Source organism: Mercenaria mercenaria, chromosome 2 (genome assembly GCF_021730395.1).
Source record: "Mercenaria mercenaria strain notata chromosome 2, MADL_Memer_1, whole genome shotgun sequence".
In the NCBI taxonomy this organism is placed as follows: Eukaryota; Metazoa; Mollusca; class Bivalvia; order Venerida; family Veneridae; genus Mercenaria; species Mercenaria mercenaria.
Genome location: NC_069362.1, coordinates 8,091,860 through 8,233,146, shown reverse-complemented (window position 1 = coordinate 8,233,146; position 141,287 = coordinate 8,091,860). Strand labels below are relative to the sequence as shown.

At 34.8% G+C, this 141,287-nt stretch overlaps 3 protein-coding genes and 2 long non-coding RNA genes across 12 annotated transcripts; 1 reads left to right on the top strand and 4 right to left on the bottom strand.

Moving 5' to 3' along the window:
• Window positions 1–32,041: 32,041 nt before the first annotated feature.
• On the bottom strand, window positions 32,042–39,217 carry LOC128550341 (uncharacterized). The gene is made up of 2 exons (XR_008368227.1): window positions 38,988–39,217; window positions 32,042–34,229 (listed from the first exon to the last, which is right to left on the bottom strand). It is a non-coding gene; the product is annotated as an uncharacterized LOC128550341 (long non-coding RNA).
• Window positions 39,218–51,028: 11,811 nt separating this feature from the next.
• LOC128548373 (uncharacterized) lies at window positions 51,029–51,987 on the bottom strand. Its single transcript, XR_008366980.1, has 2 exons — window positions 51,422–51,987; window positions 51,029–51,161 (listed from the first exon to the last, which is right to left on the bottom strand). It is a non-coding gene; the product is annotated as an uncharacterized LOC128548373 (long non-coding RNA).
• A 3,282-nt stretch (window positions 51,988–55,269) lies between these two features.
• Window positions 55,270–129,471, top strand: LOC123563127 (ras-related protein Rap-2c-like). Of its 6 annotated transcripts, none has more exons than XM_045355727.2 (2): window positions 55,270–55,419; window positions 126,882–129,471. In XM_045355727.2, exon 2 carries the CDS (start codon window positions 126,884–126,886, stop codon window positions 127,538–127,540), a length of 657 nt encoding a protein of 218 aa, XP_045211662.2. In that variant the 5' UTR covers window positions 55,270–55,419; window positions 126,882–126,883; the 3' UTR covers window positions 127,541–129,471. The 6 variants fall into 6 exon arrangements, with proteins under 6 accessions (XP_045211662.2, XP_053385189.1, XP_045211665.2 ...); XM_053529214.1 differs by lacking the exon at window positions 55,270–55,419 and adding an exon at window positions 55,831–55,851; XM_045355730.2 differs by lacking the exon at window positions 55,270–55,419 and adding an exon at window positions 68,823–68,947.
• On the bottom strand, window positions 69,558–76,355 carry LOC123545236 (uncharacterized). Of its 3 annotated transcripts, none has more exons than XM_045331585.2 (3): window positions 75,440–76,355; window positions 72,647–72,703; window positions 69,558–70,679 (listed from the first exon to the last, which is right to left on the bottom strand). In XM_045331585.2, exons 1-3 carry the CDS (start codon window positions 75,933–75,935, stop codon window positions 70,633–70,635), a joined length of 600 nt encoding a protein of 199 aa, XP_045187520.2. In that variant the 5' UTR covers window positions 75,936–76,355; the 3' UTR covers window positions 69,558–70,632. The 3 variants fall into 3 exon arrangements, with proteins under 3 accessions (XP_045187520.2, XP_053385171.1, XP_053385160.1); XM_053529185.1 differs by lacking the exon at window positions 69,558–70,679 and adding an exon at window positions 70,735–71,705; XM_053529196.1 differs by lacking the exon at window positions 72,647–72,703 and having other exon boundaries at window positions 75,440–76,351.
• LOC128548841 (uncharacterized) lies at window positions 91,877–93,825 on the bottom strand. The gene has a single exon (XM_053524356.1). The coding sequence runs from the start codon at window positions 93,539–93,541 to the stop codon at window positions 91,877–91,879; it is 1,665 nt and encodes a 554-aa protein (XP_053380331.1). The 5' UTR covers window positions 93,542–93,825.
• Window positions 129,472–141,287: the final 11,816 nt, after the last annotated feature.

Sequence of the window (141,287 nt, the reverse complement as noted above, 5' to 3'; positions counted from 1 at the left end):
GGAGAGAAGAGTAATGTCCTGTTTCAGGATGAAGGTATGTTTTAGATTTATCATTTAGTAAGCAGAGAGAATTTCTCTCAACAAAGGTTTCGATAGTTTTACCTTTAGTATTGCCTTCATTTATGATGACCATTGAAATCTCCCAACAGAAAAAAGACTGCAGTAGTTCATTGATAAGGTGGTCAAGATCTTCAAGACATAGTTTATATTTTGGAGGTATATAATATTGAACAAAATGTAATAGGTCGATGCATAGTATATATATATTTCTTCTCAGGAGAAGAGATCTTAGCTACATCTATTGCTAGATATTCAAACCGATTGTAGCGGTTAATGGAATCATTATATGTTTTGCATTGAAGCTGGAGCTTTAACTTGGAAGATTTTTCTGTACATTCTTTGGTTGTTTATTGGGTACTGAAGTTAGAGTTGAATTTTATGGAACTGTCACTGAATCTGTTTGAATATAAGCTTCAATGCACTGTGTTGCTTGTAAGAAACATATCTAGTTATTGATGAATAAGTTTGTGCGAGTATTGGAGATGTAAATTTGGCATTGGCAAATGTTATTGTTCTGGAAATCCAATGCCTTGCGTGAATCTGACATGAAGAACCTCTTTTTACATTTTCTTTGTCTCGCAATCACGGGACTTGGCTGACTGTGGCTCTCTGCAATTCACACAACGCAATGGACGACTGCAGGTGCCATGTTCATGAGAATGACCATTTTTGCCGCACTTTATGAAAATGTAATCACCTTTGCAGTTTTTCTCGTTGTGCCCAAACTTAAAGCAATTGAATTGCAGAAGATTGAAGCATTGAAGAGGATTAGGAATATATGTTGTCACTTTTGTGATGAGATATCCAACTTTTATGACTGGAGGAAGAAACGGAATGCCGAAAGTAAGAATAATCGTGTTTGTGAAGATTTCTTTACCTAATCGTTTGATGTAAAATAATCAAGGTTAGACAGTACACCAGCTACACACCTGTCAAGCTGATATTGTTGATGCATTTATCTAATTGTTTATTATATCACATCCTCACGTTTTGTACATCAAATTGTCAGACAATACATATAACCGATGTTATGATATACTAGTAGCTATATAATAGAGCTACATATTTTTAGATGGGCAGAAGTGGTCAGAAGGGCTTAGAAGTCCGGCTGGACTTAGACCTAGGAATGGGTCTCGCGGATATTAAGTTAGGTTTAGATATGACATTTGTTAAGACTTAAGAAGTTACGAAATAAATTATGAAAGTATGTACGAAATATTCTACTGTGTAAATAAACATCAAAAATGTACAGACTCGTGTTGTGTCGTGTTTGTGTACGCTACACAACTCATTAAATTTTTGGTGCCGCAGACAGGATGTCGAATTTCAAGATGGGTTGTTGCGACATTACGAAGCGAAGTACTCCTGCGACGACGACACGCTGCCAAGACGAAAGAAGAGAAACTGTGAGTTGCCATTTTACCTATCTTCTAGTGCAATTTTGCAAGCTAGTCTTTTCTTTTATTAAATTTTTGTTTCTATTTTTGAACAAAATTTCAAGATAAATTCATTTTTAGATTAATTGTTGGACACGAAAAGAAATGTAAATTTATAAAATGATAAAACCTAACTCATTATATACAAAATTCTAAAAAAAAAAAAGTAAAATAATAGAAAAAAAATGTAAAAAAGTAAGGAACAATGCATTGAGGAAAATACTCAAAGTACTGAGTTAAAACACGCAAATGTGAGAATATTTGTTTTTCGAAAATTTTATTTGTCATATTATGTTTATTTTACTTGTTCCATATGATATTTGTTTCCCTTATGGCCACATTTAAACAGTTTTGAGCATTCCCGCATTGACAAATTGTTTAGATGAAGGAAGATGGATTGTCCTATGAAACTTGTGTTATAGTCATAGATATGCGCCAAATGAGTTGTAAATAGTTTCTGTTGAGGTTATGGGTAATATTTCATCACGAATATATGTGAAAATACAAGGAACGGCTGAAAACTAGTTAAATACGTGGAATTCGTGTTTAAGATGTTTTATGCATGATAATGCATTGTTGGGTTAAATTGTCATTGCTGAATAAATTTGTACATGGTTATCTTTCTAACCATATGGTTACTTCAGGTCTCAGTAAATTAAAAGGTTGGTCTGGTCTGTTGTGCTGGAAATATTTTGAAGCCTGATATGGCACAAGAATATGTTTATTACGTAAAAATGACTTGATATTGTCGCTGGAACATGTGGATTCCAGTAAGGTCGAATTTATATATATTGTGAGATACTAGGTGTTACTTGATATTGTGTTTGTGAGACTGGAAGTTGAGATCCCAGTTGTTTTGTAAGATGTATACTATTATACAGACACAGATACTGTCTTCCGAAATCTTAAATCGGAGTCTTACTACCATAGCGTGAAATCGATGCATATATTGCATTATGAGGTACATGTGTGTACTGGATATTTTAAGCGCAATAGCTTTTGTTTTATGAGACCTGATGTAGTATTTTTGTCAAAGAGTTGCAAAAACAGTCGAATGTTCTGTTACTTTTAGGTTACCTTTCATGGTTTTTAAGCAGGGTATTTTGTCGGAAAATTTATATTTTTCTCGCGGACGACATAATATTTCTGTTGAATCATCTAGAAAGGTTACATTGTGTAAAATTAATATAAGCATGGAAGAAATCATTATCAGTTATTCTGTTTATATATTGGTGTTGGTTTTGTATGTATGTCTGTTTGTATTTGGAAATGACTAAATGCTTTATTTTGTAGAATTTTATAGCTATCTTATACATTTTTAAAAAAGGTATATTTTTATGTTGAGAACATGTTTTGCTTTTTGTTAGGAACATATTTTGGCTAATATCTTTATTTTTCGAATATTGTAAAACGTAGGACATAGCTTGTAAAAAAGTACAAAGAAGTAAGGTTTTCGGTAACATAACGGTTTATTCGAAGTACAGATACCACTTATGAAAAGAAAGTACGAACGAACTGCCTTGAATAAAATACGAACTGTCCGAAATAAAATACCAACAAACTGTCAAATTAACATGGGAAAAAGTGTATTCCAAGTCAACATTATAAGTCTTGTCGTATTGTGGACTGTCATTATGTAATAGCCAAAGGGAAACTAATTATACCTAACGGTTACATATCGAGAAGTACCTGTCAAAGCAAAATGATGACATTTGCATTTTGTATTATGACAATTTGTAAACATGCAGACTTGATTTTATCTGTCATAAACTGTCATTTATGACAAATGGGAACAATGAATAACAAAGTATTTTCGGAGGTCATCGGAATATTGGACATGACTTTAATAAAACAGTAATATTATAACTTGGAGAACTCTAGATAATTTCAGAAGTTAGCAAATTAAATTAGATGGATGAACATCATAAACTTGGATAGTGCGGTACAACGTTACGGCCTATGACGGGAGATTTTTAGCTACTGAGACTGATGGTGATGCGTTACGCTGTATAAGAATGTCAGAACCAAAGGACAAATGTGTAGAAAGATGGCGAAACCAAGCGACAATGGCGAAAGTGGACTGCAAGCTGTGAGCCTGTGAAGTTTGGCGAAGAAAATGGTCCAGTTGGGAAATTACAGAACACTAAAAAAAACTAATTATCTTCTCTCTCTTTCTTCTTATCAATACATAATTCATACACTTTGGTCATTACATATCGATTTTACTATTTATTTAAGATCTGTAGTCAAATATCAAAATATTCCGAAAGTAAGATAAATATGCTGAATAAAATCTTTGTATAAATAAGTGAAATTTAAATATCATGATAAATTTCTATACACGCGACAATAATTACAGGCAATTTATCAATGTTATTAAACGAAATTGTTATCTTTTTCCTAACTCTTATATAGCATATATTCTAAAAGATGCTCACCTGTGTTTTGCTTTATTTTACAGATATTGGTTTTGTGAAATATGGATGTAACACGAGTTAAAGAAAAAGTCTTGGAGGAAGAAAGGAGAAGTGCCACTACAAAGGCCGATATAAAATGAAAAAAAGACTTTCTATGAAATGTGAAAATTGTTTAGTTCTAAATACTATTCTCCTTTGTTCTTGTTTACATTAATTGCATAAATGACTTAAGATTTTTTCTTTAACACTGTTTTTTTAATATCATTCCTTCAGATTGTATTCTAATGTTCTTGATCACAAACAGATCAAAATGGCCAACATGGGAAGTACAGTGTTCTAGTACGTCGGAGAGACATACTGCCCCAGAGAAACCTACTGCCTAAGAGAGACATACTGCCCCAGAGACAAATATATAAGCTGGATGGCTTCCTCACATGAAGAATTCAACGCCCCGAGTGGGGCTCGAACCCACATCGATGAGGGGCAAGTGATTTGAAGACAGTGACCTTAAACACTCGGCCACGGAGGCCCCTAGAGACATACTGCCCCAGAGAGACATACTGCCCCAGAGAGACATACTGCCCCAGAGAGACATACTGCCCCAGAGAGACATACTGCCTCAGAGAGACATACTGCCCCAGAGAGACATACTGCCTCAGAGAGACATACTGTCCAAGAGAGACACACTGTCTCAGAGAGACCTACTGCCTCAGAGAGACATACTGCCTCAGAGACATACTGTCCAAGAGAGACATACTGTCTCAGAGAAACCTACTGCCTCAGAGAAACCTACTGCCCCAGAGAGACATACTGCCCCAGAGACATACTGCCCAAGAGAGACACACTGTCTCAGAGAAACCTACTGCCTCAGAGAGACATGCTGCCCTAGAGAAATATACTACTTCAAAGAGACATACTGTCCCAGAGAGACATACTTCCCCAGGAAGACATACTAAGCCAGAGAAGAGACATACACTTGCTTTGCCTGCTAGGAGACATATAACGCCAGAGAGGAGACCTACTACATCAGGCAACAGTTATATCTTACAAGAAACTTGACCCACAGTACCCGAGAACAGACTTACTACCACAGTACTAGACGTGCATCTCGAAATAGAATACGGCATACACAGGCTCATAGATGTTACCAGATATAACAAATACAGTCAACTGCTTCGTGCGTCGTTCGAGTTATAATTTGTGTTTTCTAGGAGTCTGAAAATTACGGATAATTCTTTATATGATCGAAACATTAAAAATTAATAAATAGATGAATAAATCAACGAATAGATACCAACGAAGATTCATTGAGCAATGCCAGTTGAAATAATGCAACGCAAAAATATATACATTTTACTTATTATGTACTTTTTCGCTCGTCGCTATGCGACAAATAATGCCATCTGTGGGATCAAACAATTTTACGGCTAAATGAGTATATTTCTGATTATTATCGTTCTTACGTTTTATTACAATAATCATTAAACAGTGTGCCAGAATTTCATTAAAATCTGTCAAAATTTAGCAGAGATAAAAAATCCCAGTTATGGAGCTAGAAAAGGCGTTGAGTATATTTTTTATAAGTACGGATCTAAACATTTGAGTGCGGAAAAAATTGAATTGTAAAAAAAATGGGTATTGTTATATATAATACACTTCAATAAAAGACGTACATAATTACCGCACAAAAATAACGTGTACGCATCATACCGAAATGCAAAAAAGAAATCTCAAAGAATTATTTTACATTTTCATACCGTGTGAACATTGTCACATCTTTACGTTGACGATGCACACAATGACCCAGTTGTTCAAAACTTTCGTTAAATATTTAACGATGATATTTTCGTTAAATAGCTGAAGGCTCGTTAATTATTTTGTTAAATTTTGCTGTTAAACTCTTCGGTTGTTCAGAAGTTTTAACAATAAAAATTTTGTTAAATCAGCGCAGCTTCGTTAAATATTTCGTTCAATTTTTTCGTTAAAAAATCGGTTGTTGGTGAAATGTTAGAACAATAGTTCTGTTAAACTATGCAGTATTTAATTCACCTCAGGAGGTACTTTAAAATGTTCGTTAAGACTTAACGAAGAAATTCAAGATGGCTACCATGTCAAGATATTTCCCAGTTATTTTCAAAACTTGTGTATTTCACAACATTTCTTTGAAACACAGGCCTGAAACTTGTTTTGAGAGATTTTATCAACAGTTCTGATGATTTCATGTCATTTTATTTAGTTCTGAAGGACTGACAACACCAAACTCTTCAAGCATGATATGTATAGCTAGTACAGTATAGTAGGCCTGTGTAAAATAAAACTGATATATAAGTTAAGAGAAATTTTACTACGGGTATAGCATTTATAAAATAATATTCAATAAACAAATATTTCATCGTTATACTTCCTGACCTCGCTGAATACGGTTGAAATGCCAAATAGTTAATTGGAAAAGCCAGCAATGCAGAAAAGAGAAAAGCAGGAGATACCCCTTCTCATTAGTACAGAAATACATGTTGATCTCCACTTCCTTTGCATTTATTTGCAATCGTAAACACAACCTCAAAAAATAACAACAAATTTTGAAGTTGCTTACAACAATGAGAATATGACAAATGAAAATCGATAGATAAATACACAGTGCCTAATAATCAACTGTCCTATTCTTTTTTATAGAAATCTCTACTAAAATTCAAGTGCATACTTTTTTTATTTACTAAATTATTTCGATTTTTTTCTGCTTACAACATATCAAAATGAAAAAAGTGAATGAGGCCCTGACAAGAGTAACGAAAAAAAACTTGATAATGTGCAATTTCCCACCATCTAAAATGTTTTTTGTCCTGTATAAACTAACCCAGGTGTGTACTATGTACCTTTATTTCTCTTGCATAAACTGTTAATACTAATGAAAAACATATATCTAAGTAAGAAACATGCTTGATTCATGTGCTGTATTTAGAAAAGGGAGGTAATGAAAATTGTTACTTATTGCAATCAAATACCAACATTTAGAAGTATTAAAATATTTAAAGTGCCAATAAGTTTGGTAAAGTATATATTTTGAACATGTACCTATAGTATTCATTTAAATTTGTATTAAAAACTTTTTGAATTGCCAAAATAGATACAGTATATTAAAAAATTTGGACAGGTACAAGATATGACTGACATTTATGATACTATGCAAAATAAGTAAATTTATAATTATTAGAAGTAGCATGATTATGATAAACAATAACATGTGACCAAAAGCTTATAAAATCATCTGAAACAACCCCTCAAGTTAAATGTTGAGTGTCAAGCAAGGGAGTTAACCAGTACTTTTCCAACATCTTTGGTATAACACAACAGAGACACACAAAACCATGGTGTTCCATTAGGGCCAGCGCCTACTCCCAATAAGCATGAAGCGAGAAGGTACTACGGAAAGATAGTGAAGTGTGACAGTACAATGGCAAAGCGCAACTGTACAATTGTGATAACACGAAAATTTTTAAATGTTTTTTCCTACGTAAGTCTATGTAACACTTGAGACCCCCAGAGCGGGGCCTCTTTTCACTCCAGGGGCTTAATTTGAATAATGTTTAAGTTTTTTTCCTATATAAGTCTATGTAAAACGTGGGACCCCCGGGACGGGGCCTCTTTTCATCCCAGGAGCATATTTTGAACAATCTGTATAGAGGACCATTAGATGATACCGCAGGCCAAATATTAAGGCTCTATGCCTTGTGGTTTTGGACAAGAAGATTTTCAAAGTTTTCCCTATATAAGTCCATGTAAACCATATGTGACCATATGTGACCCCAGGGCGGGGCCATATTTGACCCTAGGGGAATAATTTGAACAACCTTGGTACAGAACCACTTTAATTTGAACAACCTTGGTAGAGGACCACTAGATGATGCTACATACTAAATACTTCATGTGAGGAAGCCATCAAGCTGGTAAGCTTAAGGAAGGTCGGTGGTTCTACCCAGGTGCCCGCTCGTGATGAAATAATGCACGTAGGGGCACCTATGGTGTTCCTCCGCCATCAAAGCTGGAATGTCGCCTTATGACCAATAATTGTGTCGGTGCGACGTTAAACCCAACAAATAAATAACATATTAAATATCAAAGCCCTATGACCTGTGGTTTTTGACAAGAAGATTTTTAAAGTTTTTCCTTTCGGTTGCTATGGCAACAAGAAATCTAAATGGAATTCAATTCCTTGAATATTTTTTAAAGAAAACGATCGAAGAAACATCCCTGTGAAGGTTCATTAAAATTGGCCTGATGGTTTAGGAGGAGATGTTGTTTAAAGGAAAGTGTAGACGGATGGACGACGGTGAGCGATCAAAATAGCTAACCTTGCGCGTTTGGCACAGGTGAGCAAACAAGAACACTTCAACAACAATTCAGTTCTATTCTTAATAATATCAATTCATAGATTGTATTAATGCATTTATATTCACTCACTATATACAGTCGAATTTCGATGGCTCGAACTCGAGGGTCCTGTGGACTTTTTGGGGTTGTGAGAAATACAATTTATAACAGGCAGTTCATTCTGCAAAAGTATGGGAGAAAAAACATTGAACCTATCCGAAACCACAAGGGTAATACCATATAGATATTTCTGATGGCCTGATTTATTATACCTGTACCGTAGTTCATGAGAAGATTTCTTTACAGAAACATGTAATACATGTACTAAATTTACAGTTCTAAACATTTATATTTCTATGTGTATCCAAAGTGATAAATCTCTGTCAGAAAAAAACTCTGCTTTGCAACGTACAGTTCTGGAAGGGATTCTTTTTTGTAGGATTTCTGTTTTATTCTGCTAACACCCCTGAAACTAGTACAAAGATGTTCTTTTTAATTATCTTTTATAATAAAGGAACACTTAAATAATTTTACATACTGAATAAAGTTTAAGAGAGGATATTAACAAGAAACTTCTAGTTCTCACATGGTCTGATGGCCAAACAAACAAAAAAATGTTTGCCTACCTTCCTACACTATTTTTTTCAGAGCCGTTAGCGGAAACAAGTAACATTTTTAGGCCTTACAGGTTTCATATTTTCGGTGATTCGAGTCGATTATTATTAAATCCTTAACACATAACTGAAACACGTACCCGCAGAAACGTCGGAGGAACCGAATTAGATCTGTATAATAACTGTGGAAGCATATCTATGTAGTTTATTCAACTTAATTTCTTGGATTAAATCAAAAACGTTTCCTTTGACACGAAATACTGTTGCTGTACGTACACAATGGGTGGTTTATACTACAGAAATATGCATTCATTTGTACAAAGTTTTAATGGGAAAAAAATTGTCGAAAGTGTTGCAAACTTCTGTGAACAGTTTTACAAAATAAAAGCAGGTCATTATACTGAAGTTACAGTTGAATGTGGTATCTTTTAAGTTGGTTCCGTTCCGTTCCGCAAAATACCAATACCCATATAGGTAATGGTATTTAACGAAACGGAACGGAACAGGATAGATTTATTTTAATGACACTATTAAAATAATTTAATTCAGTTAATATATGATATTATGGAAATCCGTATATCAGTTTTTATTCATAACTGATGTTTTCGTAATTTTCAAGCCATATTTTACAACATTGCAGCTAGGGTCATGGTCAATTCATAGGTGATTTGCAGCACAAGAATATGCATGCGCCGACCTGTGGGACGTTTTCTCGGGGGGAAATATTTGTCACTTAAATGGAGTAAACCATGAACGAAATAACTTTCTTTGTTGGTTCCGTTTCGTTCCGCAAAATACCAATACCCATATAGGTAATGGTATTTAACGAAACAGACCGGAACAGGATAGATTTATTTTAATGACACTATTAAAATAATTTAATTGAGTTAATATATGATATTATGGAAATCCATATATTAGTTTTTATTCATAACTGATGTTTTCGTAATTTTCAAGCCATGTTTTACAACATTGCAGCTGGGGTCATGGTCAATTCATAGGTGATTTGCAGCATAAGAATATGCATGCGCCGACCTGTGGGACGTTTTTTCGGGGGAAATATTTGTCACTTAAATGGAGTAAACCATGAACGAAATAACTTTCTTTGTTGGTTCCGTTTCGTTCCGCAAAATACCAATACCCATATAGGTAATGGTATTTAACGAAACGGAAGGGAACTGGATAGATTTATTTTAATGACACTATTAAAATAATTTAATTCAGTTAATATATGATATTATGGAAATCCGTATATTAGTTTTTATTCATAACTGATGTTTTCGTAATTTTCAAGCCATATTTTACTACATTGCAGCTAGGGTCATGGTCAATTCATAGGTGATTTGCAGCACAAGAATATGCATGCGCCGACCTGTGGGACGTTTTTTCGGGGGGAAATATTTGTCACTTAAATGGAGTAAACTATGAACGAAATAACTTTCTTTGTTGGTTCCGTTTCGTTCCGCAAAATACCAATACCCATATAGGTAATGGTATTTAACGAAACAGAACGGAACAGGACAGATTTATTTTAATGACACTATTAAAATAATTTAATTGAGTTAATATATGATATTAGGGAAATCCGTATATTAGTTTTTATTCATAACTGATGTTTTCGTAATTTTCAAGCCATATTTTACAACATTGCAGCTAAGGTCATGGTCAATTCATAGGTGATTTGCAGCACAAGATTATGCATGCGCCGACCTGTGGGACGTTTTTTCGGGGGAAATATTTGTCACTTAAAAGGAGTAAACCATGAACGAAATAACTTTCTCTGTTGGTTCCGTTTCGTTCCGCAAAATACCAATACCCATATAGGTAATGGTATCTAACGAAACGGAACGGAACAGCATAGATTTATTTTAATGACACTATTAAAATCATTTAATTCAGTTAATATATGATATTATGGAAATCCATATATTAGTTTTTATTCATAACTGATGTTTTCGTAATTTTCAAGCCATATTTTACAACATTGCAGCTAGGGTCATGGTCAATTCATAGGTGATTTGCAGCACAAGAATATGCATGCGCCGACCTGTGGGACGTTTTTTCGGGGGAAATATTTGTCACTTAAATGGAGTAAACCATGAACGAAATAACTTTCTTTGTTGGTTCCGTTTCGTTCCGCAAAATACCAATACCCATATAGGTAATGGTATTTAACGAAACAGAACGGAACAGCATAGATTTATTTTAATGACACTATTAAAATAATTTAATTGAGTTAATATATGATATAATGGAAATCCGTATATTAGTTTTTATGCATAATTGATGTTTTCGTAATTTTCAAGCCATATTTTACAACATTACAGCTAGGGTCATGGTCAATTCATAGGTGGTTTGCAGCACAAGAATATGCATGCACCGACCTGTGGGACGTTTTTTCGGGGGAAATATTTGTCACTTAAATGGGGTAAACCATGAACGAAATAACTTTCTTTGTTGGTTCCGTTTCGTTCCGCAAAATACCAATACCCATATAGGTAATGGTATTTAACGGAACGGAACGGAACATGATAAATTTATTTCTAATAGGACTATCAAATACTTCAATTAAGTGAATTGATAATATAATTACGGAACTCCGTATAGTAGTTTTTATTTATAACGGGTGGTTTCGTAATTTTCAAGCCTTATTTTTAACATATTTTATTATTGTAACAATTTGCGTTGGTGGTCAGATCATGGATGATTTGCAGCAAAAGAATATGTGTATTTGAATTTGTACTAAGTATATTTACTTAGTATGCTTTCAGTTGTGTACTTTTGTTTCTTACTATATTCTGGAGTGTGATGTTTGGTGCAGGTCTTAAGAAGACGTACATAATGCTCTGGTTTTAGTTGTTTTAAACCTTGATGTGCTTCCCTAGTCCCATTTGCTTTGCTATACTGGGCAAATTTAGTCCATTTATACGGCCCTATGTGTAAGTAATGACCCTTTTTGTTTTTTACAATGAAATATGAATGTTTATGTTTAAAGGATAATTAAAACGAGCAAATTTCTGCATTATTAGATGCTATATTTTGGGTGTTTAATTTAAATTTCTTTGCTTAAAGCTTACTAAAATGCTGTGAAGAAGTATAAAATACTCTTTGAATGCTGACTGAAGTACACAAAAACATACCAATCACAAATATAAGATTCACAAAAATAAGTCATTACAATTTACAAATATACTTGTAATAATTCAAAACCTTTAGTCGGTTAAGCATTTAGTATAGTAATTTAACACCGAATCTTTTAAAACAGCACCATTCAGGTGTCGGCCCGGTACAATTTCTCCTTTGCTGTATAGTAAAACAAGCACTTTTGGACATGGATTGTGAATTTCACAACAAAATTGAAGCATTGACAGCTCTGTATTTCTGAAGAGTAATACTGTCCCAGTCAATATACCACAGAAAACCACCACCATCAACGATGAACTTTTTTGCTACACATCAAAGTATCTAGTCCATGTTTAAATTTCCCACTGACATCTGTCATGGCCACCAGTCTGGTGTAGTTTTTTAATCCTTCCGCACAGAAATGTAATCCTGAAAAACACACATAAAACAACTGTTAAAGACATCAGAAATGACAAAAAATGTACACAGTATCAATAAATACATTTGGAATATAACATGTCAAAGTAGGGATAGCGTTAAATTGGGAACTTCAAATTTTCAAAGAACTACTTTCTAGGATACAACGACCCGGAAGTACTTCTATACCGGGGTGACACCTTCAATCTCTAGTAACATTTAGTGCATTATGACCTAGTGACCCGGACCGATTTATATACCGTACGGTACAGAGTTTAGCTAGGAATAATAATATAATGCGATATAGCGTCCAATAATGCAGAACTTTGCTCATCTTAATTTACCTTTAAACATAAACATGCACATTTTATAGTAGAAAAACAAAAAGAAATATAACTTACACCAAGGGGCCACATGAATGGACTAAATTACTAAAAATAAACTCGCCGAGGTTTTCTTTGCCGGCTGACATTGCTCAGGCACCTACCCTGGACCAGTTTAGGCAAGGGGTAACCAATCTGGGCCGGGACTTCTGAGTGACCAGGCTGTTTTTAATCCTTTTACTGTATATTTCGCCTTTTTACTAGCACTGTCAGCTTTGTCTCAAATTCTCACAAATACTTTATGTATTACTTTATTTCTCCTGTACATTTCTGCTTTTAAACTCCTATGCACTGACGCGCACCTGCATAAAATACTCGCAAGGGTGTCATGCAGTATTTATAGATAGATAAAATAAACTCGCCGAGGTCAGCATTGCAAATGACGTGAAACTATTTAAGGGAGCTAACTCTTAAATAACGACTAGTCAAGGCTATATACCAATAAAAGAAATTGTTCTTTGTTTCATATAAAAATCAGCTACTTCAGAATAATTTTTTACAGTTTCTAGATTTTCACTCCGTCGTAGACCTATTTTCCACAAGATATCCATACAATTGCTTCAAGAAAACGAAAAGAAAAAGGGGTGTTGAATAGTATGCAGTGAAATGCAAGTCAACTGAAGTCAGGTACCCTCATATTGCCGCATTTCAGAAAGCGGTCCGCAGAATAAATACCCTACTTTCGTTTTCAAGTAAACAACTCGAAAACATGCGAATATTAGCATGAAAAGTGTCCTATTTTATGTAAAATTCATTCCACAAGTGAAATAATGCCCATTTGGCCCTCGATTTACGCGCAAATGCGCGAAAAATGGAAAAATTAGGATCTATTTATTAGGAAATTCTTTCGACTACACCACGGAAGCACATTTTTGACCGAATTACTGCATTATAACCTATAAGATATATTTTTTTATCAAATTTCATAACATTTTCATCTCTATTGTCAAGAAAGATGTAATACCGAACATGTTATCAAGTTTCATTGTGAAAACTCCAGATTTTAGAGAAATATAGACATTTAAGTGAGGCCACCCCCTACCCATTTTCTGGGCTAAATTTAGGCTCTATGGTCGCTTCATTGTAAATTTTGGTAAAAGTTTCACCTGTATGCATTAGTTTTCACTTTGATTCTGAAATATCATTCATTCCGTCATGAATATGACTCAAATTGATGCTTTTTGTGCATTTTCACACATTCTGGAGACAAAATATTGGCCTTTCTATTGCAGAAATTGCTGCAGAAATAGGCGCATCTACTCAAAATATGGTCAAAATTCAAAATTTTTCAAATTTAATGATTATTTTGCATTGGCCACATCATTTTATAACATATACAATCGATTTATGACTATTAAGACTAATTGTGATGTGTTTCGAGAAAAGTCTCGTTTCAGCTCTCAAGCCCATCAAGGTTCAAAACAACTAAAACAGTTTTCCATACATAGCACTATATGTAGGTCCTCTTAAGACCTGCACCAAACATTACAATATGTCCTTTTCAGGGGTAAGACTTTGTAGACAGTACTGGAAAATTAGAGCCAATCATTGTAATGACGTGGGGGATGAATGTGGGATCTTTTCTTTGATGGTTCCGTTCCGTTCCGCAATGTACCATTAGCTATATAGGTAATGGTATTTTGCTGGAACGGAACGGAACAAGAAATATTTTTAGCGGCTTGTACCACAGACAACCAACTGACTAGTTTCATGCACTGCTTCTGCAGCAAATACGTTTTGCAAGCATTGGCACACATTCTCAGTTTCTAAATTTGTAGATAGTACATAGAATCAGAGTAACAAGTATACACCTACAAACTGTAAGTAAAAAGAAGAACGGTCTTGCTATAATCTTCAAGAAATGATTACATCTGACACATTATGATTTAACTTAATTCTGCTGATGTTTATACCATATTCAGATTAGTCAGTTCTACATTAGATGCAGCCCGCCCGCTTAGCTCAGTAGGGAGAGCGTTGGTTTATGGATCGCGGGGTCGCGAGTTCGATCCCCTAACGGGGCATACGTTCTCCGTGACGATTTGATAAAAGACATTCTGTCTGAAATCATTCGTCCTCAACCTCTGATAATTCATGTCGGGAAGTTTGCAGTTACTTGCAGAGAACAGGGTTGTACTGGTACAGAATCCATGAACACTGGTTATGTTAACTGCCCGCCGTTACATGACTGAAATACTGTTGAAATACGGCATTCAACCCAAAACAAATAAATAAATAAATAAATAAACATTAGATGCAGCTGAGCTTTATTCCTGACTTGGTTCCGTTCCGTTCCGCAAAGTACCATTAGCTATATAGGTAATGGTATTTTGCGGAACGGAACGGAACAAGAAATATTTTACTTGATGTGATTTCAGCTTACACCACATACAACCAACTGACTAGTTTCATGCACTGCTTCTGCAGCAAATACGTTTTGCATGCATTGGCACACATTCTCAGTTTCTAAAGGGGGGGGGGGTCCCAGTTAGGTGTCTGCGCAAAATGTTTTTTGATTTTATTAATATTTTGTGGTAATATACCTTCATGTATTAAGTTTCATTAACAAGTGTTATTGTTACCAGTTTTTACTTACTTCTATAGATATCCACATTTAAAGTGGGTGGGGAAATCTGACATGTGACCAGCCAGGAACACAATTTCTGTTATTCTTTTAAAAATAGTTCTAACTTTTTACCTGAAACTTTCATGATAACGGACGGACGTACGCACGGACAAATGCAAATCTATATGCCCCCACCACTCATGGTGGCACAATTAAGATAGTAATAGACAATCTGAGGCCATTTCGTAACAACTGCACAATTTTTGTAGTGTTGCTTCGAATATTTATTTACCCCACCCACTTTTTCCCAGTTTGAGAGTGTACCACTCTTCCAATATTAATCAGAGTATACTGATATACTGTCATTTTAATGTTTATTTAGTTTACAATATCTGCTGAAAATAACATCTTAATATCTCAACTAATGAAAAATGTTTTAGCTTTTTGGTAAAGTTCGTCCATTGAAAATCAGTAAATTTGATTAGACCACTTTGTGGCTCTGTAATGAAAAAAGTATTCAGTACAATTTAAAATGCAGCATGTTGTGTGAATGTCCATTGCATAGTTATTTTATCATGAAAGTTTCAGATAAAAAGTTAGAACCATTTTTTTTTAAAATAACAAAAATTGTGTTCCTGGCTGGTCACATGTCAGATTACCCCACCCACTTTAAATGTGAATATCTATAAAAGTAAGTCAAAACTAGTAACAACAATACTTGTTAATGAAACTTATTACATGTAGGTATATTACCACAAAGTATAAATAAAATCAAAAAACATTTTGCGCAGACACCTAACTGGAACGCCCCCCCCCCCCCCCCCTTTGTAGATAGTACATAGAATCTGAGTAACAAGTATGCACCTACAAACTGTAAGTGAAAAGAAGAACTGTCCGGCTGTAATCTTCAAGTAATGATTACATCTGACACATTTCGATTTAACATCTGGTGGTGTTTAGAACATGTTCAGATTAGTCATTTCTACATCAAAATTTAATGCAGCTGAGCTTTATTCCTGACTTGGTTCCGTTCCGTTCCGCAAGTACCATTAGCTATATAGTTATATAGTTAATGGTATTTTGCGGAATGGAACGGAACAAGAAATATTTTACTTGATGTGATTTCAGCTTGTACCACAGACAACCAACTGACTAGTTTCAAGCACTACTTTCGCAGCAAACACGTTTTGCAAGCATTTGCACCCATTTTCAGTTTCTAATTTTGTAGACAGTACATAGAATCCGAGTAACAAGTATATACCTACAATCTGTAAGTGAAAAGAAGAATGATCTTGCTGTAATCTTCAAGTAATGATTACATCTGACACATTTTGATTTAACTTCTGTTGAGATTATAACATATTCAGACTAGTCAGTTCTACATTAGATGCAGCTGAGCTTTATTCCTGAATTGGTTCCGTTCCGTTCCGCAAAGTACCATTAGCTATATAGGTAATGGGATTTTGCGGAACGGAACGGAACAAGAAATATTTTACTTGATGTGATTTCAGCTTGTACCACATACCACCAACTGACTAGTTTCAAGCACTGCATCTGCAACAAATACGTTTTGCAACCATTTGCACCCATTCTAAGTTTCTAATTTTTTTAGATAGTACATAGAATCCGAGTAACAAGTATACACCTACAATCTGTAAGTGAAAAGAAGAACTGTCAGGCTGTAATCTTCAAGTAATGATTATATCTGACACATTATGATTTAACTACTGGTGATGTTTATAACCATACAGATAGGTCATTTCTGCATAAGATGCTGCTGAGCTTTTTTCCTGACTTGGTTCCGTTCCGTTCCGCAAAGTACCATTAGCTATATAGGTAACGGTATTTTGCGGAACGGAACGAACAAGAAATATTTAACTTGATGTGATTTCAGCTTACACCACAGACAACCAACTGTCTAGTTTCATGCACTGCTTCCGCAGCAAATACGTTTTGCACGCATTGGCACACATTCTCAGTTTCTAAATTTGTAGATAGTATATAGAATCTGAGTAACAAGTATACACCTACAAACTGTAAGTGAAAAGAAGAACTGTCTGGCTGTAATCTTCAAGTAATGATTACATCTGACACATTTCGATTTAACATCTGGTGATGTTTAGAACATATTCAGATTAGTCATTTCTACATTAAATGCAGCTGAGCTTTATTCCTGACTTGGTTCCGTTCCTTTCCGCAAAGTACCATTAGCTATATAGGTAATGGTATTTTGCGGAACGGAACAAGAAATATTTTACTTGATGTGATTTCAGCTTACACCACAGACAACCAACTGACTAGTTTCATGCACTGCTTCTGCAGCAAATACGTTTTGCATGCATTGGCACACATTCTCAGTTTCTAAATTTGTAGATACAGTGCATTCGCGGTGCTACGAATCGCAATTTAACGAAATACCGGAATACTACGAAAAGGTGTTGTGGTCCCGGCTGCTTTCCTTCTTATTTCTATGTTACAAAGTCGCGGTTTTACGAAAATGCAATTTTACGAAAAATGCGCTGCTACGAATGTATTGTTATGCCCTTAAAGCCTGTTTTCAACTTGTTTTAGTTGCGATTTTACGAATGTATCGTCTAAGTTTTCACACCTTCCATAACGGCGTGAAAATGCTTTAGAGTGGAAAGTGTCACTATCATTTAGCTGGACGTAAACAGTGATTAAAGTGTGAAAACTTAGTAATTAAATTCGAAACACATATGCTATATACTATGCACAAGTTAGTGGTTATTTTTTTCTCCTATAACTATCCGATCGGATGACATACAAGTCACACTTGCTTCGATATCTATACGTCTCAATCACTGCATAAAGAAAATAAAACAATATTTAAGTCCTGATCGTCTGTATATTGTCGTTTTATTATACCAAACAATTGGTAAAGGGAAACTGAGTGTATCGGAATATGCAATTGCGATTTTTTCTCGTGCAACAATGTACCCTGTATGTGTTTTATGTACAGTGAATAAAAAAGTGAAGAAAAAAAGAACAACCCGTTCTACATTCTACATACGATTTAAGTTCAGATTCGAATAAGATTTGTAGTAAACCCAGATGTACACATAAAATTGGTATAGAATCTACATTTACTCCGATACGAAAATCACACGTTTAAATATCACGGGTCACGTATATAGATATTAATGTGCTATATAGCGAAATTTCCTATGCTACGCTCGAACGAAAATGCGATATTACGAAAAAAACGGCCGGTCCCTTGGCTTTTCGTAGGATCGCGATTGCACTGTAGTACATAGAATCTGAGTAACAAGTATACACCTACAAACTGTAAGTGAAAAGAAGAACTGTCTGGCTGTAATCTTCAAGTAATGATTACATCTGACACATTTCGATTTAACATCTGGTGATGTTTAGAACATATTCAGACTAGTCAGTTCTACATTAGATGCAGCTGAGCTTTATTCCTGAATTGGTTCCGTTCCGTTCCGCAAAGTACCATTAGCTATATAGGTAATGGTATTTTGCGGAACGGAACGGAACAAGAAATATTTTACTTGATATGATTTCAGCTTGTATCACAGACAACCAGCTGACTAGTTTCAAGCACTGCATCTGCAACAAATACGTTTTGCAAGCATTTGCACCCATTCTCAGTTTCTGTTTTTTTTAGACAGTACATAGAATCCGAGTAACAAGTATACACCTACAATCTGTAAGTGAAAAGAAGAACTGTCATGTTGTAATCTTCAAGTAATGATTACATCTGACACATTACGATTTAACTTCTGGTGGTGTTTATAACATATTAAGATTAGTCATTTCTACATAAGATGCAGCTGAGCATTATTCCTGACTTGGTTCTGTTCCGTTCCGCAAAGTACCAATAGCTTTATAGGTAATGGTATTTTGCGGAATGGAACGGAACAAGAAATATTTTACTTGATGTGATTTCAGCTTGTACCACAGACAACTAACTGACTAGTTTCGTGCACTGCTTCCGCAACACGTTTTGCAAGCATTGGCACGCAATCTCAGTTTCAAATTCTGTAGATAGTACATAGAGTTACAATTATAATGATACAGCTACAATTAAACTGTAAGTGAAAAGAAGAACAGTCTTCATTTGTCACTAACATGCGCCTAACCAGGTCAATGAATCGAATGCAATAGGTTATTTTTTACCAGAGGTGGTGGTCATATTAATTTGAAAGCATTGTTTTTTACATTTTGATTATACCCCGTGGGGTGCCTCTTAACTTGTTCCGTTCCGTTTCGTTCCGTTCCGCAAAGTACCATTAGCCGATAAAGCCTTGAATGAAATTTGGACGGCATGTACAATTTTGCACATCGATCTTAAAACTGACTTTCAGTGACCATGAATGTGACATACTAACCTACTTTCTTAATATGTTAGCATTAGTTTGACATTTGAAACATGCAGCTCATATTTCTCAGGTGAGCTATCCAGGGTCATCATGACCCTCTTGTTTATATTCGGACGCATTCATAACTCTCATTACTGTAACAGTAAGTTGAATTTATTATAGTTTAGTCAATCTCTGAATTGGCCTTCAAGACATTTAGGCCTGCCCAGTTAGCTCAGTAGGGAGAGCGAAAATCTACAGATCGCAGTCGTGAGTTTGATCTCTTAGAGAGGCGTGTGTTCTCCCTGACGATTTGATAGAAGCAATTGTGTCTGAGATCATTCGTCTTCCAACTCTAAATTCGTTTTGAACAGTTTGCAGTTACTTGCGGAGAACAGGTTTGCACTGGTACAGAATCCGGGAACACTGGTTTGGTTACTCTCTACCATTACATAACTGAAATACTGTTAAAAAACGGCGTTAAACCCAAAACAAAACAAGACCTTTAGATCGCATGACAGTATTTTATACTTTTCTAGCGGAATGGATTTACTTAACAGTCTTGTACAAAAGTTCGAAAATGTATTACAACTGCTGTACATCAGCAAAACAAACCCAAAACCTAACGATCCTTTTTGAATGATAAAAGTATTTTTGTCGTTACATAAGGAAATATAATAATTTACTTTCAAAATGTTACATGATACATGCAAAATGCAAAATATCAATATTTTGTTTGTTAGTATAACTTCCGAATGAAAAATAAATATTGTCAAATTCTCACCAAAGAACAGTGTTTTAAATTTAAATATTTTGATCGCTCACCGTCCGTCCGTCCGTCCACAGTTTCCTTCAAACAACATCTCTTCTGAAACCGTGTGCTAGAGGGATTTTGATGTAACTTAGCTCAATTGTACACCATCATGAGACAGAATGTCATGCGCAAGAACCAGGTCCCTAGTTTAGAATTACTTCCCTTTGTTGTTACTATAAATATCTTATATTGTAACTTTTTATAACTGGTCGTAGGGAAAAAACAAAACCACTTTTCAGTAGTACAACATGCATGTTACATTCAATTTTGAGATGTATTTTGACCTATCACTACCTGGTAAGGATTTTTGTGTGGACTTAGAATATATTTTTTTTTCTTTTTTAAGATTAACTTCCCTTAGTTGTTACTGTAAATAACATATATTGTAACATTTTTTTATAACTGACCGTAGGGAAATATCAAGACCACATTCCTGTGGTACAACATAGATGTTACCTTCAAATTTAAGGTGGATTTTAAGGTATCTTTACCTGGTAAGGAGTTTTCTTGTGGACTTAGAATTTTAACAAAAGAATTACAATAATTACTACACAACCACAGAACTAAAATTCCATTTGCAAATACAGGTGCTAGTGTATATTTGCTATGACGGGCGTATATAATATTGTGACATTCTGGCACTCTTGTCGTAAATAAATAGGGCCAAGGGTCTTTCTTTTAGTTTGTGAGCGGTACCATGCCTGTGACCTTTCTCATGTTGCGGGGGGCATCCGTGTCTGTGACACATTTCTATTTTTTTATCATTTGAAAGAGGTGTGCCTGCTGAACAAGAATTAGCAAATAAAAGGACCATAAATAAGCTGCAAGAATCATTTCAGTCATGATTTTTGACTGCGAAATGATAAATCAATAAAGTAAAAAAACAAAATTCTATAACATATTTTGTCATGTAATTGATATTTTAGACAGTAGACAATACACTTTCAAATGATACTAAAATTTTATGAGCTTACCAGGCATCAATATTTGATATGTTTTATAGCATTGGTATATAGAACTTGCTTATTTGCGGATCGGATACCTTTACGTCGACGTTATTACAGCCTAGTTTGTAAAGACCGCTCTTGTGAAATTTAAAAAGTGTTCTATATTGACAGGTGGTCTCTTAAAAACAGGTAAAACTACTCAATTATAGATAGACATTGTAAACGGGAAATGAAAATACAGTTTTATGATAATAGTCTTTTATTAGGGGTTGTCACAAGTAATACTATAATTTAATACAAATAACATTTGAAGAAATAAGAACAACATCCGTAACATTTATCATTATTTGTGTAACTGTTTGATTCATTGAATCTTTGCAGAGCAAGAAAACTAGCAATGAGACATGAATGAATAAGTATAAACTAAGGAGCATTTACCAACAGATATAATAAAAGGAACATCTTCCGTTTAATGTATGAACGCGTTTGGCATTTGAATTCGTTATTTAAAAAACAATAATAAAACATTAGGCAATTTAACCTGGCATTTTAAGAATTACAATACACCATTCTTATATTCATTCCTATTAAGTTAAAGATTGTTAACATGAATACACAATAACTTACTTTTTTCCTTGAATCTTAATTGACCCCTTCAATAGCGCCGATATCAACAAAGCTTGACGATACTTAACTAGAAGAATTATTTATAATAGATCTTCGCAATATTCCTACATGAAAGAGAAATTGTTACATATCACCGGAAGAAACGGTGTCGCGTGAATATTACCACGCGTGTGATAATTACACGACGGCGTGAGAATCGCACGGTTTCGGGTATAGCCGTGATAATCGCACGGGCGGTCTTAGCTTTAGATATATATACCAATATGATACATAAAATTATTCAGGAATGATTTCTGCATCAATGGGTATAAAATAATTGGGTGTTCAGGCGCGTATCAATTTGGGGTTGTGCATCAAAGCCACATACTTTGAAAAAAAATGGGATTTTTTTTCATAAATATAATCAAGTCTTTCTTTTTAGAATAGTTTCAATATTTTATCTGAATTGGACTGATATGAATATTAGTAATCCGGGGGCGGACAATGATGGGGAAAACACGTGCGTGCATACTAAAATATAATAATATTTTGGTAAAATTTTTATTTAATAACAATTATATTCTGTATAAGCGGACTATTTATGTGCGTGGAAACATAAGTATAGCATTGCATGCTCTCCTTTTTTTTTTGAAAGAAATAAAGAAATCTACCTATCTTCGAAATCAATTATAAATATATTTGTGTACTGCAATAAAACGAAATGTTTAATGATGAGCTTTATAGAAACCAGGGGCGGATTATTACTGACGCCTTTTTGATAGAGAAATATGACGTACAGCGTATGTTAAAATATACGGGTGTTGTTAGTTTTAGACATATATACAAAAACCACGTACAAGATTATCAAGAATGATATTTAATATTCAGGTGCGTAGCAACTCGGTTTGTGCATAAAAGCAACATAGTTTTAAAAAAAGGAAAGTTTTTTTTTTTATAAACACAATGATTCAGACCTTTTTAGAGAAGTGTTAAATTGTTAATACTTGTCCGTACATTTATTTTTAAACCGAATGTTATGAACTGATACAATCTTTAATAATCCAGGGGCGGCTAGTAACTGATACGAACTTTAAAAAATCCAGGGGCGGATAGTGAGGAGTATACTACGATAAATGTCTATGCGGGCGGCGTATATATGATATACCTATATAATGCAAAAATGATTCAGAATGGCTTCTATTTTTAAAACTTTATTTTCCGGTGCGTGGCTTGAGGCCATCGCAAAGGTGCACACTAAAATGTAATAACATTTTGATGAAAATATATTTATTTCTATTTAAAGAAAATAATTATTCTGTATTGAGCAATCATCTGCGTGGTAACAGAGCATCCTGTGGAATTAACTTCGAAGTGATTTTTCCGTGTAGTGCATTAAAATCAAATGTTTAACGATGAGTTGATTCATTAAAAGAAACAAGACAGAGGCGGTTACTTAGCATTTTTGCGGTTCGGCGTGTGACCGTTAATATTAAATGGACGTTGTTAGTCTAAGTTGGAACAACTGATACGTATTAGACCTTCCTGGTTAAGACATGTATAAATTACGAGTACGATGTATCAATTTTTTTCAAGAATGATTCCAGCATTTAATGGCGTAATTTTTTTAATATTCAGGTGTGAAGAAACTCGGGTGTGAGCACCAAAGCAACATATGTTACACTGGCAGTCATGGTGAATAGTTGTGTGAGACCTTACAGGTTGAATTGCGTAGCGTGGTTGTGAATAATTTCAAAGTTTACTGTGTTAGAGCGAGTATTGAAAACTCATACTGTGCTGATTTGTACATGATTAAGTACTTTTTATTTTGGGACTAGTTGTGAAGTGAGTGATTTCCAGCTTATAGGAGAAATTCAGTGGAAATTTTATTTGCGGACTAAACGCACGGGACAGAATATTCAGGTGTCATTGACACCGGCTGACTTACAAAGAAATAAGTTTTCGCGTGTCGATAAGTTGTGATGGCAGAAGGAACAGCATTAGATTTGAAGGATGCAAATGAATATGTGAGTTCAGTGATCACTTCTTTGAATAACAATGGCATATATAAGTGTAATACTCCAAGGTCCGCTAGGAAAAGACACTTAAGTGAGGATTTGATCTTGATTTCACAGAAAAAGAGCAAACCTGATACATTTGATAGTGAGTTACATGAACCCGATTGCTCATCTCAGAGAGTTATTGCTCAAGCTCGACGCTCACTTTATGGAGATACACCTGGAAGGAAAGAAAATGGTATGAATTGTAGTCAAACTTTGCATACAAAATCCCATACACCTCAAACAAATGACACTGAACAGTTGTCAAAGTTAATTTGTAGATTATCAGAGGATGTCAGTTCATTGAAAGGTAGTCTGCATGATCGCATTGATAAACTTGAATCCACGCTTGAATCTCGTATTACTCAGAAGTTTGCAAACATTATAGATAAAAGGATGAATAGTGAGGTTTCTCGCATTAAGAAGGATATTGATTCGCAGATGCAATCTTTCAGAGACGATATCCGCACAGATTTAATTGAGCTTGATGAAAAAGTGGCACACTTAACAGTTGAAACAGTGAGTAAAGAAGACAATTATAGACTTCTAAACGTGATTATACGGGGACTACCTTACCACGAAGGGGAAAATCTAAATAGGAAAGTGAATGACCTGATTCACGACGGTTTGGGTTTGAGAAATATTCAATTTGTGAAATCTGAAAGGAAGAGTTCAGGTTCTGATGCTAAACCTGGAACTGTAATTGTAACTCTGCAATCAATTGATAACAGAAAAGATATTTTAGCTAGAAAGTCAGATTTGAAGGCATCTACAAAATATAAAGATGTATTCATCATGAAAGACCAATCATATGAGGAGAGAACTTTAAATAAAATCTTAAAGTCATTGTTGGTGCTCTTTCGGGAGGGTGGCTGTGAAATTCAGCTACAGGGAAACCATATCAAACATAACGGCAAGCGAGATCATCCAAGGAACAATAGTGATCGTGCAAATTCTCGTGATCGCAGGGATTCAAATAGCCAAAATAGAAGTAAAAGTAGAGACAGACATTTTTCTTTTTCAGGGCGTGATAACAGAAATGGCAGTTCTCATACAAATGTAGATAGACATGATTATTCTTCAAGGGGTGCAAATAATAACAATAAAAACAATCAAGGTCATTACAGAAATGACAGACACTCTGATAGACTTGATTACATTTCAGGCTCTCGGTCCAAGTCCAACATGAAAGGTCGTGGTGATGGCAATAAACGCGGGAGAGGTCATGGCTCCAGCAACAGGAGGGGGCATTTTTAGGTCAGCGCAGGTTTTTGGAATGTCCGTGGATGGAATATAGACAGTAGTTCGGATAATTTTAAACTTAGGAAGCAATGTATAGATTTTTTAAACTTTGACATTTTAGGAATTGCTGAAAGTCACCTGTTAGGCTTAGATACTATTGATCTAGATAATTATATCTGGTATGGTAATAATAGGAAAGCGCACAAAAATGCAAAACGCGGTTCAGGTGGAGTTGGTTTTTTTAGTAAAGAGTTGTCTTTTAAATGATTTCAACGTAAGCATTTTAAATAATTCACATGAAGGAATAATGTGGTTAGAATTAGCTCACAAGCATGAAAATTATTCATTTTTTCCATGTGTTTGTTATCTTCCTCCTGAAAATTCATCACGTTTTTCAGATGCAAACTCATTTTATGAAAACTTACTTAGTGATATTTATCAGTACCAAAATAAAGGATTAATCTTTTTATGTGGTGATTTTAATAGCCGCTGTGGCAATAATGATGATATTATTGCAGGTGTAGATAACATTGTAAGTCGTGATATTGTTGACTTTACTTGCAATTCATATGGTGACATGTTGATACAATTTTTGATTGACTGTAGTATGTGTATATTAAATGGGCGAAACTACATATGTAATGATTATACATCAATTTCATCAAAAGGCTGCGCGGTTGTTGATTATTGCCTTGTCACACATGAAAATTTACATTATTTTCAGATTTTAATGTGACACATATCTCTGATTTATTGAATACTATTGGTATACATAATTGTTTTTTTAAAAATATACCTGATCATTCTATAATTTCATGGAAAATCAATATACCAGACACTGAACAATCAGATAATTTGAATAGTTTTTCAGATGTTGAGGAATGTGTAGCTCCTTATGACAGATTTGATTTAAAAAATATTCCCTCTGACTTTTACTTGATACTTGTACTCTAACAAAAGTTAATCAGCTTATTGATAGGCTTGAACAGGGATTGCGTACACAGGGTGATATTGATACAGCCTATAGTGGCTGGTGTGAAATTGTGAAGCATGAAATGTATGAAAAGCTGCCTCATAAGACAATATACTCTGGTACTACTATTACAAGGAAAAACAGAAACTCGAAACCGTGGTGGAATCCGAATTTAACAAGTATTTTAAGAAACTACATACGGCTGAAAAGGAATGGCTAAAATGTAAAGAAAGAGCCAGAAAAAACAATCTTAAGCACATATATGTATCTATTAGAAAAGAATTTGATAGAGAGGTCCAAAATGTAAACGTTTCTATGGTATAAGAAGCAGAATGATATTTTGTCTGACCTAAATGATAAAAATACAGAAAATTTTTGGAAAAGTATTGGGAAGTTGGGTATTATATCTGACCGTAATATCTCTATTCCTATGCAAGTTGTTCTTGAGAATGGAACTGTTTCTTACGAAGTCAAAGCTGTTTGCAAAAGTGGAAAAATGATTTTTGTAATTTATTAAATGTAAAAACTGATGATAATAGTTCTACAGCTCATGTTAATTCTTTTACACATAAAGTATCTTGTGACACGCTTGATAATGGAATAAGTATATTAGAAGTTGTAAAAGCAATAGAAACAGCCAAACTAGGTAAAGCAGCAGGGGTTGACAATATTCCTTCAGAGGTTCTAAAAAATGATTCTTCTTTGTTTATTCTGCATAGCTTGTTCAATGTATGTTTTGAAACAGGTCAGGTCCCTTCACTCTGGACGAAGAGTATCATAACCCCTATTCCCAAAGCAAGTTGTAATGACAAAAGAGATCCGCTCTCTTACCGTGGTATATCACTAGCTGCTACAATGTATAAAATGTATTCTGGTATTTGAATAACCGTATTGTATCCTGGACTGATGAAAGAGATGTTATTGTTGAAGAGCAAAATGGCTTTCGAAGTAAGCGTAGCACTGTAGATCACATCTCTAGTTTGACAAATATCATTGATACACGCAAGAAAAACCGTCTCTCAACTTTTTGTGCTTTCATTGATTTCAAAAAGGCCTTCGATTCCATTAACAGAAACCGCCTTTGGCAAAAATTAATTGAAATTGGTATATCAACCAAAATGCTATCGGCAGTAAGATCTCTTTACAGTAATATCTCTTCATGTGTACGACTTAATGGATATTTTACTGACTGGTTTTCTGTCAATACAGGCTTACGTCAAGGCTGTTCATTGTCTACTGTTCTTTTTAATATCTACATTAATGATCTAGCATTAATGTTGAAAAGTACAGAGAAAGGTGTCTATATTGATAATCAAAAGGTGTGTATTTTGCTTTATGCAGATGACATTGTCTTGATTGCTGAAAATGAAGCTGATTTGCAATTCATGTTAAATATGTTAAATGATTGGTGTAAAATTAATTGTATGTCTGTTAATACCAGCAAGAGCAATATTGTACATTTTAGACCTACCTCTGTTCAAAGATCTGATTATTTATTTGTATGTGGTGAATCAAAATTAGATTATGTCAGTCAGTATTTGTACCTTGGTATTATGTTGACAGAACACCTTGATTATAATGTAACAGCAAAAGTTGTTGCCCAGAGTGCTGGACGTGCCCTGGGTCTTCTCATTGCTCGCTTTAAAAACAATGGAGGCTTACCATATGATGTATACAAAAACTGTATTATTCAATTGTTGTCCCAATTATAACATATGGCTCCTCAATTTGGGGAACTAAGGTATTTTCATGTATAAATGCAGTCCACCACCGGGCCATGAGATTCTACTTGGAACAGGAAAATATACACCAAATGTGGCTGTTTATGGTGAAATGGGTTGGAAGCCAATCCTTATAGATCAGTGGACTTCAGTATGTAATCATTGGTATCGCTGTCTGAGTTATGAAAATACACGTATAAATAAAAAGATCTTTAGCTGGTCCTTTAAGAAAGGTAACTCAAGATGTAAGAACTGGCCATTTATTGTTAAAGAAAAATTTAAGTGTTTAGAGTTAAATGACTTCTTGCAATTACCTTTCTCAAGAAAACGCTTAATTGAAACTATGTCTACTGTTTTGTTAAATACTCATTTAGAAAAATGGTCTACTGACATTTCAAGATTAACTGGTGTCAATGGTGCTGGTCAAAATAAGTTACGAACCTACAGAATGTTTAAGAATGAGTGTAATGTAGAACCTTATTGTAAGTTGCTTATGCCTTTCTCTCATAGATCTGCATTGTCTAGATTCAGGTGCGGTGTTGCACCCATAAGACTCGAAACGGGTCGTTACGAAGGTTTAACAGAAAATCAACGATTGTGCCCATTTGGTTGTAATGCTGTAGAATCAGAGATACATGTTATTCTATGCTGTCCGCTTTATACTGTTGAACGAAGACTTCTATTAGAAAAGGTCACTTCTATATTTGTAAACTTTGGGAGTCTAAATGACAATGATAAACTGGTTCTGTTATTCACACATCCAAATTTGATAAGAATAGTTGCAAAAACCTGTAATGATATACTTAAAAAAAGAAGTAATACTTTATATAATATAAACACAGTTTAATGTACCTGTATAGATAGGCTTTTATTTATTTATAATTTTTTTTACTAAATTGTATGTAGATTCTTTTAAATAATTACAGTATTTTAGTGTTAAGTAAGAGATATCAGCTAATCTGTTCACTACCAATCTGATTGGTGGGGATACTTGATTCTTTAAGCCATTTTTACTAGCGCACATTTAGTGCACCTGTCTAATCTGGTTCAGTGTCTTATAACCCTTTTTTTTTAATTAAATTTTAGGACACATCTTTGTGTTATGATTAGCAGACATGTCTTGCTTTTTACTGTAATATATGAGAATTGATTTATGTGAAATATGTGATATGTAGAAATTTTATATATATAGTCTCTTGTAATTCAAATTTGAGTGGCCATTTACTTGTGTTTTATTATGTATATGTCATGTTTTTATACTGTAAACATGTAAATGGATGAGACTGAAATAAACAAATAAACTGTAAACTAAACTATGTTAAAAAATGGAAAATCAATAAAGCATTTCATATTAAAATTTGTCTTAAAAGGTTTCCGTATATTGTGATAATTACTCGGCGGCGTGAGAATCACGCGGTTTCGGGTATAGCCGTGATAATCGCACGAGCGGTTTTAGTTTTACACATATTTACCAAAATGATACATAAAATTATTCAGGAATGATTTCTGCATCAACGGATATAAAATAATTGGGTATTCAGGCGCGTATCAATTCGGAGGTGAGCATCAAAGCCACATACCTTGAAAAAAAAAAGGGATTTTTTATGAAAATATTTGCCTTTCTTTTTAAAATAGTTTTAGTTTTATTCAATATATTTTATTTAAATTGGACTGAAATGCTTAACCACGAGCAGATAAATTATAAAATAATCCAGTGCCTGGGCGGGTACTAGGCATTTTTTGCGGCGTATTTATTTATTTATTTATTTATTTAATATTCATGTGTGTAGCAACTCTATAGTGAGCATGAAAGCAACATATTTTGAAAAAAAATGGGAAAAGCAATAAAGTAATTCATATTAAAATTTGTCTTAAGGTTTCCGTATCTTGCGATAACTATGTGGCGGCGTGAGAATCGCACGGTTTCGGGTATAGCCGTGATAATCGCACGGATGGTCTTAGTTTTAGACATATGTACCAATATGGTAAATAAAATTATTCAGGAATGATTTCTGCATAAACGGGTATAAATAATTGGGTATTCAGGCTTGTATCAAATCGGTCGTGTGCATCAAAGCCACATCCTTTGAAAAAACGGCGTGAGAATCACGCGGTTTCGGGTATAGCCGTGATAATCGCACGGGCGGTCTTAGTATTAGACATATATACTTTGAAAACGAGATGCCCAAGGGCAACATGTCGTGCCCGCCGGCTGACAAAAGGACTCGGAGTTGCACACGAAACTCTGTCTCACTGAGACAAACATTTGTGCCAAATAAAACAATTGTGTCAGGTTATTTTATAATCCCACATTCAATGACAAAGTTATTGTCCGGACAAGGTCAGTTATAGCCACATTTGACCTTTAAACTCCAAGTGTGATCTTAACCTTTGAGATATTGACACAGGTGTTTGCGCGCGATACGCCGTCTCATGGTGATGAAGAATTGTGCCAAATCATTTTAAAATCCCACATTCAATGACAAAGTTCTTGTCCGGACAAGGTCAATTATAGCAATATTTGACCATTAAACTCCAAGTGTGACCTTGACCATTAAGATATTGACGCCGGTGTTGCATGTGAAACACCATCTCACGATGGTGACAATTGTGCCAGGTCATTTTATAATCCCACATTCAATGACGAAGTTATTGTCCAGACAAAGTCAATAATAGCCGTATTTGACCTTTAAACTCAGTGTGACCTTGACCGTAAGATGTTGACACGGGTGTTGCACGCGACACGCCGTCTAATGATTGGTGAACAATTGTGATAAGTTATTTTAAAATCCCACATCAATCAATGACAAACTTATGGTCAGGACAAAGAAATACGGACGGACACCGAACAGCCATTTGGACAACGGGCTCTAAAAAAAACGGCGTGGAGAATCACACGGTTTCGGGTATAGCTGTGATAATCGCACGGGCGGTCTTAGCTTTTAGACATATATAACAATATGATATATAAAATTATTCAGGAATGATTTCTGCATCAACGGTATAAATACTTGGGTATTCAGGCGCGCATCAAATCGGGGGTGTGCATCAAAGCCACATACTTGAAAAAATGGGATTTTTTTCCATAAAAATAGTCTTTCTTTTTAGAATAGTTTCATTATTTTCTATATATTTTATTTAAATTGGACTTATATGACCAATCTCTCTATCAACTTAATGATCCTAGCTCAAGAGTTTTTGAGTTATCATCCGGAAACCGATTGCATACCGACCGACTGACAAACATCTGCAAAACGATATACTCATCCTACTCCGAAGGGGGGCATAAAAATGTCAATGTGCATGTCAGAATGAAAACAATCGAGGCCTTCTTTTGATTAATTTTCTAATTTACCAAGGTTCATCGTTCTGATGCTGCAGTATTTAACCACCCGGACTAACGCCTTGATTACTAATAAACAAGGAAATAAAGCTCTATATATTCTGCGATAAACAACGGTTGACGCATGGACTGGTAAGAGACCATTATGACATCAATTATGACGTCAGATTACAGCATGACGTCCGATATATTACCCCTCGGGTAAATGAAGTCTAACATAATATTTATCTAAGTAGGTCAATCAAAAAATATGAGCCGTGCCATGAGAAAACCAACATTGTGGGTTTGCGACCAGCATGGATCCGGAACAGCCTGCACATCCGCACATTCTGGTCAGGATCTCTGCTGTTCGCTTTTAAAGCCTATTGGAATTGGAGAAACTGTTAGCAAACAGCATGGATCCTGACAAAATTGCGCGGATGCGCAGTCTGGTCCGGACCCATGCTGGTCGCAAACCCACTATGCTGATTTTCTCATGGCGCGGCTCATTAATTTATAGTTATCAGGTATGAAACTCTAAGACTCCTTAAAAATATTTTTCAAGAAGTGTTTAACAAACTGGATGGGTTTAAACTGGATGGGAGTTAAATGGAAAATCATAAGAAACGATCTTTTATGAAACTTTCAACATTTATTTTATGTTTTATTATTAATAAATCAACAAATTATAGGATCTAAACACCAACTGTTACAATGTATAATAACGTGTCTTTCCTAATAATGCCATAGGAGCACAGATGCAAATTTATTTCAATATTAAAGACTTATCCATCATTTAAGGGAAGAAATTCTCAGCAGATTAAGGTTATAGACCTATGTACAGAATTTATACAAATCAAAGCCACTAACCCACAGATCCTGTGGTGAGAATTTATAAATTTACCTATATTCACCTTTATGTTGCATATTTGAAGTTCTAACAATGTACTTTTCATCCAATTCTGTCCAACACTGCTGTTTTCCATATAAATCAAAAATACTTTAGACGAGAGTGCTACACATTAAATATCATCAGGATAAAAAATTCATTTAACAGTCCCTTTTGACCTGTGGGTCACATACTAGTCAGGGTCAATCTTCATATCATGTTTGAGGGTCCTAGGCTCAAATGCTGCATTTTTGTACTGGCATGACTATTTCTTACCCTGGAAGACTTACATAACATTTTAAAGCAATCTCATTAGATGCTGCTGAGATATATATTCATTTACATAAAATAAAGAGAGGTTATTTGTCATAAATCCAGTCAAAAGTTATCTACCCTGATTGTCCGAGTCCATTTCATTGCATAAATGACACTTCAAATCAGTATCTTCATTGGTTACTGAGATACACCTATTTTAACAAGAAACGAAGGAATGTAACTTGGCATAAAATCAGTCAATATAATCTACAATAATTGTCTCTGTCCAACAAAATGACAATAATGAAATTTCAAATGAGTCCTATATATATGCTTACTGAGATAAATCCATTTTTATAAAAATCAGGGAAGGTAATCATGTATTGGTACATGCATGTAGAAGATACACAGTACAAGTTTCACAATAATATATAAGAGAAGTATTCATATCTATAAACATTCAAGCAAGAGTTATCTAACATGACTATATCTTACCATGGTAGACATAAAAAACCTTTCAAACCAATTTCATTAGAAGCTGCTAAATATATTCATTTACATAAAAAATAAAGGGAGGTACTTTTGTCATAAATTCAGTCAATATGTATCTTCACTGAGTGTCCAAGTCAATCTGGTGGCATAACAGTATCTTCATTAGTTACACTGATGTACCCATTTCAATTTGAAATAAAGGGAGGTGATTTGACATAAAATCTGTCCATAGTTATCTACCTGATTGTCTCAGTTAGCATGCTCGACTATTTCGGTGCTGGATAGTGAGCCTGGGCACATCTGAGAACACTGGAGCTGTCACTATTGTGTTTAATGACTCCAACGGCGGATGAAGATATTGCATAATAACTAAGTCTGTTTTAAAAATATTAAGTAATATGAGAGATAAAGATAAAGTGTATCAAAACACTATACAAAGTACATTTTAAGCAAAACGGGCACAATTCATTAAATTTTAGTGCAAGAGTTATGCATCTTGTGTAATATGATGTGGGTGATGATTGATGATGTTGAACAACTATTTTAAGTTATATTATTGTAATGGTAAGACTTAGTGTTGAAAGATTCAAAGCTATATGCCAAAATGTTTTGTCAAAATGTGGACTTGTACAAAAACTGAACCAATTTCAAAGTCCAAAAGGGACATAATTCATCCAAAATACTCTACAGTGTTATGAACTCTTGCCTATATAGAGAGACTATTATTATAAACAAGTGACAAAAGTTTAAAAGGGCCATAGTTCAGTCAAATCCTTGATGGAGTTATGTACTCTTGCCTAAAACTTGGTATAATGATGATACATTACTGTTGTAAGTTTCAATACTGTCAAAAGGTCCTTTTAAAATATGGACTGGTAAGAAAAACTTAAACCTGGTGTAATGCCAATGTCGATACCATGGTGAGTATGATAGCTCCCCTTATTTTTCAATTAATCTAACTTTAAACTGAAAACCTCCTAGAAACTGTGATTCTAGAAAGTGCACACTTGAAGATAATCTGCTGAATATAATCATCATATATGAAAGTCCTCGCTAAATCAAATTTCACAAATTGAATAACAAATTCATCTTCTTTGACTATGTATAAAGGCCTGGCATATGGTATGAACTCCACTGGACAGCATGATGTGCCAAGAAAGCAACTTCTAAAGCTGATGTCTGACCTAAAATAGATAGAAATATATTTTATAATGATGTCACTTAATTGCAGTATCAAATGACAAATATATTGCATATAGAAATAACTAAATTTGGTTTTATCAAAAACATTTTCCTTTTAAATCATTCTTTTTAACAAGTCTGCTTTTTGCTTCATAATATGCTACTTTATACGAAGGTCACACTGACATTCAACATTTTAATGTAGCAAAAAAAACCCAAGAAAAACAAAAAGAGGGCCACGATGGCCCTATATCGCTCACCTGTTATCATTGCACTTAAGGACAAGTCTTCAAGGTCAAAAGATCATAATAAAAAGCAATCAAAAGAATTATGAGAAAATATAGTTGAAATTTTCTTAAAGTAACTTTAAACAAGAGGACCATGATGGTCCTGAATCGCTCACCTCTTCCCACATGACCCAGTTTTGAGTATGACGTTGTTTTTTCTATTACTTGACATAGTGACCTAGTTTTTGAGCTCATGTGACCCAGTTTTAAACCTGACCTAGATATTATCAAGATAAAAATTCTGACCAATTTTCATGAAGATCCATTGAAAAATATGGTCTCTAGAGAGGTCACAAGGTTTTTCTATTATTTGACCTATTGACCTAGTTTTCGAAGGTACGTGACCCTGTTTTGAACTTTACCTGGATATCATCAAGGTAAACATTCTCACTAATTTTCAAGAAGATCTCATGAAAAATATGGCCTCTAGAGAGGTCACAAGGTTTATCTATTTTTATACCTACTGGCCTATATTTTGACCGCACGTGACCCAGTTTCGAAACTGACCTAGATATCATCAAGGTGAACATTCAGATCAATTTTCATGAAGATCCATTGAAAAATATGGCCTCTAGAGAGGTCAAAAGATTTTGATAATTTTTGACCTACTGACCTAGTTTTTGATAGCAGTTGACCCAGTTTAAAACTTGACCTAGATATCATCAAGATGAACATTCAGACCAACTTTCATATAGATCACATGAAAAGTATGGCCTCTAGAGAGGTCACAAGGTTTTTTATTATTTGACCTACTGACCTAGTTTTTAAAGGCACGTGACCCAGCTTCAAACTTGTCCTAGATATCATCAAGGTTAACATTCTGACCAATTTTCATGAAGATCCATTCAAGGGTATGGCCTCTAGAGAGGTCACAAGGTTTTTCTATTTCAAGACCTACTGACCTAGTTTTTGATCGCAGTTGACCCAGTTCAAACTTGACCTATATATCATCAAGATAAACATTCAGACCAACTTTCATACAGATCCCATGAAAAATATGGCCTCTAGAGAGGTCACAATGTTTTTTCATTATTTGACCTACTGACCTACTTTTTGAAGGCACGTAACCCACTTTCGAACTTGACCTAGATATCATCAAGATAAACATTCTGACCAATTTTTATGAAGATCCATTAAAAAGTATGGCCTCTAGAGAAGTCACAAGGTTTTTCTATTTTTAGATCTACTGACCTAGTTTTTGACCGCACATGACCCTGTTTCGAACTTGACCTAGATATCATCAAGATGAACATTCAGACCAACTTTCATACAGATCCCATGAAAAATATGGCCTTTAGAGAGGTCACAAGGTTTTTCTATTATTTGACCTATTGACCTAGTTTTTGATGGCACGTGACCCACTTTTGAAGTCGATCTAGATATCATCAAGATGAACATTCTGACCAACTTTCATACAGATCCCATAAAAAATATGGCCTCTAGAGAGGTCACAAGGTTTTTCTATTATTTGACCTACTGACCTAGATTTTGAAGGCACGTGACCCATTTGCGAACTTGACCTGGATATCATCAAGGTGAACATTCTGACTTATTTTCATGAAGATCTCATGAAATATATGGCCTCTAGAGAGGTCACAAAGTTTTTCTATTTTTAGACCTACTGACCTAGTTTTTGATTGCACGTGACCTAGTTTCGAACCTGACCTAGATATCATCAAGATGAACATTCAGACCGACTTTCATACAGATCCCATGAAAAATATGGCCTCTAGAGAGGTCAGAAGGTTTTTCTATTATTTGACCTACTGACCTAGTTTTTGACAGCACATGATCCAGATTCAAACTTGACCTAGATATCATCAAGGTGAATGTTCTGACCAATTTTCATGAAGATCTTATGTAATATATGGCCTATAGAGAGGTCACAAAGTTTTTCTATTATTTGACCTATTGACCTAGTTTTTGATGGCACGTGACCCACTTTTGAACTCGAACTAGATATCATCAAGATGAACATTCTGACCAACTTTCATAAAGTACCCATGAAAAATATGGCCTCTAGAGAGGTCACAAGGTTTTTCTATTATTTGACCTACTGACCTAGATTTTGAAGGCACGTGACCCTCTTGCAAACTTGACCTAGATATCATCAAGATGAACATTCTGACTAATTTTCATGAAGATCTCATGAAATATATGGCCTCTAAAGAGGTCACAAAGTTTTTCTATTTTTAGACCTACTGACCTAGTTTTTGATCGCACGTGACCAAGTTTCGAACTTGACCTAGATATCATCAAGATGAACATTCAGACCGACTTTCATACAGATCCCATGAAAAATATGGCCTCTAGAGAGGTCACAAAGTTTTTCTATTATTTGACCTACTGACCTAGTTTTTGACGGCACGTAACCCAGATTCAAACTTGACCTAGATATCGTCAATGTGAATGTTCTGACCAATTTTCATGAAGATCTTATGTAATATATGGCCTCTAGAGAGGTCACAAGGTTTTTCTATTTTTAGACCTACTGACCTAGTTTTTGACGGCACGTGACCCAGTTTCGAACCTGACCTAGATATCATCAAGATAAACATTCTGACCGATTTTCATGAAGCTCTTGTGAAATATATGGCCTCTAGAGAGGTCACAAGGTTTTTCTATTTTTAGACCTACTGACCTAGATTTTGACGGCACGTGACCCAGTTTCAAACTTGACCTAGATATCATCAAGGTAAACATTCTGACCGATTTTCTTGAAGCTCTTGTGAAATATATGGCCTCTAGAGAGGTCACAAGGTTTTTCTATTTTTAGACCTACTGACCTAGATTTTGATGGCACGTGACCCAGTTTCGAACTTGACTTAGATATCATCAAGATGAACATTCTGACCAACTTTTATAAAGATCCCATAAAAAATGTGACCTCTAGAGTGGTCACAAGCAAAAGTTTACGGACGGACGGACGAACGCACGCACAGACGACGGACGCTGCGTGATCACAAAAGCTCACCTTGTCAATATGTGACAGGTGAGCTAAAAACAAGATTTTAAAACTTTTTGTAGAGGTCCACTAGGCAATGCTACATGTCAAATATCTAAGCTCTAGGCCTTCTGGTTTATTTTTAGAAGATTTTTCTATGTACAATCAAGTAACCCCATGGGGCGGGGTCATGATTTGAATAAATTTTGTAAAAGTCTACTAGGCAATGCTACATGGTTTATTTTATATAAATTTTTTGAAGATTTTCCTATGTAAAATCAAATCACCCCTGGGGCGGAGTCAATTTTGACCCCAGGGGACATGATTTGAACAAATTTTGTAGAGGTCCACGAGGCAATGCTACAAGTGAAATATATAGGCTCTAGGCCTTCTGGTTTATTTTTAGATTTTTTTTGAAGATTTTCCTATGTAAAATCAAGTGACCCCTAGGGTCAGGGTCAATTTTGACCTCCGGGTCATAATCTAAACAACTTTAGTAGAGGTCCACTAGGCAATACTACATGTCAAATATCTAAGCTCTAGGGCTTCTGGTTTTTGAGAAGAAGATTTTTTTAATATTTTCCTATGTCCCATTTGGTTATAAACCTCAAAATGACAAAGGTTGAATTTTTTGGACAAATTCTTAATTATCAGTCTAGTGGCTAGTCTATGAAATCGCTAAATTAGACTGGCATCTGACACTATTACATCAAAGTAAGAAAAATGACAAAGGTTGAATTTTTTGGACAAATTCTTAGTTATCAATCTAGTGGCTAGTCTATGAAATCACTAAATTAGACTGGCATCTGACACTATAACATCAAAGTAAGAAAAATGACAAAGGTTGAATTTTTTGGACAAATTCTTAATTATCAGTCTAGTGGCTAGTCTATGAAATCACTAAATTAGACTGGCATCTGACACTATAACATCAAAGTAAGAAAAATGACAAAGGTTGAATTTTTTGGACAAATTCTTAATTATCAGTCTATGGCTAGTCTATGAAATCACTAAATTAGATTGGCATCTGACACTATTACATCAAAGTAAGAAAAATGACAAAGGTTGATTTTTTTGGGACAAATTCTTAATTATCAGTCTAGTGGCTAGTCTATGAAATCACTCCTGACACTATTACATCAAAGTAAGAAAAATGACAAAAGTTGAATTGTTTGGACAAATTCTTAATTATCAGTCTAGTGGCTAGTCTATGAAATCACTAAATTAGACTGGCATCAGATACTATTACATCAAAGTAAGAAAAATGACAAAGGTTGAATTTTTTGGACAAGTTCTTAATTATCAGTCTTGTGGCTAGTCTATGAAATCACTAAATTAGACTGGCATCTGACACTTTTACATCAAAGTAAGAAAAATGACAAAGGTTGAATTTTTTGGACAAATTCTTAATTATCAGTGTAGTGGCTAGTCTATGAGATTTGTAACTTATAAAGTATAAATTACAAATACTTTTATAAAGAACCATTCACCGTGTTCATATATAGATCTGTAAGAATGTCCATCCTTACCTAAATCATTGAACTGTGGTGACAACCTGTCCAGCTGCAAATATTGGTTTCTTTCTCCATTAAACAAGCAAATTCGATGAATTGGAATCCTCCGCGGAAAGGGTCAGAGTTGAGGAACGGCAAAAAAATATAACCAGCAAAAAGTTAAGGATGTTACCAAGAAGCAAATAATTTCATTAGTCAAAATCAAATTAAAAGAAAATGAATGGTTTGTTTGGGTGGGAGGTGGGGTGAGGATACAACAGTTTACATGTTGATTATAAATATTGATAGAAAACAAAAAATGAAAAATTGGGGGAGGGGGGGGGGGGGGGGGGGGGGTGACCAAGGTAAGGTGGTGACCAGGTGTAGGTACATAACATCACATGTTTATAATAAATGTTCATGGAAAAGAATGAAAGAAGTTTAATGAAATTCTTCCAATTGGTTGGTTTGTTATGTACAGATCTGTGGATTTTTAAACAATTAAAGGGCAATAACTATATGGAAAATTGACCAATCGAAAAAAAACTTGAAGGGCATCGTCGCAGTATCTTGGTTCATGTCTATTTCAAGTTTGATGAAATTCTACCTGCTAGTTACTGAGAAATGGCTGCAGACGGACATTTTTCATTAAATCAAGGGCAATAACTCCGAGGGAAATTGACCTATCAAAAAAAAACTTGACAGGCATCAGCGCAGTATCTTGGTTCATGTCTATTTCAAATTTGATGAAATTCTACCTGTTAGTTACTGAGAAATGGCTGCAGACGGACATTTTTTATTAAATCAAGGGCAATAACTCTGAGGGAAATTGACCGATCAAAAAAAAAACTTGACGGGCATCATCGCAGTATGTTGGTTCATGTTTATTTCAAGTTTCATGAAATTCTACCAAGTAGTTACTGAGAAATGGCTGCGGACGGACGGACGGACGGACTGACGGGCGGACAACGCCATTTCAATACCCCCCTCCCGATTTCATCGGCGGGGGATAATAAAAGATGGTCATCATGATCAACCATTGACTTTCAAGTACCAATCTGAAATATGCATTTATGTGTTGATAATATAGGTTTGTTACAGTGGAGGGATCAACTATGAGAAAATATCTGAAATGCAGACAACAATTTTATTTTATGAAAAAAAAAGTCACCACTTGGAATATACTATTTTCTAGTTAACCTTTAGCCTGCTGGCAGCAAGTGATTCTGCCTTTGTGGCCAGTGCAGACCAAGATTAGCATGCACATCCATGCAGTCTGATCATGGTCTGCACTGTTCGCTATTCAGTCAGTAAATTTTCAGTGAAAACCCCATCAAGTAATAAATAGTATTGCCCGTATTGAATGACGGACCAGACCATTTTAGAAATTTAGCAGGCTAAGGGTTAATATTAATTTAACTCAATATCAATAAATGGGAAAGTATCAATGGTCATTTTCTTAATTATATAAAGTTTCACCGTAGATAACATTATGTATAATGATGAAAGATTTTTTTTAGTTAGCATTAATTTTGTAGTAACTATATATACATTAAAACTCCAAGGTAAAATGATCTGGAACACATGCTTCATTTAATAAAAATGTATCAGTAATAACATGAGAGCCCTTCTGAAAAAATGTTAATGTAGAAAATGTAATACTTAGGACTGGTGAGTATTAGGTCATGACACCCCCCCCCCCCCCCCCCCCCCCCCCCCGCCATGATTTCTGAATGAAAAGGAATAAGCTGAACAATAATGGTAGATAGTTAATGTAAATTTGTCTTAAAATTGGCCCTGCTGTTTCTGACCAGAACATTTTTAAAGTTTCCAATATTACAAATATGGAAAAAGTGACAATTACCCTGACACCCATGTTTATAACAAAAAAATAATTTGTAGTCTTTATAGAAGGTCACAAAAGGCCCATTTGTGTTAAATTATTTCAAAACTGGAACAGCAGTTTTATATATATATACATATCAGGAAAAGTGACCATGCCCTCTGGCACCCATGTGTTCATGCTCAGATGAGCTTAAAATGCATTTAATGTAAGAACATTTTTAATAATATTTGAAAAAAAAATACCAGTGAAATTTGACATGTATACAGAATAAGAAAGAAGACAGGGAATTTGAATAAGTAAGAAGAGAGGGAATTTGCCTATTAACACAGACCATTCTGCTTTTTAATTTCAAAATACCACCAAATAGTTTTGCAAGGAGTTTTGCATATCTTTCTAAAATGTGTTTATTTTATAAATCTTTTTTTAATTTAGTATAGTTACTTAGACATGCACATGTGCAGAATAATAAAATGAGGGTTCCAAGAGACAAAATAGAAAGAAATTCATCATGTTCATCATATTTTCCAATTTGCAATCACAATTCAATAACATTTCAGTTACAGAATTAAGTATAATTACACTTGCTATCAGAAGTCTAAAAGTGAAGAGACTTAAACTGCATAAAAAAAGTTTTATTAGTGTTTAAGAGATTTGAACCTGTTTGAAGATAACCATAGACTTAAAGTTACTTTTACATATTTTGTTATCTTAAAAGAATAATGATGCACAAATTGTTATTAAGATATATAGTAGCATGGTATAGTTCAATCTTTCACCTTCATTTTGGTGTGAGGGGGCACTGTGAGTGTGGCCAAGTAGTTAAGGTCTCTGGCTTCAAATCACTTGCCCCTCATCAATGTGGGTTTGAGTCGCACTAGAGGCGTAATTTACAGATTTTTCAATATATATGTTTACATTATATTATGTACAAAACTTGCTGTAATGAGATTTTTCCTCTGGGTTTAATGAATTGTTATTAAAAGACAAAGAAAATCTCCTATATAAGTGACCCCTCCCCCCACCCCTCAAATACCAGACTTTTTAATCCCCAATATACAAGATCCTGTCTGGTCCAGTCTGATTAGGGTCCATAAAACCCCTGTAGACTTGACATGTAGCCTAATTATTGTCAGAGAATCATAAATTTTATTGCCTACAGAAAAATTGGTTATTTCCTGTGTTTTGCATTGCTGTTTTTTTTTTCTTTTTTCTTTTCAGAATGTACACAAAATTATTTTAACTGATAATATACTAATATTGATTGCTCAGTCATGTTGAGTAATGTCCTGGCCAGTTAAATTATAACTCTTATAGGAAAGCAATTCTCTGACACTCCTTAACAATAAAATAATTATTTAAGAGAAATTACAAGTTTGTTTATTCAATGATTATGATCTTTTTATCAAAAGTAAGCAAATAAAACCAGAAAAAAATGATAATTGCTGAATTTTATTAGAAATTAAAGAAGCGTTCAGTTGCATTTTTAATAGATAAAAAGGGATATGGACAGAAGGATTTTATATATTAACAAGAGCTGTCCGTAAGACAGCCAAGCTCGACTATTCGAAATATTGTCCCAGAAGCAGGAAAATATTACCCAAAAAGGTTAAATATCAAAAGAGTTTTAAGTTCAAAAGGGGGAATAATTTGACCAAAATGCATATCAGTTATGGGACTTGCTGCTATCAACTAGTTTTATAACCCCGAAGGCACATGTGAAGTTTCAATTCAATATCTGCATTAATTTTGGAGATAAAAACTTGCATGTAAAACTTTAACCAGAATTTTCAAAGTCCAAAAGGGGGCATAATTTGCCCAAAATACATGCCAGAGTTATGGGACTTGATCCAGTGAGGTTAGTAATTGATCTAGAAAAAGAAAAAGTAAGTTTCAAATCTATATGCCTTTTAGTAATAGCTGTATGTACTTGCACGCAAAACTTTAACCAGAATTTGCTAAGTCCAAAAGGGGACATAATTTGGCCAAAATGAAGGTCAGAGTTATGGGACTTGCTGCTATCAACTAGTTTTATAACCCCGAAGACACATGTGAAGTTTTCAAATCAATATCTGCATTAGTTTTGGAGATAAATAACTTGCATGTAAAACTTTAACCAAAATTTTCTAAGTCTAAAAGGGGGCATAATTTGCTCAAAAAACATGTCAGAGTTATGGGACTTGACCCAGTGAGGTTGGTAATTGATCTAGAAAAAGAAAAAATAAGTTTCAAATCTATATGCCTTTTAGAAATAGCTGTATGTACTTGCACGCAAAACTTTAACCAGAATTTTCTAAGTCCAAAAGGGGGCATAATTTGGCCAAAATGAAGGTCAGAGTTATGGCACTTGCTGCTATCAATAGTTTATAACCCCGAAGACACATGTTAAGTTTCAAATCAATATCTGCATTAGTTTTGGAGATAGTAACTTGCATGTAAAAACTTTAACCAAAATTTTCTAAGTCTAAAAGGGGGCAAATTTGCTCAAAATACATGTCAGAGTTATGGGTCTTGACCCAGTGAGGTTGGTAATTGATCTAGAAAAAGAAAAAATAAGTTTCAAATCTATATGCCTTTTAGAAATAGCTGTATGTACTTGCACGCAAAACTTTAACCAGAATTTTCTAAGTCCAAAAGGGGGCATAATTTGGCCAAAATGAAAGTCAGAGTTATGGGACTTGCTGCTATCAACTAGTTTTATAACCCTGTAGACAAATGTGAAGTTTCAAATCAATATCTGCATTAGTTTTGGAGATAGTAACTTGCATGTAAAACTTTAACCAAAATTTTCTAAGTCTAAAAGGGGGCATAATTTGCTCAAAATACAAGTCAGAGTTATGGGACTTGACCCAGAGAGGTTGGTAATTGACCTAGAAAAAGAAAAAATAAGTTTCAAAGCTATATGCCTTTAATTGATGGCTGTATGTACTTGCATGCAAAAACTTAACCAAGGTGTGACGCCGACGCCGACGCCGACGCCGACGCCGACGCCAGGGTGAGTAGAATAGCTAGACTATTCTTCGAATAGTCGAGCTAAAAATGCATAATTCCCCTAGTGTTGTCTAAATAACGTTTCTTTTATGTATAATAAAATCCAGCAATAAAGATATATCATTGTTCAAAATACACATAATTTATTATTTCTAAAAGCTAAGTGCCTGAATGCATTTTTTACATTTTTGATTAAAAAAAAAACAGCAATGATGAGATGTCAATCAAAAATATGATAAAAACACTGTTTTATCCTATCACTTTGTGTATTTAGCCCTAATTCAATCAAGCTTTCTAACCTCCTTATAAAGGTGAGAACTGATTTGTTATAAAGGTGAGAAATATCACCTGCAATTTATTTACTGCACAGTAGCTATACAGTAGCTTATTATGATAAACAGAAGCAAGTCTATCAATGGTCCAGACTAGTGTATTGGCCCTTACCTCCAATACCAGACCTTATCATCCCCATAGGCCACATACCAGGCACACCAGAATCAGTGTCTTTAATTATTATTTACTGTAACAGTAAAACAAAATTAAGTTAGCTCTGTGTATTTAACTGTTCTTGAAAAGGGGTTGCTAAAAAGCTCTACCGAGCTTATGTTAACTGTTTCACAAAGCAAAGGTAAATAAAAATTACCTTTACCTATTCCAACTTAGTCAAAATAACTGGATGTTCAGATTGTTCTATATTTGGGTGGTTTTCAAAATAATGAAGAAAAAGTGGGACATAGAGTTGAAAACCTATTTCTTATGGTGGTCACCTATTTTATATGATAGCAAATACTTCAAATTTCAAGGAAATAACTTTGGGAAAGTGTTGAGAAAAACCAAAGTGCTATAAAAATAAATGTATACTTCTTTGGAAAAAACTATCAGAAAATAGTTCAGCCTTTAATTTGAAAGTTCAGTGAATTTCAATTGCAGTATGATGGGTGATAAATGTTGCAGTGTTTTATGATAAGGAAATATATTAACAGTTATATTTTCAACATATATGATAAGTAATAGGTGTAATGTGTATGGTTTGAAACTTATTCAATCAAATGTTTGTGGAGACTGGTTTTTAAAATCAGCCTTTCTGCACAAATCTGACATGAAAATAAAACTTTGCCTAGAAAATTTGTTGCTTAATGAAAATAGATTAACATATTATTATAAAACATATTTTTTCCTCAAATTTTGAATGTTCAAAACATGCCAAATTTCAAGAATGTCCAGTAATCTTAATTTCTAAAATTTTCAACTCAAAATTGAGTTATATTGCAGATGCACAGGGGACACATACTGAAAATCAGTATAATATTCATTCATTTTTAGTTTACTGTCATAATTTTTTTTTCACAAGAAAACACAATGCTTATTCAACAGCATGTGTTCCTTTAACTGAAAAATAAGTGACTTTAAACATAACCAACACATTGAAATCATTTATTCTATATGCATTGCCTACTGAGAGTAGTAAATGACAAAATGCCATGCATGGTAAAATGTGACAGTAAAATTCATACATACTTTATTATGTTACTAAGAAGATGCACAGGAGACAAACTGCAGCAAAATATATATTCATAGAATATGCTCATAGTAAGTAATTTTTTTTTCAACTACACAGTATTCACTTGTGAACATTTACATAATGTGGGTAAAAAAATTGATGTTTCCACTTCCTAACTTGAAAACTGGTTACTTCTGAAAAAATGCAAACAATGAATTCTAAATTGTCCAGAGTTTCTTATATAATGGTAAATTAAATGAATGTCAAAAAAGGTGCACAGGGGACATCACTTTTGGCTTTGTGAATGTTGAACAGTCCTTAATATGTCAAGTTAAAAAGCTGCTTTTTTATCAACTGTAACTCCCTTTCAAGGAAAATGAGCCGTGCATGAGGAAACCAACATAGTGGGTTTGTGACCAGCATGGATCCAGACCAGCCTGCGCTTCCACGCAGTTGATCAAGAACCATGCTGTTCGCTTTTAAAGCTATTGGAATTAGAGAAACTGTTAGCGAACAGCATGGATCCTGACCAGACTGTGCAGATGCACAAGCTGGTCTGGATCCATGCTGGTCGCAAACCAACTATGTTGGTTTTCTCATGGCACGGTACAAATAAAGTATAATCTAATTTTATTTTTACAGAAATAAAAGAAATCTGACACTTAACAACTAAAAAGTTGCAAAGGGGACATTTTTGGGTGTATAAACATTCATCAAATGTCTGAGAAAGTTGATCTGTTAAACAAAAAAAAACATATTCTGTCTTCACAGCTGAAAGGATAAAGATCTTAGAAAAACCTTAGGACTTTAGAAAACTAATGGGGTTTTGAAATTGTAGTGTTCTACATTAAAATTTTGTACTTTTTCACTATATTTTTGTGAAGAGGGTTCCATCACAAGATGTGAAATATTGGTGAGAGTAAGATGTTGGTAATGAAAAAAGAGTATTTTGCTTTAAATGTACAGAGTTTAAGCTTACTGGAACCACTCTCGAGTCTGCTTCTTGGAATAACCAGTACTAGTGTCATATGAGAAGTCCTGACCCCACTGGGGCTCAAACCCATGACCCCTGGACTGAGCTGAGCCAACAACTTACATACTACATAATTTAACATAAACTAATGAGGAACTCGTGCGGACGCATTGGTTGATAGGGCTATTATGCTGTCCTACAGAGGTGAAGGCCCCAGGTTCGATTCCTGGCAACTCCCATTGCGAAGTGACCTTGGGTAAGGCACTTTATCACGATTGCCTCAGTAGGCCCAGTTGTAAATGTTATATACTCGCAAATTGCTGGGGGTAAGGTATAATTGGTTTTAACTGTTCTTAAAAAAGGGTTGTTCAAAAGCTCTACAGAGCTTATGTTCATTGTTTCACAAAGCGACGTTAGATAAAATTTACCTTTGACCGAATCCCCTTTTGATAAATATATGCTTTTTTTAAATTAATTTCAAAATTGTGACACAATCGGCATTTTAAACCTATAGAATTTAAGGGTCCAGCAGCGATGAAAATTTGATCTGAAACTGCTTCCAATATATTGGTCTTTCGAGTGTTTAACACAAGTGGGGACATTGCCCATACAGTATATCATATAAAATATCTCAGTATCTCCTCTGTTCCATATGATATGGATCCCGTTTTAAATTTTTGGATTACATTCCAACTGAACATCTAATTACGGATCACTTTTTTCGAATTTTAGTAGTAGAAAACAGCTAATAAATCACAATTACAACTGCTTTGTAGACCTAGATTTAAAGTTATTTATGTCACTCTGGCCAGGCTTTGGCTGAAGAACTTCAAGAAGTCTTAAGAGCATCCGCACACTAGGTGATTATTTTAAACTGGTTGTATGTAATCTACTAGATCCATATTATATGTGGAAACAGATAAATAAGATAAACAAGTGTCTGTCAATCAGAAAGATCTAGAATCTACAACATTTTATTTCAAAAGTGCAGATCTACTTACTTGCGATTTCGCAAGCTCCGCCATCTTGTCTCTTCAGGCGGCGAATGATGAAATTAAAACGTGCGAATCACGCTTTTCTTGCATACCAGACGGGGATTTCCGGTATTTTTACCGGTGCTGGAAAAATCCATCTTACACCCCGGGGTGTAAGATGACTCTCGTGCTGTAAATGACGTACTACGAACTACATATATGTAGAAGATTTATGTAGTAATTTATATTTTATTTAAAAAACGGAATAAAAATTCAATATACCTTGACAGTTCCTATTGGTTCCTGATAGCATATTTCTCGATTCAAATCACGTTATTTCATCACAAATTCATAACGTTACGCTGCAACTGATAAAACAAAACCGGAACTTAACATTGTTATTTGTTTTGAAACGTCATGACGTCTTTCCTGTTTACGGACGTTGGTTTCCCGCGCTTTGTTTAAATACACTGCTATAAGAAATAGTTCTAAAAAGAAAGCCGTTCGACTGATTTTATTTTCATTATTTTATCTTGATATCGGTATGCAAGAAAAAGATTCTGTCACTGGTTATAGGTGCAGATGGGAATATCCGGCTCTCGGGTAACTGTTTAGGCGGTAACTCGGTAGGAACCTCGTTACCGCCTAAACAGTTACCCTCGAGGCCGGATATTCCCATCTGCACCTACAACCAGTGAAAGAATCTTATATTCTCCAAAGGTGTAATTACACCGATAACAGATATTTGCCTATGGGTATGTCAAGCAAGTTATTAGAGTCTTAAATTAACAAGAAGTTTTACTGAAGAATAATAGGACAGTTTTGAAATAAGCAACTCATTATTTGCACACCGCGGCCATGTTTTTCGTAGAGTTTTAGACAAAAAGGTCATTTTCAGAGCGTGTAAATCTTATTATTTTGAGTAGCTATTCACAAACAACAGTCCCATGCACAATATTTAACACCTCTAGCAAGTTTTAAGACAATCTGATTCGTGAAAAAGATAAGTTACTGTGTTCTGCAAGTTTTTTCTGAAGCACCATAAAAGCCGGTAAAATACGTCAAATTGGGCATATTCAAATCAATATATTTAAATTTCAGGAATATAAAATCAAAATTAAATTATGTAAGTTACAAAAGCTATCTTTGAGAATTTAATATGCAAAAGTTTGCAAATATTGGACAAAGAATAAGCATTTGGGCAGGTTTTGAAAAACATATATAAACCGTGGACCTGGTCACGACCGTGTGATAATCACGCTACAACGGTCACAAAAAAGAAGTTCTTATCAAAGATAACATCTCAAAGGCAGCAGCGAAGTATGTCAATGTCATTTAAATGATAAAAAGAAAGAACACTGTTCTTATTTTGCAAGATTGCTGTGCATATACCGGATATATTTCAACTTAATTGCGACAATTCACGGAAAACTATGTAATAAAACTAACAGTTTTGTGTTTATTTTTTATTTAAACCCTTACAGCTGTCAGGGGGCAGGACGTAAATGCAATCTGACTAAAGTACATCTCCTATTACGCTACGCTCAGGATCTGAACACGAGCTATTGAAAGCCTCGTTCTGGCGACCCTTCCACTAGCCAATCAAAAGCTAACTTACAACATTATGCAAGCTTAAAAAGCCTTGGTTTTTGATATCTACAATTCTTGTGTCGTAGGATGTCAGATAGCCGGATAGCTCAGTTGGTAGGGCACTTGTTCTGTAGGCGAGGGGTCCCAGGTTCGAACCCTGGACTGACTGCAAATATTTCTTACTCTTTGACATTCGAACAAGTCGTCTGATTGGTTCAAATAAAAATATATTTGTAAAAATAAAAATAGCAATATTGGAAATCCAAAACATACAGAAAACGAATGTGAATGGGTCATTCTCAGATCTTCGTTTAGAAGATCAAGTACTTTAGTCGGATTGGAGACGTAAATGTTGTCTTTCGGTGGTTTAAGTGAAAAAAGTGCGTCTATGGGGTAAATATGGCGGTCTCTGTTGACAAATCATCACCATAGGGTGGAAATTTTGCCATGTGTGTGAGTTTTTCTTTTACTTGGGAAACATTGCATGCGTGCATTCTGTGGCTTCTGTGGCCACGCTGTTAATCTCCTCCCGACAATTTACCATGAGCCTGTATATGTTACGCGCATATAGCCAATCTGCGCATTTGGTAAATCGCGCAGCGCAAATAACCAATTTGTTATCTGAGCAACGATTTGTAAATCGGGCAACCTTATATATTTCTTATATGCGCAGGGCAACTGTCTTGCGTGTTTGGTAAATGAGTCTGCGCTTTTAACATATGGATGATATCTCCCGATAAAATTGAATATCATTAGAGTGTTAGACTTGTAGGCTTACATAAAATTGTAAAACTGACGGTGATCAGGCACGCGTAAAGGTGTGAATTTGTAAAGAAAAAGAAAAACATTTTTTAAAGTAAATGAGCGTATTTATGCGGTAATTTCCATGAGATTCTCACGTCCCTGGTAGTTTATGGCCTATAAATTCATGTTGACGACGGTATTAAGAGTCATTTGTCATAGGTGTTAAAAAACGTTTAAATGATACAAAATACCCAAGTATATTTAATAACACAAGTATTTTTTTATTTATTTTTATACTTTTTTTAACTTTTAAACGCCGTAGCCTGTGCGGGATGTCAATCCTGCCCTAATAGAAAAATCGGAAATTACTTGATAATATGCATATCTGCCATAAAACCATGCTACATTTTATATTGTTTAACAATTACAGACTGATATTGCAAATCTGGTTTTAAAAAAATGTGTTCATAAATTTATTTCAACATCATTAAATTCATGGGAGGTCGGTCACCTGGTTTCAATACCTGCAATATGATACAATATGCAATAAAACTCAAACATGCGTGAAGGTGTGATTTCCTTCGGATAGCACATCGTCCTCTCTATTCTTTTTATAACTAAAGTATTTTACTTCATTCGATCACACGCAGTCATTTTTATACCGAATATAGAACATAAAGGAGACTTACATAACAGACTGAATTGCCACACACTTACCACATTTCACCATATCGCTTTTCTTTTCATCATATTGAAAAAGCGCAATTCTTTTTACGACGTGAGCATATTCTCTTGACATGGCCAAGATTAAAAATAAAACAAAAATAAGCAGAATTAAAAGACGAACTTACAGATCTTTTATACTTATATAATTGTTTAATGTTTTATAGTGAGATAAAAAGAATGAATAACTAATAAAATTCCTCAAAATGTGAACGAAATTTTACATTTTGTAGGTGTGCAAGATGTGTGTCCTGCGCTAATAGAAGTCTGAAAATTACTCCAATAACTTGAATATCTTTTATAAACCATTTTAACTTTTACTTCGTTTTTCGATTACAATCTACAAATGTAGCTTTTGAAAATCTGAATATAATGTTTCATCCGTAGCCTGCGCGGGATGTTGTTCCTATGCTAATAGCAATTTCTGAACTGACGTTGATATTTGCAACATATTTCAATTCTACAAGATACTATTTATGTAACTTCTTAAAAAATGTTTTCAGAGTAGAAAATAATCCCAGTAGGCATTTGACGTCGGTTAGACGTCGTATAGACGTCGGACCCCGACGTCGGATTAACGTTGGATTTTGGTTGGATTTGCAAACCGTTTAGACGTCGGATCCTGACGTTGGCTAGACGTCGCAATCCGACCATTTTCCAACCTAAATCTAACTACTTTTCAACCAAAATCTGACCAAATTTTCAACGTAATTTGCAATCAAACAAGTAATCAACACATGTATTTTATCATCTTTATTTCATATTATGGCGACGTAAGTCTAATACAATAAGTCCAAAAAGTAATGCAGTAATTGAAACTTTCAAGTTTCGTCATTTTTGTATGATTCTTCAACTCCGCCAACATTTCCACCTGAAATGTATAAAATTTGACAGTTTCATTATTTAACATATACAAATATACTAGTGCTATTACTAAGAGCAAAATTAATACGTGCCAAACAAATATGTAATATTTTAAATTCTATGAAAAAAATATTCTATAACTTCATAAAACGTAATTAAATGCAATTGCTTTTTAAAGTAACAAACAAAAATAAGTCATTTAAAAAAACAATACGGAATCAGTATAACTTTTAAAATAAGTATAATTTTTAAAAATCTGTTACTCACGTTGCGGATCCTTCCCTTTGTGTAAAGTATTTATAAACTTGCTCTATCTTAACCCAATAAATATCAAATTTCAGGAAGACTGTGTAAACCGATGCAGGCTTATCTCGCGAGTGTGTGACTGATAGACAACATGTGTAGAAGAGAAGATCTATGTGAATTTAGAATAATTTATATATGTGTATAGAATGCATTTTTATCTTTAACAGTTTAAAGTTCGTGAAAAAATCCGTCTCCGGAAATAGACACTCTCATGCGATATTGTAACATAATTAATATAATGCTTGTTGTGAGAATGAACTATTATTAATAATTAAGCGCATGTCTAGGCCTTTATGAAAACAAGTAAATATCTTTAAACTATACTAGCAAAATTATACCAGTTAGTTTTATAACTAAAAACATTTATCAGACTTTCTATCCAACCTAATGCCAACGTCTTCTAGACGTCTAAGTCTGACGTCTATTAGACGTCGTGGATATGACGTTGGTTAGACGTTGGATTCAGGTCGCCGACGTCGCGACCAAAATCCAACGTCTAACCAACGTCGGTACGACGTCAGGTGTTTACTGGGATTAGAAAGAAAAGGGGTTTTCGTCATAACGAGAACGAAATATTACATTTGTTATCTACGCAAGAGTTTAAGTTAACATAGTTTATGAGAAACATTCAAGTTATCAGAGTAATTTCCAGATTTATTATTAGCGCAGACACACATCTTGCGCGGATAAAAAATGTAATATTTCGTTCTCGTTATGACAGAAATCACTCTTTTTCTATTCATTTTTCTACAGTATTCATTTGAAAGTTACATAAACAGTATGTTTTATGAATGAAATATGTCTGAAATACAGTGTAATTTCAAACTTTGCTATTAGCGCAGGACCGACCTGCCACGCAAGTTACAGGTGTAACATTATAGATCCATTTTGATTTGTAAAAAAAAACCTATAGTTTTAGTCTGTAATCTTAAATCAAAGTAAAAGTTAATATGATTTATAAAAGATATTCAAGTTATCAGAGTAATTTCCAGATTTATTATTAGCGCAGACACACATCTTGCGCAGATAAAAAATGTAATATTTCGTTCTCGTTATGACAGAACTCACTCTTTTTCTATTAATTTTTCTACAGTATTCATTTGAAAGTTACATAAATAGTATGTTTTATGAATGAAATATATATGAAATACAGTGTAATTTCAAACTTTGCTATTAACGCAGGACCGACCTGCCACGCAAGTTACAGGTGTAACATTATAGATCCATTTAGATTTGTAAAAAAACTCTATAGTTTTAGTCTGTAATCAAAGGCCTACTCTTTATTCAATCGATTTTGTACTATAAAATAATAAAAATACAAATACATGGCATTTATATAGCGCAAAAATTATAAAATATTCTATTGCGCTTTACAATTACATAACACACATTTAACATTATGTACATACAAGTATAATAATAATAATATACTTTAGATAAGATCTGTAAGAATTTTCTTTTAATTCTGTGACTTTTTTATTTCATCTTTTATCTTAGACATGTTGAGAGATATGCTCCCGTTGGTAGAAAGAATATTATTGGGAAATTTCAAGATATTTCAATATAATAAAAACGATATTTTGCTAAGTGTGTGCTCGGGTGAAGTAGAAAATTATAAAAATAGCCTAAAACATACCAGGGGACGACGTGTGCAAGCTGGAGGAAATCACACCTTCACGCATGTTTGGGTTTTATTGCATCTTGTATAAGATTGGAGGTATTGAAACCTGGTGACCGACTGCCGTGAATTTACTGATGTAGAAACAAATTTATGACAACTAATTTAAGTACCGAGATATTCAGCATTTGACATCTATATTTATTAATAAATTGACCAACTGCATGATTTATCAAACACGAAATGCAAATTTCTGATATATAAAGTTACATTTGTTATTTGCGCTGCGCATTTGGTAAATCGGGCAGGTTAAATTTATCCTGCGCAAATCGTTGCGCATATAACCAACGTACAAAAATTTGTTATATGCGCTGCGCGTTTGGTAAATAGCGCAGATTGGTTATTTGCGCTCAACATATACATACCTGGCGCCGTAAAGAAGTTATTGAACGCTTTATAAGGAGATAAATAGTTAATGCCCTGCTCAAGTCCACTTTTCCAACGATTTTTGTAAAAAATCAGTACAAGTCCGCTCAAATTTATGATAGCCAAGGCTTTAGAATTATTAAATCTTACCTACGACTGCATATCGCAAGTCAAGAACCTTTTATTGCCATTTTTAAGCCGATTTCAGTAGCTTACGAGGAATATTAAAATGATTTGGTCTCTATTCGGGTGTTAGAGTTACTAGTATGACACCTTTCCAAAGTACACAGAACATTTCGATAGCCGAACCGTTTTCACTTGTCACGTCTTATATTTGCAAGCCAACAATTCACAAGACAATTTAACAAAGGATTATTTATTTTATTGTGTTGTACGTGTTGATGCCACAATCTATTCACAATTCCACCCCAGTCACCACCCACGTTACAGATGTCTTACTTGAAGGACATCTGTTTATCAAAGTTCAAATGCTTAACTTTTTGCCGGATATATTTCTTTGTCATTCCTCGATCACCACAAACCTAATCGGCGGGGAATACTTTTTTTTCGAATTGGCTTGTTAAATATCCTGCTATAAATTCCAAGTTTAACCCCACTGAAAATAAATATCTGTTGCGCCATCTGAAATTGCTTAAATGAACATGACAAGTATCTAGGCATGTGAAACGACCTCGCATTATTTGGTTACCAATAAAACAGATACACAACGGTTCAAACTTAAATGAAATAATTACGCAGTGTCTAGGATGTAGGTTCAAACAGTTCATACAATTAAACAGTACAATCTATAAATCTACGAATGGGATCTTAATCGTTGATTATTGTCTTATTGTAGTGTAGCCTCCCACAAAACAAATTTCTTCAGGGCTATTATCTTACATTTTGATTGCAATTTAACGTACAGGTAATTAGAACATAAAAGGCGTTTAACTGATTTATTGAAAGAAATACCACTTTGAACTGGAGATGCATTACACTTAAATCGCTGTAAAATCGTAATAAGTGTTTCTTGAAAGTGATAACATATCTCAACACATCAAGTGGCCATTGTGAAGGTAGATGCGATTAAATAATACCTGTGACGGTATAAAACCAAATGTTCTTATGTTAAAGGTAAGGGTAAAATCCTCAGCTTTGAGCACAGCGAAGAAGAAGCACGTTTCTTTGGACTGATATCCAATCTTGTTACCACTAGACAATCAGCCCACCTTCGGCGCCCTTGGTACTTTATATACAGATTCACGTAATGTGTTTTATGGGCACTGCATTTACTGCAAAATTCGGCAATATTGAGTTTTGTTTAAAGTCCCCGTCCCATGCTTACTAATATTGGCTGCACTGGAAGGAAATCGTATATTTTGCGGAACCCGATCAATCATTGCTGCAAAAATTACGCTTGAACGCAAAATTGTATATATATTGTTTTCATCTACAGACACAGAATTTCCAGTTGCAATGTAAATGTAGAAAGTGAATTTACGTCGAATTGTAAATTTAGATTGACAAAGCGTCATTGTCGTTTAGGCAACTAAGTGTTTCAACCAGTAACAGTTACTCTTAGACTAATAAACTTCCAGTACACAAAATGTAAAGAAGCTAGTTATTTATTTCAACTAAAGTAATATAATTTTGAAACAATCTGCAAAATGTATTTACACAAACACTTAATAAGCATTTTATCACCATTATAAATCAACTTTAATTGCATAACTAAGTACCTGCAAACAATCTTAAATCACACGCATTAATGTTTTGGTGATAGACATGTTTATCTGTGTAAATTTATTTACCGAAGGGATTTAAATATTTACTTTTTGATTCTTTATCTGTGTGTTATCACATAAATTGCATTTATTTTTGTTAACTCCACGGATATAACTGTTTAATGTACAAGGTAAGGGCCTTTTTATTCGTTTTAGAATTTAAATTAAATATATAAGAAGGTCCTTTAGAAATGTAGAACCCGAGCAAAATAATAGCGGCTACTGACCTGTACGAAAAAAGGACCTGTTTTACAGCTGTAAAACGTCTGTAAAGACCTGTATTTTGAAATAACAACTGTAAAAGACCTGTAAGTGGAAAAATGATCAGAAATACAGTTGAAATTTTCAGGTGTAAAATATGAAGGTCTAAATTTACAGCTGTAAAAATTTTACTGTTGAAAGTTACAGCTGTAAAATGGTCATGTCTCAAAATTACAGCTGTAACATTTTTTGGAGGGAAACATGAGTATTGTCAGCCATCTTTAATGCATTTTGGCGGGATATAATTGAAATTCACACAGACATCACATCTTGTAAAATTTTGGAATTTAAAGCGGTATAGAGTAAGTACAGATGTTTAATTATTTATTATAGTTGTAAAAGGACATGTATAAGTACATACATTAACTATTTACTCTAAGTGGGAAGCCGATAAGTTTAAAAGAAATAATTACAAGATTGTCATATGTTTTCATGACTGACAAAGAAAGTTTTATAAACAAGATCTGCATATGTTCTACTTATCCTACTCTTGAATTTTGCTGTTGCTATACTGTAATCATACCACATATACTTACGTACTAGATCATTATTTTTGCCATTTTCATAGTAATTGCTAACTTATCTAGAGAATTGCAATTCATCCTAAAACCTTTTGCACCTCTACTTTCATCCCTTAAAATAATGCCCTCTTTTTCAACACCTATAATATTTCTACAACTGTAATTTTTGGGCATTTTTACAGCTGTAACTTTTTTTCATTTTTACAGCTGTAACTTTTTTTACAGGTGTAGCTCATTTGCATATTTCGAACTGTTTTACAGTCGTTTGACAGCTGTAAATTGAAATCTACAGCTGTAAAATCAATGTTGTTATATAAAATCTACAGGTGTAAATTTGGAATAAGCATGACTGTTTTTTTTTTAACAAAAATACAGGTCTTTTACAGCTGTAAAATTTCGTACAGGGAGTTGAGACGTAATCAAATGTATACCACCCCTCATGTCTAAGGACCGACTTAAGCGGAATGCTTTTACAATCAAATTAAAAGACTCCATGATCTCAAAAGGTCTTGAAAATATAACAATACTAAGACTTTCTATTAACTTTCATGAATAGACTCAATCAAACCGACGCGGCTATTGTTTTGGTTAGTTACAGTCTATGCTTGCAAAGAATCTTCATACAGATTTTGTTGACATGGACCATGATGAAGAAATGAAAAAGAAAAAAAGCAAAGAAGCCATCTCTGTAACTGTAATGGCTTCTTTTAGTTGTGCTGTGCTGTCGTGGTGGAGACACCACCAGAAGGAAACCACAGCACGACAAATTATTTTTGGGTTTTGGCACCCCTGCCAGCTAGAGGACAAGATAAAACTAGTGCGACGACATAACAAAAAGACAACTAGACAAAGACACGATGACAAAAGGGCTTGCTTGCGGTGGCGCCGCACAACACGAAAACACGACGCATCAAACTATAAAATACTGATATTGTATTGTAAATTTATGTGACCGCAAATTAATTGTCAATGATTCATCATAGAAATGTTCCGATTTTTCAAGTATTTTCAATGATATTTTAATTAATGAACCCATGAATTTAATGTTACTAAAATGAAATGCGAATGATTATATTCCGTCTTGTTCTAGTATTAAGATTTCCCTGATACTGACCGCTGAAGGGAATTTAAAGATTTTTTTCTTAAAGATGTATTACAATGAGCAATGAGAGGAAGTATAAAGTCTGTCTTGGTACTTTTTGAAACTAAACTAGTCGTGTTACACACTGTGTGAAGTCACTTAATAAAGATAATTTGGAGAGCAACCATCGGGGCCCGAAAACCGCCTCGGTAGCCTAGTGGTAGAGCGTCCGCTTCGAGTGCAGGGGGTCGTGGGTTCGATCCCCGGCCGCGGCATACCAAAGACGTAAAAAAATGGTACTAGTAGCTTCCTCGCTTGGCGCTCAGCATTAAGAGGATAGTGCTAGGACTGGTCAGCCCGGTGTCAGTATAATGTGACTGGGTGGGGTATAATGGCACGTGTCTACGGCGTGATATTCCAGTGAGGCAGCACTATAAAGTTGGGCATTGTGCTCACTGCTACAAGTAGACACCGTCGTTAATATGACTGAAAAATTGTTGAAAAAGACGTTAAACCCGAACACACACACACACACGCGCGCGCACACACACACATCGGTGCCCGGGATAACCTTATTTACGTAATTTCTTAAACTGCAATGGGCTATAAGACAACAATTCGACATGATTCGTTATAGTCGTACCAGGACTGATGTTCTCATTCAAAATTATACTACTATGTTTTATAATGCATTGCTTCTGTTTATTGGTCAATATTGTAACCTGTGTTATTTAATCCCGCCTGCTTAGCTCATATTTCATATCAAACTTTGCGCAGTTGTGTCGTCGTGCTAGGACTGAGAATTATCATAAGCAGAAAAATGTTCAAAGTAATTTCCACAGAAATAGCATGCTTTTAAATTTCAAAGCTTTAAACTGACATTAAATATGCAAATTGGCAAATCCTGCGCGTGTCGTCCTGTACGGACTTTAAAGAAATGGGGTTCTATCAGTTGCTCAGCCATGCCTGAAATGGTGCTATCAAAGGTACATAGGTCTGTTATTTCACCGTTAAATTTGAAAAGTCGCAATGCTACCTGGATTGTGTCGTCGTAATTTAAAACCCAGCAAAACAAAGCAGCAATAAAGATTTGAAGTATTGTCTGTTTGAATATCCGTCACTGATTACTTGACTGAATTGAAGATCTATTGTCAATAAGACGTTCATGAGTTGTCCACTCGCAAGCTTGAGTAGTAATTGTCTAATATTCACCACAACTGATCTCAGTATTTATGTACTTTTGACATAATATCTCGACCAAATTCGATAACCAAGTGGATCCTTTAAACATCTCTAGAGCTATGGCGCTTAAATTCCTCAAACAATTTAAAACTCTCCCTAACTTGACCAGTTCGTATCTAGTGTTCTCCAAAGATTTGGTAGCGCCCCCTCTCCAAATTCAATGTTCCCCAAATCTGATCACAATGTTTATAGGTATAATATTGCGTCCATGTTCGCTAACCATCCGGATAAATTACGGAATCATGTCCAGAAATGAGACCGTGTTTTGAAGAGTTTTGTCCCTTGATTATTAAGCCAAATTGTTTAAATTTGATTGTTGACCTTTATATCATCTTAACGCGAGTATCGATTTTTGTTAATCTCTCTTATCTTTATAATCTTGACTTTACGCTGGTATTGTTAATTAGGGGTATTGTAACGACAGGGAATGAAACTTTTTTTAACCAGTGGAATTTATACTTTGCCCGAAGCTATTTGCAGCATATATAACATTGTTATTTCTTCAAACTGGTGATTTTGAATGATAATCGGGTTTTTGTTCCAAAATTGAGAGCCGGGAAAGTTATTCCAATTACTCAGCGTAACTGTTAAATGTATTTAACCTATTGATTATATCTTTTAAGGGAAAAAATATGTGTGAATTAATTTTTTTTTATTCAAACATGTAATTTAAGATAACACCTTTCATTTTATTTGACAAAGACGGAATTAGATCGACGTACATGTTTATTATCTGATATACATAATAATTATTGTAATTTCTTCAAATTGGTGATTTGGAATGATAATCTGGTATTTGTTTAAAAATGTTATTCCCATTCTTCAGCGTGTTTTAAATAGGTATTTAAAGGTACTGACCAAATCAAAATCAACAAAAGATGATGACCTCGTCGGAAATCAAACCCAGGACCACCGCGGCAATAAAGACATTTTCTCGTAGTCGTAACCAATAGCGCTATAGCGGAAAAGTGAATTATAACTTCAAAATATAGATATTTATAATCGAGACAGTTTACCTTGAGTAAAGCGTTACAGACGCTTTTCGATTTTCATCGTATCTAACCCCCTCCCCCCCACCTCCCCCACCCTACAAAAAAAGTACGGCATTTCTTATCCAATGAAGCCAAACTGGGTCACAATGGTTAAGGTCATATTAATACTAGTATGTCAGCTTTGTGCAAAATACAACCATATTGTCCGGGTGGTTCTGAATTTATGACCAGTTGAAGTACTCAAATAACGGCAACTGACAGTTTTCAGCTCTCTAACTTCAGTAGTTTTCATCCAGTATTCATCAGCCACAGACACAATGCTTATGGACATAGTATCTCGGCCAAGTTTGTTAACCAGCAGGATCTTTCTTGCAGGGATCTAGTTACGGCTTTTGAAAAAATATTGCGAAGCTAAACAGTGTCCTCTCGCTAATATTGAGCAGTTCTATCCAGTGATCACTAAACTTTGCCACAATGTTATTGGACAAAATATCTCGGCCATGTTTGATAACCAGCTTGATTCTCCAAGTCTCTTTAAAATAACCCAAAATCATGAAAATTGGCAACTTGAGAAACTTGGCAATTTGAGCAGTTTACTAAAACTTGGTCATAATGATAATGGACATGATATTTTAGCCAAGTTTAATAACTATCTGGATTATATTAGTCTCTCTGGAGTTATGGGTGCTTAAATTCCTCAAAATATAAAACGCTTGAGCAGTTCGTATCCAGTGTGAGTTCATTTGAGTTGTGCCTCTTGAATTACTTAAACTCATTAAATTTGACCGTGTCCGTAGTTCTTATCCAGTTTTAACAAAACTTAGTAATAATGTTTATGGACATAATATTTGGCCAAGTTTGATAAGCAGCCAAATAAGACATAATTTATCTTTCTGGAAACATCGCCCTTGCATTAGCAAAAATTGTGAAAAATGTAACATACTTTTGTGACTGTTTGACACTCTTGGTATTATAGAATACTGAAGTAGATAATGCGCAGTTTTTGGAATTAAGAAAGAAAACAAAAGCTGTCACTAATGGTGACAAATGCCACCGCAGCGCCTTGACCTTTGACCTGGTGACCTTGACCTTTGACCTGGTGACCCCAAAGTCGATAGGGGTCGTGTACTCAATAAGTACTATCAGCAAGTGAAGTTTGAAGGTCCTGGGTGCAGTGGTTCGCGAGTAAAGTGCCTTCATGCAAAAAGTTAACATTGGCCCCTGTGACCTTGACCTTTGACCTGGTGACCCCAAAGTCAGTAGGGGTCGTGTACTTAATAAGTACTATCAGCATGTGAAGTTTGAAGGTCCTGAGTGCAGTGGTTCGGGAGTAAAGTGCCTTCATGCAAAAAGTTAACATTGTCCCCCGTGACCTTGACCTTTGACCTGGTGATCCCAAAGTCAGTAGAGGTAGTGTATTCACTAAGTACTATCAGCAAGTGAAGTTTGAAGGTCCTGGATGCAGTGATTCGCGAGTAAAGTGCCTTCATGCAAAAAGTTAACATTGGCCCCTGTGACCTTGACCTTTGACCTGGTGACTCCAAAGTCAGTAGGGGTCGTGTACTCAATAAGTACTATCAGCAGGCGATGTTTGAAGGTCCTGGCTCAGTGGTTCGCGAGTAAAGTGCCTTCATGCAAAAAAATTAACGTTGTGACGAACGAACTAACTAACGAACTAACGAACGGACGGACAGCTGAAAACTAATATGCCTCCCTTCGGGGGCATAATAATTGCCTTTACAACGATAATTCAGTTAAAGCGCTCACTAAAGGTTACGTTATAGTAGTATCCTAATATAGACAGCCATGCAATAATAGTGTGTAAGATACCGCAGACTTAACATAAATAGAATCAGTTTCTTAATAAGGAAATACCCATGGAGTTCTAACATTACAAGCTCTCTGTGGTGGCGTATACAATAACAACATGAGCGTAAACAAAAAGCCTCAGACCGTGTAGTAAATTGTAGTTACTCATATATATGTGGGCCTTTACATAAGTAGACCTGTATTAGTGACAAAAAACTAAAACAAAATATTCCTGAGCAACATTCATTTGCCTTTCAGATTCGAAAATGTGAAGAAATCATTTTCATGATTTTAAGACTTATAATGCCTTCAAGTATGTTACCGATCGGATTAAGAATCGTGCATAGCGTGTACATTTCATGGCATTTTTTGCGACATCGTACATTTATATATTGACAGACATTTTAATAAAATTATTTGACTGAAAAATAACTTAATTGTGTATTTTTAGTTTCATCACAGGCGTTTTATAAACCTCTATCTTCTCAGGTGCATTGGTGTTTTGGAATTTCGGTTGCCATACAAACAAAAATAGAGTATTATTTCATATTAAGTTGTAAAATATGTTAAAATATGATTTGTCTTACATACATGAATTACTGGCTTCTAATTTCTGCATATACTCAAGATTAACAAGATTTTCCAGTATTATAATTTATTCGTTATGCATTGATTATATACAGTTGAGTAATATTCCTTGTACAGGTAAAACATATGTATGTATATATAAATGCGCAATTGTGACGTCCTGACGAAATGTTTTATTATGAAAAAACTAGCAGCTGAAATCGAAGTAATAGTCAAAAGTCTACTGCGAGAGAGGGATGAATTTTACGAACCTAAAACGGTTAAATTAAACCCGAACACACACACACACACACACACACACGCACACACACACACGCACACGCACACACACACACACACACACACAAAACGGTTAAAACTTAAACAGATTAGTAAACTCAATTTTATGCAAAAATGTACAGTATCCTGGCGGTGTTACCGACTAATTAACAAAATCAGGCATAATTTTAAAAAAGGAAGTTTTTTTTGTTTTTTTTTGTTTTTGTTTTGGGTTTAACGCCGTTTTTCAACAGTATTTCAGTCATGTAACGGCGGGCAATTAACCTAACCAGTGTTCCTGGATTCTGTACCAGTACAAACTTGTTCTCCGCAAGTAACTGCCAACTTCCCCACAAGAAAAAAACAGGAAGTGGCTAGCCACCTGGAGTCAAGAGGTCCGGTAATCAATACATGTGCTGTTATGTACTGTATCACCGTAGTATGTTGTAATTGCCGAGGAAAAGCTATGATATAAATTGTCGTAAAGTTAGTTATTAGATTTATTGTAAATATATATTATATAAACAGCTCTCACATGGGTTGGAGACACACTGAGTATGACATTTCAACAGCGATTTCCGTTAGTGACCTTTATTTACAAAAAAAGAAAAACGAATTCAAAGATTTATGAGTGTAGTTCATGTCTATTTTTCTCACGAAAGAAAAACTTAAGTTTTCAATCCGTAAAAAAACACGATTTTAATGAAGCTCATAAATTGCAACTTACTGGTAATAATAAATTCATCGTATTCGCGGTCGTGTTTTTCTAGAGATAAAGGAATTATAATAAATCCTCGTTTTCTGTCACTTGCAACGAAAAAGAATGAGATCATTTCCGGTTTTTGATAGGCAGATTATGGTATTCTCTGCACACACCATTGCTCGGTATTCAGATTGAATACAGAACCATAAGGTCCTTTGTTTTGTTTTATATACGCTGCGCAGCGTAGTTATAGCCGTTTCCAGCCAAACTAATCAATCGTAGGCCCGGCGAAATTTGAATTTTGAGACCTGTAATCAATTTCAGGTCGGTGCCTGGATGTACCCTAAATCGTAGTTATTTGTACTGTATGAAATATTTTCTTCTTAGTAACATCCTTAACTTTTTGCCGGATATAAATCTTTGCCATTCCTCAACACGGGGAATACCAAATATCGAATTTGCTTGTTTACTTAAAAAACGCATACTAGTACATTATTTACGTTCGCGATGTCACGTACACCACAATGCGTTTAAATTGCTGCCGTTTTTTTTTCTTCGTTATTTTCTATTCTGTTGTATTTTAAGTGTTATGCCCGTAGTATGTGCATTTTGTTTACTATTATACTAAAGTACAATTTAAGATCGCGCTGTTTGAAATTTTACAGATAATTTTATGAAAAATCGACCGTTTTTTATAGATTTTTGCCTACGTTTCTGTCAATATCTTATTGTTACCGTTACGAAATTCAAACTTTTCAAACGATAATATTAAATAAAAAACGAAGGTACTATGCGCGTTTTTTTTGTTGTTGTTGTTGTTGCGTACACGACGCTTGTGTTGCGATGTTTCGTTATAAATTATGATCTAACAGATTACCTGTTTGTTTATATGTATATCAATGTATATGTTCCTGGGTTCGTCTGGTTGTGTACTGGCTATCTAACCTACTGGTATTACCTATTGTGGCCTCTTGCACTTACCTACTATTTACTGCGGTCCCGGGCTGTTAAATGTATACCACCATATAGGTCCCTATTCTAACTAATGTACGTGAATACTGGTCTAACTTTTAATGTTTATTTTGACTTGTACATCTGTACCAATATCTTACATTTTCATGTAGGTGGGAGTCCTGGCTATTGATTGAGACCATGTTAAAGTACCTGGGGTAGCCCTAGAGGTCAGGGCAGGCCATATACGGCTACAAGGTAGGGTTCGAAACAGCTTTTTTTACCATGTCTGGAAGGTTTTCGACCCAGTTGGATCCCTTTTGACCGAAACTTGTGTTACTTTAAATTTGTGGTCGACTAGGTACGGGTTCTCGCTACTGATAGACCATGTTCGAACACCTAGGTAAGCCATAGGTGTCAGGGGAGGTAATACATGGAGGTACGGTATTGTAATTTAAACTGAATTTCAGTTGATAATGACACTATGTTAGATTTTGACCCTTGTTCGAGTCTCTACACCCCAAGACTAAGCTGGCCCGACCCGGGGATTCGTGAGAATTGCTCAAATGGTGTCGTTGGACTCAGTGAAGATAGTGCTTGAGTTTCCAGGACTGCCTTGACTGCTCTGAAAAGTTCATATCTTGAGAATAAAACCGGACTTAAACCTATGACCTTGACCCCTAGCCGACCGGGTTTGAACCCGACTTGATCTGTTTTCTCTAGGTACTGGCTTGCCCTTTGCAGCAATGTACCATTTATTATAATCGGACATCAGGTTATGAAGATATGACTCCTCTGACAAGGCCCATGCACCCCTCTAATTAATACATGTATATGAAGAAGTATGCATATTTTCACGGAAAATGGTACATGTTGAGACGTTCCCACGACGAAACCGTATAGAAATATACAAATTACATATCTGTTTAGACAATGTTTAGATTTAATTTATAATTGTTATTTCATAAACATTATCTTGTGTTTGCAACATTCTACAATTATTTGAAGTTAATGAAAAACACGGACTTTTTCCGTACGGAAAACTATGGAAATACAGCTTTTATTCTAAATTGCGTACAGGCGGACGAACAGATTTTTTTTGTCACAGACTTTCAGATTTTGTCATTTTCTATCAAAACAAGTATTTATTTTGAAGAAAATTGTTGTTTGTTTTTTTCATATTCGTTAGACAATATTTCCATCTACTTATAAAAAGAAATTTCAGTTTGATATCTTACTCCTGACGTTTTTTATAATAAAATAAAATTGATGAATTTTCCGATAAAAAATGCGACCAAAATTAGCGTTATACGGTCCCTGTAGCAAGTCTGCAGATCGTACAGACGGCCAAAACTTACCTAAAGCTTTTTATTTCCATAGAAATAATTGATATACACCAAAGCATTTTGCTTCAGAGACTTAGTTGATGTTAAATATTTTTTTAGAAAAGTAAGGTGTATTGTCGTGCATTTTTTTTTTTTTTTTTTTTTTTTTTTGCTTTTTGAAATGGCACCCATGTTCGAGCCCGTACGACTCTTAGGGTCGAGTTTGAGTCTTGTGCTATACCTTTATGAAATAGTTCTTGAATAGTTCTACAAATACATGTAAATGTTTTTAAGATACCGTTAGTACTTTTGTCATAATATTTGATTTAAAATTACCATTTTTTTTTTAAAGTATTAACAACATTTTGACCTAATTAACCTCGACATGCGATAATTCTGCGATATTTGCGCGATAGACTGTTGTGTGTCGCATTGAATGTCGTGTGTCGTGGTAAAGCAATTTAAGTCGACAGTCGACAATTCTACGACATTTACGTGATATAATGTCGACTTTCGTTGTATATTGTCGTGCGTCGCGTTGAATGTCGTGTGTCGCGTTCTTAGGGCGACACACGACAACTCAACGCGACACACGACACTGCACTCAGCAATGAACAAAAAACACTGAATGACTGCAATGTTTTGCCAAAACCTAGCGCGACAATGAGACATTATAAAGTAGTTGCAGTTGGCAGGTAGCGGGGGACAGCTGGCAGCAGGCAGTTTATAGCTAGCACTTGGCATCTGACAGTTGACAGCTGGCAGTAGGCTGTCGTTTATGAAATTCTGTAGCAGTTGGTAGGTAGCAGTTGACAGCTGGCAGCAGGCTGTTGTTTATGGAATTCCGTATCATTCAGAACAAAAGACTAATAACAAATATTTTGGCAAATAATGGCTGTTTAAAAGTAGTCCAAATAAAAAAATGCTCAGAATTACGTACTTTTAAGATAAAAGCGGTAACTTACACGTGAGGTCATAATGTCGATGACGTCATTTTAAGACAACAATGTTTTGTAGCGTTTTTTGGTAGATCTAGATCTAATTTACTCATTATTTCGGCATTATTAAACCATTAAGCATCAGATGAGAGACAGGTTAATGAATTTTTCAAAATAATAATTATACAAACGAATTTAAAGTTTGTCGTAAACGTTGTCGTAAATCGCCATGTTAGCTTCCGGTTTTGCATGCACACATACAAATTTTAAGGTATAATACCTAGTTAATACGTGCGAAGATGCTTCAAACTATAGCACGTGCGCACGTAAGAACTAATACGTGCATACGTGTTAGTTTAGATAACATCTGCGCACATACTAGTATTGGTATAAAAATATTTGCGCACGTTTAACTTGTTACATGCGCACATATAGTTATATCGGATACACGTAAGATCTCTATTAATCTGCGCACGTGTTTTATACTGGTACGTGCGAACGTACTGATATGTGAACTCATGTTTTCTATACCAATGCATTCGCATGTATTAATTGTTACGCGCGCACGTATTAGTATAAAAACATCTCTGTGCCACGGTTTATATGAAAAAAAAAAACGCAAAATTATTTTTAAAAGAATGCCTCAAGAAAATCCTGAAACATAAATAAATAACACACGAAAAGGTGACGTAGCGATTCGAACCCACAAATATAAATGTTAGAAAATCACTCTATGGAGGAACACTGATTTACAGCACGGAGACTTGTTGAAATCATGATAGTTGGAAACTTTTAATACCCTCATTTTAACCTGCGCATATCAAGATGCTTACAACGGTTCTCATGCTTACAAAGACTATAAGTCGCTGGTCCATAGTTATGGCCGGTCTGAAACGCAGCACCATATTTGGTTGGATTGAAATTATAGTAAGAAAGCGAAATTTATTTACTGTGGCATGCAATATAACATTTTTGAGCTGTCTTACGCACGGTCGGTGGTATCTATACCCAGTTGCCCGCACGTGATGAAATAATGCATGGAAGGGCACCTGGGGTGTTTCTCTACCATCAAAGCTGGAAAGTCGTATGGTTATGTCAGTGCGAAGTTAAACCCAACAAAATTAATAAATAAACTACGTATGAGGACTATTCAAAAATAACAAAGACTTTTTCTCTAACTTTTATATACTTTAATGAAGCAAAACAAGAAATATACCATCATAATTTGCAATCTTTCTACTAATTGCACTGCAAAAATATATAATTATGACCATGCAATCAGGAGTTACACCTCCTTGAATACAGTTACTTACACGGACCCAGCGCACAGCGATCATATTTCAACGACGTTAACGAGGTCGTGCCTTAATTGTGATGTTTTCATTAAGTTTGCATTATTTTATATTTGTAAATTTCTTCTATAAATTTTAATGACTAATACTTAAGTCATAATAATCTGTTTGGTTAGAATACTAAAAATATATGAACACTTTTGGCACGCATCTCGGACAGGGTACTCAACGTGAGTAACTGGTCTTTATCTACGGCGTCATATATTGGCGTTAACGTCCATTCGCAGATTTTCCGTTTTCTCCATCCATCTTTGCAGTTTTAAGCAATTCTGGACCATCTGAGAATCGTTTGTACCACTTGAGGATAAAGACACAGATGACTGAACATTGTTGTGGCATCTGCTTCATAAGTTTATGAATCTCAGTTGCTGTTCGCAAAAAAAAAATCTCCATAAATAAGCAACTGTTTTATTATCTATGCGAGTCGATGACGACATTACTATTATTATTAACAGTAATACTAAGTTTAAACGTTGTTTTCTTCCGCCTCTCGCGTCGGAATGACGCCATACTCTAGGTGCATGTCGCCCTGACGTGTTGCTGCATTTTGACTTATTTTAGACAAACAAGTTTAGTGTTAGCGAGAACATAAACGATCGAATTCAAATCACAACAGATCAAAAAGCGACTGCGCCTGTTATGCGTAGCTATGGTAATAAAAACGTTCGACGCGCTTCGCCTATCAGCAAAAATGCTACAAAAAATATATGACCAAGTAACAGAAAGATTGCGCATTACAAAGATATAAATTTCACATTGCTATTTACACAATATGCGACATTTGACAGCAAAAGTCTACGTTATTTTTGAACAGCCATCGTAGCATATACATTTTACACAAATCCTGAAGTAAAAGTACATTTTCATGTTTATATCTGTCTGGTCAACCACATATCAACTGTTAACATGCGCAGTGACTGGTTTCACTTTATAGGTAGCCCAAATAAAATGTTTTGTCACGGTTAACTTATTATAATAATCGCCCTTTGCATGTTTTGTATTTTAATTGTTATAGTTGTCAACAAATGCAATCTGTTGATAACTTTTTGGTTGGTTGTAGTTTTATTTATACTTGCTGCCGGGAGTCCCATATGAGCGAGAATATTTGCGCCTTCACTGTCCATCATATTAAAGCGTCAGCGGGCGTCTTGTCATGCTGTCCTTCGTAGTCCTTGCGGAGTACCAATCTCAGCGTTCGTGGAAGATGACAATACAAAGCTGAGGTGGTAAACGATCCTTCTTAGGGCCACAGCCCTCGCCCTTTGTTGTGACTCTACCGGCTGTCCTCAATATAATTATGATCACTTCCGGTAGAGCCGCATGCCTGCTCCGCGACGTGCACGCGGCGAGAGCTTAGGAGCAGTTTGATAACTTAGACCGATACGCTAGCTAAAAGGAAATGATGTATTGTAACAAAGGTACTGTCTAATTGACACTTGACCGACATGAATGTGCCTTCAGGCGTTTCAGTGTAAATACAATTGATACGCCTATTGAATATGCATAAAATTGCATTCAAATCGTAATGATACGTATCAAATAACAACTTCACTTAGAGTTACATAATTTTATCATCAATTGTGTGTCTGATGTAAACTTTAACTTGCACATATCTGGAATAAACTTATAGGACTAAAGGTAAATTCTTATTTAATTTTACATAAAACTTACCATTTTAGCCTTATACTATTTTCCTTGCTCATTTTTTTATACGTTAATATTGTTTTATGTCGCAATTCGAAAAGGAGAAGTTCGCCAAGTCCGTTGATATTTGGTCCTTACGTCGGTATAGAGCATTTGGTTTCCAAATGCTTTTACGTATACAGTGGTGAAACTATACAGAATGACTGCCCGTTGCCTGTAGTCTCTCCTGTAGTTTAAGGATACGAAGTTCTATGATTACAGTCTTGTTTCCGATCAGCAGATACTTCAGTCTATGGATGTCAACTTTTGTGTAGTAGGTGATGCCTAATACACTATTTTTCCACTGCGACAGCCGATCTATGTCTGGGGAATACTAAATTGCCTAGACCATTGAAACCACAGAGTGGAGTTGCCTTTGGATAGTAAATGATTATATGTAAGTCACAATGGCCTAAGGGCTGACGTTAAGAGAATTCTTATTTTAGCTTATTTTTTGTTACTGTAAAAGGATTTATCTCAAACAGATGTAAACCTTTATAACAACAATTACCATACATATCGCGGGTAAATTACCGTATGTTATGGACAATGAAATAAAAAATTATTCTCATTAAGCCGAAAACAGAAGACGGGTTCAATTATGTAATTATGATTTAATGTATAATCATGTACGACACGCTTTATATTGTAGCAAATACAAAATGAACAATAAATATTATGTTCCACAATCAAGCACATATAGCAGTATTTTAAAATACACAAAGAGCTGTAAATTCAAGAAACAGCTCATTCAAATTTCAATTCACATTTGATGCACCAAATGCATCTAACACGCCACACTGCAAGTTCTGAGTATATCCACTGTCTATCTTATTATTTAACACATTACATAACAAGAATACATAATCATGAAACAAACTGAACAAATGGGAAAAAAAAGAATGGGAAAAAAAAAGAATAATGAATAAACATGAATAAAGATGAAATAATGAAGCAACTAAAATTTGCGTTGTAACAAAATGAAGCGAATAAATGCAAATGAAGCAAATAAAATTACTGAAGAAAATAAATGATAATGAAGCAAATAAATGAAAGAAAATAATATGGGTGGGTGGGAGTGGCAATTTCAAGAACCGACTGCTACAACGACGTGTCGACAACTGTGAAGATATTTGGTGAGAAAAAAGTTCGTAACTATAGTGCGTAGTAATTTGTAAACAAGTACAAAACTAACCAATCAGAAAAGAGTTAAGGAAATCACTAGCATGATGTCATGTGAAAACAAGGACCAATAGAAAAGAGCGTTTCATTCTAATAATTAAATAATTTTATTGTTGATAAAATGTAATAAATTATTCTCATTAAGCCGAAAACAGAAGACGGGTTCAATTATGTAATTATGATTTAATGTATAATCATGTACGACACGCTTTATATTGTAGCAAATACAAAATGAACAATAAATATTATGTTCCACAATCAAGCACATATAGCAGTATTTTAAAATACACAAAGAGCTGTAAATTCAAGAAACAGCTCATTCAAATTTCAATTCACATTTGATGCACCAAATGCATCTAACACGCCAACTCCCAGCCCAAAGAAAGCAAAGCATAAGCAAAAAAGAATTTTTTTTTTTTTTTTTTTTTTTTAAAAAATGTCTATCAACAAGACAAAAACTAAATTCTAAACTTACAGATACTGGCATCAAAACACACTTCAAGATCTGTAAATATATACATGTGAAAAAACACATTATATGAATTCTTAAATTTGTACTCAACTTGTCTGTTATAACTATACCAACCCAAATAACTGACCCAATTCTATGATGGTATCACTTACTACCACACATAGAAAGATCCATAAGGAGTAACTTACCTCCTAACATGGACCCCCTTTTCTCCAAAGGAATTTTATTTCCTTTAAGAAGACCCCCCCTAAAAAATGAATTCTTAGCACAGTATCAAATATCACTGTCACTTCAGAATTTCTTCTCAGGAGTCACATACCTCCTTTAAAGACCTAACTGTAAAAGAAAGAATAATTTCTTTAATACAGGAAACCCACCCTCAGAAAGGTTGAACTCTTACATGTAAATCATGTTATATAATATTTATATAAACTGACTGATACCTTATCACTACTTCACAATATATAAACTTAAATAATTTTCTAAAAATAATACCATTTGTAGCAACCAGCCGGCAGACTATCACCAAATTTTATAAAATTGAATTTTACTTAATTAAGTGAGCCACTGTATTGATGAAAAAAAGCCTAAGACGACGTGTGCCTTCTAAGTTTAAGTGTAAACCATCCCTAATTGCAAATAAAGCTCTGACTGGTTGACCAAATTTGAAAAAAGGGCGAAAGGATGAAATAAACTGACAATGCCTTTCAGCACATAATGCCTTTAACTGAGTGTTAATTGCTTTCACTTTCTGACCAGTTGTATCATAATCTAAAGGCCTGGGTAGAATACTGGAAAGTACCAAATATGTGTTGGAGTTATTACGGACAGAGGAGATCAAATCATTGTATGCGCTCATTATCTGACCTTCTGAATAATTTAAAATATCATTTGTACCAACATGTATTATGGTGAAAGGTGTAGAAATTAATGATAAATCATTATTAATTCTGGCAGTGAGGCGAGTAATCCCTATCCCTGGAAAAGCCTTAACACTGGCATGGCGAATTCCTGTCACATGCTTGGCAATGGAATCAGATAGGATTATAACTTGTAAACCTGTAAAAAGAAAGGGAACAAGCTATGAATTCCATTCCAGAATTTGAAATTACATGGAAAACATATTCTTGAGTATGGACAATTTTTCTTCCCATGATAATTCCAAATAGCATTTATAGGCATCAGATTTCCAATCCCTAATAATTGAATATGTTCTGGTAACACATTACGTTGAAAGGCTAATGTCGCAAATCCTCTACGAAAAGAATGAGTGGAAAACTGGGAAGAGTCTAAATCAATTTTGGTTATACATTCCCTAAACTTCTGTTGGAAAAGACGGTAAGTGATACATTTACCACCTGGTAATGAAAAAACAGCTCCCCACTTATTCTCCAAATGTAAATGTTTTAAATTGTTGTAAGCTGTAACTGGACATAACACTGAAGGCAACTTCAATAAAGGAGATATGACCTTTCTTTCTCCAAACTGAATTGTTTTTGACCAGTTGAAATGTACAAGTAAATGATCATCAAAAACTTCAATGCTATCTTTATGTAAAAAATGCCCACTGATTAAGTCTTGTTTTGAAGTAGGTACTAAATTAGATTTCCTAGCTACCAGAAAAAATGCAAATAAAAACAAACACCAATACACTGTATCTGCTGGCTCACTAAAATTAAAAATACCATATATATCTGTCAATATTTTAATGGTGACTGGTTTTGCACGTTTAACAGTATGTTGCTTTAATCTAGTCAAGCCTTTTAAAGATAGATTTAGTAAATACGTATTTACATGTGATATCTCCATTCCTAATATGAAATGTAAAGTCTTTACTCCAGCAATATAATTGCGTATGCTGTCAACTGATTTAAAAGTTCTACTTAAAAACTGTGCATATAACTGTAAAGTGACAGTAGATGCCGGCAAGAACGTAAGATTAAAAAACAAACAAAAAATTAAAAAGGTCTCCCACTGAATTCTCAAATTCTTATTAGTACCTTGAGCAAAGGCTGAAGCTGTAGTCATTTTCAAGTCCTTTCTCAATGACTGTAACTCTGAAAACAAAATGAAACAGCTCCTATGTTACCAATCATGGGAAAATCTGAAACTGTCCTCATTAACCTTTGTTTCACTTAAAGGCCCTGAATGAACTGTTAGTTTGTAGAATTCGTCTTGAAGGACTGATCTAAATGCCACCTAGACAAACAATCTGATAAACGGTTTTTCGTACCTTCAATGTGACATGCTTTCAACTGAAATTCGTTTATAGAAGCTAAGAAACAAATTTCCCGTAAGCATCTTTGCAAAAATTGACACTTTGCTTTGCCTGTATTTACAACTATGCAAGCTGCCATATTATCACAAAAAATGACTACTTTTTTACCTTTCAAATTCGAACACCATAGTTTTTAAACACACTATTACTGCTAACAGTTCTAGTCCACTGATATGTATTCCCAATTCTAATATGAATTTGGGATACTCACAATGAAAAAAATGAGAGCCAAAAACACCACCACAACTGGAAAGACAACTATCTGAAGAAAAAACCTCGTCAGCCTTTGACCACTCTCCATAATCAATTAAAGAGATGCCATTATATAGGGGAAGAAATTTCTCCCACCATACTAGATCTTTTTTAACCTCCTGTGGTATTGGGAAATATTTACCCTTTAGCTGATAACATTCTCTAAGCCAATTCAAAATTCTGTTAATAAATATCCTACTTGAGCGTACACAAGCCCCTACAAAATTTAACTTCCCTAATAGCTTCTGTATCTCTTTTAATGTAGAACTTTTCTTGTGTAACCATTCTTTAATCATAATTTTAATTTCAACTAATTTCTCAGGAGTGACCTGCATAATCATATCCTCACTGTTGAACAAGATACCTAAAAAAAACCATGATTGTAGATGGTGTACAGGCTTTATCTAAAGCCTCTTCTATACCACTATTTAGGAATATTTGCCTTAAAACTGAGAATGCTATTGGAGCAATAACCTTTCTCTCTGCACCTGCAAAATCATCCAAATAATTTAAAACTGCGAATCCCAACCTAAACATCATATAAGCAAAGGCATTAGTTACCCTTTGACATATATGTGCTGCTGATCTCAAACCCATTGAAAGTACAGTATCACAAAATATGTGATTTTTCCATGAAAATGCTACTAAATTGTAATTTGATGGACATATACTAATTTGTCTGTAAGCCCTTTTTAAATCTAGCTTGTACATGAGACAACCTTGACCTTTATTTTTGATTAAGGAAATGAAATCATCTATTTTAGGGAATATAAGTTGAACTTCCTCATTCAAATAACTATCTTTACTTATATAATCATTAATAGCTGAACCATCCTTTGGGAAACTAAGATCTAAAATCACTCTACGTTGAGAAGGATCTGACTTTGGTACTGTGTTGAGTGGAGAAATATGAATGTCTTCTTCAAAAGGGTTTTCTTTAAAGGACCTATGATGGCTTTATGAGAAGCTTCTTTAACCAAATACTTTATCATCTGTTCTGGAATTCTCTGGCTCCTTTATGATTTTTAACTTTAATTTGGTCAGACTGAGACTTGGGGCCCAAATAAACCTATTGGAAAGCCGTATTTCAGTAAATCACAAACTGATTTATCTTTATAATCATATAACATGCGTTTCATGTAATCTGTGTTAACTTTAGTGTTGACAGGAATTTTACATTTTTCAAAATTATATTTTCCAGAATCTTGAACTATTTTATGTATTTCTAATTTTTCTAGTGTGTCATACACCAATGAATTTTTTAACTGCTTACAAATTTTGCAACGATGATGGTGTTTTGTGAAGCAAGTTTTACTATCTGAATTGTTCTTAAAATTAAAGGCTCCTTTTTCTAGGGCTCGTGACCAATATTTAGGAAGAAAAGTGTCTACTATGCTGTCAATAGGTTTAGGTGAGTGCGCATGTCAGGCAGAGGAATGTGGACAGGCCGAAGAACATTCTGGATGGTTCAGCTCTTTATGATCTGTCTGCCAGCAGGTTGCACAAATATGTTTAGCAAGTCTCATTTTCCCTTTATGAGTTAACATATGCGACATTTTGTGATCACATTTATTCCTTTGAAATTTGGAGCAGAACCATAAATTTTCAGTATCAGAACTACTGCCTACTGAAGTCTTGACCTTACTTGAACTTGAAGAATCTGTAGATCTAAATTTAGTCCTATATCTTGACAAAACAGCATTTTCTACGTAATGAAATTCACTATCCCATTTTTTATGACCCAGTTCTATTTCCCTTAAGACCGCAGCATACAAAGTTCTGATAACTGAAAACTCATAGGCACTGCTCAAATACATGAGACGCTTTAAAAATTCTAATCTACCATTTCTTTCTTTTTTTGAAATTTTTGCACTAGAAATTATTTCTAATTCACCGGCTACAAATAAATTCATTTCTAACTTATTAAATTCAATGCTACGACTAACAAAATTAAATCGTAAGTGAGCTTGTGGATACTGTTGTTTATTCTTAACAGAATCTGACGACTTTGATTTGATTCCAGATTTTTTCTTTTTACTCTTTTTCTTCTGCTTTTTCTTTGCATTATCAGAACTAGAATGAGATGAAGTACTACTTGAATCACTAGAACTAGAACTGGAGTCAGTATCTGAATCATCTGTGGAAGATTCAGAACTACTGTCAGAGTCATTGTCTATCACTCCTAATTTTTTGAGTTCCTTTTTGGCTCGTTTTTTAAGACCCGGGATATTTCTCAAAGTGTCTATAGTGAAATGTTCCCTACCTTTGTCTTTTGTGTAACTCTGTTTCTTTGTTTCGGACGACGTATGGCCTCTTTTATGTTTCGTCTTTTTCTCCTGCTCAGTCTGTATATCGTCACTCGTAGTCGTACTAGTCGAAGCCCGACTTCTACCGGGGCTCAAATGTTTCTCTAGTTTTGACACGGATTTTTCCTTCTCTTCGACCTCCCGTCGTAAGTCTTCAATCTCCTTGTGTTTTTGTAATTGTTTCTCCTTCTCTTTGAGGAGTGCTAACCTTTTTTGAAGCCTTACTTTTTCTTCTTCTTCTGCCAAAAGTGAAAATGAAACAGTACCGGAAATATCGCTTTGCTCATGGTCACCAGACGCAGGATAATTTTCATCTAGCGAGCGTTCGATGACATCTTCCTGGGGCTCCGATGGGAGTTCTACAATTTTCAACGGAGACCCTTTACCATATTCGTGTAAATGTCTGTAGTTCATATCAGCTTTTGGTCTCTCAGAACGTCTATTCTCCGCCATGCTTCCGTACAAAGTATAAAATAAAGTTCACAGAAGGCAAACAGCCACACAAACACATGTATACACCGTCTAATTGTCCAAATAATCCTGTATGAAACCTCTTGCACTTCTTTTACATGATTGATGTAAATAATCTCCAAACTTTTTATAAACTATTTTCTAATGGCGGGCCACAGTAAAGACCCTCGGTGAATATAACAATTTCAAGAACCGACTGCTACAACGACGTGTCGACAACTGTGAAGATATTTGGTGAGAAAAAAGTTCGTAACTATAGTGCGTAGTAATTTGTAAACAAGTACAAAACTAACCAATCAGAAAAGAGTTAAGGAAATCACCAGCATGATGTCATGTGAAAACAAGGACCAATAGAAAAGAGCGTTTCATTCTAATAATTAAATAATTTTATTGTTGATAAAATGTAATAAATATTCGTTGAAATGTTATTGTGTGCTACTTCGATAGAGCGCATTTTCGGGGATATTCACTTTACATTCCGCATGGTGAGTCTCGTAAACATTTTTTGGGAAAAACATATACGTGCATCAACTATTAAAAATATATTTATTTAAAACCTTTAGCCTGCTCGTGGCAAGTGATTCTGCGATTGCGACCAGTGCAGACCAGGGTCAGTCTGCACATTCGTGCAGTTTGATAAAGGTCTGCACTGTTCGCTGTTCAGACAGTAAATTTTAAGTGGACACCCCCTTGAATAATAAGTGGTACTGTCCAAATTGAATGATGGACAACTCCATTTTAGAAATTTAGCAGGGTAAAGGTTAATATTATGTTTTGAGTAAACACACATGACGGTGGTATTCATCCCTTATTTTATACAACTAGAGGGCGATAAAATATTGTAATACGGAATATTTCAACCAGTTAAATGACCGATGCTGAAAATGTACTGAAATTACGCCATGAAATAGTTATCTGAATAATCTTGTGGTAAAATTATTTATCGTCATAACAACGTCTGTTTATAGAGACGAATGGAAAGTATTAATAACATGAAATTCTAAAAATAACTTTCTACTCAATCAAATGTCTGTTCATTTAATCTCTACTATCGTTGGAGGCGGACATTTTTAAATCGCCTACTGTCAGTTGTTGATTATCTGAAAAAAAAAATGAATTATGCGCTTGCAGGAGAAAATACGTCACGTAAGACAAAGATGTGGATAAATGAACTCATGAGATATCTCTTATATAGCTTTCCTGCCGAGTATAAGTATCAATTACTTACTAATAAGGAAGGTATCCTTATGTATTGAGAAGATATATTTTCTGCGGTGGCGGAATCATGAAAAGATAATAATTTTTGTAAACAAACATCATTCTTTCCCAATTATTGTGATCGTTCATATGTTATGTCTGTTATATATATACATGCGATTGTGTATAATGCTACAATGCGTTTAATCAATAGTTTACGGACCTTGTGTTTGGGTAAGCCTCTTATTTCTTCCGTCTTAACGGATATATAGATATTTTTGTTTCGATGGTATTCTCAGACATTTTTTATATATATTGTTCCCCACGATCTGTTGCACTTTTAAATCATTTTACCAAACAGTCATGCCACTGGTTAAAAGAGGCACTTATCATTACACCAATATCTTGACTATTTAATACCGATAGGAAAGGGTAATCCACAGACAAGTGAATAATTTAGTAGTAATTAGAAATTAAGTTGTATTATTGGTTAAGCCACACCTACTCAAATTTCATTCTTTTAAATACACCAGCACAGATTTTGATTTTCGCGTCTTAAGCAATGGAGAGAAAAAAACCTGGATGCCTTCTGGGCATTATTTCGGGCGTTGGCTGGCAAGTGGGCAGAATCCACCGACCTTACTTATGCGAATGGAAGACTTCTTCACATGACGACCTTAATAGGGTTTGAACCCACTGTGTTGAGGACATGTGATTTAAGTCAGCAGCCTTAGCCATTCGGCAGTATAGGTCCCTGCTGACAGCGTTTAAGGTGAAATGCGCCTAATTTGAAGTTATTGGGTTCCGTATCGACATTTTGTTAAATATAAAATTCAGCATATTCCTCATAGAATGCGTATTTTACTTTTTTGATATTTCTGTAACGTTTTCCTCTGCAAACCGTTAAAAACGGCCATTGACGTCCATTTTTAGCTCGACTGTTCAAAGAATAGTGAGCTATTGGACTCACCCATGCGTCGGCGTCGGCGTCTGCGTCGGCGTCCCGATTTGGTTAAAGACAAAGAAAATCTCCTATATAAGTGACCCCCCCAAATACCAGACTTTTTAATCCCCAATATACAAGATCCTGTCTGGTCCAGTCTGATAAGGGTCCATAAAACCCCTGTAGACTTGACATGTAGCCTAATTATTGTCAGAGAATCAAAAATTTTATTGCCTACAGGTAAATTGGTTATTTCCTGTGTTTTGCATTTTATTAATTGAAATGCTGTTGTTTTTTAAGTCTTTTTTCAGCATGTACACAAAATTATTTTAATTGATAAGATACTAATTTTGATTGCTCAGTCATGTTGAGTAATGTCCTGGCCAATTAAATTATAACTCTTATAGCAAAGCATTTCTCACTATAAAATAATTATTCAAAACTTAATAAGAGAAACTACAAGTTTGTTTATTCAAAGATTATGATCTTTTTATCAAAAGTAACAAAATAAAAACGAAAAAAAAAGATAATTGCTGGATTTTATTAGAAATTAAAGAAGCGTTCAGTTGCATTTTTAACAGATAAAGAAGGTATATAGACAGAAGGATGTTATATATTAAAAATGCTTAATTCCTGTAATGTTGTCTAAATAATGTTAACTTTCTTTTATGTATAATAAAATCCAGCAATAAAGATATATCATTGTTCAAAATACACAATAATTTATTACTTCTAAAAGCTATGTGCCTGAATGCATTTTTTACATTTTTGATAATAAAAACAGCAATAATGAGATGTAATTGTTAAAAAACTTGATTATTAAAAATATGATAAAACACTGTTGTATCTTATCACTTTCTTAATTTAACCCTAATTCAATCAAGCTTTCTAAACTCGTTATAAAGGTGAGAACTGATTTGCTATAAAGTGAGAAATATCACCTGCAATTTATTTACTGCACAGTAGCTATACAGTAGCTTATTATGCAAAGTTTTACAAAGTTTACAATACAAAGTTTTATTTTATTTCTTCCAGAAGGTCAGAGACCCATGAGGAATAACAAAGCATATATACAAATATGGCGATACAGTAAATATGATATAACCAAAAAACATCATAACATATATAACATAACATGTGATTATATGAGTAAATTATCACTTTTAGACATGTGTTCTACAAAAACGGGGTCAACAAATTAACACAAATACATCTTATGTACTATAAATACAAGTTCTTGTGTTATAAAGTTCTTTACAAGTGAGTATAACTGACCAGAAATATATGTTTCTAGCTGATGTAAGAAAATAAACGGTCAACATTACCACATGCAAGTTATATCTTCCTTTACGATTACAACATGTTATTGTATTTAATCTAACCTAGTCACATTTTTAGAAGTTCATAGACTAGTTTAAACGAAAAGTATGCATCAAATATACATAGATGATTACAAACAACGAAACATTATTAACTAATAAGTGGAAACGAGAACAATATATGGAAAATTATCCATTTTCGCTTGACCTTGTTCGAAAATCGAAAAGTTTGCAGCAAGATCAAGCTATGGTGATAATACACGTAGTAACAAAATACATATATACATCCTGAAGTAGACATATTTCAAAATATAGAGACTCTACCATTATAAAAAATATTCCCATATACTTGGTCTTATTATATGACGTAAGACCTAGCAAGGAATCATTACTTTATATCAATGTAAAATGTTTGACATTTAAATATAATGTAATCATTGATTACGATTATAGTTTTGTTTGATGTAAAATTCAAATTATTCGTTATTATATAATATACTGCTTCTTAGGCTAAATGCCTTGCAAATATAGTTTCCCAGCTTTTTTATGGTATGTTCATTATCATTGTTGAGCAAGTCTACAAGTTTCTGCATATTTGGGCGTTTCCAATAGTACATAGGTATATATCTCTTTCGTAAAACATTGAATATTTTACATTCTAGCATAAAATGATATTCGTCTTCGAAAAAATATTGCAAGCACTGCATTTTCTTTCAATCAACGGCGTGCTTACAGGTTTGGACCATCGACAAGTTTCAATAGCGAGCCTATGTGACGTAACTCTTAATTTTGTTAAACTGGTACGAAATTTTCTTAGGTTTAAAATGTCTAAATATGGTTGGAAAGTAAAACTTGATATATATTTATAAAATGTGGCTCTGCTTGAGTCAGTTAATCTACCAGACCAGTTTTGTAAGAACTGATGTTTAATTCTTTGTTTAACATTACATAAAAACAGCTCGGCATTTCCCAAATCTTGAAAAAACCAAGCATCATAGAATCCAAGAGTACATAGTAAATCTTTTAACAAGGAACACCAATTTTTCTTATTTGGGTTAATTTCAACGTCGTCTTTCAGCATAAAATAAACCTTTTTAGTATATTTATTTTCATTCCTTTGTAATAACTTTACCCAAAATTTAATTATGTTAAAAAATCTATGACACTGAAACGGCATTCTACCCAGCTCTCCATAAATAAAGTCATTCTGAGTGTTTTTCTTTACTCCAAGTAAACGCTTACAAAACTGTAAGTGAACACTTTCTATCTTAGAACCATGATTAAAACCCCAAACTTCACTTCCATAATTAAGAATAAGTGTAATGAGTTTGTCAAATAATTCTAATCTATGTTTAACAGATATTTGCGTAAATTTATATAAGTATTTGTTCATCTTTAAAGATAGCCTTTAAGGCTTGACCGCTGAGTGTACTTTGTGCCTCAGAGAAAGAACCACCGGTGGTGAACACAATACCTAAATGTACAAACTTATTTATTATTTCAACTTCCTGATTATTATAATAAAAACAAAGATTTGCAGGTAAACGACCACCCTTTCTGAAAACCATAATTTTTGTTTTTAATGTGTTAACAACTAATTTCCATCTTTTACAATATTCTGATAAAACTTCTAAACTATTTTGCAGCTCAGCACTGCTGTTTGCAAATATCACTATATCGTCAGCATATAATACTAAAAATACTTTGAACATGTGCACATCTATGCCAGAAAGGCCATTTTTTTTATAAAACTGTCTTCTATGTCATTTAAAAACATGGAAAATAGAAAGGGAGATAAACATTCGCCCTGTCTAACTCCCACCATGCAATCAAAAGAGTTACTTAACTTATTACAGTATTTCACCTTAGACTTGACTGCAGAATAAATGGATCTAAGTATCTCTAATATATTTCCTCTGATTCCAAGTTTTATAAGTTTTGACCACAAATTATCTCTAACTACATTGTCAAAGGCTTTACTAAAATCAATAAATGCACAATATAACTGCTTATTGCTATTAATCATATGCGTAATAAGTCCATGTAAAACAAAAATGTTATCTGTTGTACCCATATTTGGTCTAAAACCCGACTGAGCCTCAACATAAACTGAGTACTTCTCAGCCCATTCTGATAACCGGTTGTTTAAAATTCGTGTAAAAAGTTTTCCTAATGTACTTAATAAAGTAATGCCTCTATAATTACTTTCATCATTGATGCTTCCCTTTTTATGTAAGGGTACAACAAAACCTTCAGACCAGCTCTCTGGAAAGTATCCAATTTCAAATATTTTATTAAAAAGTGACAACAAAAAGGGTGTTAATACATGTTTTCCATGAATGAAAAACTCGTTTAAATACATATCTGGTCCACCACTTTTATTTAAATTTAACTGGCTAATAGCTTTTAATAATGATTGTTCACTAATAGGTACATTTAATTCTTCAAACATTGTACTGAATTCATCACGTTCATATCGTTCAATAAAGTACATAATATCTTCGTCGGGTGTAAAGAAATGATCATCAGGGTATTTTACAGATTTAAAATATTGCTCGAAAATATCCAAAGAAATGTTAGATTGCTTAATTCCGGCAGACTTTTTAAGCATATTCCAGTATAATTTTGCGTTTTTATGTTTAGCCTCTGCTAATTTTTGAGTTTCTCTTTTATCGTGATCAGTTCTACACCTTCGGGTACAATTTTTATATTCAGATCTAGCATTAACCATATTTATTCTATTGTTTTCAGATTTATCTAATCTATATATATTTAACATTCTATAAAAAATACATCATTTTTCATAACATTCATTTGTATACCAATTTTTACCATAATTTACATTTGTATGATCATTTGATGTGCATTTACTTGAAGTACGCTTAAATAAAGGGGACGCAACTCCATCAACAATGTATGCTAATTCATCTATACAAGAATCAATATCATTCTTACAGGTAGATTTAACAACATTATTATTAAAAGCTTCAAGTTTACTGATGGTCTCTAAAGAGGACAGCCCCTCAATATAGTCATCTTTCCGTTCACTAGTCCAAACATATTTATCTTTCACATACCCACTTTCCTCACAAGTAATTTCGATGTTCGATATAGTTTTATTAAAAGCTAGCGTAAAGTCAATAAGACAGTGATTCGATAATATATTTGGATCGGAAACTTTAAACATATCGATATACGAAAATAAATTCTGTGTACCAATAACATAGTCAACGACACTTGAACCTCTATGACCTACAAAAGTATAACGGCCAATATAGTTATCATCACCTACCCGACCGTTTAAAATGCGCAGACCGGTCTGTTTGCATAATTCTAATAGCATTTTACCGTTATTATCTAAATGCCCAATATCTTGCGAATATCGTTTCATCTCTGTATCTGTTACATAATCTTGTGGTAAAAAATCTATATGAACATTATTGTCATCTAACACAAAATCAGGACAATTTGAGGTATGCGCGTTCATGTCTCCACAGAGTAACAGGTTAAAACCATTTTCATATTCAACATGTAACTCTAAAATAAGATCTAACAGTCTATCAAATGTATGCGAGTCTATCATAGATTGTCGACTACTATTTTCAGGTACAACATAACATAAACAAATAAATAAATCATTTTGAAGTGATAACTTGGAACCTTTAATTTTTATACATAAAATATCATCCTCGCTTTTGAAAACAAGTGTATCTGTACAAACAAAATCATTTCTAACATACACGATAATACCCCTCGATGCCCGTTTTGCTGTTGACTTATTCTCTGTTCTGTTTAAAACAAAATACTCAAAGTTATCTACATGTAAACTGCAAAATTCATTTCCCCAGGTTTCTGTAAATAAAACAATGTCATGCTTGGAAAAGAGTTCCTTCATCTCCGGGGAATCTAATTTATTTTGACGTCTTGTAACAAGACCTTGAACGTTCAGCAACGCACACCTAAGCGAGACCTTCTGATCGTTGGCCTAATGTCCTAGATTGTCACCCACAGTCGGGGAAAACCCAACACTACCTTCTTCCTGACTTTGAATAGTTCTATTTATAGATCCAGGAAAACCCCGATCTTTACTATGGTCTTTGTTACGCACCGAGCTCCCACTCTGCCGTCTGTGGTATGGATTTGCTGAACTTGAGCGCTTCTCAGAGCGAGACACAGCACGTGAAACACGTGCGCGCCCACGCACAGGTGATGTGTTATTACTAGTAACTGTTGTAGGCGAATTATGTTTGTTTACCCAGTTTGAATGCCCTAGATCACTGACACTATGTACAGATTTGAGAATGGTGTTACCCTGATTTTTGTTACACTCTGCAGTATTCTCGGATGATGGAACGTCAGTAAATACGTGGACGGGCTCAATAATCATTTCTGGCGTTATTTTGGGAGCAGCACCCGCCGTTGGCAAAAGCTCAGTTAGCTCTATGGTTTGCGATGTATTTAAAGGGGTATCAGATGTGCAGGTGTTCAAAGGAGGCATGGACAACGTATCCTCCATAGAGAGCATCTGACGGCTGTGTTCTTTGGGAGGTTGGACAGTGGTTGGTTGATACATGATCATGGGCGATGGAGGGATTGTATATGAACTCGTTTCACCTTGAGGATTTACCTGTAACTGTGAACTGGTGATCTGTGGTAGCAGACCTATCGAATGTGGGAGGTCTTGAATCGGATAGGTTATAACCGGCGTGTGCGTTGGATTCATAGGGGATTTTACCTGGCCTGATATGCAAGGCTGGTGAGAGACCATAGACTCCATAGGGGTTTCAACCCGTTGGGTTACAGTTTTTGGAACGTTATTGCTAACAGGACAAGATTTATATGACATATCTTGAGGTGACTGGTGTGACAACCCATCACGGGGTTGTATCTGACTTGTGGCCAAAGATGGCTGTAATGGCCCAGAATTTGGCATAGAAAATGAACTTGGATTTGGAAAATTATTCCTGGGATCTATATAACAGGGAGCTGGGTATGCCACACTATCAGATATTGAGCTGGGTGGAGGTAAGTCACTTTTCGTATTTGAACTTGCACCGTTGTGTTGGTATATGTTTACCTGACTGCTAGTGGGCTGTGTTTGAACATGATTACATGCCGGTGGTAGATTAGGGCTTTCTCTTTGGTTACCTATTTTATTACTGGCCTGTTCTAGTAGAGGCAGTCTGCTAGCCCGTAAGTACCTGTTCCAGTCTGGGAATTCATCGCATACCAATCTGCCGTCTTGAATAAGTTTGGCCGGATACACGATCTGCACCTTTGATCTTGGAGACTGACTCTTTAGTTGTTTGTATTGTGGCCATAATCTACTTCTGGCCGCCTGTATTTCTCGTGGAAGGTCGAGGTCAATGGAAAATGGTGTTCGTTTCAACATTGTGACCTTACTCATTATCTGCTCAGTATCACAGAAGTCCCGAAAATTAACAATAATTGGTCTATTTTTCTGATTGTTTTGGTTTCGTTGAACTCGCTGTCCTAATCTATGTGCACGAGTAATATATATTTGAGCAGGGTCAATGTCAAGGTGATTTTCCATAAAGTCGCGGATAAGGGCGAAACTGTTCTCACCGGTATTTTCTGCGAAACCCCTAAATATGAGGTTATTCCTTCTCGACCTGGCCTCCAGATCAATAGATTTATACGCCAAAATGTTCATGAAGTCTAGTTGCTGATTTTGAATATTTGTCACCTGTGACAGCCTCTCGTTCATGTTACTCATGGCATGCTGAAACTTCACTATGCTGCGGCTGCAGTTGACCTGTTCATTCCTGATGAATATGAGTTCATCGAACATATGAATCATTTTATTGTCTAATGTGCTATTAACAAAATCTTGACGGGTAATGTCTCTGGATGGAAAATTTTCGAACTCACCACTTTCCCGCTCCTCCAAGATTTCAAATCTATTTTGAGTTATTAATCCAAACTCACTATTCCGCTCCATTTTCGCTTTATATAATATCCGCAAACGAAGGAAAATTGTCAAATAAAACTTTTTAAAATGTAAATATGGCTTAAATCGACTGATTTCAGTCTTTTTCAATTTCAATTTTTTTTAGTGAGCGAAAACATGACTACACTGTCCGCCATATTTAATTGATTCTGATATTTAATTATAATAAACAGAAGCAAGTCTACCAATGGTCCTGACTTGTGTATTGGCCCTTATCGCCAATACGCAGACCTTATCATCTCCATAGGCCACATACCAGGCATACCAGAATCAGTGTCTTTAAGGTTTTGTATATAAGCTGGTATCTCAGTAACCACTTGTGGGAATGGATTGAAACTTCACACACTTATTCACTGTGATAAACTGACCTACATTGCACAGGTTCCATTACTCTGTTTTGCTTTTTTACAAAATTATGCCCCTTTTTGGACTAAGAAATTCTTGGTTAAGGTTTTGTATGCAAGCTGGTATCTCAGTAACCACTTGCGGGAATAGATTGAAACTTCACACACTTACTCACTGTGATAAACTGACCTACATTGCACAGGTTCCATAACTCTATTTTTCCCTTTTACAAAATTATGCCCCTTTTTCGACTTAGAAATTCTTGGTTAAGGTTTTGTATGTAAGCTGGTATCTCAGTGACCACTTGTGGGAATGGATTGAAACTTCACACACTTATTCACTGTGATAAACTGACCTACATTGCACAGGTTCCATAACTCTATCTTGCTTTTTTACAAAATTATGCCTCTTTTTCGACTTAGAAATTCTTGGTTAAGGTTTTGTATGTAAGCTGGTATCTCAGTACCCACAAATGGGAATGGACTGAAACTTCACACACTTGTTCACTGTCATAATTTGACATGCACTGTGCAGGTCCCATAACTCTATTTTGCATTTTTTCAAAATTATGCCCCTTTTTCTGACAGCAGTTTTTGGTTAAGTTTTTGTATGTAAGCTGGTATCTCAGTATCCACTAATGGGAATGGATTGAAACTTTTCAAACTTGTTAACTGTCATGATCTGATATGCACTGTGTAAGTCCCATAACTCTACTTTGCATTTTTTTCAAAATTATGCCCCTTTTTCGACTTTGCTGTTTTTGGTTAAGTTTTTGTATGTAAGCTGGTATTTCAGTATCCACTTATGGGAAAGGATTGAAACTTCACACACTTGGTCACTGTCATGAGCTGATAAGCACTGTGAAGGTTCCATAACCCTTTTTCCCATTTTTACAAAATCATGCCCCTTTTTCGACTTTTGTATTCATTCAATTGACAAGGCTGTTGAATAGTCGAGCGTTGCTGTCCTCCGACAGCTCTTGTTGATGAACTGCTATTTCACGTCCGCACAATTGAGTGTTTTTTCCAGTATCTCCTCTTTTTTTCGATAAATCTACTATTTCATTTTTAGCTCGATTATTCAAGAGAATAGTCTAGCTATTCTACTCACCCTGGCGTCGGCGTCACACCTTGGTCAAAGTTTTGCATGCAAGTACATACAGCTATCATTTGAAGGCATATAGCTTTGAAACTTATTTTTTCTTTTTCTAGGTCAATTACCAACCTCACTGGGCCAAGTTCCATAACTCTGACATGTATTTTGAGCAAATTATGCCCCCTTTTCAGTTTTGGACTTAGAAAATCCTGGTTAAAGTTTTACATGCAAGTTACTATCTCCAAAACTAATGCAGATATTGAATTGAAACTTCACATATGTCTTCGAGGTTATAAAACTAGTTGATAGCATCAAGTCCCATAACTCTGACCTGCATTTTGGCCAAATTATGTCCCCTTTGGACTTAAAAAATCCTGGTTAAAGTTTTGCGTGCAAGTACATACAGCTATTATTTACAGGCATATAGATTCGAAATTTTTTTTTTAGTTTAAACATATTTATTCCATATATATGTACATGTAGTTACATAAGCATATATTACATCTGTATAGACAGGATTAGAATTTTTTTTTTCATTTTCTAGATCAATTACCAACCTCACTTGGTCAAGTCCCATTACTCTGACATGTATTTTAGGCAAATTATGCCCCCTTTTGGACTTAGAAAATTCTGGTTAAAGTTTTACATGCAAGTTACTATCTCCATAACTAATGCAGATATTGAATTGATGCCTTGGGGTTATAAAACTAGTTGAAAGCATCAAGTTCCATAACATTTTGGTCAAATTGTGTCCCTTTTTGAACTTTAAACTCTTTTGATATTTTAACATTTTTGGTAATATTTTCCTGCTTCTGGGACAATATTTCGAATAGTCGAGCTTGGCTGTCTTACGGACAGCTCTTGTTCTGAGTACAGTAACAATTAAATCAAAAACCCTTTAAAACTCTGCTACCTTCGGCGAAATCATTTCGGTGTTGATTTTAATGTTTAGATTATATTCAATTTAAGAAAATGCGACAAAGTTGACAGCGCATTAACCTTTCCCTGAATTATAGATAAACGGACAGACAGACTACGGAAGCTTAGAAGGGCCTTCAGTTGTGAGAAAATGTTTTCACAAGTGCCGAAAATTAAGGCGAGATCCCTAAAACTTTAAGGTTTTTTCGCGTTGAAATTTCCGCATTGGTTCGAACTTTTCAAACAAATTGATTTGAATCTTCGTACAAAGACAGAAAGATTTTATTTTTCGTATTATTATTGTCGAGAAGTTGTACTTAATTACATCGCGGAAAAATCTTTGCGCGATATTGATAAGATATTTGCCTTTCTCGCCAAAAGTACTCGCATTGAAGTAATTCATTTCTAACATCTCGACTTCAGCTTATTGCAATGAAAAACACTTTTAACATTTCGTACATTTTTTATCGACATGGTTTCCTATTCATCTTTCAAAATAAGTCACACGTTCCATATTGAGTGTCTCTATACCTTAACATTACATTTGCTTTTATCCTTCCCACAGGGGTATGGATAAACTGCGTTGTCCGTCGTCCGTGTTTCAGTCCGGTTGGAGCCTTATCAGAGACATGTCACTGTTTGGAGTATTTAAAATAAAATATGGTAGAAATGTTAATTGCTAAAAGGAAATGCCACCTTGCAAGTTTCAGTCAGATTGTCTGTGAAAGACAATGTTTATCGCCCTTACTACATCTATATATAGTACAAATTTAGTGTTTTTATTCCAATTTCCGTCCGTCCAAAGCCATACCTAAAATATGGTTTAGACTATTTTTATGAAAATGGTAGCAATGTAAACTGAGGTAAGGAAATGCGATCATGCAAGTTACAGCCAGATGAAACGAGTTAATGCCCCTTGTACTAATATACACATATTACTTATGGAGAGTTTTATTGTCTTTCTATCCACCTGGAACCATATCTAAGACATTGTAAGGGGTATTTCAATAAAACATGGTAAAAATTTTGACTGCCATTGGTAAATGCGGCACTGCACCAGAATAGTGCCCTTAGTACTTGTATAATGTTTACTATATATGACATTTCTTTGCAAATGGGATGTTGCAACCAAGTTTTGTACATATCAAACTTTCTTGACTGAGGTACGCGTTCTGATCACTGGGGTCAACGACAATGTCACCGTTACTAAATATAGAAAACTTGTTTTCTCACAAAAATGAGATAAGCAGACCAAATCTGCTAGCTGTGTAGCCTTAAAAAAGAGCAACGTATATTTGAGCGGAATTTGGTACCTTGGGTCAAGGTCACTGTTACTAAATTATAGGCAAAGGATTCAGTCAAAAATCGGAAGCATGGGAATCTACACTGTAAAGCCCGAATTCTCGATTTTCATTAAACCAATCCGAAAAATCTTTGACCTGATTGTCATAATTAACATATTATAAAACAAGAGCCGTCACAGGAGATAGCGCTCTTGCTAATTTCGATGCTGGATAGTGACATTGAGCACATTTGAGGAAGCTGGAGCTGTGTTTAATGACTCTAATCCGGATGAAGCTTAAGCTTGTGTCAAATGTATTTAGTAATAATAGATATAGAGATAGTGTATCAAAACATTAGATAAGTATAAAAGGGACATAATTCTTGGAATATTTCTGCAAGAGTAATGTCCCATGTTTCATATCATGTGACTAATAATGTGAAATAACTACTTCAAGTTTGAATCACTGAGATAGAGCAAAAGTATGTATACATCACAACTTTAACCTGAAATTCTAAATAAAAAGCGGGTATAACTCATAATATACCGGTGTAAATGCTGACCTTATGACATATGATGTAGGTGATGATGTGGAACAACCATTTTAAGTTTGAATCAAATCCATTTAGTAACAACAGAGATATGATGAAAAAGCTTTAAAATTAAACTAAAGTTCTAAGCAAAAAGGGGGCATAATTTATGAAATATTGGTGTAATGGTTATGGCCCTTATGTCATATGATGTTGGTGATCATGTGAATCAACTATTTAAAGTTTGAATCAAATACGTTTGGTACTAACAGAGATAGAATGACAGTGCATCAAAACTTTAACCTGAAATTTTAAGTATAAAGGTAGATCATTCATAAATCATTGGCGCAAGTGTTATGGCAGTTGTGTTAAATGATGTGGAACAATTGTTGTTAGTGTTTTTAATCAAACTCTTTCTATAACAACAAAGATACGATGGAAATGCATCAAGATTCCAAGATTTTATTTACATTCTGCACAAGTCCCACAATAATGGGAAACATCAGCATAGCACACAATATAACATCATGATAAAACATCACGTGTAACAATGGAAAACGGCTACTTAATTGTAGTTAATTAACAAGTATAATGTGTAGCCTTTGTGTTTTATACAGAATTAATATAATCATTTGAACAACATATCTATTTACAAGAAGAAAAAGAAAAAAGAGGAGAGATATGACAGGAGGCCCAAGGGGGCTGATACGCTCACCTGTTTGACCTAATTATAACATACATGTATATACTGTATGTACTACAAAAAAAAGTATATACGTCAGACATAGGCGATCACAACAATTTCTGTACATTTGTGTATATGCAGTGTGTGAGAGTGTTGCAAAGCTTAAGTATAGTGTTTTCAAATATTGTGTCATTAGTTAATTTGTTTTGAAATAATCCATGATTTTCTCACAGAATAAGCTTAGCTTTTTAAGTGAAATTACATTTTCGCTTGATACTAAATTAACAAATTTGAACATACTTGGACGTATTCTTATATGTCTCTCTATGTATTTAACTCTGTAGTTTTCAAATATTGGGCACAAAAACAGGTAGTGATATTCATCTCCTAATTCTCTGCAGTTTGTACATACACGTTCGTTAACGGGTAAATTTTGCCACCGACCTGTTTCAATAGGAAGTCTATGGTTTCTCGTTAGAAAAGATATTATTTTTTTACACTGATTTAAGGGCAACTTGTCAATTGATATAGTACGTTTAAAATAGGTCTTTATATATTTGTAAATATTTGTGCTAGACGTTTGGTTTATTTCAGCCTGCCAGGTCTGAATAAAAATATCTTTTAATTTTTGGTATGTTGCTGTCTTAAGCCATTTGCTACTATTAAAACTTTGACTATACCACACCCCAGAAAAACCTGCCTCACAAAGATATTGTTTAATGTTTTCAAGCCATTGGCACTTTATTTTATTTTCTGATTGTAGCTCTAATAGTACTGTGTAAACTTTGGAAGCGAGTTTAGTGTTATCGCTGCTATTAATATTATCAATAATTCTTGCCCAATAAGTAATAACTCTGTTATGTATATCAATTTTTAGCGGAAGCACCCCAGTCTCACCATAAATCATATAAGATGGTGTGGACTTTTTAAAGTTAAAGATGTATTTGTAGTACTTGAGTTGCACCTTTTCGAGAACATCCGTGTTACCATAGCCCCAAATTTCGCTTCCGTAGAGTAAAATAGGTTTTATGGTTTTTTCAAACAATTCTATCTGCAAGTCGAATGGTAAGGCGAGTGATTTCACCTTTTTCAACAATGCAAACATGGCTTTATTAGCTTGTTCAGCAATATGGATTTTTGACTTGTAAAAAGAACCACTTTTACTAAAAAATAAACCTAGGTATTTGTAGTTATCAACCGTTTCTAAGGCATTTGTACCTATAGTAAATACTTTATGTTGCCTTGGTCGGCCTTTACTAAAGACCATAATTTTAGTTTTGGTAGTATTTATGTTCAATTTCCATTCATCACAGTATATTTTAAATTTATCTAGAGCTATTTGCAGGTCAGTCTCACTGTCACTAAAGATAACTGTATCGTCTGCATATAAGAGTATAAAGAGTTTCAAATATAAATGAGTTTCTTCAGTTGATGTATTTAAATTTATTCCATTTACACCACTTGCATTCAAATGCTGTTCAAGATCGTTCAAATATATTGAGAAAAGAAAAGGTGACAGATTTTCACCCTGACGTACTCCAATGAGACAATCGAAAAATGAAGAAGATCCCTCTGAAGTTAAGACTTTAGATTTTATATTTTGATACAGACTTTTTATAACGTTCAGACATTTGCCATTTATATTTTCTTAATAAGTTTTTGCCATAGGCCTACTCTCCAAACTGAGTCAAAAGCTTGTTTGAAATCCACAAAGCAACAAAAAAGTTTTTTCTTGTTCGCCTGAACTATGTCAATGAGACTTTTAAGGATAAAAATATTGTCAACTGTTGAATAACTTTTTCGAAATCCTGCTTGAGTTTCATGTATCAGGTTATTTTTGTCAGCATATTTTGTAAGTCTGTTATTCAAGATACATGTGAAGAGTTTACCAAAACAACTTAACAAAGATATCGGGCGATAATTTTCAGGCGATTCTGGGCTACCTTTGTTTTTATAGATAGGTTTAATATGTCCAATGGTCCAACTTTCTGGAATAATACCGTGATCAAAAACTAGGTTGAATAACTTTTTATATACATGTATCATAGAATGAACTGTATATTTTATATGTTCATTAATAATTTCATCGCAACCTGGTGACTTGTTATTTTTTAATGTTTTAACAGCATCTAGTATTTCTTTTTCTGTTATCGGGACATTTATTTCCTCATTGTTGTTAACGTTAGCGGTTTCTGACATATTTTCGTCGCTACTGTTTTCAGTGTCGATTAAGTTTTCATTTAAGTCTTTAAAATATTCATAGAAGTCGTTCAATTTTGCTGTTTTTTCATTTTGAGTAGATTTTCCATTTATAATATTCCAGTATTGCTTAGGGTCAGCGTACTTTAGATTTCGCAATTTATGTATTCTATTTGCATTATAGTCATTTTTTGCTTTTCTTAACGCACATTTATATTGTTTGCTGACTGATTTCAACATATCTTTGAAATATTGTGTTTTATACTTGTTATAAGTTTTCCTTGTTTTGTGATATATGTTTCTTGCATTATGGCATGATCTGTCAAACCATGGGAAATTATTTTCAATTCTGTTATTATTTCTGTATGTATTTGCTCTATTTTGAATTACTCCAAAAGATTGTTTTGAGCAGTCATTAAAAAGTTTTCCAATATCTGATACTATTTCGTCTATATTGTTTTGTGTCATGTTGTTACAATCTACTATTTCATCGAGTTTCATCTCAATTTCAGAGATTTTAAAAATATCTAAGTTTTCAGCAAACTGCTCAGATTTTTTACTATCCCATAATCGTGCAATTTGTATATTTTGTGTCTGCTGTGGTGCTATATTCTTTGTATTATAAAATTTAGTTCTAAGTGTAGCCTCCAATGGGCAATGCACATCAGAATACAAGTTACAAAATTCATGTACATTAAAATCAACAATATTTTCAAAAACAAAAGAAGACGATATAAAATAATCTACAGTACTGGCATTTTTACATGTCAAAACAGGTTTTAGACAATCGGTCCCCATTCTGCCATTCCATATGAATAAGTCATTATTTTTACACATGTCAATTAATTGATTACCATAGTGGTTAACAACAGTATCTACACAATTTCTGTTTAACGGTACATTACATGTGTTGAAATTTGTCATACTTTCACTTTCCATATTTTCTAAGTATTGTAAATCATACATGTCAGAAATAAATTGGTCTACTTCTACATAATCTATTAAACTTCCACATCTGGCGTTCATGTCGCCAAACAACAGGTAATGTTTACTATTTTCGAAATATCGAAAAATTTCATTTTGAATTTCAAAAAAAAGGATCATTATGGGAATATTTAGAACCTGCTGGAGGTATATATACAATGCCACATTTCAAGTCTTCTGTGCATGTACTGGTATTTACACCGTATAACTCTTTAGAAATTGTGAAAAAGCGGACTAAATTACAGTCACTATTTTCTTCAACTTTTACATATTTATCTATATTTTGCTTAATCAAAATTGCAATACCACCCGATCTATGATTAGACAGTTTCTTTCTATTAAACATATGAACTGTGAACCCAGTAATTACTATTTCATCCGTATCATCAGTTTTTGTTTCCTGTAAACCTACTATATCAAAATCATTAATGTATGACACGAATTCAGGACATCGTAATTTTGAGCTTATTCCGCATACATTCAAAGATAAATATTTTAAACTACCACTGTCTACGTTTCCGTTATAATTACTGTTTTTGTCATTGTTCGTGCAAGAACAGCCGTTTCCCGCTGATCGCTAATCACTGTCACGACCTGCCGACTGGTAATTCATTGAATTCGCACGTGAATTTAATGGGGTTTGGTTAGCATGATTGTCACTATTGTGTCCTTGCTGGGGTGTATTGTTCGGGGGATCTACTGGTGATGGTTGTAGCACAATAATGGGAGGTGGTGAACTGTTTATTTCATTCAGTAGTATGGAAGGCGACTGCTGAGTACACGGCTCCTGTGTTGTTTGTGAATGCATAGACGTTTCGTCATCACTAATAGTGAATTCGATATGCTGCTTTTTGAAAGTTAGCTCCTGTTCAAGCGGTGAAGTGGCCTTTTTCTTTCCTGCATGAGTGGGTCTCTGCGAAGAACCGACCACTGGGGTTCGTGTGTGATCATATCCACTCCGTGAGCCGAATCTATTTTTGGTTTCTATTTGAAAGAAATGTTCTGTTTTCTCGTTGTGTTTGTGATTGTCACTACCTGTCTCGTTTTGTCCTCTCTGTCTGTATCCTTTTTTATAGTGTGTCAAATCAAGCTAAGAACCAGAAACTGAAGTCCCTAAAATCCTACATACAAAGGCAAATAAGAGCCTCCTACTGGTCATACATGGAAAACGTCATCTTTAGCCATGATTCCCAACCTGGTAGAAATAAGAAATTCTATAGCTACATCAAACATAACAAAAAAGAAAATGTCGGCATAGCCCCACTCAAATCAGATGGTTTCACCCATACTGATCCTGTCACTAAAGCAAACATCCTTAATAAGCAATTTGAATCAGTTTTCTCCCCACCTAAGCCCCTAAGCCTTAAACATTTGTGCTCCAAACTGTTAACATCCCCTTCCTCCCTAATGGACCAAATAAATGTGACTCCAGAGGGTGTTGACAAACTCCTTCTTGGCCTATCCCCACATAAAGCGTCGGGGCCAGACGAATTATCCCCCCCGTGTTCTCAAGGAACTTCATCAAGAAATCGCCCCCGTCCTTTGCCACATCTTCAATTTATCCCTAAATATAGGCATTGTCCCTCAAGACTGGAAAAAGGCAACAGTTGCACCAGTCTTTAAAAAAGGTCTCAAATCAAAACCCAGCAACTATCGACCAATCTCTCTGACCTGTATTGCGTCCAAACTCCTTGAGCACATCGTGGTTTCAAATCTTATGTCCTTCTTTGACAAACACAATATTATCAGCCAGTTCCAGCATGGTTTCAGGTCGGGTCATAGTTGCGAAACTCAGCTTATTAATTTTACCCAGGAACTTTATAGTAATTTAGAACAAGGCCAACAAACTGACGTCATCGTAATGGATTTTTCTAAGGCATTTGACAAAGTTGACCATTTGAGGCTAATTTACAAGTTACAATCCCTAGGTGTTAGTCCCCAAATAACTAATTGGGTCAAATCCTTCCTCTCTAATCGTACCCAGAAGGTCGCAGTTGAAGGTCACCTGTCCAGCGAACTTCCAGTCCTGTCTGGAGTTCCACAGGGGTCTGTCCTTGGGCCTTGCCTTTTCCTTGTATACATTAACGACCTGCCTGACTCAGTCAAATGTAAAACCCGTATGTTTGCAGATGACACCATCGTTTACCTCACTGTCAAATCAAATAATGATAGCATAGCCCTTCAAGAAGATCTCCATAAATTAGAAACATGGGAAAGAGTCTGGCAAATGGAATTTAACCCCGACAAATGTGAAGTCCTTAGAGTAAGTAGGAAGAGAAATCCCTTTATATATCCCTACAGGTTACATAATACAGAGTTAAAGTCCACCTCATCAGCTAAATACCTAGGAGTAACTATCTCCAATGACTTGAACTGGTCACAACACATAGAAAACATAACTTCTAAGGCAACCTCTTCCCTTCGATTTATTCAGAGAAATGTCAAGACAGATAACATAAAGGTCAAAGAAGCTGCATACACCACCAATGTCCGCCCACAGCTAGAATACTGTTCAACTGTGTGGCATCCCTGGCAGAAAACCCTCATCCATAAACTTGAACGAGTCCAAAGGTCAGCAGCTAGGTATGTTATGAATGATTACAACTATACAAGCAGTGTAACTGAAATGTTGAAATCCTTAGAATGGAAAACTCTCCACTACCGTAGGTTAAACTGTTCATTACTTTTGTTTTACAAAGTAAGGACCCAGACCGTTGCTATTGACCAAGGTTACTTGTCCCCCATTAGAAACCTGAACTACTTGATCCCTTATTCCAGCACTCAATACTTTGCTAACTCTTATTTCCCTAGAACTATTTGTCTCTGGAACTCCCTCCCCACATCAGTCAAAGCTAGCCCCAGCCTCAGTATCTTTACAGAGAGGCTGGCGGCGGTCACTATGTAATTCTTCCATTCTGTCCTATTTTAACTGTAGCATACTGTCCTTTTATCTTTTACTTTTAATACTGTAATATACTAAATTTCTTTAACAACTGTTTCTCTGACAGCGCCGACCAGTCATAATCGGAAATCGATTGTTGGTTGTAACGATGTAGATGTAGATGTAGATGTGTTTGTGTACACTTTCTGTCTTGCGCCATTGAAATCGTTCTCTTGTGTTTTCCGCGCGTTATGCCTGGTAGCACCGCTGTGCTCATTTGGTCTCTCGCTTTCAGTTTGTGCGTCATACAGGCTTCCATTGATATAGAGTTTATCCCTGACCAATTTCACTTTATTTTGTTCATTTTCTCGCGCTTTTTTCGCGACGCCATATAACAACTTCCGTTTGTTTTCGATTTCTGGTGGAAATTGCTCTGAAACACCATATTGTGTTCCAGCTAACTCCTGGGGCGCTTTCATTCTGACAAGTTCTTTGTCTTTATAAAATGTAAATTTCACACAGATTGGTCGTGGTCGCAAATGTTTACTGTTATATCGACCGAGGCGATGCGCGCGATCCATAGGCAAGCATTTATCAATGCCCATATCTTCTTGGATGAACTTTTGAATTTTTGCCTCGCAATTTTCTCCTGCTGAATTGTTTTCAGTTTCAGGATGGCCAAAAAAGAGCAAATTTGATCTCATACTGCGCCATTTTACGTCTGTTACATTATTCTCTGTTTGTGATATACGTTTGTCTGTGTCGTCTTGTTTTAACTCCAGTTGCTGTAAGCGTGTTTCTAGATAATGTAATCTCAAAATCAACCTAAAATCCTTATTAAAAGCGGGCATGTTTCACGAAAAATTTGTGCCAGAGTTATCGACCTTGTGTCATATGATGTGGGTGAGTATGAAATGGGTGATGATGTGGAACAATTGTTTAAAGTTTGAATCAGATCGTTTTTATTATAATTTAGATAGAAAGTGCACAAAAAACTTTAAACTGAAATTCTGAGTAAAAAGGGGGTAATTCATGAACTATTGGTGCGAGAGATATGACCTTTGTGCCATATGATGTGGGTGATGATGAGAAATAACTATTTTATGGTTGAAGTATTCCATCAAGTAATTACAGAGATAAAAAAGAAAGTACATTAAAACTTTAACCAAGGTGTGTTTGCGGAAGGGCCGGATCGAGTAAGATAGATAAAACTTATACAAATAAGGAAGCCGACGTAGATGCAGACAAATGGATGATTGTAAGAACCCTATCTATTCTCTGAAACTAATTAATGTAGTACACTTTGTTCAGAGGCAGCTAAAACATACATTCTGAGAAAACAGTCTTATGCACGTGGTCATGTACCGTATAACGTCTTCGCAGTTATTTTCAAAGAAGTATTTGAGATGCCACTTCCAAAAATAATGTCGACAAAAATACGCGAAATGCAAAAAGTTTTTTTTCGGCATCGTGAAATATTTAAGACGTCATCACCAAAACATATCTAGCCATCTCATAAAAATTATTTCAACATGTTTATTCAGAGCTAATTGTCAATATAACAATATACGAAATGACAAACGATTTTTTCTTTGCAACTAAATTTAAATCGTGTTGATCGAAAAATGTACTACAGTGCGAGCATTTTAATGCGAGAAAACCATAAAGTTTTAGACATCTCGTCTTAGTTTTCTGTACTTGTGAAAACATTTTCTCACAACTGAAGGCCCTTCTAAGCTTCCGTAGACAGACAGATACTTTTATTTACAGTTAGGTTCTACAGCATGTATACATGAGAACAACATGAATTATTATATTAACAAATGTGGGTGTATATACATAGCAATTATTTTGAAACTAACATTTACATGATGTTTCTTTTTGTACATGGGGACAGTTTGTAGATTTAAATAGATGATAATTCTACTTTCTATTTTGCTGGCAATACAGTTAACGCAGTACATATTCACAAGGGTGATGCTGACCTTGAATTTATCGACTGTTTCAGTGGAAAACCCCTTGTGCGGGGGTGTTTCCGGTCTAGTTGACATATTAGGTCAAAATAAGTGAGAATTACTCTACTCCTATCCCATATAAAAAAAAAACTGCGTAATTGAATGGATTTTCTTGTCTTGTGATAAAGAAAAACTTATTTTTAATATTTTAAGTTGAATTTAATCAAAGGAGTCCTTTATAACTGTGCAATGATTTCATTCAACACAGATTTAAATGATTTATCTCGCGAGTAAATGACAAAACATGAGCAGTCATGTATTCGTATCGATGTACGTTTATAAAAATAAATAAGAATATAATTAAAATCTTTCAACCATTTAATTTTAACAATTCTCTGTACAGAATTTCATCACAGGCCACTATTTCCGTGACTTATTATCTGTGCGTAAACATGGTTACATAAAGAACATGTAATATCATAGAGCAAACAAATATAATACAACTTTAGAAAATTTAAAAAGTCCTTAGTTAATTATAATCATCATGTTCGAATAAACATTATTAATTTATCTAACTTTACAACAAATTTTACGTTTGTGAAATATGAGTAATCGGACACCCCGATTTCGAATAAAGTGTATCCTTTGTGAATAACCGCGGGGAAACCGAGTATTATTTGTTATACGGAGGTTGTTGCTGAAAAGTTAATTTATTTAGCAACTTTGCTAGTTAGAAACACTATATTTGCAAAGAGGTTTTAACTCTCCAGATATGTGCGCAAAGAAAGGTTATCCTTGTATTTATAGACACGTAATAAAAACATATACCATTATAATATTTTTCCTAACATTAGAAACCATCCTGCTAAAACTGTTAAATACTCCATGAAATAAAAAATGGCATTTGTTTGTTTTGGGTTTAGCGCTGTTTCTATGTTACGGCGGGCAGTTAACCTAGCCAGTGTGTCTGGATTCTGTATTCTCAACAAGTAATTACAACTTCGTCACATAAATCATAGGTGGAGGACGAATCATTTCGGACACGTGCCTTCTATCAAGTCGTCACGCCCTACACGGGGATCGAACTCATGATTCATAGATCTGCGCTCCTTCTACTGAGCTCCGCGGGTGGGGTAAAAGACAGAAAACAGCGGTTGTGACTGAGACTCGCTGTAATTCAACAGCGGTTGAATGTTAAACATGTGTAATTCTATGTGGCCATTATCTATATATGCATCTCAAGAATCGTAACTTTATTGCATATGCATAAATTCTTCATTTTAGCAGTGTATTACAACAGAAATCTTGTTCATTGGTATTTTGAATAAGAAAAAGATGAAAAAAGTAATCATTATTTTATAGAAAATATATTTAAAGCGATTTTCAAAAATAACATGATCAGTATTTTACGCAAAGTTGTCAAGTTAAAACTTAAGTACATGTTTGTCTGTATGTATGTTCTGAAGACTTTGCTAAAGAAACTCAGTATATATTGCTATATCATTTGTGGCCTAAATAATGTCAGATTTTCGGGCTGACCGAGGACTATAGAAGGTTGTAAATATCACGGCTATTTGTTTTCAAAGTAATACTTTCCGATTAACACTATTACTTATTTGATATAATAGGGCTATAACTTATTACAATAATAGCTTGATCTGGGATGCTGCATTCGGCTCGAGTGGATTTTGCGTGCCGAGTGTGATCCGACCTGGCAAGTCTACGAGAACCGAATACAAATACCCAATCTTGCTACTGTTATAATAACACTTTTATCATATACCTCCGTCTTTGTTTTTTTTTCATGTTTTGTTATCGTGTTTATCAATGTTTGGTAATTGTTTTATGCGCTATTGATAGAACTGTCAGGTCATGCATATCAAATTAAAGTAGTCCGGAAACATACAATACAAAAGGTTCAATACAGGCTTTTTTCTACCTGTTCGTATTAAGCCGCGTTTTTTGGGCAAAATTTATATACATTTAGGCATATAGTAAAAAAGTTATGCCTAGCAAAATATCAACAGGTTCTAAATATGATACGTTCTGTCCATTGATGTGTTTTACAGTTGAAATATTAACTAGATTAACTATTTTTTAAAGAGGTAAAACAGTCGCCTATATGGCATTTGGTTTTATCATTATTATCTTCGTCAACTATTTTCATTTTCGCACAAATACCTATAATTACATTTGTATAGTGTACTACACTCATGCACCGGACTCCCATCCCCCAACCTGTATAAATATCAACGTTGTAAGAGCGTATTTTCCTTTACCTTGTGGAGCCGTAATGCCACTCGTCAAAATCTGTATGTTTACGTATTCTCATCATACTTGTCGGTACGGCGGTACAAGGCAAGGTATATCAATGTGTTGCATATCCGTTCGAGCGATTTATTTATTTATATATTTATTTATTTATTTATCCGTCTCTAGTGCCAATTATATATTCTGTTTGATATTATAATAAAGGTAAAACTTTTTTGAATCGACGAACTATAAGTCTTAAAAAATCCGCATTAAATTAAAAAAGCAATTAAAATTAATTCTATTTAATTGCTGTACACAAACTGTGTGCCGGTATGAATTTTGATGATATATAACATATATAACATACTTCGTTTATTTGAAACATTTCGCGAAGATTTTGTGTTGGATTCACATATATACGTGTGCCTAAAATGTTACATTTATTTATTTATTTATTTATGTCTCATTCATTTACAAACATATAAAATTACATACAGACTAAAACAATTGTAAATGACCGTTCTAAATAGAACTATAAGAGACAATATACATACTCACATTTAAAAACATACCATATAACTTATAAATTCATATTAACTTAATTAAGAATTAAAATATAAAATCATGTGTACTATATTCAATATCATTTATGAATAAAATTCATCTGGTATGACACTAAATAAAAGTTGACAATGACCAAGTAACTACATGAATACATCTATGGATGTTGTATGACTACCCGAATGCATGAAAGTTGAGTAACTGACCGAGTGAGTACATGAATGTACGGATGTTGAGGTAAGTAGCCGAGTGGGTACATAAATACATATGAAGATGATGAGTAGATGACCAAATGAGTACATGAGTGTAAGGATGTTGAGTGAGTACATGAATGCACAAATGCTGAGTAACTAATCAAGTGAGTACATGAAAGTACAGATGTCGAGTGAGTACATGAATGCACATATGCTGAGTAACTGACCAAGTGAGTACATAAATGTACGGATGTTTACATACAACCATAGCTTCTTTACGTTCTCTGATCACTGCATGAATGTAAAAGTATGAATAACAAATTAATGAATGATGGTGATTTTAATTGTGATGATAATGTGATTAATTTACTCGTGCGTGCATTTCAGTGTTATAATTAAAGTAGAAGATGAAAAAGGGCGCATTTTATGCAACTTATTATTGAACAATAAAAAAGAAAAACCACACACACATGTATATATTTATTAAATACAATAATCACTTTCACCGGTATATGATCTTTTTCATTATCATGATATATTACAAAGACAATTTTTAGTTTACACTATATCTGTGTTCTATTGTTATAATTATATTATTATTATTCTACATTCATTAAAGGAAAATTAATTCCTACTCCGCAAATCTTCATGGTCTAATAGGGACCCCTGTTGTGCAAAAGTGTCCATCAATTAGCGACTATTACATAATCACTGATAAGCAGCAGATAAGACAGAGGTTGTATATTGGATTAGCGTGGGAGACACTTCTCTACCCATATGCTTGACAAGTGTTTTATGATCTTACTGCGAATATTGTGAAACATTGAAGTTTTATAAATGTGAAAAAGAAAATAATACAGTAATTTTAATCATGACCAAACCGATATTTTAGATTAATTATAAAATGTAAGATAATATGTGTTTAAGACTATTATAAAAATTACTTTTTTAACAAATGTACATTACAGTCTCTTGCAACTCTTGATTTTTATTACAGATGTATTTTGGGGTAATTAGCATAGCCTGGGGTGTCTATCTCGTCTCCATCCTGTGTATTCGCAAAGGCCCATAAAACATCACGCGTAAAACGCTTATAGTCAATATGCAGCAAAGTGAAAAATGAAATTTGCAGGGCGATAAATAATAATTAAAAAAGAAAAAAAAAACACAAAAAAAACTTGAGAACATTTTATAACATTTCGTTTCACAGAAAGGGGCTTTAAAAGGGGAATTTATAAAAAGAGTTGTTTTGTGTGATGTTTTATGTATATCCTTTACGATTAAAAGGTGGCATTTTTGACTTTCATATTTTCGGTCCATACATTAAACGAAACTTATAACATAACCCAGCATTATGAGTATATTACATGACCGAAAATACACCTTACATACGCATAACGATTCGGTCATTCTAAACAAAGAACTAAAAATACATTATTTTTATAGCTCTTTGTTCTGAACAAGTATTTTTACTGTAAAATCCATGCAGTTTCATTAGAAACTCATTGTGCATTACGGCAGAATATTTTGTACGTTTTGCTTGTTGTTAAACATATAATTATTAAATTCATGGTACAAGGTCGTTATCTAGCAAAGTCCACATTTTTTCGATTAAAATACAATTAATTACAGTGCCTTAAAGTTGTGTTATATTCTGCTTTAATTTGCATACTCCAATAACTCTATCTTATGCGCTTTCAAAAAGCCATATATACCGTTACCCGCTTCCTCCTTTTTATCTCTTATCTTACTAATTTCTTGTCGCATATATATAGATATTATTTGAAGTTGTAAAAAATAGATATATGATAACAAATGACATCTTAAAATGTAAAGTACAAGTTTTATATGTGTATGATGTGTGGAATTAGATTGAAATGCTTGTTCTTTTCTGACGAAAATGAGAGTAAAGCAGGCTTTTCAGGTAAGATATAATAAAAAATATATAGGTCTTTAATCAAAGCATATATACAGTAGAATAAATTACTTGACTGAAATCATCTTTACAGTGGCAAAACATTTCGTAATATAATGAAAATATTATGTATGTTTCCTTAAAAGTTATAATTCAGTCATAAACTTTATAAATATCTTCCTTTGTAACATGTATTTTGATTGGCTAATTTATTTAAAAGTGTAACTCAAGCGAGCGATACGCGCTAAGCGTATAAATTTGTACGCTAAGCGTATATTTTACCCGGTAAACGCGTAAAAATACACGGTGAGCGTGTACATTTGTAGATATGACGTACTATTTGGGTCAAAAGTCTGAAATCGCTCGAGCGGTACCATAATACACGGTAAGCGTGTAAATTTACACGCTCACCGTGTAAATTTATACGTTAAGCGTGTTTTTTTACACGGTTAGCGTATAAAATACACGCTAAGCGCGTAAATTTACACGCTTACCGTGTAAATTTACACGCTCAACGTGTATTTTCGTTGACCCGAGGAAATTATGACGTACCATTTGGGTCAAAAGTCTGAAATCGCTCGAGCGGTACCATAATACACGGTAAGCGTGTAAATTTACACGCTCACCGTGTAAATTTATACGTTAAGCGTGTTTTTTTACACGGTTAGCGTATAATATACACGCTAAGCGCGTAAATTTACACGCTTACCGTGTAAATTTACACGCTCAACGTGTATTTTCGTTGACCCGATTCCTAATTTAGAATTCGAGCGAATAGACCAATCAAAATTTAGTTTAGAACTGCAAAAATGACTGCATTCACAGCGGACCAGTAGTATGGTCGTCTTCTGTATCAATATGAAAAGAATGCATACAGCAGTAGTTTCTTAAACGAGTGTATATTATTAAATGGGAAATAATTTACAACTAAAAACAAATGGAGAATATTTTCATTGAAGAAATTGATAATATTTATTTCCGGGTAGCCAACGACCGGCTGCGCGAAGTCCCAGTTATGTATATGATGCGTACCTGTAACTAACAAACTTACACTGAAATGGATAATAATTTATAACTACAGCGAAATGGAGAATTATTTCATTGGCGAAATGGATAATATTTATTTCTGGGTAGCCGACGACCGGCCGCGCGAACATCCTGTAATATTTATCATGCGTACCTGTAACTAACAAAGTTATTACTGAAATGAATAATAATTTATAACTAAAACGAACTAGAGAATAACTTCATTCACGAAATGGATAATATTTATTTCTGGGTAGCCGGCAACCGGCCGCGCGAAGCCTAGCAAATGTATATTATGCGTTTAGTTTTTTTGTTGTTGTTTTTTTATTTCCCCCGAGTTAAATCATATTTTATTGCTTATTACTGTTTACATTTATACTAACAAACATCAAAAATGTAATGTACAGCCAAGAAAATAAACAAATAGGTCGGACCACAAGTACATGTAACTAACAAACTTATTACTAAAATGGATAATAAATACAACGAAATGGAGAATATTATTTCATAGCCGAAATGGCTAAAATTTGTATTACCTAAATGGAAAATAATTATATATGGAACATTTAAAGATCAATTATTTATACCAAAGTATTTGTCTTATTTCCTTGCTCGACCTCGCAGAACTTACAACCTGCCGCAATAAGCTTGCATGATACTTGTAATATAATTAAAAAGTTGAAAACGAAATATTCAGTTAAGTCCAGCCTTTCATATTGTATCCATTTATACTAAAGGGGGGATGAATTCATTCCGTATTCAAAAATAGTAATCATCTTAAAATTGTTATCATTTCTATTGATTCTTCGAATTGAAAGTTTTTATTTGAAAATATGAAATGGCAGCGGTCAGATTTAAGAGAGAGAGAGAGAGAGAGAGAGAGAGAGAGAGAGGGGGGAGGGGGGGGGGAGGAGAGAGAGAGAGAGAGAGGAGGGGGTGGGGGCGTGTAGCAGCAGGGAAGAGTGTTCTAGACTTGAAATCTTGTTCTATTTTTTGCGGAATTCAGCTTTATCATAATTATTCTATTAAATTACGGATAATGACTTTGCGCACGATACAGTTTCAATATGAAAATGATCCAGCATGTAAATTAAAAAATAGAAAATTATAGATTTATATTAGCAGAAAGGTCTAATACGTATCAGTTGTTCCAGATATTAGGTATTTCCCATCAGTAGTAGTTTAAGTCCTTGATTCATATCTAACGAATTTACATTTTTTTGTTACTACACGTTCATCGTTTTAAAAATAAATGTCCATTAAATTTCCAAATATATTCTTACAGATTTTAGAATACTAGATATCCTGTGAATTTTTTATTTTCTTTTCACAAGACAGCTCCGCCACGTGATATATTAATCCGTGTTCGTTCATATATAGTGGCATTGATGACCGAAGGCATTCAATTATATCATATCAAAGCCATCTTATATGCTTCAGCAAATTTTATGATCCGCTCTAATTAGTGAACCTCGAAAGGATTTCCTGTTCTGATAACCTAGGTGACATATGTGTTATCATGTCATTTTGCATAAATGTTACCTAATGATTTCCGGTAGATCACTTAAAACAGCAACTTCAGTAACATGGAGCCGCTCGATTCCCCCTCCCCTCCCCAATTATGTACATGTCATTAAAGTCGGAGAAAAATAAATACTATTATTATTTATATATATATTATTTGAAGTTGTAGTAAACTAGATATATGATAACAAATGACATTTTAAAAAGTAAAGTACAAGTTTTATATGTGTATGATGTGTGGAATTAGACTTGAAATGCTTGTTCTTTTCTGACGAAAATAAGAATAAAGCAGGCTTTTCAGGTAAGATATAATAAAAAATATACATGTCTTTAATCAAAACATATATACAGTAGAATAAATTACTTGACTGAAATCATCTTTACAGTGGCAAAACATTTCGTAATATAATGAAAATATAATGTATGTTTCCTTAAAAGTAATAATTCAATCATAAACTTTATAAATATCTTCCTTTGTAACATGTATTTTGATTGGCTAATTTATTTAAAAGTGTAACTCAAGCGAGCGATACGCGCTAAGCGTATAAATTTGTACGCTAAACGTATATTTTACCCGGTAAACGCGTAAAAATACACGGTGAGCGTGTACTTTTATACATCTTCCGATTGAAATACACGGTAAGCGTGTAAATTTACACGGTAAGCGTGTAAATTTACACGCTAACCGTGTATTATGGTATCGCTCGAGCGATTTCAGACTTTTGACCCAAACGGTACGTCATATGTAGATCTGCCGATTGAAATACACGGTAAGCGTGTAAATTTACACGGTAAGCGTATAAATTTACACGCTAACCGTGTATTATGGTATCGCTCGAGCGATTTCAGACTTTTGACCCAAACGGTACGTCATATAGGTCTACAGCAGCGGTTTGACTAACCTAATCGGGAGATACCTGTTTATCGATATTTTAGTGTAAAGGGAAACAACTACAACGGCGCGCAAGGCAAAAAATCAATACCGACAAGAGTTGCAGTTCTCGTATATTTTACGCTCAAAGTTGGGGATGTAGGTAATTGCGGTAAATGTAGCTAAATGCGCAAATGGCTTTGTTATATTTGAGCCGCACAATGACAAACCAACATAGTGTATTTGCGACCAGCATGGCTCCAGGCCAGCCTGCGCATCTGCGCAGTTTTGTCAGGATCCATACTGTTCACTAACAGTTTCACTAATTGCAATAGGCTTTGAAAGTGGACATGATGGATCCTGACCAGACAGCGCGGATGCACAGGCTGGTCTGGATCCATGCTGGTCGCAAATGCATTATGCTAGTTTTCTCATGGTGCGGCTAATTTGTTGTTAAACTTTTGAAGGCTTAATTCTGTGTGGGCCCATGGACTCAAGGTTTCGAAACTGTATCACATCCAATGTGTTGCCTTGATACTTTATGGGCTGGTTAATGTTTTCCTGTTTGGTATCTTGCACAATAAAAAATTAATTACGTTGGAGACTTCCTTCTCATGCCGACAGCTTTGTCGAACTGACTTTTATATAATTTGCACACTTTTGTATTTGTAGGTAAAATAACAGTTATTTATAGCCGTTTGTGTGTTATGTTTAAATTCAAAATAAATGGTTTTGAAGATCTGTAGCTATTATCTAATTTCGTTCTCTTCAAAAACTACGCCTTTAATTGTACATAATATAGCATACAGTCAGCCATAATGTAAATAAAGACGTGGCCCAGATTAAATAAAGAAACATTCGGAAATTAAAGCCCTTTTGAAAACCTGATTTTGATTTAAAATTAGATACTGTAATTCATAGCGAAACACGTGATATTGAGTATATGCCGGTACACCACTCAATAGTTTCGCAGAAACAGGGATAAACTTCACTTTCGTTTGAAAAGTCTCTTTTAGGAAGCTAAATGCGAAAAGCTTCTGATCCTTAGCTTTCTTGTGGCTTGAACAGATGGCATGTAACAGAACTCGGAGGGAACTCTTTTCTTCAAAATCATTTCTTTCATGTGAGAATGTCATTCAGCTTGGGGAGCACCTTACTTTTTTCATTTGTTACGTCAAATCCTGGACGTTTGCCATATAACTTACATTTAGTGACTTTAAACCCAACAAAATGATCAATAACAAAAAACTTGAGTACAGGGGATACTAGTAGTATGTCAGCTGTATCAGTTATGTTTCTATTTCTCTTAAAATACAAGTTTAACCATAAAACATGTGTACACTACTTAATACGGTTTAAGTCTGATAGCATCAATTGACATTTTTATTTGGATTTACTTCGGTGAAAAAGGCAGCGATTAAAAACGCGTTTGCAATGCGTAAAAAATATGATATTGCAAGTGAGACGATAACAAACAAAGGTAATTTTTTTCTGTATTTTCTGTTAAAGTATTGCTGTAGAGCACATGTATCTAAACATTAATTAGAAAACATTGAACGTTTTAAATGAATTGTGGTCACCGTAGTTCTGCTTGTCGTACTTTCGCAGATTGTATTAGGCTTGTACACTGTAATAAAGCATTTTCTTGTTAGCGATAAAATCATCTTCCGCTACTGTTTGTCGTGGATATTGGAATAAAAATGTGTGAGTCATTAGTTAGAGCTTTAATTGGATACAGCCGACGATGCTGTAAATGAATAACGGCTGCCGTCTCCCCGATTTCGCGACAAGATTTTATAGGGTTGTATAAAACGATTAGACATGTGTAAGTAAGTACTCGTAAACTGTTTAGCAATAATATTGTCTCCTACTTCGGGCCATTATTTGGAGTCTAATGGAGATAGGAATATAATTATGATGTGAATTTAGAGAGGTCGATATATTGCTTTTTCATTGTAGTAAAATTTAAACAGTATTTACAAACGTACATGTACGTAAACGTCTGGAGAAAATCACGATGGACCATTTGAAAACTCTTGAACAAGCTTAGAGATATATCGTATAGGGAGTTTATATTTTGTTTTGAAATCGTTTATTTGTAAATAATAATCATTTTCTATTGAAATATGTTGTTGGGTTTAACGTTTTCCAACAACTTTTAAGTCATATAAACGACGGTGTCTACTTGTAGCACTGAGCACAATGCCGAGCTTTATAGGGCTGCTTCACTGGAATATCACGCCGTAGACACGTGACATGATACCCCATCCAGTCACATTATACTGACACCGGGCTGACCAGTCCTAGCACTATCCTTGTAATGCTGAGCGCCAATCAAGGAAGCTACTAGTACCTTTTTTTACGTCTTTGGTAAGGCACGACCGAAGATCGAACCCACGGGCTCCCGCACTCGAATCGGTTGCGCTGCCACTAGGCTTCTGGGGCGGTTATTTTGAAATAAATAGCTTTTGAAAAAAATAATGCATTCTGAAAATTTACCTGGATATCGGAATGAAAAAGAATGAGATAATTTCCTGTTTTTTGATAGACATATTATGGTTTTCTCTGCTCGTACCATTGTTCAGTATTCACCTCTATATAGCCTAACAAGGATTGTCTAACTGTCCTTTAACTGAACCTCCAGACTCCAGGTCTACAAGTCCGGTTACCGGTCCCCTAGCCACTACCTTAAACAAATAAGATACACGTGTCTCAAATCTTATATCATTAGTTATTACGGGCGCTCGTATAAGTATAAAAACATCTGCGGAAGCATAATTTATCGCGTGCACACATAATAGCTATATCGCGCGCATGTTTTACTTAATACATGCGGAATTGTTTTAAATTATAGTACGTGCGCACGAAATATCTAAGGGAGCAGGGTACACTTCGAATTTGGCCCCGTCAATTTGTTATAATTAGAACTTAGTGATTTTGGGTGTCTGTAAATGACAGTGAGAGATAGTGAGAGATAATGAGTGTTAATTCTTTAGAAATTTTAAACAGCTGATACATATAAGATTCTAATGTCAGTTGTAAATCTAACTGATGCTACCTTTGTATGAATCGATGAATCATCTTCGGTGCGAGAAATTCAAATCATTGAAGAGGTCCATGCTTGTTGATTGACACTCGGGTACATTTTGCTATTTTGTGAAAAAAAAAACGAGATGGCTAGGCCGTAGCTATAACGTGCACACATTAACCTGCGCAGATAATATACAAGTATGTGCGAACGTACTAATATGCGCACTGATGTTTTTCGGCAAACGCCGTCTAAGAACGAATTCATGACCTGGACTGACCCATGAAGTTTGCAAATCAGACTACACGTTGAGTCTTTTTTCTCATTCTTCTGATTGTGCAACGTTGAGTGAAATGACAGACGAAGCGTTTGTCCTTAATGACGCTATTTATAGTCTTAAAGCTACGTTTCGCTCAGTATATTTAGAAGAATATTGATATATCTAAAAAAGATATGTAAGTTTAATAAATATAATAAAAACCTATTCAAATACCAACACATATCAATTTACAGAAACAGCTGAATACGATCAGCGTATCACATTAATGAGGATTTGATTGGCCGATCGATTAAGGTCTTCTAGGTAAGTGCCTTCCTGACCACTGCTGTAATTATTCGCCGTAAGATAAACGAAACAAAATTGCACACATACGAAACATTTATTTGTTAAAGTGTGGTGTTTAGTTTTGCTATTTGAAAAATGTTAGATTGATGATAGAATAACACAAATGATATGGAAACCTCATAAACCACGGTTAACTTAATCGCCCTTTACACGTTTTGTACTTTAATTATTATATAATCTGTAGATAACTTAGGCCGATACGCTAGCTAAAAGGGAATAATAATGTATTGTATTGTAACAAAGACACTTGCCGACATGAAAGTACCTTCAGGCGTTTCAGTGTAAATACAATTGACACGCCTATTGAATATGCGTAAAATCGCATTTCGATTATAATGATACGTACCAAATAACAACTTAACAAACAGTTACATAATTTTATCATTCAGTTGTTTATCTGTTGTACGCTTTACCTTGTAAATATCTGGAATAAACTTATCACACTAAAGGTAAATCCATTTTCTTATTACAAGACTTTGTGAGCATAAAACATCATTTTAAGCATTACACGTATTTTCTTTACTCATTTTTTATACATTGATATTGTTTTTATGCGCAATTCGACAAGCAGAAGTTCGCTTATATGTCTGTCGGTCCTTCCGCGGCGGTTGATCAATTTGGTTTCCAAATACTTTAACATATACAGTGGTCAAACTATACAGAATGATTGCCTGCTGCCTGTAGTCACCTGTCCTGTTAGGACATGATAGTTCTGTGATTACAGTCTCGTTTACTTAAGATCTGCGGATGTCAAATTTTGTATGGTAGCTGATGCCTAAAACATTATTTTTCAGGGTCAAAAACCAATACCACTGTGACAGCCAGCAGATTTATAAATTGCCTAGGGCATTGAAACCATGACTATTTTTAGGTCACAATGGCCTAAGCTTATTTTTGTTGCTGTAAAATGATGTAACCTTTACAACAACAATTACCATAATACCTATTGCGGGTTAGTTACACTGTGTTGTGGACTATGAAATGAAAATGTTATTGTGTACAATGTATAAGTGTAATTATATACCGCGATACAGAGCATTATCGGGGATAATCTATTTATATTCCACATTGTTAGTCTTGTAAACATCTTGAAAAAACACATATACGTGCATGAAATATTTGAAAACAAAAACACACTTGTCATTGAATATTCTGAACAGAGTAATATTAACCAAACCTGTCACCTGACTGGGATTCACTCCTTTATTTGATACAAAATACCGCAAGCTTCTAGTAAAACTTATCTGAGTTAACCTTGTGGTTGAATTATTTAATTAAGAAATGAAATGATTTTTTTTGGTGTTCGTGCGAAATGAACGACAGAATAAGATGAGCTAGCGATTCATGTTTAATTTGCCGATCCTATTCTGTCGTTCATTTCGCATTAACACCGAAAAAAAAAGTTTCATTTTTAGCTCGACTCTTCGAAGAATAGGGGAGCTATCCTGCTCGCCCCGGCGTCGGCGTTAGCATGAGCGTCATACAAATGTTAAAGTTTGCGTACCACCCCAAATATTTTCAAAGTCCATTGAGATATTGCTTTCATATTTTGCATACTTGTTTATCATCATGACCCCAGTCTGTAAAAAGGAGGAGGCAACTCTTTCAAGCATTTTGACTGAATTATGGCCCCTTTCCGACTTAGAATATGCTTACTGTAATGCTAAAGTTTTACTGATAGCTTATATTATACTATCAAGCACTGAGAATAGTCGAGCGCGCTGTCCACTGACATATTTACATCATATTTCCTTTCCATTTGTAAACAATATAATATTATAAATTGCACATATTTTGTGGCATTTAACATTAAAATCAGCTTCCCGGCCATTCTGTTCACCACACGGAACAACTGCAGCGTCATCTAAGGAACGTTCTCCCTGACTATACGCGGACGTCGTCAAAACAGCGGTCGGTTATCACTAAGCAGCGATGACGTAAATTTCGCGCCTTTCCGTTTGCTGTTCATACGAAATGAGCGTCAGAATTTTCAACAGAAAAGAATAGGACGAATGTAAATATTGTCACATAACAACGTTTCATTTTGTGATGTGTCGAAGGTATTAATAACATGAAACTCTAAAAATAACGTTCTACTCAATTGTTCTAAGCTGCAGTCTGGGATAAAGAATGTAGGGATAATACACGTTTTTTTGTGTATTAACGTCTGCAGAAGCCCGCGGGATTGTTTCTGACCGAGACCGAAGGTCGAGGTCACAAACATATCCCAAGGGCTTCTGCAGATGTTAATATACAAAACAAACGTGTATTGTCGCTATTCTTGCATAAAAATATATTTCACGGCGATTTATGTATTGTTTTCATACGTGATGACTTGACGATTCCGGTACATTTTTTATTTACCATTCCAGTTGTTCTTGGAAACGGTAAACATGTTTTAAATATCCGTATCCAGGGCTCGGAAATAAACAACGCTAACAAAAGCACCTCCTGAAGGTTTTTAAGCGATTTTTTTATCTCTCATTATTACAAACATAAAATTACCAATAATTGTCCATATCATTTCACAATTTGGTGGACTCGATCACAATTTCAAGAATAATAACTTTGCATTCGAGTTATATTGAGTACGGACACGCAGTTGGAGTACGGATAAGTACGAACGTAGTGTCAAGTTTCCAAGCTGTTTATATAAATTCTTCGAGAAATTAGATAAAAACATACCGACTGATACTTACCCAAATCATAAATATAATACCTAAAAACGAACAACAGCACAAGTTACACGCGATACTTATTTATTCACAGTTATTTACAATAACTGAACAGACGCTTTGTAAAGGGAGTGAACTCTAAGAGAAGCTAGGGCGTACATTGATGGGGGCAGTACGTTTGGGGTTGGGAACAGATACAGCTTAACATACTATGGATTTACATTGTATTTATAATGCTACAAGATGAGGTTGTTAAGGAAGAAACAAGACGCAGATGCCAAATATCAGTGTGCGTAAAAATACATACATATATCCCTGGCAAAGCATTTCAAAAATAAAAATCGGGTATTAACAGCACGTGAATTGTCTTGTTTGCACACGATTTTTCTCCCGTTAATACATGGGCGGATCCAGTGAAAAAAGTAGTTTTTATGCAAGAATTATTTATTTTATCAATGGACTATTGATATTAGGCATAAACATGGGTATCCAGCCAAACACAAACTCATGGGACAATACTTAATATTTTGTTACTTTAATGAAATTGATTTCACATTATCTAGAATTAATATTCTACAATTTGTATAAGCCCATGAATCAATCTTTGACTGCATACACCCTATGATACCTTCACCTTTAACAAATTAAAACAAAACACAGTTGAGTGGAAGAAAAGGCCGCGACTTTATTCTAAGAGAAAATTACTTCATGAACGAATTGCAAGGTGGAAAATTAAGAAATGCATATGAAAAACATATACATATTATGAAATATCAAATATACAGATGAAATGAAAATAAACCAAATCAATTTGCATCGGTCCCTGCGAAAATAGAACTATCCCCAGCGAAGACTGCCAAGGGACTTGCCAAGGATGCAACTTCTTCAGTTTTAATACTTGAATTAATATATGTTTTAAGATCATGTTCCTATCAAATCTGCAAACACCTTGCCATGCATCAAACCTGAAATACACTTTGGTGTGTTGAAGGGCCACTAAATTATCATTTTAACTTCTGCCATGAAACTGGTATAGTTCAATTTAGATTTTGTAAAATAATAATGCCCCATAGAACTTAATCAAAAATATATTTCACTGGTTCATTTTTGACACAAATTTCTATCGCCTCTTTAAATGAAGACAACAAGATGTCAAGCCCTATGTCTGAAAAATGAACCCCGTCCGAACGGAAAAGACCAGGACAGTCCATTGTTATTTCTGTATTTCTCATCCAAGCACAACCGTGCTTTAAAGATGTACGTGCAGCTGACCTGTTAACGTCTTACGTAATTTCTCAATTTTTTGGACTGACCTTGAAGTTCTCCAATCTACACGAGGCAAAATATTAGACCAGACAATAGTACTTGCCAAAAGATAGATTTTTCTAATCTTTTTTAAATCATAACAACTTTTTGAAACAAGTCTTGCCTTTTTTTGTTGAAGCAGAGAATTACCACCACAATGCATGATAATTGCATCTGGAAGATAAGGCGCTTCTTGAAATGCCCGTGCGAGCATTGGCCTGACCTCGTCCAACACCATGCCCCGTCTTGTCATCCACTGCACAATGATCTCTCTTTCATCAAACCCCAAGTTAGAGGTTGAACTGGATGAACGATATCTGGCCCTCTGTTCTGCCCAGTAGGTGATCGAGGACCCCACGATCACGCCACTGAAAGTATATAAATTGAAACGGCAAGATATCTGATATAATATTAACAACGGATATAGTTAAGATATGCATTAGAAGACCATCTACACTTCTTCATAATGATATGATGCGGAACACCTTGCGATTCTAGGTAGGTTGCAGCACCTATTCTAAAGCTGTGCGTTAATATTCTAGATGTATGTAAACCTACGTGAAGCAAGCAGCGTTTCAATATTGTGCTAAACTGGTAACGAGTGACTGGTTTGCCGTCTGAATGACACAGAAAATAAATAGTCTGCGGTTGTACTGCCATCAATGTTTTTGTAGCTGAAACAGGACAAAGTGCTGAATTTTTTATGTCACCTAATGTAACAACTTGGCTATGGCCACTGTGGTTATTTTTTGAATGACGCAATTTTAAATTCAAAAACCTTCTGCTGTTCTTAACAAAAATCGACACATCATCTTTTTTTAAAGGATAATCACACAGAGCAGCAGAAGTGTAAACTAATTCACTTATCCTGAATAAACCAAAGAAGGCAATAAGAAACGCTGCTTTAAAAACACATACTTCATACCAAGAGCTGCATACTTTTTCCAAAGCAAATATCAAACTTTTGAGTGTATCGATTGATATTGGTATACGGGTGTCAGCAAACTTTTTGCTCCGTTTAAAACCTAACATTATTCTCTTGAAATAGAACGATTCTGATGGATCAATGTCACCCTTAAACTTATGTATAAAACTTATACCAGATACGTAAGTACTAACAGTGTTGGCTGAGAGACCCTTTTGGTATAACCATGCGACATACAATGACAGCAGCCAAGTAGGTATTGGCAATGTCTGTGATATACCAACTGTTGCACAAAACTCTGTGAATGACTGAAGAGCTGTATGGTATGTCAGTTTTGTATTAAAAGATAGGCTATTTGAAGCAAGTTGATTGGATATTATTCCAAGGCCTTCCAGAGAAGAGATGGCACTTGAAGCGGTAACGTATCTGCCTGTGGTGCCAACTTTCTGAAACGCTGAAAATCAAATCAAGTCTAGATAAAGAATCTACGATTGCATTATGCATGCCTGAAATGTGAACACATTTAAAATTTATGTTGTATTTCAAGCACTGAAGAACAAATAGCCTAACCAGAACCATTACATTTTTAGATTTACTTGATAATGAATTGACAATCTGACATACTGACAAGTTATCGCACCTGTACAGAATTTTCTGATCACGAAACAGCTCTGGCCACAAGAAAACTGAAACCAGAATGGGGAACATTTCAAGTACCGTGATATCATACACTGTAAAATGATGTGGCCAAATTCCATAGCACCACCTTTATCCAGTATGATACCAAACCCCTTGCCAGAGCTGTCTGTGAACAGTTGCAAATCATGATTGGAAAGCCACTCACTCTCATGTATAACAGAAACACCATTATGGTCTGACAGAAATGTGAGCCAAACTTTTAAATCCTCATTGATTTCCAAGTTTACCCTCAAATGATAATGCTTTTGTTGCTCACAGCCAACTATCAAATCAATCAGCCCATGAATAAAAGGACGACTTTAGCTCTGATTTCTTCTAATTTTTGTAAGGGGATACAAATAACCATATCACTGGAATCTAATTCCAGACCAAGAAAAACTAGTACAGTCGTCGGATGAACAGTTTTTTCAGTTGCCAATGGTACCCCAAGGTCATCACAAATAACAAAGAAGCTATCTAATATCATGACAGTCCCGAGAATTTGCTTTACCTCCAAACAAAAAATCATCTAAATAGTGCTTAACATTTCTTGATTTTGTTTTCTTTTTTAAGCACCATTCTAAGAAGCTTGAAAATGTTTCAAAAGTAGCACAAGATATAGATGCTCCAAAATGTAGGCATTTATCATCAAAATATTGGCCTTTGTGCCTGATTCCAAGGAGTGAAAAATCACTTGGTGAAACCGGAAATAGTCTAAAGGCTGACTGAATATCAACTTTTGCTAGCAAGGCATTTTTTCCCAGCGTACGAACCATGTCCACAGCTTCGTCAAAAGATGTATACTGAACAGAGCATAATTCAGATGGAATAAAATCATTGACTGATCCGCCTTTCGGATAACTCAAATGATGAAGTAAACGAAAATCATTTTTGTCTTTTTTTTCCACTAAACCTACTGGGGAAGCGCGAAAATTTGGTAATGGCGGCATATCAAATGGACCGGCCACTCTACCCAAAGAAATCTCTTTTTGTAACTTTTCTGTTATTACATCTGGTTTTTCATATGCGGAATTAAGATTTCTAGCATGCACTGTAATCCGAGGACCTTGGAAATGAAGAGGGAAACCATAAACAAAACCATCCAACAATTATTCCGCTTTAGCTCGGTCTGGGTATCCTACCATGTAAAATTTTAATGCATCTATTTTGATGGGAGGCTGACCAAGTAACTTATTTTGATTTTGGCCATCTGGGTCTAACACCAGTGCTGGGAATTTTTATTCCGAAAGGAATAGCAATTTGTTTTTGGGTGTGGTTTGCCACATTCAAGACAGACATGCCTACATCTACATTGGAACCTTGTGCATATGCCTTTGTTAAAGTGAAGGCATGGCGGCATACTGCTAGGTGTGTACAATGGTTTTTTTTCCTGTGTATAGACACTGGACATTGGTGTCGTCATTATTTTTAACCATAGATCAGGATTTAGCTTTTACCAGGGATGAAAATTGTTTCCTGTCGCATACGAAATTGTTCATCGTAAGTACGCCAGGCAAAATCTTGTCTTCTTGAAGCTGCCTGGCGTATAGTTGCCATGTGTGATAGTAATTCCGATGCTGATTGCGGATTAAGGATTAAATATATATACATAAAAATCAGAAAAGCATCTGACCACTGCTCAATTGTTCGAACCTTTTCAGATGAGTCATGGTTCTGTCTTATTTCTAGGTTACCAGTAGAAGAAACCATTACTTGTAAACCATGTCCATGACAAATATTGTTCAGATCAGATGTGGACTTTGTTAGTAAAGCGAAGTTTATATACTTTCCTGCCCAATTTTTTTCTTTCATTTGTATAGGGATGTGGGCACTGACACGGTCATTGATTGTACTCATAATTGACAATTCAGAATTTGGTTGTAACTGAGAAATATCGAAAGAACCTATACCTGGTAAAGTAGGATTGTTTTGCATAGAACACGGTACAACAGGACTGTTTAGCGTAGAACCATGAGAAAAATTCAGTGGTACAGTACTATTCTGATTATCAACAGTTTCTTGAGCGCAATCATCATAAGAATTCAACGCAAAAGCATTTAAAGCTTGCGACTCACCTTGTGGTTGTTCAAAACAGCAATCGTCTGTTTGTACCTCAGCTGTAACAAACCGGGGTGGAGGCAGAGGAATATTTTCCTGGCCGTTACCACCACGCAAGGCATTCTGCACTTCCCTCCGTCTTGCATCTCTAGCCCCTGCCCTGATGGCCCTCCTGTCTGGGGCGTGCTCAATACGTCTCCGAACAGCAGCTCGCTCTTCACGGTTCCGTCTTCTGGCTCTTTCCGTAGGCATTCCCAGTGAATACACCTGGAAACAATGACGGTAAAAGGCAAATTAAAATACGCGAATTGTAATGAACAATTACAACACAATACAGCGTACCACGTGTCACGCCGCTGAATTCTGAATGAATTTGACGATAGTTGATGTTGTTCGCTTGGCGTCCAAGAATGAAATGGCAGAATAATAGCTCAAAATTGCAAAAAAAAAACGAAATTCACGATTTATCAGGAAAAAATTACCAAGGGAAATAACTAAGAGTGGTCAGGCTAATTAAGTAACTTGCTATTATCGTTGTCGTCGCACATCATGTACCCAATGTTAGGCTCCGGTGTAGAGTCCTTGAAAAATAAAGCCATTTATTGCACAAAGTGCATCATAAATATAATTATTTAATTTCTACTATCCTTGGAAGCAGACATTTTAAAACCGCCTACTGTCAGTAATAAATTATCTAAAAAAAATGAATTATGCGCTTACAGGAGGAAATACGTCACGTAGGACGAAGATCTGTATTTAAATGAACTATCTCGTATATATAGTTTACCTGTAGAATATAGGTATCAATAGCACTCTCTCGTATGTAAGGATCTGTGACGTCACCGATAAGGTCTGCTATCTAAAAATAGCACAGGACTCAATTTGCGGACAAACAATCAATGCATTCACTGTACAATAGCATAAGTAAACCTTAGATTTGGCATTTATTTCGTTATTTTTGTTCAAATTTCTAGCCTGCACATCGCAAACAAATGTTTTTTCTTCACTTTTTAATTTCAATTAACTAGACCGAGAAACAAAGAGTCTTTTTTTTAACATACCGATTTTTCATCAATATATGAATGGATAATGTTATTATATTATTCTGTTCATTTTGTGACACATTCAGTTTTCAGATATATTTAGGAAAACAAAAAGATGCCCACTCGCAAATATTTATTAACAAAAATATTTAGACAGAACAGAAAAAAAAAATCCTAATTGTTCTTAGTTACCGTCATATATCAACACCATATTTTTGTAATTTGTTTCATCCGTTAGTGTTTATAATTTTAATAATTGAGTTTACTAAAATTTCTTTGATATACATATGTTCTGTTTTATTACAAATGACCCCTTGGCATGACATATAGATATTTGACTTTCGGAGGTAATATTTAGATGTAATCTGATAAAACATGTTGCTATTCTAATGCAGCACCATTTTTTCCTACCAAATCATACATAAATATGTATTTTCAATAAGGAAATGTTTGACGGACACCGACCACAGCTGACAGTTTTCCTTATGATTTGACAAGATAAATTTTATGTGGTGGCGGAATCATGAAATAATGTATATATTTTTGTTAACAAACATCATTTCATACTTCTTTGACGGAACTTGTGTTTGGGTTAGCCTGTTATTTCGTCTGTCTTAAAAAGTATATAGATATCTATTTTCAATGGTAGTCTCAACATTTGTTAAATATATTGTTTCCCCAACGGCCTGTTGCGCTTTTAAATAACTCTACCCAACGGTCATGACACTGAACTTCGAATGCTCTTACCATTACACCAGTATCGTGACTATTTTCAAACAATAAGCATTTTAGTATGAATAAGAAATTAGATTTCATTACTCATTAAGCCCCACCAATACAAATGCCATTCTTTTAGTCACGCCAACACATATTTAGATTTTTCCATCTTAACTTAAGCCTGGATACCTTCTGGGTATTATTTAGGGCGTCGGCGGGCAAGTGGGTAAAATTCACAGACTTTGCACAGCCGAACTGGATGACATCCTCACATGACGACCCCAACAGGGCTTGGATTGTGTCTGACGGATCAGGTGGAGGACTCTATGATTAGTAGTTCTTAAATCCCACCAGGACTAGGCTATTTTGATTTCCGTCTTCTGGCCTGTTCCGTCGGGCCCTTAAGGGTGTTTCCCTTGTTGCTCTGTCTTTTGCAAAGGCATTGAGTACATGCGTTTTAGGTTCATAAGGATTGCATTTTTATATTATATGTACAAGGGCATCTTTGTGTTTTACATAACACACCTTCTGTTGCCTTTACGTATGTTAGGGTTTCACCTGGTGGGGATTACTTTTATTTACACTGTCTTGTGACTTTGGAACATGGTGGGGGTAAGAGTGAGGTTAGGTGCACCATAAACCGGTTTAAGCTCCACAGTGGTGGTTTTACCACTGACCGTTCCAAGGCGGTGCCCCACTGTGTTCCTGTATTTGTTTGTTTTGTCTTTTTGTGTTCATGTTTGTGTATGGTGTGCAAGAGTTGTTCGTGTGTATCTTTGGGGAGGCTGCGTTTTTTGAACGTGGCTTTCCCTGTTGGATATTCTTCCTTGTTTTTTGAACCAACTGAGGCGAGGGCACGTGATTTGAATCGGCAACCTTAGCCATTCGGCAGTATAGGTCCCTACTAATAGTGTTTGTTAAAAAACTGTATTCGTATTTATATCAAGTACCTGTTTGTCTGTCTGTATGTTTTTAAAGACTCGAAAAACATTTCTATATTATTCGCGGTCTAAATACATGTCGGATTTTCGTGTTTAGTGAGGACTAGAAGTTTGTAAATATGGTATTTTGTTTTCAAAGTGATACCTTCAGATTAGAACTATTACTTATTTGACATAAAAAAAAAGTTATCCTAGCAAAATGTCAGCAGGTTCAAAATATGATACTTTCTGTCCACATTTCATACATTCTTTTCCCCAAAGGATGCAACTATATTTAAGAGAAAAGTCAGTTGCAAATATTGCATTTGGTTTTATTATTATTTATTTCATTAACGATGGGTTTGCACGAATGCCTACAGTTACAACTGTGTTGTGTACTACATTTTATGCATCGGACTCCCATTCCCCAACCTATATAAATATAGTTTGTATGGTATGTTTCAATAAAAAATAATTGGTGTTGAAGATCTGTAGCTCTGAAATAGTATATAATATAGCGTACAGTTAGCCATGATGCAAATAAACTCATGGGCCAGATTAAAATAATAAACACTTGGAAGGATAAGTGCTTTTGAAAACCTGTTTTTGATTCAAATTAGAAACTGTTATTCATAGGGAAACACATATTGAGCACGTGCCGGTATACCACTGATTAGTTTCGCAAAAGAGGGAAAACACCACTTTCGTTTGTAGAGTCTCTTAAGGAAGCTAACTGCGATAAGTTTGCACAGATACCATTTTTTTTAACAAAACTGGGCGGAAACCCCGCGGCCTCGTAGTTAAGGTCGCTGACACTTGTCCCTCGAACATAGCTGTGGAATATATGTTTTTTTTTTCGTGTTAGAACATCATTCAGCTTAATTATGGAACACATGCGGTTCTAACCATGTTTCAAATGCTGCAGGAACACCTTATTGTTTTCATTTGTTAGGTCAAATCCTGGACATTTGCCATATAACCTACATTATGTCGGTGTGACGTTAAACCGAAGAACAACAAAAAAACTTGAGTACACGGGTTAGTATGTCAACTGTATCAGTTATGATTTTATTTCTTTAAAATACAAGTTTAACCATAAAACATGCGTACACTACTTGTAATAAAACAAATTGATACGTTTTACCTCTGATAACATCTATCGGAGTGACATCTTAATTTGGATTTACCCCGGTGAACAAGGCAGCGGTTAAAACGCGTTTGCAATGGGTAAAATATATAATATTGCACCAAGTGAGATGATTAAAACATAAAAAGAAGGTAAACTTTTTTCTGTATTTTGCACGTTTTTTCTCTTTTTTTCTGTTAAAGTATTGCTGTATGTAGAGCACATGTATCTAAAACTTAATTAGAAAACATTGAACGTTTTAAATGAATTGTGGTCACCGTAGTTCTGCTTGTCGTACTTTCGCAGATTGTATTAAGCCTGTACACTGTAATAAAGCATTTTCTTGTTAGCGATAAAATCGTCTTCCGCTACAGTTTGTCGTGGATATTGGAATAAAAATGTGCGAGTCGTTAGTTAGAGCTTTAATTGGATATAGCCGACGATGCTGTAAATGAATAACGTTCGAGATCCCTGTCTCCCATTATTTCCGCAATATCGCGACAAGATTTTATAGACTAGACATGTGTAATTACTCGTAAACATTCTTGTTTAGCAATAATATTGTCTCCTACTTCGGTCTGTTATTTAGAGTCCCTGTGTTTGTTCTTTAATTTTCTCATATATAAGTTTTCTTCATTAACAGTGAAACCAACTCCAACATGTTGTTTCTATATTGATTTTTTTTATGACAGACGTAGTTTAGCCATTGGATACAAATGTGTTATGTAAGAGGCTTATGATTTGGCGGAATAAAAAAACAAACTATGAAGATCTTGCTAGCCTAACGCTGATATCAGTGGCACAAAAGTGCATAAGAGTATATACCTATCTTCACATTTTGTCACTAACCAAACTCGTTTCAAGCTCAGTGATTCAATTATATGTATATTCTTTTAAGAAAAATTTCCGCCACAAAATCCGTAGGGAACAAATTAGTTTTGTTAGTTCTTGCATTTACAGTTGTAGATCGCAAATTAGTTTTGTAAACTAGTCGTATACGTCGCTTGATTATATTTGTGTGAATTCTCCTAAATTTGCTTAATCATGAAAAAAAGAGACACCGTTTCTTCAGTTTTAATTATTTCATTTACTGCTAATATTCCTCTTTTTATTCTTTTATTGAAAGGTTTTGCCTGACCTCATCTTGGTATAAAGAATTTATAGTGTTACGTCACCAAACAGCTGCATTACTATTATATGACCATTCTATTACAATAGAACAGGAGAGAGGGTGAAAGTAGTAATTGTTAAAGCTAGTAATTGTTAAAGCTCTTTATTACGGTGTCATTTCGTACGATTCATCTTAAATTTCGATATGGCCCTGTATAACTCCACTGGTATGAGCTTTAGAATCAATCAATCATTGGAGTTCAGCAATACTATTTTCGATAGATATGTTTGCTGCTGTAAAACTGTAACCCAATTTTGCAGTGTGATACTCAATAATATATTAAATGAATCTGTATCAAGACCTAAGACGAGTCAAGATTGTGTAAGGTAGCTGCAAGAATGCAAACGTTGTATTGGCTTTTCTGCAACAGTATCCCTCCCAGCAGCTGAGCTTTATTGTTCAGTTCGTAATAAGGACATTTCTGTTGGGTTTAACGTCACAGCGACACAGTTATAGGTCATGTGGTGGGTTTCCAGCTTTAGATAGTTGAGGAAGAACCCAGGTGCTCCTCCGTGCATTATTTTATCACTAGCGGGGCACCTGGGTAGAACCATCGATCTTCAGTAGCTGCGTGGCTTCCTTACAATAAGGACTTTATTTTCGAAGCAACGCCGGTCTCTACAATAGCATGCAAAAATATATTTCTAATTATACATATGGTCATTTGTATTTCTAAGCATTAATTATTCCCCGTGTGAGGAAAAATTGTTAAACTAACGATAATGGTGACATCAGTGACAATGTTATTAGGAAATAATTAATAAAAAAAATACTAGCGTATCTTTATTGATTATGTTCTCTAAACGTTTATAAAACGTGCGTAGGCCTATATCATTAAACGAACTACCCAACTGTTGTTGAACTTGTTTCGTCTGCTATACAAAATGTGGTTTCAGTTAGCCCATGTAGGACTGGTTGTTAAACTTGTAAACAAGTTTCATGATAATTATACAGCTACAAAAAAGGTCCAAAAATAAGTTGTTTATGCCTCAAAAAAATGTCACATACGTAACAAGCATTCAGCGTACATTTAATGAATATATTAATTATTCGTTTACTTAACACTTCGGATAACGAACTTTTTTGCAAACGTTGTATGAATATTTATCGTATATTGAATATCTTGAAAAACTGGTTGAACAGGTAGGATTACAAACTCGTCAAAGTGTTAAATTAGTCGCCATTACATAATGAAATTATGAATATATAAATATCGCACACAAATGCTTCACTCATTATTATTTTAACATCGACAAACATTTAAGGTTTCGTTCGATAACAAAACAACACACAAAAATGGTGTAGGTATATAAAAGGGTCATTACAACAGTACTGTAGCTAGATCTAGGATTTAGTATTCGGCTCTCGTGGTTCATTGTATCCGATCTTGCAAAATCTTCTCGGGCCGAATTCAGCATCCTAGATCGAGCTACTATTATAATAACCCTATTTAATTTTTCTACATAAGTAGTCTTTAAATATTCGATTCTCCGTTGAACCTTGAACGAACAATATTAAAAAGTACTTTGTATATACGTATACTTGATTTCTTGTACAAATTAATGTTTATTTTATTGCTGTTATAACCTATATTCCTCATTTTATGAGGGAACCATAAATATCTGTCAAGTAAATGTTTTTAAATGACGTCAACCCGCACCTCTATAGCAAATATGACATTCGTATGCAGTGTTAGAAATTATTATTGTATAATAAATTACACAACATTTTAGAGCTGTAAATTTATATTGTTACTATATTGTTGACTTGTATCAAATAAGGTCGGCCAAAAATGCAATTGATATGCAAATTACTTTGTTCTGCAAGGTACATCTTCGGTCACTTAGTGGTAAAAGGCCGGCTCCCAGTGGTAGAGGTCGTGGGTTCGCTCCCTGACCTCGTCATACCAAAGACGTGAATAATGGTAGTAGTATCGTGTCTTGGTGTTAGCAAAAGTGGATTGTCCTAGGACTGGTCAGCCCACTGTCAGTATAATGTGACTAGTTGGGGTATCATTGAACGTGTCTACGGCGTGATATTCCATTTAGGCAGGACTATAAGGCTGGATATTTTACTTATTGCTGCAAGTAGACGCCGACGTTTATATGACTGAAAAAAATGTTGAAAAAGACACTATACGTGAACGAATACTATGTTTACAAAGTGTTGGACATATTTACTGTTGTTGTATTGTATTTTTCCATATTGAGCTTTTTCCCTATCAGTTCCAGTAAATCATTACAGATATGAGCCACGCCATGAGAAAACCAACATAGTGGGTTTGCGCCCAGCATGGATCCAGACCAGCCTGCGCATCCGCGCAGTCTGGTCAGGTTCCATGCTGTTCGCTTTTAAAGCCTATTGGAATTGGAGAAACTGTTAGCGAACAGCAAGGGCAAGGATCCTGACAAGACTGCGCGGATGCGCAGGCTGGTCCGGATCCATGCTGGTCGCAAACCCACTATGTTGGTTTTCCCATGGCACGGCTCATATCTCTTCTCGATCTCTGAACTAAGGCAAAGTGGTTCTTCTCAACAAACTCGATTAAGAGACCAATTTTCACTCATACGAAACCTTTAAGACCTTTAGGGTAAGAAATGCCATTTTTTCCTGATATAAAATAATCACTCCGTATATACTAAGCAAACCATTTATATGCCTAGACGTAAAACCAAAGACAAACTCGAACTCGGCTTGTTCCCGAAAACGGATATGCCAGTCCGATTAGTAAATAGAATTTGCAACGGAATGGATTGTTTATGGATAAATATGGCAAAATGTTACTGCACGTTTTAGTTAATCAGTTAATCGCATCAAACTGTATATTTGACACGAGTCAATGAACTACTATGGGGCCTCCGAGGCCGGTTAATTATAATCGCTGACTGCAAATCAGTTGCCCATCATCGATGTGGGTTCAAAGCCTCGCTTAGGATGTAAAATTCTTTAATGTGGGGAAACTGTCAATATATGATATTTTAATACCTTTCAAGTTATACATAGTGTTAAATTTTACGAAACAATGAAATAGTGTTCCGTGTGTTCAAATCTGACCTTACATACATACAGTTAGCAATATCTTATCGAAGAAAGCACAGTGATTTGAGATATGCACAACTTATTTAATCACTTCTGTTCGAATATATTTCCATTGCCTTAGAAGTGCATTATATGACTCGCTGTCTTTTCTAATCCTCCGTTGCATCACAAGCAAAAAAGGTGATACAATTGAAACAATTATGAGCGAAATTTTATTTCAAATTGAATACTAATGCTTCAATTTTGCTTTGAAACACACTAAAATGATCTGTTTTTAAACAAATCCGGAGTCTTACTAGTCTTTTACACCAAATCAGACATCCCAAGGAAATAATCAAGTTAAAAGAACTGTAGAGAGGATTTAATTCTGTGACAGCTTTCATGCTTACAGTTATTTTCAAAGTTTGTACTAATATGATATTTAGTACACTACGGAAGCTCCGAGGGGACAAGTGTGAATGTTCGTATATCGTTGAAACGAGCTGATAACTCGTGGCCGCGAGACAATATCTCGTTCCCGTTAGTTAGTTAGTTATCTTGCGGCCACGAAATACGACCTTGGTCCCACAGTTAGTATCTCATGACCACGAGATTGAAAAAAAACAACAACAACCACACAAAACTTGTCACTTTGTATATTTCGTGGCCGAGAGTTACTAACTCCTGGAAATGTGTTAGTTTGGTGGCCACGAGGTACTTACTCTTGGAAAAGATCTACTATTTCAAGGCTATGAGTTATGAATCCCAAGGGAATCAGAGATAGTATCTCGTGGACAAGATCTCGTGGCGAAGAGATACTAACTCGTGTTATCTTATTTCAAATATGTCAGAAAACTTTGTATGTTACTTCTAGAAACAAGAAGCCTTAAAGAGATTTGACGACAGTCGTTTCAAACATATCTAGAACCACAAAAATAAGTTGTCACTAAAATAATTCATTTGAAATAAATTGTTGTTATTCTATTTTCAGATATGCCTCTACCACGGGAAACGGTGAGCCAGAACTATCGTGTTGTGTTCATGGGAACATCTGGAGTGGGAAAAAGTTCGATCATTAATCAATTTATTAACAATAAGTTCACTGAGATTCATAAGGAAACTGTAGAAGAGCTTCATCGCCACAGTATGAAGTTCGAGACCGTGTCTGTAGATATTGATATATTAGACACTTCAGGTTCGTATCAATTTCCGGCCATGCGCAAACTCGCTATAGCAACAGGTGATGCTTTTGTGCTTGTATATTCGGTAACGAATGCGGAAAGCTTTGAAACAGTGAAATCGTTGCGAGAAGAGATAAAAGAGCATACACACGATCGAAAATATTCCATAGTCGTTGTTGCAAACAAAACTGATTTAGGAGACGTAACTGGGGAACACGCTGTGAACGAGTCCGTGGTGTGTATGGACTGGGAAGAAAAATTTGTCACAACCTCTGCAAAAACAGGTGAAAATATTGACACTGTGTTTCGACTCTTAGAGAACAAAATCAAAGAAACAGTGCAGATGGAAGATAAACGACGTTCGTTCTTTCGGAGGATCTCGATGCCTGTTTTGAGATTGGCCAAATCAAATCGTCGGAATACGCAATCAGTGAAAATCAAACCTAGATCTAATTCTGTGGATTTGTGACAGTTTTGCCAATGGCGGCCTAATGAAATTCAATATATGCAAATACGTTTTCTCGTTGAGAGTTCTTTTATACATATCTTAGATATGGTGCTTACATGTTGTTTTTAGCTCGACATTGAAGACAAATTAGACCTAATGCATTCGTCCTGGCGTCGCCGTTGGTTAAGGTTTTTGATAGTCAAATATCTCTGTTATTATCAAAACTATTGACTTGGAACTTAAAATATATTTACTGTCAAAGTCTACACCAAGAGAAACAATCCCCATAATTCTGATTTGAATTTTGACAGAGTTATACCCCTTTTTAACTTAGAAATTTTTGGTTAAGGTTTTTGATAAAGTAAAATATCTCTGTTACTATCAAAGCTTTTGACTTGAAACTTAAAATAGTTATTTTACTATCAAAGTGTACGCCAGGAGAAACAATCCCCATAACTCTGATTTGAGTTTTGACAGAGTTATGCCCCTTTATAACTTAGAATTTTTTGGTAAAAATTTTTATAAAGTTTTTAGTGACAAAGCTCTAATTCAGAGTCAAGCACTGAGAAAAGTCGAGCGTGTTATCTTACGGACAGCTCTTGTTTTGATTTACAATTTTAGTCTACAAGAAAACTGTTAAGTGATATCATATCATCGTTAGTTGCTCACTAGGATTTCAAGTACTGTCTAACAGTGCATTTTATTTTTTTATTATTCCGCTTTCTAGCACAGAATATTAATACTAAATTGCATGTATATTATTGTAAAGTTCTGAACTTATTTTATACGTAAACTACTAAAGATAAGGTGGTATTTCATACTTCTGAAATTATTGCTCAGCTTAATGTCAGGTGTGCCGTTACCAATGTATAAAAACATTTGTTGCCAAAACAAAAGAATAAAATGTATACAAAATGGAATATGACAGTATCATACAAATTCTAAAGATAATATGTGTTATCATGACGATCTGCAATTGAAAATAAATGATACACAGTTAGAAAAAAAACTGTTGAACACATCCATACCGTCAGTCTCATATTTGCATGGTTTTTGGCTAAAATATGACATAATATGAGCCGTACCATGAGAAAACCAACATAGTGGCTTTGCGACCAGCATGGATCCAGACCAGCCTGCGCATCCGCGCAGTCTGGTCAGGATCCATGCTGTTCGCTTCGAAAGACTACAGCAATTAGAGAAACTGTTAGCGAACAGCATGGATCCTGACCAGACTGCGCGGATGCGTAGGCTGGTCTGGATCCATGCTGGTCGCAAAGCCACTATGTTGGTTTTCCCATGGCGCGGTTAATATATTGTGTTATCTCATCTAACTAGCTGAGCTTTTCTTCATGAAGTTAAGACTTACATGAGAAGGACGTTGACGATAACACAGATAATATATTTTTAACAAAACTTAATATTTCGTTGATGCCAATTAATCAATGAGTTCGCAGAATTTGTCAACACTTTAACTGTTGGATTACCCCATTTCGTTGGTATGGTTACATGGTTGAATAAGTAAAAGTAGTACAGGAAGTGTACATATTCGCCTAAAGCGAAACACTAAAAGAATGTACATGAATTTTATAGAGTTGCATTACAGTATGTACATAGAGACGCATTAATGTGTACATCACTATATTTCACTGCATAAACAGACCTGCTTTGATGCTTGTGTATACACACATATTTTGCATGTTATAAGAATACATTTGTAAAAGATGTTTCGGAGTTGACTTGAATGATTCTGATTTATATCTCAATTGATTTTATCTTCATTTTAATGCGCTTTCAATATTTAAAATATCAGAAGGAGTCATAATTTGAAACTGCTTATTAAATTGCTATGACCTTTTTCTTAAATTGTTATGATCATTTTTATTCTGAATGCTGTTATATTTTACAAATTTGTTCTGCTATCAATGTATTAAAAGAAAGAAAAAATCATGTAAGAATGTCTTGTATCCAGTTTTGTATACAGGTTACAATGATGACCCCACCCGTATGCGAAGGAAGTAATAGCAGTTTTCCTTTTATTTTATTTCAGGAATGACAATGTCTATAGCTCATTTAAATGCTGGAAAGTTGTCAACTGCCATATACAACGCATGCAATAACTGGCCTATGCAAAAGACATAATGTAAGCCAGACTACTGAATGTGGATTACACATGTACAGATGTGAAATATTTTACTTAAATCAACTAGCCGGCCGCACGCTGCTGATGGCATAGCAAGCCTGCGGTCCACTAACGCGATGACTTTAAAATTTAGTTATTAGTATGAAACAGAGGACATGTATTTTAATATAAAAAAAACTACACCAACATAATCCTTTGTGGCATAAAAAGCATGCCTTAGTATATGAAAGGAATTTAATCTAATGACAACATCAGAAGCTATAAAAAATGTGAGTACTGCAAAGACGAACTATAGCTAGTTCTTGCTAATATCATACTAGCTATGTGCAGATGTATATAGTGAAAGGGTCAGTTAACAATATCTTGATTTGAAATGATATATTTTGCGTTTACAATAGCCTGGTTAAATTCAATCGAACAGAAAATACGTTGCAGATCAAACTAATACCCCAGTAACACATACGGCGCGGAGAGCTACGTCTAGCCACGGATAGAAACGTAGTAATCCGTATCGGTCCGTACCTGAGCAGTACGGATTGATACGGATTACTGCTTTAAGGTACGGCTCAGTTACGGATCAATACAGATTACTACGTTTCTATCCGTGGAAAGACGTAGCTATCCGCGCCGTATGTGTGACTGGGGTATTAAGTACAATTGTAGTAACAGTTTTATATTCTGTATATCAAGTTAGGCATGACAAATACTCGTTTATGGAGGCTTCGTATTTGTCAAAACAAACAACCTAGCAGAACAATTAAAGTTATTTAAGTCAACATCTTACCGAAATGTCCCAGTCTTAAAGGTCTACAATGAGAAAGTATGGACAGATTTGTAAGCCAGGCATGCTCACCGAAATAACGTTCACGAACTATGGAAAGACAGCAACATATCCGATCACATGCTAATACATTCATTGTACAGGCAAATTTGTAAGCGTTTAACACAAAATTAGAAATATGAAAAAGGAGTGGTACGAACCATTAGAAAGACAAGAACAGTTAAATGAGCCGCACCACGAGAAAACCAACATAGTGCATTTGCGACCAGCATGGATCCAGACCAGCCTGCGCATCCGCGGAGTCTGGTCAGGATTCATGCTGTTCGCTTTCAAAGTCTATTGCAATTAGAGAAACTGTTAGCGAAGAGCATGGATCCTGGACAGACTGCGCGGATGCACAGGCTTGTCTGGATCCATGCTGGTCAAAAACTCATTATGTTGTTTTTTTCATGGCGCGACTCAAAAGTACCTTAGATACGTTAACACCACCGCAGGAAGTATGATGTCAATTCCTTAAAAGGAATTTGTTTAGACAGTGATAGTAAACAGACTATATTTAAACCATAATTTATGAGTACATTTACTGAAATGCGAGTTTTGCGTGACGTAATTCTCCCCCACAAGCGCTTGAATTACAATCTTACCGTTGACTGATCACTAGCAGTAGGCGATTTTCCCTGTAAATTCAGAAAATAATGACTTGTTTTGTTATTGTTCTGAGAAAACATATGGTTAAGATATATTTAGAAATCAATCAGATATTTTGAGAATATTCTGTTTTAATACAATAAACATATACGTCTCGTGCATATAAATAGCCATTACTGTTCAGTTTTGGAAAGTGATATTTGATATAAATTAATGTCAGGATAAGAGAATCTTTAGTAAGTATTTCATTTTTGATTACTGAAAACCTGTATTAAAATTTCACAAACATTGCTGAAACCGGAACAGCACATTAATCTAAAGTAGTTAAGTTTCCATAAAAGCAATGAGACCGAACACGAATAGATTACAATTTGCAGGATAAAAACAACAATTTTCTTACTTCTAAAAAATATTCTTTTTATTTCGAAATGAATTTCTGGAAGCCTGTTTCTTCAAACACAGAACGACACAGAGTTAACATAACAATATTCACAGGCACATCTCCTTTTTACGACCAGTATGAATAAGGATTTCTTTGAAAATTATTTTTTTCCAAACAGCAAGGTACTAGGTCACTTATAATACTTAAACGTTTATCTTACATGATAGTATTAAATAATTGAAAACAAGTAATTATCAATGTCTTGGAAACCCGATTTACTTATAATACTTAAATGTTTATCTTACATGATAGTATTAAATAATTGAAAACAAGTAATTATCAATGTCTTGGAAAACCGATGAAGGATGTTGCTTTTTTATCTTCTCGAAAGTGTGTCAAACGTTTCACACCTTTTAAAACAAAGTTTCAGTAAATCAAAGGTCCTTTACACAATTAAGATATGAACTCCTATAAGAAGCTTTCAATGTTTAAAAGAAAGAAATCTGAAATCATTTATGATTTGATGTACGAGGGATGATCAATAAATTCGTGGGCACCTTCTGCGAATGGTTTGTTCCGGGTTAAAAACAACAACGGACCATGTAGGAGATATCTCTGATCTTTCATGAGTATGATGAGTAATTTTTACATAAAAAATCCATCAACTTTGAGCAGAAACAAGAGTTTACTGCAACCAACAAAAAGCAATCGCCGCAGCTAAAGCGTGTTTCAATATCGTGTTCTTACAGTACTCTGGCATCCATCTCGAACTTATCCGTCTAATATTCACGTCTACAGTCAATATCACCTGCACAGAACCGTATCTTCGCAAAGTTCTCTCCGTTTTGCCGTTGGTCGACCGCTCACTGATCATCTTCAATATCCTCTCGGCCCTAATGGAATCTCTTAGGCCACTTGTAAGTTGGTGATCGGCATGCATATTCCTTTCTAGGAGCCTCTTCTATACTCTGTTTTGTCTGTTGTGGCATCATTCTTAAGTTTTTTTTATCCTAAACGTAATCCCCGCCAGGTGAATCTCTAACACACGCAATGGAAACAAAAATGCATGAAATGTAAAACACAAAAATGCTCCTGTATAAATACATAAAAAGCAAAGCTTAAGAACCAAAAACGTATGTACTCAATCCCTTTGCAGAAGACAGAGCAACAAGTGAAACACCCTAGGGACCCGACGAAACAGACCAGAAGACAGTTATCAAAACCCACGTAATTCTAAATGCTCGTAGAATTATACTAAAGTTTTAATATAGTTATGTATAAATACTGCCAGAAAACAGTTTTGCTAATTGATACGATGATCCAGAATATGTTGACGAGTTACGATATAATTTCAAATCGGAAAGTTGACCCGATTGATTATCATTGTAAATACATTTGTGTACGTCTTGTAACCCTGTGAGGCTGTTACGAAATGTTTTAAAAATGGAAAACCGGAATTATTTTCAGAGAAAAAATAAACTGTACCACCAGTCAACATACAGACATTCTAAAATGCCACGCAAAATGCCATAACTGCGGTGAAATGAAGTAGCACAGGCATCGTAAACAAATCAAGTGTCATAACTCCCCCGGAATTCATTAATCTGATTCAGAACATGTTGATGATAGGTAAAAATACGCTTCCCTCTTGTCACTCATAAGGGTTTCTGAACTGTACGCCAATGGTAAATGAAAAGTAGTGTAAGTACTTTAACATACGACAAATTAAGTGCCAAAATTCCGCTGAAAATCGCTGAACCAGAAAAATGCCGCTGATTTTGCATAGTATTGTTGGAAATCTTACCAATAGTGTGTAAGAGAAGATGTCAAAACATCATAAAATTGCTAGGTAAAGGGCCAAACCTCCGCTGAAAATCAACCGGAATATGCTTGCAATATGTACATTTAAGCTTTAAATAATCCCTTTTTGTGTGTTGTGATTCCTCAAAGTAGTATCGGAGAAGTTGCACGGACAAGGAAAATACGAGAAATCCAATCAGATTTCGACGAATCAAGTTTACATACTCCACGGAACAAGACGACAATATGTACATGATATGCATAACTTAACTTGGCGATGATCACTTTTGGGAAGATTAGGTTATGACCTTTAATTGCACTGTCCTGATATGTTTCAACACGCTGAGGTTGAGCAGTATTTCTTTGAATTTTTGTCCAGATGTTTTGTCATTGCCCAATCAAAGGCGATTGCTCACTTATTTGTTTTGTTCCCGTTGTTTATTGTTTATTTGTTAAACTTTGTTTTGTATTTTGTGCTAATATACGTAAGGTAAAAATCCGTAAATACAAATTTTCGCTTATATTATGCATTCATTCATTCCACTTTTCCTTTGTCTTCTTTCAGAATCTACCGATAAAAGTAAGTCAAAATATTTTAGAAAATATGTTAATCTAATTTTGTACTGCAGTTGAGCGGACCATTACACTACTGACGCACCGAAAGTACAGTTCTGATGCGATTAACAGATTAACTAAATTATGCTTTGATATAACATTTTCGACTTACCCATTCATACATAAATAGGTAAGATCATTCGTCCGTTAAACTGAAAATTACATACATATCAGACTTATTTATATAATTATTTTTCTTTTCTTGCTTCAGAGTGTTAATCGTGTTTCAGATTTGGCTTTGATTTTCGACTGATGCTATAACATGGATGCCCATCTGCAAAATGTATTAAGCCGCTAGAGCATTATTTCAGACACTTAACATTACACTGGCTTTCTGTAGACAATAAACTGAGTTGTTCTACACATCTGTGGAAGTATCTTTAACTTAGGGCATCAGAGTGGGGGGAGGGGGGGGGGGGTGGCATCAGGGAGAGAGGTTTGTTATGATGTATCTGAGATGACTGACCTCACTGCCAGTACGAAAATTCAGTGACCGTACAAAGATGTCCAACATTTCTTCTAACGGAACTACATCAATTGATATATAATAATGATGTAACAAAAGTTTCAAAATATCATGTAAGTCTTCATAAAATAATGAACAAATGCATTTCTTACTTCAGGTTTTGTGCGATGAAGTTGATTAGGACTGTAATAATTTATTCATTAGTTTGATTATGTGTGTGGTTATCTTATATAACACAGGTTTTAGCGGCAATAAAATAACAAAATCAATGTTTCAACTTATTTTTATACTAGTTCTAGGCGATAAAAATCAAATTTATGTGTATAAAGTTACAAGGGTTGTCTTATGTTGGAGATGGTTATATTTTGATTAAATAAGTAACTAATAATCACACAGAGTTAATCGAACGAGATGTGGTAATAGAATATGAAATGTGACCATGGATCAATGTGCTAATTTAGAGCCAGGTGCGGTCTACTCTATTGATCGAATCTTTGGTGTATTTTGTTAAACGGGGCATTCAGTCGAAACCTCTTGATGGTTCTTGTTTTGAAATATCAAACGCAAATGTGGAAGCAGCTAGCAAATGTCTTTGATTTTTTGAGAATTAATGGACATTGACATGCAACCCAGTGTTAAATGAATAATCTTTTATCTTCCATCCAAGACCAAAGTGTTTTTTAAATTCGAACATATTTTTCAAACTGGGATATTGATACATATGTAAAGTACGTACATTTTAATATAAAACTTAGAAAAACGGAAATCATTATCCTTGAATGGTACATTGTGCCCGTTGGAAAAGGGGTCAGCAGAAAACGCCACGAGTCACGGCATTGTTTATGTATAAACTATTTTTATACCATAAAATAAAGCTGAACCATAAAACATACTTGTTAGGAAACAAATAAATAAAGAATGCTTGTATATGCTTTTATCATAAATAGGTTTGATAGCATCAAATGACAACTTTACATCCAAATAACATTTTTATTTGGTTTTATTTCATTAAACATTGAAGCTATCAAAATTCTTTACAAGTTTGTATAACATTTTATATATTCTCATAAAGTATTTAACTTCTTTCGTACTTGAGATATTGCAACACTGAAAGCAAAGGTATTTTAAAATAACTAAAGTATTCATGAAAATTTAAACGTTTTTTAACAATTTGTCCCGAAAGAGTATATTTTGCCTATATAAAATAACTTTAACTCAGCATTTTCTTGATTTAGTAACCTTGAACTATAGAAGTTGTGTAATGGTATAGAGGCCTCCGTGGTAAAGATCACTGACTTTGAATCACCTCCCGCTCGAAACCTCGTTTAGAATGTAGAATAATTTCTTGTAAGTAATCCATACAGCTGGTTTGTTGAAAGCCATACCTAAAATAATGCTCTGTTGAACACATGAGGTGTTCCTCCGCCATTTTAATTTTTCAAAAATCGACGTACATGTATTACCTAAAATTGTCTCGGTGTGACGTTAAACCCGACAGAATAAAAAAACCGTATCTGTCATTAAGTCTTTCTGTATCAAAATCTTGGCCGACTGAACAAAAATTAAACTTATCAAGCAAAACATTTAGCAAACGCTTTTTAACTGACTTAAGTTTTCTAGTTATGTTAAAAATATGGATATTATCTAATTATACAAATCAAAGTATATTTTATCTGAATACTAGGAACATCAAAACGTAAGTGCATAATAAAATGATTGTTAAGAAATGAAAAAAGAAAAAGAAACGAAACAATGCAACGGGAATAACTAGGATTAGATCTTATAGGTACCCAAATTAAACAAAAAAAGATCTGGCAGTCCGCACATACAGCCACTCTACCACAGGTAGCGAGATTATAAGCTCCAGCTATATATATCGTTTCGGAGAGTAAATTTAGTGTTCTCTTGCGTTTTCATTATCCTACTTAGTTTAGGCTCCTGAGGTTAGCCGTCTGAAGTGGAAATTGAAGAAAAATAACTCTGTATGGGATACACGGCCGTTAAAATCTTGTTTTAAGTTAAAGGTAGATAGAAAGCGGCACGGTTCATTCTTTTTATCAGGTAAGATGTGGACATGTACACAGCATATGCACAAACCGTTGTACAGAAATGGGTACCTGAATGTGTATGTGTATGCTTTATAAGGAAAGACAAAGCATTGGTATGAATATCTGACTAGTTTTGGTTGTTTCAACAATTTGTCTTGCGTCCTTTCGATTATGTGGGCCAAATTTCCCTTGGAAACTTCCTTGTAGAGAGTTAGTCTAAACAGGATGACCCTGGATCGCTCGCCTGAGTAATATGAGCTTAGCATACATGTCTCAAACGTCAAACTGATGCTAAAATATCAAGAAAGTAGGTCAGTAGGTCATATTATGGTCACTGAAAGTCAGTTTTAAGATCAGTCTGCACAACTGTACATGTCATCCAAATATCAAGGCTGTATCTTAAAAATAAAAGAAAGTAGATCAGTAGGTCACATTCCTGGTCACTGAAAGTCATTTTTTAGACTGGTGTGCTAAACTGTACATGTCATCCACATTTCAAGGCTGTATCTTAAAAAAAAACAAGAAAAGAGGTCAGTAGGTCAAATTTATGGTCACTGAAGTCAGTTTTAAGATCGGTGTGCAAAACTGTAAATGTCATTCAAATTTCAAGGCTTATCTTTAAAAAAAGTAGGTCAGTAGGTCAAATTCCACATGACCCAGATTCAAACTTGACCTAAAGATCATCAAGGTTAAAATTCTGACCAAGTTTCATGAAGATACAGTCATAAATGTGACCTCTAGAATGTTTACAAGCTTTCTTTTGATTTGACCTGGTGACCTAGTTTTTGACCCCACCTGACCCAGATTTGAATTTAACCTAAAGATCATTAAAATTAACATTCTGACAAATTTTCATTACGGTATGGTCCTAAATATGGCCTCTAGAGTGTTAACCAGCTTTTCCTCTGATTTGACCTGGTGACCTAGTTTTTCATTCCACATAACCCAGATTCAAACTGAGCCTAAAGATTATCAATATTAACATTCTGACCAAGTTTCATAAAGATATAGTCCTAAATGTGGCCTCTGGAATGCTAACAAGTTTTACCTTTGATTTGGTCTGGTGACATAGTTTCTGACTCAACTTGACCCAGATTTAAACTTGGCCTAAAGGTCAACAATATTAACATTCTGACCAAGTTTCATAGAGATATTATCATAAATATGGCCTCTAGAGTGTTAACAAGCTTTACATTTGATTTGGCCTTGTGACCTAGTTTTTGATTCCACCTGACCAGGATTTAAACTGGACCTAAAGATCATCAAAGTTAACATTCTGACAAAGTTTCATTATGGTATGGTCATAAATATGGCCTCTAGAGTGTTAACCAGCTTTTCCTCTGATTTGACCTGGTGACCTAGTTTTTCACTCCATATAACCCAGATTCAAATTGAACCTAAAGATTATCAATATTAACATTCTGACCAAGTTTCATAAAGATATAGTCATAAATGTGGCCTCTGGAGTGCTAACAAGTTTTACCTTTGATTTGGCCTTGTGACATAGTTTCTGACTCAACTTGACCCAGATTTAAATTTGGCCTAAAGGTCAACAATATTAACATTCTGACCAAGTTTCATAGAGATATTTCATAAATATGGCCTCTAGAGTGTCAACAAGCTTTACATTTGATTTGGCCTTGTGACCTAGTTTTTGATTCCACCTGACCAGGATTTAAACTTGACCTAAAGATTATCAATATTAACATTCTGACCAAGTTTTATCAATATATGGTCATGAATGTGGCCTCTGGAATGTTAACTAGCTTTTGCTTTGATTTGACCTGGTGACCTAGTTTTTACGCCCACCTGACCCAGATTTGAACTTGACCTAAAGATCATTAAGATCAATATTCTGACCAAGTACTATAAAGATATGATGATAAATCTGGCCTCTAGGGTGTTAACAAACTTTTCCTATGATTTGACCTGGTGACCTAGTTTTTGATCCCACATAATCCAGATTCAAAACTGACCTAAAAACATCAAGATTTACATTCTGACCAAGTTTCACGAAGATACAGTCATAAATATGGCCTCTAGAGTGTTAACAATCTTTTCTTTTGATTTGGCCTGGTGACCTAGCTTTTGACTCCAGATGACCCAATATCGAACTCTTCCAAGTTTTATTGAGTGTAACATTCTGACCAAATTTCATTAAGATTGAGCCAAAATTGTGACCTATAGAGTGTTTTACAGTCAAATTGTTGATGACGAACGACGGACACAGGGCGATCACAAAAGCTCACCCTGAGCACTTCATGCTCAGGTGAGCTAAAAACCGAAAGGCGCGAAACGAAACGAGACGAAAAGACTTAACTCAGTTCTGCACTGCGTATTGGCTCATGATCACACATTAGTAATGTAATTTTATGTCATATTTCATCTCGCAAAGTAAATCACTTGTGTCCTAAATTAGAAAGTTTTCTGTTGCATGTGCGACTCAATCGAGTCCAAATGCAGTATGCACTAACCTCGGCTCCCTATCAGTGCCTTCAGTGCTTTATCTTATGACGTCTTTTTTCGTTTTAAAGACATATTTTCGTTTGTTGGTTTGTTTTGGGTTTAACGCCGTTTTTCAACAGTATTTCAGTCATGTAACGGCGGGCAGTTAACCTTACCAGTGTTCCTAGATTCTGTACCAGTACAAACCTGTTCTCCGCAAGTAACTGCCAACTTCCCCACATGAATCAGAAGTGGAGAACTAATGATTTCAGACACAATATTGTTTATCAAATAGCCACGGAGAATATACGCCCCGCCCGAGCATCGAACTCACGACCCTGCGATCCGTAGACATATTTTCTTTACTATACGTATGGCCACCAAACATGGGGGTAAACTCATGCTTTGTAACCCCGATTTCTATTAGTTACTTTGCAAAACGTAATATCTGGTCTCCGGTTTTGTTTGTTTTATTGATACGATGAAGCTGGAATCCAAGTTTGTTCTAATTTTCGGAACGTTCGGAGTTCTAGATGTGTTCATCTTGTTTTCACACTAAATTCCTAACGTAATACCTGCTCGCCTCATCATCGTAAAACGAAGGTATTATCATATATGTTACTCAGCAGTTTTAATCTACGTGCAAGATAAAGGATTTCACAGGAAACGGGATGAAAGCCGAATTTCAAAATATTTTCGACATCGTGAAATCTGATGATTTTCGAAAGAATGGAACAGAAAGTTTTTTTTGTGTTTCTGATCAAAACCAGTCCATAACCTGTATAAATGACCTTTTGTGTTTTGTGATTAATTCAAAATAGAGTTCATTGTGCATTTTATGGCTAGTGTTAATCAACTATAAACAAACCATGATGACCAAACAAGTGATTGCAGGATTCCAGTCTGCGCTGTAAGTAGCTTTGTTAAATTTACAAAATGTGTCATTTATGGGTAGTCGGCAAGAACAAATTGTTACACAGCTTGTTGGTGACAGGATACGGGATATACGCTATCGCGAAAATCCATAATATTGAATAGTGTGAAATTAAAATAATTATTAATAAGTAAATTTTAAGTATTATATTGTGCAACTATAAATCTTTAAGTAGTTTTAATTTTTTTATCAGATAATAAATATTGTTTTGAAAACGTAATTTTCAGTTATAATATAATAATTTCATAAAGTTTTACTAGCCATACGAATGACAAAATCACGATTTGCACGTGCACAGCCAAGAACGGGATTTTCGCAAAAGTAAACATAATTTCACCAATATTTGTGTAGGCTTTCAGGTCGATAAAGCGATGTTTAATATTCATTAGGCTAAGCTTACCTCGTAACATAAAACTGGTAGCTACATTCTGCAAGGGTCTAGTTGGAAGTTTTGCTCGGTATATATTTTCTTAGATGACCACCACCTTCAAATACAGCTCATCTACAGTAATTTGCAATCCAATATTGGAAAGGAAAGTATCATTTATTTTCCAAATCCTTGTGCGCTATGTTGCTTGTCTGTTTTGCAGCAAACGCGGTAAGCTTTGAAATAGTATAATCATTACGAGATGAGATAAAACATTACGATGGAAATTACCAAAGTCGTTATTGCAAATAAAACCGAACTTGCTCAAATTAAGCAAGTTTGTTGTCTGCATGGGAACCTAGAACTCGCTTTATTAGTGAAACAGTTCTGCTAATGAAGGCTTCAACCAGATTCAATGTGCAAACTCAGTGTTCTCGCTTTGAGTGAGCCTTCGTACTAAATGACTCGCATATCTGTCTAAAACATTGTGCTAACATTTTTAGAGTATCTAATAACGACATATATTCCAATGATTATTGTAAATTGCCAACGAAATCCTTCAATTACATTAGTTATAGATAATGACAGATGTATATGAAGACAGATACAGTATTAAATAATATCTGATTCATTATACTTTACTTACCAGGAATTCAAGAGGACCTGCGATTAAATTGGTTACAACCGACGGTTATACTACATGTGTCCACTGAGTCGGCGTTCCTGATGATCTTGCTTTTGCTTTTAATTTAAAGTTTTAGATATGGAAAGGTTAAATTTAAATAATCCTCCACTATTTCCTCTACTATCGTAAAAGATCTATCAAAATTTTATACTGACAGATACCTAAGAAGTCCACGAAAGTCAGATCTTGATGAGTTCCTCCTGCCGCTCGCACAGAAACAGAGATAGAGTGTGTTTTTGTTTGGGCCAACCAGTTTAATGCGACTGAAAATTTCCACTGCTTCCGGTCTCTGAGTTTGGTCATTCTGCCTTTTTGTTACTTCCTTATGCCTATCTGTCTTAATATCTCATACACACCTACCACTCTACTGCTGCTGTTCTCCCACTCCTTATTGCCAACACTCTCCAAGACATTCTAACATTTTTATGCTCCTACTCTGTCATTTTTATTCTTC

Excerpts from the sequence above, each read along its gene's own strand:
- LOC123545236 (XM_053529185.1), bottom strand. The coding sequence starts at position 75,935 with ATGGCGGAGAATAGACGTTCTGAGAGACCAAAAGCTGATATGAACTAC. Across the intron at positions 72,704-75,439 it reads GAGTTACACAAAAGACAAAG|AGTTACAGTCATTGAGAAAG; the intron begins GTAGGGAACATT and ends TTTTGTTTTCAG. Across the intron at positions 71,706-72,646 it reads AGCTTCAGCCTTTGCTCAAG|GTTTACAAGTTATAATCCTA; the intron begins GTACTAATAAGA and ends TTCTTTTTACAG.
- LOC128548841 (XM_053524356.1), bottom strand. The coding sequence starts at position 93,541 with ATGATCCTTTTTTTTGAAATTCAAAATGAAATTTTTCGATATTTCGAA.
- LOC123563127 (XM_045355727.2), top strand. The coding sequence starts at position 126,884 with ATGCCTCTACCACGGGAAACGGTGAGCCAGAACTATCGTGTTGTGTTC.